The 144,179-nt window shown below is 38.4% G+C and overlaps 2 protein-coding genes and 1 pseudogene across 2 annotated transcripts; 1 reads left to right on the forward strand and 2 right to left on the reverse strand.

Moving 5' to 3' along the window:
• Window positions 1-41,429: 41,429 nt before the first annotated feature.
• Window positions 41,430-42,916, reverse strand: LOC127222367 (heterogeneous nuclear ribonucleoprotein A3-like). Its single transcript, XM_051184392.1, has one exon. It carries the CDS (start codon window positions 42,880-42,882, stop codon window positions 41,815-41,817), a length of 1,068 nt encoding a protein of 355 aa, XP_051040349.1. The 5' UTR covers window positions 42,883-42,916; the 3' UTR covers window positions 41,430-41,814.
• Window positions 42,917-45,854: 2,938 nt separating this feature from the next.
• Dnajc10 (DnaJ heat shock protein family (Hsp40) member C10) lies at window positions 45,855-85,880 on the reverse strand. The gene is made up of 23 exons (XM_051184386.1): window positions 85,714-85,880; window positions 84,102-84,449; window positions 82,525-82,687; window positions 80,687-80,737; window positions 76,522-76,604; window positions 76,203-76,334; window positions 75,500-75,593; window positions 74,538-74,615; window positions 72,824-72,867; window positions 68,447-68,584; window positions 67,291-67,380; window positions 66,503-66,616; window positions 64,717-64,831; window positions 59,681-59,808; window positions 59,351-59,467; window positions 56,915-57,016; window positions 55,747-55,902; window positions 54,287-54,420; window positions 53,599-53,652; window positions 53,196-53,343; window positions 51,076-51,195; window positions 49,192-49,296; window positions 45,855-47,047 (listed from the first exon to the last, which is right to left on the reverse strand). The coding sequence occupies exons 2-23, from the start codon at window positions 84,303-84,305 to the stop codon at window positions 47,036-47,038; spliced, it is 2,382 nt and encodes a 793-aa protein (XP_051040343.1). The 5' UTR covers window positions 84,306-84,449; window positions 85,714-85,880; the 3' UTR covers window positions 45,855-47,035.
• Window positions 85,881-86,010: 130 nt separating this feature from the next.
• Window positions 86,011-97,091, forward strand: LOC127221868 (baculoviral IAP repeat-containing protein 2-like; annotated as a pseudogene).
• Window positions 97,092-144,179: the final 47,088 nt, after the last annotated feature.

Raw genomic sequence — 144,179 nt, forward strand, 5'->3', positions numbered from 1 at the left:
TTTCTGTATAAAGTCGCATGAAAATATTTTGTAGGTCATCAAGTCTGTTATTGCAAGATTTCAGTCTGCCACCACGGTTCAAAACCACATATTGATAACAGAAGTAGGGCTGTGTTCCAATAAAAGTTGCTTTCAAAAATGGCATGGGCCAGGATTTAGTAAACAATCTTTGGTTTGTTTACTTTGTGGGTCTTTTGCCTTATTTTATTGTTCTTTGGATTTAATGAAACTAATGGTTTGGATGGCATTAAAAAAAATGATAGTGGGGGAAAAGGGCTGTGCTTAAATGTAAGCAGGGCTTTGCCTAAAGTTTTATCATTATAGATTCAGTCTTTTGGGTCAAACATTTTTCACTTCATAGATCTGCTGAAAATGGAAGGCTTGTGGAATGTATCAAGTCATTGTTTCCTTTGTTCTATTGTCTTATTAAGTAAGGGACTGAAAGAATAGAAGTCTCCCTAAGGTATACAGTTCCTGGAAAGGGAAAACGAGATGGAAGAAAAGAAAATGGAAAGTATTTAGTCCTCCACCTGCTAAAGAAATTGTTCACAGTAACAATTCGCCACACAATTGTATTTTTGTTCCTGGGGGGAAAATGCTTCTTTGTTTTTATTTGTTTGCAGTGCTTGGGGATGGAACCAGCTAGGCTAGTTGCAAAACTAGGGAAGACTGTTTAGTGAGTCACATCCCAGGAAGAAAGCACATTCTTTTTGAATAAAGTGGTATAGCAACAAGACTCACATCCTGAGTACCACACAGGGTACCAGATGATGGAGTCTATGCATGAGATAGGAACAAAAGTTAATACTTTAAAGTTCTTGGTCTCCTTTCATGTGGTCCCTCTCATTCACTTTAGTTTGATTTAGATCTGGTATCCATTGTGTTATACTGATGTACTGGTGTTTATGTACAAATGTTTGTGTATACAGCCGTGTGCATCAGTGCTCACAGAAGCCAGAGGGGGACACTAGGTGATCTGTGTCTCTGGCTACTTTCTTCTCTCACTGAGCCTGAAGCTCGGCTGTTGGTCTGCATGCTCTAGAGGTCATCATGTCTCTTTTCCCCACAGCATTGGTGTTGCAATCACAGTGGGCCAGAGGATCTGACCTTAGGTCTTCCTGCACTCTTACCCACTGAACCATCTGTCTAGTCCCACCCCTCTCAATTTTAAAGCTGGCATGGATTCTAAAAATGATAATAATTATGTCAGTTATCATTTTCAATATTTATTTTTTGTAGTGCTGGGAATCAAACCTAGGTCCTTATTCATGCTGGAAGTTGTCAGTTTTTCAAACCCCTCTTGCTCTCTGCCCTTCTTTAAGTTGCTGAAGTTTAAGAGAACATAGGAAGCCCCTGAAGCACTACACCCTCTGTGTGTTTAACCCTTTCACTGTGAGCTTGATTTACAACTACCTTTCTTGCCTGATGGATCCCACATGCCCCATAATTTAAACATCTTAATTTGCTCTCACTGGAGTGCCCTTTTATTTGGATGTAAATTGATCCCGAAACAGCTCCCAATCAGAAGTTCATGTGTTTGGTATACTCTAGCTCAGAGTGAAATATGGTCATTCTGAGTTTCCTTCTGTCTGGGGAAGGCCTGAAGCTCTGTCCCTGCTCTAATTCACCTAGCTCGAGTTAATCTAACCATAAAATATACACTGTGGCTTCATGTTTAACTTGTCACAAATAAATAAGTGGCAGAGAACCCAGGCCACTCAACAGTGAAACACAGTCTGTGAGTGCAAATACAAAAGGGTCTGAGTTTATAACTAGTATTTTGTTACAGATTTTAACAGATTTTCAATGGAAAATAAATGGGATTTTTGTCGTGTGCTTGGCCTGAAACACCACCAAAGTCTTCTCTTTCAAGTTAGTGAACACACAGCATATAGGACCAGCGTTTATCTGTCCCACTGAGAAAGAATATGATGGGAGATAATTACCATTTGTAGATAATTGCAGAATTTAATAATAACCCCTTCTAATAGCAATACACACTGCAGATTTTAGCACCAGAAAGTGTCAAATTACATAAAAAAAACTGCTGAAGTTATAAAAGTTAAATTTTTGTTGTTGTTGCTTTTGTTTTGTGAGACAGATGCTCACTATGTACCCCAGACTATATTCAACCCTGTGACCCCCCCTGTCTCAACTTCCGTGCTGAGAGAAAAATATTTATCATTGCTGTTTGGGTTTCTTTCTGTCTGTTTCATTCAATCATTCATTCATTTTGTGATAGGGTCTCATGCAGCGTACACTGTCCTCAGACTCAAGATTGACTATGGACTTCCACTCTTTCTCTACTGAGAGAATTTCTACTCACATGAAAGGGCATATGAAATTCAGTGTTTGAATCCAGGTCATCGGTCCTGATAGAACTGTTAGAATGAGTTAAGAAAGAAGTAAATGCAGCGGGGACTGGTATGAGCCTTTATAGTATGAGTACTATGGATGGGTATGAAAGTGTATTGGAGGCTGAGATTGTTTGCAGAAGGTGTGGCCACAGGACTAGCTCAGAACCTGTCAAACCCAAGAAACCAATTGAACAGTGGGAGTGTCAGTGATAGTATAACCCCTAAATTCTGTTGTCCCTGAAATGGCCCGAGCAGTGTGAGCTGAGCCCACCAAGCCTGTAAAAGGTGGGGAAATAGGTAGTGACCCCACAGCAGTATCCCAAGGAAGCAGGATGGCTCATGGGGGATGCCACTGTGCCCCAAATTGCTTTTGTAATGGAACAGCTGATACAGGAAATGAGATCTTTCAGTGTTATATTGGACTTTGATAACTTTTGAGTAAAATATTCCCCTCCATTCTATACTACCAACATGCTTGGCAAGGTGTGCCTTCTGATGCAATAGTGTCATACTTATGAGTTCAGCCATTTGCTTTCTGATTGACTTTAAGACTTGCTTCACTGGAGGAAACTCATGTTTGGTTCTGTAAGCCAGGGTAGAGACCTATGGCTGGGAGGATCACAGGCCCTAGTGGAGCAGCTGTTATTTTTATTTTGCTAAACAGAAGAGATGTTTACATTGTAAAACGTAACAATGTAACACATTGCCTTCTAAACACCCATAGATAGTACAGCCTTGAAGTGAGACTTTATGGCATTGGGTGCCAGTCACTATGGAGATTTAAACTACCCAAAGAGGTCAGTGAGTGACTCTTGCTGTGGCCCAATCATCAACAAAATTGATGATACTTGTAGTACTCCTTGGAATGCTCAGGAAATATGAGATAACAGAGAAAATGCTAGAACTAGAAGAAGGGTTGGGATGCTCTATAGAACCATTTCCTCTGGATTGAAATGTTCCCTCCTAGTGGGAGAAGGTATGCTCATTAGACCTATGGGGCTCCCCATCAGGCCCCTCCCCAGGGTGTTATAAGCTGAGAACAATTACTATGAGGAAGAGGAGAGTCCTGGGTAAAACTGTATTAAGTTGTTTGGGGGATTCCAGTGGTGCCATTTTCAGGAGTTGTCCTTTATGATATCTTGGGTTTTGATGATGCAGCTGCATTTGAGTTGTCCATGATCTACCAGGAACTCATCTCCAACTGTAAAAGTTACTTTTTTAAATCCTGTGAGAGATGCCTGACAAGAAGCAGTTTAAGGCAGGGGAGATTTACTTCGCTTCCCAATTTCAAGAGGCTATAATCCAGCATGTCAGGGAAGGCATAAGCTGGGGCATGGCAGCAAGGCATGTGCTGGGCTGTGAGGTGACTGGCTACAGTGTATCTTCTCTCAGGAAGCAGAGGGTGAAGTGACTAGTTACAGTGTATCTTCACTCAGGAATTAGATGGTGGAGTGACTGGTTACAATGTATCTTCACTTAGGAATTTAGACACTGGTTACAATGTATCTTTACCCAGAAAGCAGCGGAGAAGTGACTTGTTACAGTGTATTTTCACTCAGGAAGCAGAGGGAGGTGACTCCTTTTTCCTCTTGTTATTTGGTCTGAAGCCCTCGCCAATGGGCTTGTGCCAGTAAGAGTATAATCTACATCTAATTCCTTTCATGGCTAACAGAAAATTCTGATTTTGTTGTGGTAAGTTTGAGAGGCTTGGTGGGCAGACAGAAATTGTGGGTTAGATTAGCCTAGTAGAAGTTTGTATGAAGGGAGATAGACATATTTAGGGTAGAAAATGCCTTCTAAGCTGTGCTAAGAGATGTATCTCCTTGAGGACTCTAAACCCAGCAAAGATGACATTGAAGACAATCTGCAGACCCACCAGACCCATTCCCATGTTTGTAAGGAGTAACCTAGTGGTTGCACCAAACTTGACTTAAATGAAACAGTTTCTTTGGTCTGTCACTGGTGTTTTGTCTTGGTTGAAAAGACATTTATTCATGAGTCCCCAAGAAAAGTCATGTTATAGTTAGCTACTTGGAGGAGCTGTGGGTAGAGTAGATGGGACTGGGGGGGGGGAGATGAGAGATACAAGGACCAGCATAAACAAAGGGCTGTGGTGCTAGGGATGTTTTTTTTTTTTTTTTTTTTTTTTTTTAATCAAAATGGGGTAGAGCAGAATGCTATGATAAGGTTTGTGTTTTTACAAGCTTATCTAGACTCTGCTGTGGGGTGAAGCCATGGCTAGATAAAGGAGGCTGCTGTAGTATTTCAAGGGAGAGGTAATGGTGGCTGGGTTGTTGAGTAGCAGTAGATGGGCAGAAAGAAAGCAGGTAGTAGACTGTGATCAGAGGACTAGCTGATGGGTTGTATAATCTGCTGAGAAGAGGAGGGTCAAAGACAGTTTGAGTTACCAGATGTGAGTCATTGGGCTGATGACATGCTACCTCCATCTGTAGTGAGAAAGGCCTAGGCAAAGAAAAAATAAAAAGCTGAACCCCAAGGGGAAAAAAAAACACTTAATCTGCTTTCCTGGGTTTAACTGAAAATTCTGATGTGGTTGTGATAACTTTGAAAGACTTAGTTATTCTGCAGGGTTAGGTGTGGGCAGTCATATATACAAATCTGTAACTTGGAAACTATAAAAATTCAGAAACTGACAACAGCATTTCTAAAACACATACAGTTTTTTACTGATCTTCCTCTTGGAGTCTCACCCCACAGTTTGAGTCAGAACAGGACCTATAAACTGGAGGAAGTAGAGAACTGAACCGAAGAGGAGTTTCAGTGGAACTCGTGAAAGATGACGGGGGTTGGGCAGAATCGGGGTTGCACCAATCACACAGGATGAAGTTGTATTGGAAACATCTAGGAGTGCACTTATTATCATTATATTGATCTGTATTTATGCATAAATATCTCAGTGAGATGCCTTGGAAGGTGACATAGGACAGGATCATGGATTTAGACACAACTAACATCTAATTCCATTTGAGTGTACAGGAAGGAATTAGGTATGTGAAATATGTACACACAGCTATCTTAACAAATCAGACTTCACCTCTATGATCCGAGTGGCCTGCAGAAACAATTATGTAGTTGTTACTGAATCATTCCAGTCAACAAAGGGATTGGTTTGTCAAACACACATGAGATATGGCCAACTTGCGTCCTGGTTAACACTTTGACTTTCCAAGGTTCTGGTTAGGAAATGTTTCCCTGGAGTTAAAGACAGTATTATTATTGCAAATAAATAAGAGACACACTGGCTAGTGTCACATTCCAGTAAGTGTCATGTGTAATCAAGCAGGGTCTGGGTGTAAAGAGCCCTGACATATATATGCTTGGGGGCAGTGTCTATAGTATTAGAGATAGTTCCAAAGTGCAGGAAAATGAAACTATTATACATAACTGAAGAGAAATTTATTGCACTATACTCCAGAATAAAAACAAAAACCTTATGTTTGTTTTCCTGGGAACACACGGATCAATGTACACAGCCATTACTTGCAAAGGCAATTAAGAAGGTGTATATTTGAAAACAGTGTCTTAGTTGGGCTTTGATTGAAGAAGTGGGATAGGGCAGGAGATCTTGAGGCTGTAATGTTGAGAGTCTCCAGGGATATCACTTCTAACTGCAACAGAAAGTGCTGGATTCAGCTAGGCACTTGGTGCTACAGTGCCCATCAGTGGGTTCTGTGTGGATTAGATTATGTCATATTTTAGCACTCCCTTCTTCTAATTCTTTTCTCTCCTTTGATGAGAGTTAGTCATCTGTGGGGCTCAAAATAAAATGTTATTGTGTGTATATGAAATGTGTGGTGTGTGGGAACAGACATGTGTGGCATGGTACAATTGTAGAGGTCAGAGGACAGATTTGTGTTAGTTCTCTCTTCCCCCTTTTGATGGGTTCTGGGGACTGAACTTGGATTGTCAGCTTGTGCAGCAAGCTCCTTTGTCTGCTGAGTCATCCTCAGCTTCATCTATGTTTATTTTGAAACCTAGTAGCATTTGGCTTGATGCCTAATCCAGAAAAAAAAAAAAAGATAAGAATGAGAAATGTAGAAAAAAGATAAAACATGCAAACAAGGCAGGCAAATTGATGTCAGAGCTACATAAGCAAACCCATGTTTAATGGTGTTTAGCATTAGTGTTAAAATCTAGAACTGTTGTGAGTTATTTGTACACTGGGGGGAGGTGTACTTCTGTGATTGGTGTAATAAAAACTGAATGTCCAATAGCTAGGCAGCAGGTATAGGCAGGAATTCTGGGGAGCAAAAAGAAGAGGAGGAGGAATCAAGGCCCACAGGAGATTCCAGAAGACATGGAAAGGAAACAGCAGGTGCATACTACATGATAAAATGTAGATTAATATAAATGGGTTAATTTAAGTTATAAGAGCCAATAAAGAAAAAGCCTAAGCTATTGGCCAAGCTTTCATAATAACTAAGAAGTCTCCATGACATTATTTGGGAGCTGGCTGACAGGACAGAAAAAGATTTGTTACATAAAACTATGTGTTTATAGTAAGAAAAAAATTTAGGGAAAGGCAAGAAAAGGAAAGTAAGAGTATAGTGTGATTGTTAGTATTCAGGCATCTGTACTGGCCTGTACTTGGAGTTCTGAGAGGATATGCCACTAAGAGCACCACCTGTGCATATTCAGTATGTTCCCTTTTAAAAGGGCCCTGCCCACCTCGCATCCTTCTCTCTTTCTGTGTCTGTCTGTATGCTCCTCCCCCTTTCTCTCCTCTTTCCTATTGCTCCTGTCTCCAGAGGTTGGTCTCCCCCCTCCCCTTTCCCCCTTTTTATGATCCCTTTCCCCAATAAAAAAAATCCCCTCTGCCTGAACCCTGTAGCATGGCATCTTCCCCCTGCACACTGCTTTTCTTAAGTTACAACAATGCTAGTATTAAAATAAAGTGATCCAGAAGACCCCACAAGTACTGGAAAGAAAAGCAATGAAGTGTTCAAATTGTGCCTGCTGCAGAAACTTAGATGTGTGAGCTGAACTGGGCGTGCAGACAGATTCTTCTCTGTCAACCACTGAGGTTACAACCCTTATTGTCTCTGCCTTCAACTTGTATGCATCTTCTATGTTGTCCAAACTTTAAGTCAATTAAAAGTCAATATTTGTACCTCGGAAATTAACAATGCTAATACTGGCAACTTGTGGAAGTCAGTTTTCTCCTTCCAACTTGTGGGTGGCTACCAGGGGTCCAGCTTAAACTTCCCAGCCTTGGAGGTATCTTTACCCAATGAGCCATGTAACCAGCCTGGGTCTTTATCTCATTGTTTATCATGTGTAGCTACTGTTAACGCTTGAAGAGTGAGAAAATTAGCAAATTTTCATTAGCTACAAGTGGAAAAAAAATGGCTTATATCTGCGACTTGCTACTGCAAGATGAATTGAAATTTGGGAAAACTAATCAGATTTCGCTGTCTTTTGTGTTCTTCAGTAAGTGTGTAAGATAAATGCATCATAGCTAATTTTGCTTCTCTATTAATAAAATTAATTGCATGTGCAGTCTTGTTGACCTACCCTATAATGCACAGTTGCTTTGGTATGCTAATTGAATTGTCAACAATAAACACAGGAAAGGAAGCACTTAAAGCTACCTTTTGGGGCCCCACAAATTTTCCTTCAAGACTGCCTGCTGTTTCTCCCAGCTAAGCATAAAAAGCAATTAAGAAAGGTCTGTATAAAGGCAGTCTGCTGAATCAATGGCAAGCTGTATGTTGGAACTCACAAAAGACACACAAAGGGCTTGCAAATCTTCTCAGGACCGGACTTTGTGCAGTGGTGCTTGTTAAGAACGTGTGGCCCAATTAACAGAAAAGCACTTAGCCAAAAGTTAAATGGCCCTGTTGCCTTTTGCTCTATAAACTGGTGTCTAGCCTTAAGCTTGAGAACTCTGGCTGCAAACTTATTTGCCACGGCAGAAACACAATGAGCCAGATAGGAACAAGCCTAATAACTACTCCAGTTCCTGGCCAACTGTTAATGAAGAACTATACTGAATGAATACATACTTCTTTGTTCTAATTGTAGTGGCAGAAAGGTTACTAAGTTCCCACATGTGAAGGCACAAAAGATACTTTGCTAATGTCACTGCTCCAGTGGGACACCAGTGGAAGTGAAGGGCTACCAGTCTGCCTGCATTTAGACTAGGTTAAAGAAAAATTTACACTGGCTCACAATTGCATGAGCCATAATTACAAAAACTTAAGTTATCCCCTTTAAAAATGAAGTTATGCTGTTGTTACTAGTAGCTTATAATTTTAACTTATACTTAACTACTTTACAAAATTATTTATAGACTATTCTAGGGTCTGAAGGACACCTCCCTGAAAGTGTTATTGAAACAATTCAGGGGATGATTTACCCATGAGATTTCTTACACATAACACTGATCACTGGTGGTGTAGTGTGTGGAACAGCAGCATCTGGGCTAACCCAGGTCAGACCATGAAAAAATTGCCTACAAATAATGAAAGGTTTATTTAAAGTTGCCAGTCAACATTCTCTTAAAAATAAGATATGAAAAATATTGAAAGTAAAAACTTGAAGGCTACTAAAAATACAACAGCTATTTAAAAAGTTACTCCTCACAAAACAGACATTGTAAACTTGAAGATAATTTAGAATGGTTTTTAATATGTCACATAGATGAAGATAGGCACAAACTTTAACATGTCTGATAAGAGTTTTTAAAATATCATTATCTTATAGAGGCCTAAAATTTCTGGAGAGTGTACATTATTTTTTAGAAGTGAAAAATATGTTTATTCATCTGCCTTCACTTCAGTTATATTTTAAGAATGTGGAATGACACATTTGTAGTTATCTAATTTTTGAAGAATTATTTGTGCTGTTTCAAGCATGGACCTCCAGTGTCTTTACTATAGACAGCAACATTCTTTGTTCTGCCAAGTAAAAAGCAGCTCTAACAGGAGTGGGTTCCTTGCTTCTGTGTCTCTGACCGTGGATTTTCTGGCTATTTATTTTCTTCTTACAGTGTCCAGGGAAAACTAATTATTTTTAGCATAATTAAGGTCTACTTTATAAAATATGATTTGAATTAGGAGACTGTGCCAACAGAATGGATTGGCCTTTTCTTTCTAATGCCAAAATGATTGCAACCACATCTGATTCCCACAGAATGGATGAACATATTAAACAAACTGCATCACTTATACTCATGCTTGGAGCACTTCTGTATTAAATCATTTCATCCCAGGAAAACATGGTGACTCAGTGGGAGGTTATAAGCCTAACTAGTAGAAAACATTTTTTTTTCTGCACATATAATTTTGATTTTATCCTTCCTTATAAAAAGTCTTGCGACAAGAACAACTGGTATTCATAACTTTCTTTGAAGTAACTGTCCTCACTTAATGATTTCGAGAAGCTATAAAGGTTAAGAGATCAAATTCATTTCAAAACTCCCCTGAGGTAGAAAATGCCTATGTTACATCTTACTTGGCAAAGGTTTGTTTTTCATGTCAGAACAAAGTTTGTTGGGCTTCTGGGTTCCCCTTGAGTCGTAGTGAAGGCTGTATAATACAAGTACTTCTGAAAATATTCTGAGACAAAACTAAGTAGAGAAGAGAAAACGCAACCAGCCCAAGGCATTGCCCCTGGATGTTTGTCATCAATTAAAGCCCTGTAAAAGGTCAGGCTGGAATTCCCCAGCAGTGGTGTTCCATGTAAAATAAAATATTGCCAGCTGTGGTCAATTATTTGATTTCCCCATGAAACTCAAGACTCATGTAATCACTGTTAATATAGTAAAAATTGATGAAGTGTGACATGCTGTATAATTTACTGATTACAATAGCCCTTAGGTACCAGCTCAGAGCAGATACATTGATTACTTTCCAGATATCAAAGGTTAAAGCAAGATTGACACACATATTTCTAGTTTTGCTTTATAACACATCACAGATGATTGGTGAAAAGACCTGTGATTTAGCCACTTGACAGCAAAGTATCAATTTTAAGTGTTTTTAAAAAATGTGTGTGTAAACAGTTCTTAATAAAATAAGAAGTGATTTTTGTTATTTGTTTGGTTTGGTTTGGTTTGGTTTTGGTTTTGGTTTTTCAAGTTTCACTGTGTAGCCTTGGCTGTTCTGGAATTTGCTCTGTTGACCAGGCTGGTCTCTTAACTCAACAGAGATTTGCCTACCTCTGCTTCCTGAGTGTTAGGATTAAAGTCGTGTGCTGCCACCACCCAGCAAGCAATGTTTTTGATAGAACAGAAATGAATAAAACAGGGCTCAAAGTTATGTGTAAAACGATTCCAACTACGTGAAAGTCTGAGCTGTAAAAATCCTATAGAAGACTCACGCATGCACACATGCACGCATGCACACATGCACACACACACACACACTCACACACACTTTCTTTTGATCCTCATTTCTATTAATCCACAGGTTGGTTCAAGAATTACATTTAATCATCTGAATATGATATGGAAAGTTGTAGGGAAGAGATGTGTTAAGATTACAATAAAAGGGAAATAAAACACCCAAAATAATAATAATAATAATAATAATAATAGGAACCTGAGATCCCAGACATTCATTTTCACAACTTGTGCCAAGAAAATAATTCCCTTGCTGCATGTACAAAAAGCTTTCCTGTTATCTCTCAGGAGGGCAGGAAAGACAAGGCTGTATAATCACTTTGTGGTCCAGAGGGTAAACTCAGGAGGACACCATAAATCTGCTGCTTTCAGCTTTCTAATCTACAAAGTAGGAATAATGTTGTAACCTCCTGAGAAGGACTATTTTACAAACAAGCATGGAGCACCACTTGGCATGGCTGAAAACTCAATAGGTGTTACCCATTTTTATCTTCAAAATGTCTCTCCTTTGTGTTTAAGATTTTTTTTGTTATTGCTGTTATATCATCATCGCCATTATCATCATGTCTATTATATGTACATATGTATATGTGCATGCCATGGTGCATATGTGGGAAGGACATAGGACAATTTGCAGGTATTCATTCTCTTTTCTGCTATGTGGGTCAAGATGTTGAACTCAAGTCATCAGGCTTGTTCCATTTGCACACTGAGCTACCTCTCGGGTCCTACTTTTTTTTTTTTTTTTTTTTTCCTTTTGGTCAACTTGACAAAGCTGAATGAAGAAAATGCCTCCATCAGCTTGTGTATAGGGAAGTCTGCATGGTATTTTATTAATTAATGATTGAGGTGGAAAGCCTGGTTTTCTGTGTACAGTGCCACCATTGGGCAGGTAGTTCTGAGTTGAGTAAGAATGCAGACTGAGCAAGTCAGTAATCAGTGCTCCTCCATGAACTTGGCTTCAGTTCCTGTTTGAGTTCCTGCCCTGACTTCCCTCAGTGATGGAGCATGACCTGAGCATTGTAAGATGAAATAAACCCTTTCATCCCCAAGCTGCTTTTGGCCATGGTGTTTTACTACAGTAATAGAAACCCTTACTAAGGCACATGCCATCATTAAAAATTTTATGTGCCACATCTTTCTGTGCCTTATTTGAACTTTTGTGATGTGCGTAGGCTCTCTGGTTTTGTCTTCTTTCTTTTTTTGTCTTTAAATTTTAAAAATTACCCAGCATAGTTGAGGATCTCTGTGACTTCAAAGGCAGTCTTGTTTACATAGTGAGTCTCAGGCCAGCCAGAGCTACAAAGAGAGACTCTGTATCAAAAAAGCACAGATAAGTAAATTAATTAATTGAAGAATATTGTTTGTTTTATGTGTAAGAATGTTTTGTCTGGAAATCTATCTGTGTAATGCCTTGCATGTTTGGTAACTACAGAGGCCAGAAGGGGGCATGAGATCCCTGGGACTGAGTTACAGACAGGGGTCAGCCATCGTATGGGTACTATGAATCCAACCAGGGTCTTCCAGAGCAGCTAGTGCTCTCAACAACTGCACCATCTCTCTATCCCCCTAAATTCTTTCTACTTCCATGTTGGAACAATCTTTTATGACAAAACTTCCATCTAAATCCTTCCTCATCAGAAGGTATTTCCTTTTTAAAAACCTTTTCAAGCCGGATGGTGGTGGCACATGCCTTTAATGCCAGCACTTGGGAGGCAGAGACAGGCAGATCTTTGAGAGTTCCAGTATCTTAAATATCTAACAACTGTACATACAGGAAAACAAACAAACAAACAAACAAAAATAATCCTGTTAATTTACCAGAGAACTTTTATGTTTTTCTCTCCCCTACAAATTTGAGTTAACTGATTCATTAGGAATTCAAGTTCTATTATAAGAGGCACTTGGAAACTGTCTTTGTTTATTTAAAAGGATTTTTCTCTCATTTGGGCCTGCAAGGTAAAGAAGAAGTGGAATCAAATTCTGGCATTTTTGTCTAACTTGGATTATCTACCTCAGAATTAGTTACTCTGTTGCTACAATAGAGCACCACGACCAAGGCCTCTTTGAAAGAAAGAGCTTATTTTGGGCTCATTGTCCCAGGAGGACAAGCGGTCAGTATGGCAAGGAAGCATGGCATCAAGCCATAGTCATCAGAAAGGTAGGGGCTCACATCTCAAACTGCAAGCACAAAGCAAAGACAGCAAACTGGAAATAGCACAAGTCTTCACCCAAACAAGTAGAATTGCAAGGATTTATAAACATATTTAATAGTACCAGCAATACCACCTTAATAGATTTTAAAAAGTTAAAAAATCTGAGTTTATAAGGCAGTATGCATTTGTCCCGTACTTTCTTAAACACAGAGTGACATACAATTACATGTAAACAATCCTCATGAATCCATATGTCGCAATCATATTAAGTCAATATATACTTAGTAAAACAAAATAGAAAAATTTTATTAGAACAAACAAAATTACTTCTTTGGAATACATAAGGAAACCTTTTGTTTTCATGTCTAGTAGTCTACTTTACTGCATATTTTCAGTTTTGTAAGGTGGTATTGTCAAACAGGGCATGGCCCCTTCCTTTTCTGAGAAGAGGGAAAAGTCCACCTTCCAATGCTATATCTTTGGTTTCTTATTCATTGGCTACAGCTTTTGGTGGTATCTGGTGCATCCATGTGCCCAGTGACCAAGGGCTTTGAACTAGTTCTAGTTTCTATTTTTTTTTTTTTTTTTTTTTTTGATGTCTGAGACCTATCTAGGAGTCCCTTGGTAGCTGAGCTCATCCAATGGTGCCTATGTGTGGTGATAAATTATTTATGATTTATTAAAGCTTGCCTGAGGATTCAGAAAGCAAAACCAGCCTCAAGCTATAGAGATCATGCAGTGTCCAGCTACTTTGCTTTTCTGATTTTCAGCTTGAAGCTTGAACCCCAATATCAGTCTCTATGTCTTTTATTTTTCATGAAACATCCATGGTCTCCCTTTTCCTGCTGTTTTGAGTCTTTCAGATCGTGGTTGTTGAACACTAAACAGGTAATATCCACCAGCTGAGTCTATAGTGTGTAAGGTCCATCTGAGCTTCATGGATGTCAGGGCCTGACTGGCTAAGGAAATGCTGGCCTTTATGATATCAGGAAACCACATTGGTGAATTTCCTGAAAGCCTCAGTTTGCCCGTTGAAAAATAGAGCAGTGTTTTCTTTCCTATTCTGGGTAATCTTGCTCATCTTTTCATAGTTAACATGTTTCTTAGTATAATTTTTCGTTCCTGCAGCGAGACTCAATCATCCTCCTGTATATGAGTCCTGGCCAGAATATTCTAATCTTAAGTAGTTAGTTCTGCTCTGCAAGGTTTAGTGCTCCTGGTAGAGAGTTGACAGTGCTTTCAGCAATGCTTTATCTGCATGTCATCTAGCTTCCTCCCAGATCAAGGCCATCGATCAGTAAGGAAGAGTATACATCCTTCTGTGTAAGGTTATAAACTGGAGTTAGTCTGAGAAATACTAGTAAATCAGGACAGGCCCTGTGCTTCAGAAGGGGACTACAGTGAGGTATCCTGTCACAGTTGGGCTAACTAGGCATATCAAAGATCCTCCCCCCCCCACCTAATTTGAAGTGTCTCTTTGGCACTCTTTGGAATATCATGAGGACCACTGTGGGACTCTTCTAACCTCCCTTTTTGCTCAGTTACTATAGTGCCAGCATGGCATAGAGCAGATATCTGCTACAGTTTATTGTCATTTAGTATGGAAACAGGCTGTTCTTGAAGTTTTTTATAAGTACCACATGTCTCTCTAATTCTCCCTGAACTATAGCTACACTAGAGTAATCACATAATTATGGATTTGGAGATAATTTTGTTAGAAGAAAAATAAATAATAAAATAAAAGTGCTGAAACTTGAATTGATCAACGCTTAATTTTCTTAAAAAAAAAAATAGAAGGTTCTATGAGCAATGACATGCTAAATGATTATTCAAGTGAAAGAAAAAAAAATGCCCTGAACTGAAACAGCAGGCAGTAAATACAAGAAAATTAGTCACAAAAGATAAATTTATATTGTTTTATCTAAAGATAAACTTCACTAGTTAAACCCCAAAGAAGTGTCTCATTTACATTAGGGAAAAAGGTAACTTGTGTTTTTTCCATTGTCTATTTTGGGTCTTATGAAAGGAAAATAGAAACACGGCCTGATGAGGTGATGGTAATGCTTCCATCCACACCCGCCCCGACTTCTTTCCCCACAGGATTCAGTCTCTAACACTTGCTGCTATTAATAAAGCTGAGTAAATGATGCCTTTGTCTGAAGACATTAGCAGGGTTGTAGTCGGGTTCCAGAGGATTTGGGGGTGGAGGCTGTGAGGAGGCCCGTTGTCCAGGGCACTAACCTGAAGGGTTGCTAAATTTGTTAAGGGGTAAGGCACCCAGCCAGGCATCTCTGAACCACAAATACAGTCGCTAATCTAGGTGTCAACGATGCTCAGAATAAAGTTCTATGCCACTTTGAATTTCTACATTTATATGTTTTAATGAAGCGATGATAAAAATGAAATATGCACACTTAGACTTTTGTACCTGTCCATGACTATAAAGCTATCTAGATATTCTCCCAACCAACCCTCCGCGATAGGAAAAACAAAACAAAACACAAAAATAAAAAAAAAAACTTCGTGCCTGGAGTTCTTATTTGAAGGTAGTCAGTGTTTTAACACCTCGAGCGAAAATAAAGTGATCAAAACTTGGGGGTCTAGGGTAGTCCAGCTGAAACCAACCTGGAGTCCAAATTCTCCGCAGCTAATTGTAGCAAGCACGAGAGTAGAAGAACCAACGAGAGCAGTGCTGCAGCACGGCCAAGCTTTAATGTACACCGGAAACACCCAGGGTGCTTTTGAAAACCCCGTGCCCTAAGTGTGTGTGTGTGGGGGGGGCTGCTTCCTAGTTGCAGTGTTTGTGGCTGCTTCCGGTGCCCCATGCTGAGACCCAAGGGTGTGAGAAGAATCCAGAGTCATTGTTTCTGTACCTGCTAAGGCACTCATGCCTAGAAAACAGTCTGAAGTCTTCTGGGTTTTATGATGGGGATTTGGGAAAGGGGCTCCGAGTTTAGTGTCAAAGAGGCAGGAGCACAGGAAGGAGGTTTTTAAGGGAACCGTTTAGGCCAAATGTGGTAAACGAAGAGAAAGGGAGACCCGAGTTTTCAAGGTACAAGCTGGTGGAGATTTCTGAGAAAAGCATGGAGGAAGGGGTTGGGGTTGGGGGTGGGGGACGGACAAAGAAAATTCTAGCAGCATTGAAGAAGTTAAAGAGAGGGGCAGGCAAGATTGCTAAACGGATGAAGGTGCTTGCTGCCCAGCTTGATGACCTGATTTAATCTCTGGGATCTTCCCAGTAGGAGACAACCACTCCCCAAAGCCTCTGTTTTCTTGAAAAAGTGAAGATGGATCTGATGACTGTCCCATTAAACAGACAGAATCTGCTGCGGGTGTACTTTGAACCTCGTTTTTGAGGAACAGAACTGTCTTTGACTAAAACTCTAAGTAAAACTCAGAGTTGTTTTCTTGAGTTTCGGGAAGAGGCCAAAATAAGATTTTAAAATAGCATGGTTAAACCAGGAGGGCCTGTTCTTCAAGGTATATGAAATAAAAATTACACACACTTAAACTTGAGCAAAAAAGAAATTTGTTGACACTATCTAAAGACCCTTAGACTTAGGGTATGTTTTTTATTTTTTGTTCGTTTATTTTTGAGGAAAATGTTTTGTTTTTGTTTTTGTTTGTGTGTGTGTGTGTGTGTTTTGCCATTTTAGGGTGGTGTAGAGATACTTACATTCCTCAAAGAACATAGAAAATATAAATGGGATTTACTGTATAGGTTTAGATTGTGATTTTCTTCTTAACAACCTTTATCAATTTTGATGCCAGCAAAGCAGTCATTTATCCACATGTGAATTTTATTTATTGTCATTTTTGGCCCTATTTTTACCCAGCCTCAGAAGCAATATGTTTTATTGCTGAAGCACAAAGTTCTGGCAAAGGAGAAGTCATAGGGATCAAAGACAACAGTTTAAAAAATACTAGGATGCAATCAAAAGTACAAAATTAGATGTAAAATTTACCTATCTTGTTATTTGTATACATTTATATTTGTGTACATTTATGCACACATGCCATAGCAGGCATGTGAAGGTCTGAGTTTCTCTCTTTCCACTATGTGGACCCTGAGAATTGAACTCAGATCACACTTGGGAAAGTGCCTTAACTTGCCAAGCCATCTCACCAGCCCAAATTTTAGCTGCTTCACTTGATAGTACTATTAAACCGATTAAGAGGTATATAGGATCATGAAATTTCAAATCACCCATAATTGACAACGTATGACTTGTCATGGGCTTCTCTCTTACAAAACTTAATTTTCATTGAATTATAATATATGCCATCTTTCTTTATTACACAAGCTATTGCATGACTTTTCCTGGGGAGATATAAACAAATATTCACCATAAATAGGGCGCTGATGACAGTTGAAAAAACTGATTCCATCTAAGCCTAACTTGGTGAATCAGTGGGTTTGGGAGGATTATTTAGAGGAGCGTGTGGAGTTCAAGGCAGGAGTTTGGATACCTCAATGCAGTAGCATGGGTATCTGAAGGCAGCGCATCAGCAAACAGCCTATCCCACCTGGAGCAATGATTCGTGAGAGGACATCTTTGAAGCTGTCCGAGTTGCAGAAAGTTTCTTCTTTCTGCTTACTTAATTTGGGAGTTGGCTTCATATGCCTTGGAACTTTATGGGCTTTCTGAATCTTATAAGTTTTGTGAGTTTCCTGAGCCCTAAATTTTATTAGCTTCCTGAGACTTGTAAGTCTCCTTGATCCCTTCAGGAGGGGTGTTTCAATTCGAAGGAATAAATGTGCAACAAAACCTGTCATCACAAAGGAGCTTGACTTTAGGTTCGTCTCTCTTCTCTGTGTTGCTTTTGCCTCTACCCACAGATCTGCTCAAGACTTCCCACTCCTAAAACAACTGAATTCTGTCCTTACAAGGATGAGTCTTCCCTTATTTCTCTTTTGTTCCCTTCCTCCATGTCTCCCCTTTTTTCCCCTTTCTTCTCCATGCCCCCCTTTCTGGTTCTTCTCCACTGATTTCTCCTGGCCTCATCTTCTCATGCACTGGTCATATACTTATGGGAAAGAGAATATCCACCACATTATAGTACCATCCTGAGTTCAGGCACACAAGAAGAAGCTGGAAGGATCAGGCTTGCCTTCCAGGTGCTTGTGATCTGCTAATGATGACAGACATTTGCTAACTAGTCCCATCATATATATTAAAGTCAGTCTACTGCATTTGAGCTTAAAGCTCTAGTCTTGATCACCAGTGACTGCCCAATTCCAAAAGCAAGTATCCCCTGTTTGTTTTGTTACATCATTTGTTTACTCCTTATAAAATCTTAGGGAGCAGGCTCATGAATCTTGTAACTTTATCTCTGTATCTTCAGCCCTATTGGTATTTGCTGTTTTCTCATTTCCTGAGCAGGCCTCCCTGTTCTCATGCATTCAGCCATTTCCCTCCAACCATGTCTGCTTTCTGGTTTCATTAGCTCAGCTGCCATGTAAGCAATTGATTCTGTCTCAACTCTATCAGGTCCTGAATTGACCTAATTCTTTCTAAAATTGCTTTCTCTTCATTTGTTTCCTCTTCTTTTAGAGAACCATCATGTATAATCACTAAAATTATGCTTTTGAAAATAAGGACCAGAAGGGTTTTCCAGCACTGGCTTGTATGGTAAGATTTAGACTGAGAAAAATGCCACAAGGAAATTGCTATTTTGAGTCTTAAATTTGAATGGAGATTTGAATGACAAAAAGTCAGTCACATCAACATTTGGAGAATAAGTATTCTAGGCAAAGAGGATGGTAAGTGCAAAGGGCCAGTGGCAGAGAATGTGTTTTGAGGAACCCACCAAAAAGAAAGACTAAGGTGACTGAAGGGTGGTGAGCAAGAAGGAGGGAAGGGTCAAGGGCTTGAGAAATTAGCAGAAGTTACAGCACTAAGCTTGTCATCAGTTCTGGAGGCTAAATTTTATTGTGAGATGAGATACACAATAGACATTTGCTAAGCAAACAGTAAGAACAAAAAGTTTGCCAAGTATATTTAATATAAAAAATGAATTAAAACTGAACAGCATAGTAGGTAGCCAGGCAGCTGACAATGATTCCAGGACATGGAGAATTAATTTCTTCATAAAGCTAACAATATCAAATGGAGTCATGTTGACACAATGGAAAAAGTTTTATATATTTTATTTATTTTTAATATACTTTCAATTTCTATACTGTTAGCAATGTAGCAATGTAATTACTCATAATTCTTGAACAAACTTAAGTCACAACTATCACAAAGCATACAGCAGGCAATATCTGAATGACATGGCTATTCTTAAAATTACTCCCTTTGAAAAGTCTAGAGGCCAAAGATGGTTCAGTGAATGGAAACACTTGCTTTATGATCTGAGTTCAATCCTGAGACTCACAATAGGCAAATGCCTTGACTCCTCAAAGTTGTCATTTGACCTCCATATACCCACACATACACACACACTATAAACAAAATAATAAAAATGTTAAGTGTAATTTTGGAAAAAAGATATCATGGCTATATTATAAAAAAAAAACAACTTCGTGGGAAATTCATATCACAATACAACTGATCTGTACTGCTGAGTTCACACTTCTGCATTTGCTAACATATGAAAATGCATTGATAACTCCCAAATCAGAGTCAGTGAAACTTTTGATGCCTTAGCTATGTACAGGGTGGCAGGAACTCAACAGTCCCAGCAAAGAAGAAATCAGGTAACACTGACATTCTGCTTTCTTGTTTCCTCTTCCTCTTCCTTCTCTTCTTATTTTCCCCCCTTGGGTTTTTGTTGTTGTTATTGTTTATTTGTTTAGTTGATTGGTTGATTTTCTTGAGGTAGCCTGTGTAGCTCTGGCTGTCCTGGAACTTGCTCTGTAGATCAGACTAGACTTGAACCAGCCTCCAACTCAGAGGTCCACCTGCCTCTGCCTCCCTAAAGGTATGGCCATGACTCCTGGCCATGCATTGTTTCAGATCTGAACTATAAAAACAAACAGACAAAGGAAAGAAAACATCTCCTCTTGGTCTACTTTAGTACCATGTTTCTTATATTTTTGTGTATTTTCCACTTAAAAATGGTTCTCATGCTTAGAGCTGACATTCTGGCTAATATTCCTAAGTACAAAACTCATGTGTCTGTTAGGAAGCTTCAAGTAGTCATGAGTTACAGTGCTGCTGGACAATATATTAAATTAAGTGTTTTTAAGTAGAAGTACATAAAACAATGTATGGAGGAGCCAGTTGACAAAATGATGACCAGAGGTTTATAGTGACCTGACCCTTCTCCTTCCCCAGGAATAGTGACTTAGTAGTACCTGACAATTCACTGTTAGTGGCGACTTTACACCTGCTAAGAGTAGAACAAATCAACTGTGTTTATTGGTGGTGTGATGTGATAGCTGGGTTTGCTTAAAATGAGTCCAGGGAGGCACAAGCATTTGGGCTCAGGCATCTATGAGACAAGTTGGCAATGATGTTCAAGTTGTTCAAGTTGCATGATGCCTGCCTGGGGTTTGTCACCTGCCTAGGGCTTGTCACACTGTCTCCTCATGGGCAGAAGTAGTGGTAGAACACATACTCCCTGAGCACAAAATCCTGGGTTTGAGCTCTAGCGCGCGTGCGCGTGCGCGCGCGCGCGTGTGTGTGTGTGTGTGTGTGTGTGCGCACACACACACACACACACACACACACAAAACACACAACCCAAAAGGTGTTTTTATTTTAAAATTGTGTTTAATATGGTCCATAGTGGAGTCATCTTTAAAAACTTTATTTTTACTATTGAGACTCAAAACTTCTTTCTGAATTTTTTCATGCTTTCAATCTATGTCAGTGTTAACATTTTCCCTAATCATGCTGATTCTCCAGGTTTATCCTAACTACTGTGGCTAAACTAAAATAGAGTGAAATTAGACTAAAACATGAGTTATGAAAAACTATTGAATTTTGCAGCCCTAGAAAGAATAAATTTGCATCTGGGTTTTTGTTCACCTCCCTTTTGGAGCCTTGTCTATGCATCTCTCCTTCTTGCCTTGAGGGCTCTGCCTTCATTTGTTCTTCTAAAATAAATTTGACCCACAAAGCCCTCTACTATTCCATACTATTCCAGCAAGAACTGCTAAGAAAGTCTGTAGAAAGGTAGGCCATTAGTGTCATGATGACCTTGACTTTCTATGCAGAGGATAGTCTCTGGTCTACCCTTGATGCAGACAAGTCTAAAATGGCCAATGAGGTTAGCTTAATGAGAGGGAGGGATAAGCCACCAGATTTGTTTATTTGCTTTTAATAAAGTAACAGCCCAAATGGGAAGGACAGGACAAAATATGGGGGGAAAAACCCACGTAATTGTACTTTGCATTTTCCTAATGTTCTTTGCCTGTAGGGCTCAAAATATCCTCTGAGTATAAACCTATGCTTCAGCAGTTGCAGAGGACAGACAGGACAAACACTGTTAGCTTCTTGTGAGAGATGAGGTCGTGCAGGGCAGCAAGCAGACAGAGCCAAGACTAGGACTCTGAACTGGACTCCTGTTCAGCAGCCAGCAAAATGAACCCAGGGAACTACTCATCCATCGCTGGGAAGATTTCTTTCTTTGTGTTGGTACAAATCATTTCTTCTGGGTAGTCCTCTTGACGTATCTCTTTTCTCATCAGCATGGTCTTCCCTGATCCCTTTTCTAAGTAGTGACTCCAGCTACCCCTTACCATCACTCTTTCTTCTTTCAATGCTTTATGATTCTTTGTGTCTCCCATCAACAGATACATTGTTTACTCCTGATTGCTTCCATTGTGATGCTCCACAAAAGCATGTTGCACTACTTTATTTCTGATGACTGTAGAACTGTAATAGTGGTTGGTGGTGGTAAGTCATAGCAGTAAATAGTTCTTGGCTAAATCCCTTCTTCTTTTGAAAAGGTTTATTTTCATATATGTATATGTGTGTATCTACATGCATGTTGTATGTACATATGTGTCCAGGAGACCTTATGAGGATGTCGGATCCCATGGAACTGAAGTTACAGAGAGTTGTGAGTCTCCCACATGAGCACTGGGAATCGAACCTGGGTCCTCTACAAAACTAACAAGTGCTTGTAACAGCTGAGCCATCTCTCTAGTCCCTAAATACCTTCTTTTATACAACCCTACTTTTTGTTAGAAACCAAATGAGTTGAAAAATTTAATAGTTTCAATATAAAAGGAAAAAAAAATCTGCTGTTTCTGAAACCCAAGAAATAAAGCTCTAATTTAAACCAACTGAGATTCGGAAAAAGTATTTTCATGTTAGTTTTGATAATTTTACATGTGCATATATGTGACATCGGGGGGTCATATACCCCTCTATTCTCTCTTATCCTCCCCTCCCACCCCTCCTTAGCCCCATCATCCCCCCTCCCCTGAGTCCCCATCACATTCAGGTGTTTTGGTTTTTTTGCTTCTTGATCCACTGGGTTTAACCAGAGCAGTCCATGTGGACAAGATCATGAAGCTATCCACTGGCACATTCATAACTCAGCAGGGGCTGCATTTCTGGGGACAACGACTTCCTCCCCCACAAGCATTCCTCAGTGGTCAAAAGCTCCTTGGGTAGGGCTGGCTGGGTGCCATGAAACCCCACCCTTCTGTTTATGGTCTCAGTTTTGCGTAGGCCAAGCACAGCTGCTAAGAGTGCGTGAGTACCGCACCATTATATGCCCACAAAATAGTGCTTCTTCCCTATCATCATCTGGCTCCTTGATTATTTCTTCCCCGCCCCTCTTCTATCATGTTCTCTGGAGTCAGCGAGCGATATGGATGTCCCTTTTAAGCGTGAGCCCTCAACAGTCATGCCATGAGTCTGCATTAGCTGCTATTCATTACAAAGAGAAGATGTTTTTGATCAGTGCTAAGGACAGTCCTAGTCTATCATAAACAAATCCGTAGGAGGCAATTTGGCAACATGTCTTTTAGAAAAACTAAAGTAGCAGCCTCATTCCTAGAACAGCCTATATCTCCCAGCCATTTGACTAAGTCAACAGCACCAGCAATCAATTAATTCCCTTCTTCAAAATAATCTGCTGAACCAATCAGAAATCAGTTGGTTACCTCCACAACAGCTGTGCCTCTATTGTCCTAGCAAGCATACCTTTCTTCCATGTAAATTTTGCATTGTAACATGGTAACACGTAAGGTTCAAAGCTGGAAAAGACCTCTTTCTTCCTCAGCTGTCTACTAGCATCTCTTCTGGTACTGTAAAGGCTATGCAGCAGGAAGGAAGTTTTCAACTCATTTTCAGCATGGCTTCTCTGTGTTCTGTAGACAAGATGCATGGTTTCTTCAGCAATAGGGTTGGACCAGTACAGTTTTGATGGGCAGCTATGGGGTTCTGGCCATAATATGCATAGCTTTAGGGGTCTCCAGGGCTTTCTTAGAAAGCAGCTCCTAGGGAGTGTCCCACCCTGGCATTAGGAGTTTTGTTGAATAGCCCATGGCTTCTGGGATCCTCATATGTTCAAGTTCTTTTCTTTCTTTCTTTTTTTTTTTTAAGATGATATTTTAAAATTAGTATATAGGGAAGTAGGCTTCTTTGTGGCTTCCACATACTTCCTTGGTTTTTGTTAGCTGTCTACCCCTACCCCCATTCCTGTTTGTGGTAGTTTAAATATAATTGGTCCCCATAATCTCATAGGGAATGGCTCTATTAGGACATGTGGCTTTGGTGGAGTGGGTATGGCCTCGTTAGAGGAAGTGTGTCACTGTGGGGTGCACTTTGAAGTTTTCTATGCTCAGGATACTGCTCAGTGAATCAGTCAACTTCCTGTTGTCTGCAAGATGTAGCACCCTCTGTTCCAGCACCACATCTGCCTACACACCACCATGCTCCCTACCATGACAATGGACTGAATTATAAGCCAGCCCCACTCGCCCCAGTTAAATATTTCCTTTATAAGAGTTACCATGGTCATGGTCTCTTCACAGCAACGAAAACCCTAAGACACTGTAAACCTGGACACCCTCAGTATTACCTTGTTTAATACTACAAGTACTTTACTATAAAGCCTTCCCTATCCATAGCCCCTTTCTCATTTATAGGCTCCATAGAAATTCTAATTGCCAGGCAGTGGTGTCTCATGCCTTTAATCCTAGCACTCAGGAGGCAAAAGCAGGCAGATCTCTGAATTTGAGGTAAGCCTGGTCTATAGACTGAGTTCTAGGACAACCAAGGCTACATAGAGAAACTCTGTTTAGGGAGAGAGAGAGAGAGAGAGAGAGAGAGAGAGAGAGAGAGATTCTAAGTTAAAAAAAAAGAAATATAGAAATTGAAACTGTTGTCTACACGTGAGAGAAAATATGGACCTGATTTGCCTCACTCAGTATAATATTTTCCAGTTAATTGCAGACTTACACTTTTCTTTACAGCTGAGTAACATTCTATTGTGTATTTGTGCTACATTTTCATTATTCATTTATCAGTAGATGGACGTTTGGGATGATTCCACTTCCTAGGTATTAAAAGTAGAGCAGTAATGGGCACAGATGCAGAGCAATCTGTGAGGGGGAATATAGGATCCTTTGGCTATATACCTAGGGTTGATATAGCTGGTTTATATGGTATTTCTATGTGTAGTTTTTTTGTAGAACCCCTGAGACTGACTCCCACAGTGGCTGTACTATTTTGTTCCTCACTAGCTTTGAGTATGGGTTCCTCTTTCATTCATCAATGCCAGCATCAGTTGTATGCTTGATGATAGCTTGATGGTAGCTAAAGAAATGATTTCCACACACAAGGGGCTGAGGGAGAATCCCAAAGTAGTTTTCATTTTCCTGGTAGCTAACAATGTCGAACACTTTAAAAAATGTTTACTAGTTATTCATATTTCTTCTAAGAATTCTGTTTAGGTTTACATTCCATTTTTAAATTATGTAGTTTTTGTGATGTTTAGATTTTAAAGTTCTTTGTATATTCTAGTTACTAATCCTCTTTCAGATATAAAGTTGGTGAATGTGTTGGAAAAAGTAAAATCCAATTTCCTTGGATTTTACCTCAGAGTGTGATAAGCCTGTCATCAGAAGTATGGAATGAGAGAAGTTGAACACAATGTCTCCCCTTAATTAAATCGTATTCTGCTGGGTGGTAGTGGAAGTGGCATACTCCTTTAATCCCAGCACATGGGAGGCAGAGCCAGGACAGACAGGGCTGTTACATAGAGAAACCCTGTCTCAAGAAACAAAACAAAAACCAAACAAGCAAAAAACCAAAACCAAAACCACTCTTTTCTGTCTCATGCTTTCTTTATGCTGGGTATCTGATTTTCATTTTGAGCCAAATAAATTATTTCTACACACAAGCAAAAATGCATTGCCTTTTTAGCCAAGCAACCAGAGGGAAGCTTTCTTAGAGATGTGGGCTCTTTGGAAAGGACAAACACAGACACAGCTTTCCTGAAATGCTGACCTTGTCTGCTAAGAGAGGTTCAATGGTGTCTCCCAGCCGTGCTTTTTCAACAGTCACATGGTACAAAGGACTTTCCTCATAGAACCTATCATAGGACAGATTATAATTCATGAAAATCAGGGCACAATGAGACATCTATTGTCCCTGAAAGATGCAAACACCATATTAAGGTCTATCTAGCTCAGCGGTTCTCAACATTCCTAATACTGTGACCCCTTTGATCCAGTTTCTCATGTTCTACTGACCCCCAACCATAAAGTTATTTTCACTGCCTCTTCATAACTGTAACTTTACTACTGTTATGAATTATAGCATAAATATCTGTGTTTTCTGATGGTCTTAGGTGACCCCCTATAAAAGGGTCGTTCAACCCTTAGAGGGGTATCGATCCCTAGTTTGAGAACCTGAATCTAAACAATGTGTCAATGCTGTTATATTTTTAAAGAATTACTTGTTTTTATTTTATATGTATATGTATACCACATACATAGTTGATGCATACAGAGATTGAAAGATTGGTCCTGGAAGTAGTTATCAGTGGTTGCCAGTCACTGTTTTAAGCTTGTGTGATTTAGTCTCAATTCTAACCCCATGAGGTCGCTGTTATTATTTTCATTTTAGAAATGGGGAAACTAAGTATGGATCAGTGACAATGGCCACACAGATCTTAAGTGTTAGAAACCTAGGACTTAAAACTCAGGCCCATTGACTCCTGCTACTTCTCTGCCTTAACAATGAAGCTGGAAGTAAGGTTAACACACAGAGTAGAAATTGTAAGGTCCTGTGGTCTTGCTGGAGACTGACCACAAATTTGCCTCTAAGATTCTTGGCAGACAAAGCAGAGAAGGGAAAATGATCCATGACATGATTCACAGTGTTGAGGAGATAAAAACAAGCCAGTTACTCAAGAGTAGCGTAATTATTTCTGGTTAGGAGACCAGGAAGAAATTTCTCTGTAAATCTCACAAAGAAGTTACTATGTGATAAAGAGGACACTATTTCCCAATAAATCTGACAGATTTTTCACAGGCTCATTTTTAATAACATCCCACAGTGTTTCATAATGTATAACAAACACCCAGGCCAAATTCAGTGAAAGGCTCTCCAGTGGGGGGTGGGGATGGCAGATGTGGTTAGGTTTGTGGTGCTCTGTGCTCTGGCTTAATTTGGGAAAACATTTTAGGCTATTTAGAGAGTTGAGTGGACTGTAGACCTCTCAACTGAGTTTCGTACAAATATGAGTAGCAGTGAGTTTGAGGTTGTCTCCTCGCCAGGGGCACAGCTCTGTGCTAACTGCAGAGTTTCAGCTTCCACAGTGAACTGAGGTGGGGAGCAACAGAGGTTATTCTTTTGAAAAACAAAAAGTCAAGGCTCATTATCATGCATTCCCTGGGGTGCTTTATGGCAATTCAGTGCATGAATACAATGTAAAATGATCAAGATGAGGTAGGTGAGCTGGCTTAGTAGGCAAAGGTGCTGACTGCCAAACCTGACGATCTGAGTTCAAACCCCAACACCCATGTGGCAGAAGGAGAGAATCAACTCCCACAAGTTATCCTCTAACCTCCATATGTGCACCAACACACACACATACACACACGTACACTTAAATGTAAAACACTTTAAGGTCAAATACAGTTCGAGAATGGAGTCATGTGATATGGGGTTATTTGGTGTTCATTTTTTCTGTTCTTTATATTCTGGTAGTTAATTTCTTGTTGGATGGATAGTTTGAATGTATTTTCGTGCCTTCTTTTTGTATTTATTTTCTTCACTGTGCAGACTCTTTTACATTTGTTATAGTCTTAGCTGTCATTTTTCTTTTGCATTTGGTGTGGTTTTGGACATGAAATGCTCCTCCATAGGCTCATAAATCTGAATTTGGAGGGCTGTGGGACTTTTCATATCTTTCTTTGTTTTGGAACTGTGGGGTGGGATGGACTTGCCTCAGCCATATGAGATGTGCACTGTTGGTCCTGGGGACTATGGCATCAATAACCACCAGATGGAGGTTTGGGGCCAGAGAGATCTTCCCTAGTTCCCATGCAGCATTGGAATTTGATACTGTGGCTTGTAAGGACTATTGGCCACATCCATGGAGCTGTAGATGGACAAAAGAGCAAGAGATTAAAGTGTACTGGACAGTGAGAAATGCATGTGATTTAGGTAGACTTTCATAACAAGAGGCCTGTAATGTGTATGGTACAAGTGAGAGACATTAAACAATAAGCCTTTGCATTGACACTTTGGGGGCATTAACACAAGGAGCCAAACAGGCAGCTAAAAATGAAATTACTCAGTTCTATTAAAACAATAACTAAAGGCTTCCTGGTAAGAAAGGGATTGAATGAAATTTTATATTATTCTTTGAATTCAAAATTTTGTTCCATTCCACAGGCTCCAGAATCTTTGGTAATGATGACCCACTACACTGGTGCAATCTTATTTGACACCATTTCAATGTATGTTTCAGATGATACATGTAGATTCACAGAGACCTGTACATGATCATAGCATATATCGTGATGATGCTGCACATGGGTGTGGAGGCTATGGCTTTGCATACCTGTTTTCTTTTCTTTCATTCATTCACTGTAACGAGTATGGTTTTTCTACCCGCCGCCTGGTCTTGTCCCGCCACCGCGCCAGTCCCAAATAACACACAGAGACTCTGTATTTGATACAATGCTATTGGCCAGGTACTTGTTTCTTATCGGCTAGCTCTGTCTTAAGTATTAACCCATTTCTGCTGATCTATGTATTTCTCTTACCGGGGAGCCGGCCAGCATACTGCTTTCTCCAGACTCTCCATCTTGACTCTCCTTACTACTTCCTCTTTCCTCCTTGTCTCTTAGTCCCGCCTATCTTGCTTTCCTATTGGCCAACAGTGCTTTATTCATTAACCAGTATGAGAAACATATACAAAATGACATTTCCCATCAATTCACTTTCCCACAAGACTTTGAGCTTTGTGTCCATGACCTGGAGTGAAGGAGATAGTGCAACAGCTTTTTAACTGTGTGCAGTCTGGGGAGGGGGAACCAGGCCCGAACGTAGAAAAGTTTCAGCCTCTAGTCCTCCGATTTGCTTGAGTGTTAGGACATTCAAGAATGTTTAGAACTCAGTTTAAAACTTATATGCTCAATGCTTTGTAGAATGCCAATGTAATTTGCAAACTCTTTAAATGTCCATTTTTTTTTTGAAATGCAGTTTTTGTTTTTTGAGCACTAATTCGATACTCATGTTGGAATAAGTTAAAACTACTAATTCTAAACAGAAACCTCTATGCTAAAACCCACAAAATTCCTGGGTTGTTTTTGTGTCTTATCAACATATTTGAGTGTTTGTTTTTGACACACTTTGTACTGTTTATACACCGGAATGCTAGATTTGTAAAAGAAAAGTGAGAGGCAAAATAAGTTGGCATTACTGTGGCTGCTTCCATAGAGGGGAGCTCTTGTAGGTGTGGACAGTGTTTTATGAACAGCTGTAGAATCATCATGGACAAATCTATTTTCCTAGCCTGGTATCAGGACATGCACTGACTTCTAGTTGGGCTGAACTGTTCACATTTTTTAAAATATGTTTAACTGTTCAAGTTGTTCATATGATTTTATTTTTTTCTAAATTTCACTCTACAGTAACTCATTCAATACTAATTTGACCAAAATGGTATTCAAAATATTGTGTATACATGTCCACCTCGATTTACTTCTTCCTTAATTTCTAACTTTTTGAGGCTGAGTGAAGAGTTTTTATATTAAAGCTTATTCATACTAAGGCAGGATACCTTTTGTTGCCAACTAGTTATGATTCAGGGGGACTGAAACCCAGGCTCTAGAGTTTTCTTTAATTGGAGAATTATTACTTGGATTCCAGTTTTATGGCTCAAGCTTGTAATGGATGAATTGCCCTACTTCTGAGGGAACACATTTCATGCAGGGTAAATCTCTGTGTGGGTGTTTATTTTTTGAATTTACATAGTTCATATTTTATCGTAAATGAAAAACTATTAAAATGTTTACTTAAAACTACATCATGAAGCTTAATTACTAGAAGAATGAACAAAGGGATAAGGGGTAGGAGTGGGAAGGGAGAAGGGAATCTGTTCCTAAGACAAAGAGAAACAAAGATGATATCAGAAAATTCATCAGCTTAGCTGCAGTCAAACTGAAGGACTGTGTCATGAAGTATCTGACTTCTGTACTGGATGGGAGAGTTCTGCAATTTTCTTCAAGAAAAGAGATTTCATTAGCCAACACCTCTTACTACATTTTATTTAGTAGATTTAAGCATACCTAAGTATTGTTCAGATCTATATGAATGACATGTTTTTGTTGTAAACATCTCCATTTTTGCTTTTAGCCATGTAAATAAATGAAATGAGTACTTTTTATGGATAAACCTCAGCAAGTCTTAAGTTTGTTTGCACTAAAACAAAAACAAAAACACCAAATGTCTCCTACTGTTGAAGATCTAGTAGTCTGGCTTGAGAGAGAACATCATATGTGACAGTCAGGGGATAACACAAGACTGAATCTAAGTGTGTGTGTGTGTGTGTGTGTAACTACTAAGTCACATGGTTGAGAGTTAAATATTTCCAGAAATTCACGAATCATTGGAGGTTAAGTAAAAAACTCAACAAATGTTCTACAGTAGAAGATTCACATTAGAATTTAAGGGTTGTGGCATAGGGTGAGGATAGCATCCACACAGAATAATGTGAAGGTATAAAATGCAACTAACCAAATGTCTAAAATGTTTTGATATGAAAAAACAATAATCAAAATCTAAGTTGGAATGGGTAAGCATTTACCTGTAATCCCTGCTACTTGAGAACTGAGGTAGGATTATGAATTTAAGGCAAGCCTATGCTACCCAGTGAGGTCCTTTCTCAAAACAAAAGCATAAGCAAACAAAAAGACCCCCAAGATAGACTATCTAACAAAACTACAGTATTAGGAATGCAAATTTTCCTCTTGCGTTTCTAGTCAGGGAGCATCCAAGAGATTCTCCAAACAATATAGATTATTGCCATTTCCTTTGGTTAGACCCTGTTGCTGAAGACAGCATCTTACTATTGAAGACACCACACAGTTTGGACATAGGACTTGGAGGAATGAAGTTAGAACTGATCTGGAAGACTTGTCTCTGAAGACTACCTCTTGTAGGGTCTGAAGGGTACTATGAAAGCTGACAAGGAAGAAAAATCCATCAGTAGTTCTATGCAGCTGCAAAATCTGCAGCTGAAAATAATGACCAGCCTAGAAACATATCCCCAATGATGTAATAGTGGTACTTCCATCTTGGGGGAATCAGCAGACATCTATTGTACCCATTTCTGCCCTCAATCTTTGATACAAGAAACTATTGATGACTGGGCATGTACCCTAAGGTACAGCTGACTGATTTTCATGTATGAAAGTTTAGGTTTGTGGTTCCTTCAAGGTTCCTTATAAGATTAACTTTCAAGGTAAATATTAAAAAGATCAATTCTTTCATTGTAACCACAATATGCAGCCTGCCAACAAAAGAGTTGCCTATGGGGGGAAAATGCTTTCTGCTTGTTTATGTTCTATTAATCTATAACAAGTTATGTAGATGCAAATCTAAATAGGTTATTGGAGTGACCTTGATTTTGATCACCTAAGTGAGATGAAAATCATGTTTTACCTGTACTGAATTTAAAAGAATCACTGTATGGGATAGATTTAGAATGAACAGCCATTTTTTTTTTTTTTTTTTTTTTTTTTTTTTTTTTTAGAAGTACTTTGGCCTTCAAGAACCCTTTTGAAAAACAGTGATAGTTTTTGCTGAAGGGCCTTGCAGCCATTCCATGACATTGTCAAAAGATGCCTCAGGCACACCTGAAGCTCTTGTAATATTGTGTATTGCACATGGAGTCATGGAGGTGTATGATGCTCTCCATCAGTAAAACATGTAAATTAAGATTAGGCACCTTGGTATGAGGAAATACTTTGTATAACAATCAATAAATACACCTTTGTACAGGTGTTCAGAGTCCACTCCAGTCCATCAGAAGAGGCTGGACCTTGGTGCCATCACATAGGCCTTAGAATTTCATCCTGGAATGCCTCCCCCCAACCCCGACAATGAAAGAGCACAGAAAGAACAGAGAATAAAGAAGGAAACCATCAAGAGTGAGTGTGTGTATCCTTTGCCCTAGCCCCCAGCAGGAGGCTGGCCCCCTTAGCCAGGGTACTTTATCACAACAATAGAAGCCCAAACTGTGAAAGCCCCACTCCTAGCTGAAGAGCTACAGGCAATCAATGGGTGCTGAGGGAGGGAGAACCCGTTTCCTCCAGGGACTAGCTCTCTGATGTTATTCAGTATTAAGCAGTCAGTCCTAAACAGATATACATGTGAACAACACTGAATGGGCTCAGTGGAGTGGTTATCATCAACAACCCCAAATCAACCATTAGGTGAGGGTACAGAGAATTTGGGATTCTGTTACACTGAATGCATTTTGCAGTTTAATGGAACTGTAAAATAGTGTGGCTATATGGAAAATAGTATGGTGGTTCCTCCTAAAATTAAAAAAAATAATTAGTATACAATGCAGCAATTTCACTTCCATAAGTATGTCCCAAAGAACTGTACGAAACATCTCTAAGAGATTCTATACTCCCTTATTCATAGCAAATTATTACAGTGGCTCAAAGAGGAACTGTAGTACCCAAGTGTCAATCAGCAGATGAATGGATAAACAGTATGTGTTATACATATATGTCACTGGCTGTTTCTCAGTCTTTAAAAGGAACATTCCAGACAGGTGCTACACTGTAGGTATTCCAGACATTAAGAACATTGGGCTAATGAAATAAAAGATCTGACTATATGGTTTCATTTATAAGTAGAATCTAGCTTAGCTAAAATGATAGTTTTAGACAATAGACATAGAATAGCAATTTCTAGAAGCTGGAGTCTAAGAAAGATGACTGGCTGCTTAGTGGTGTTTCAGTTTTGCAGGATGAAACTACTAGGGAGGGTTGGTCACCAGTAGGATTTCTGTTAATGTTAAATAGCAACAGTTATCTCCGTGTGCTATGAGAAAAATAATTTGTCATATGATCATGAAGTCCCCAGAAATTGTCCATTTCTGAAGACCAGTAAATGCCTTTCAGTAAAAAAAAATTCTTTGGCTTACTCTGAGATAAAGATATGTGCAAGATTAAATGCCTTCCTTTGTGTTCTGGAACTAAACAATAGACATGGCCATCTCTTAAAGGACTCATGACTACTGCCTACGCACACATTTCCTTTTGAGAGAACTATTTCAACTCCATTGTTACTTTCTAGCTATTTTCCAAATTTTATAACTTTCATTTATACTATTTTACTCTAGTTTTTTCACTTATTTTTAAAAGTGTGTATGTGTGTATGAGATGTGCTGGGGAATGTGTGTGACAGGACATGTGTGAACAGAGGGTAACTTTGTGGAATAGGCCTTCTACTTTCACATTCATGTGGGTTCTCAGGATAAAGCTTATGGTGCCACTTTTGGACAGCAAGCACCTGTAAGAGTATGATTTTTCTGCCTGCCGCTTGTTCTTGTCCTGCTGCTGCGCCGCCAGCCCCAAATAATACACAGAGACTCTGTATTTGGTACAATACTGTTGGCCCTGTTACTTGTTTCTTATCGGCTAGCTCTGCCTTAATTATTAACCCATTTCTGCTGATCTATGTATTTCTCTTACCGGGGAGCCGGCGGCATACTGCTTTCTTCAGACTCTCCATCTTGACTCCTCCTTACTTCCTATTTCCTCCTTGTCTCCTAGTCCCTCCTATCTTCCTTTCCTATTGGCCAACAGTGCTTTATTATTAACCAGTATGAGAAACATATACAGAATGACATCTCCCATCATCTCCTCTTTTCTGTCTAAAATAACATGAAGGGTTTTAACCTTAACATAGCAAAATATATCACATAACAGTTATCAAATAATCACAGTTAACACTATTTAGTCCATTAACATTTAGGAAGATTTGAAGAAAATATTCCATCATCTATCCTATCTTTGTGTGTCTAAAGTAACTTATCTTTAATACTAAGGAAAACTATAACTATAACTATCTGTCTTCAACTCCTTCAAAGACCACAGAAGGATAATATATAAGCTCTAGAAATGACAGAGACATCTTGCCTTTTCAGTCACCCGAAGTTCTTCTGTAATCTTCCATCTTCAGCCCATAGGCCATAGTATGTCTGACAGACTCTCCAGTAAAGCAGAAAACTTTAAACTGTCTTCTTTATTGGCAGTTTGTCAGTCACTTTTCTCTGTGTCCTGCATACTGTCTCGAAGACTCTTCCATGAAGCAGGATCTCTGTAGCAATGTCCATCTTGAATCAGGAGTCACTTTCCTGTGGGTCCTGCATGTCCAGTTTATACATCACAAAGTCAAACAGTCCAGACAAGAGCAGTATCTTGTCCAAATGGCTAGTCTTGCCATATTGGAAGCAAACGTCATAATGCATTTCTTCGATGTCCATCTTCCTTTCTGGTGCAGGTGGTATTGCCAAGAGCAATTATGTCTCTCTGTCACAAAAACCCTAAACCACTTTAAATGCCATATTCTGTAGGTCTTTGAAAGGTTTGAAGAATTCCTATCCATCTCAAATACATCTCTGTGTATCTTGAAAAACCTAACTAACTTAACTCTAAGCTTTGACTATCATAGGTAATTATCTATAATCTGTACTACATTATATTTCTATATAAACACAATACCTAAACAAGAGGAGAAATACACATCTCACAAAATTGACATTAAATTGTATCAATAAATGAAAATCGATTCCAAAACAAAGTAATCATATCAATACCATAATTCCCTTTTTACCTTTAAAAATAATTGGCTGTGATCATTACCCATTTATAACCAAGTCCATTTACATGAAAACAAACATTTATAAACAATGTTTGGGAATTTGGGCGTCGTTCTTTCCAAACTACTTCCTGCTGACAGGGGGCGCTGTCATGGGGGGGATCCTGAGAAGATGGCAGTAGTCTGCATGGCTGCCTTGTTCAATCAGTTTTGAATGTTGGATCATCAGGAACTCTGTTTCAGGGGGCCTGGCTTGTTCAAACCACATTAGTCTGCAAGGAATCCACAGCTTTTCATTTTCTGTGGAAGAAAAAATAGAAATCCTTTTCCCCAGTAACTTGTCCTTGAACTTAAATGTTGGAGTCAAAGCATTTTTAAAATATATAAATTTAATTAATCCAGCAGCATTTCCTTTATCAGTTGTTATTTTCTTAGCAGTCAAACAATGTAGAGACAACACAATAGCATACAGTAACCAGATTCTCTCTGAGCTTTTCATCTTTACGTGCCTTTATTACTCTGTTTATTTTACTTTTATTTTTTTTTTTTTATTTTTTGACATAGGGTTTCACTGTGTAACTCTTATCTGTCCTGGAATTTACCCTGCATACCAGGTTTACTTTGCAAATCACAGAGATCTGCTTGCCTCTGTCTCCTGAGTGCTGGGATTAAAGGCGTGTGCTACAACACCCAGTTCCTCTTTGTCTCTTTAAAACCATTTTTTTTCATGTCTACGTATATTCTAAAACACACTGTAAACCTTTAGAGGTTTTTCTTAATATGAATCTGTCTTTACTATAAATCTTTATCTTCATCTGGCCACAAGTCTTTTATCTGGTAAACAACAACATTGCTAAAATGAAAGTCATAGCTGTGTCAGCCGCGGTTTACCAAAGATGGTGGCGGGTACTTTTACCCGCCAGCACGGAAAGCTGTGCTCACCGCCTTGGTCTGCGCTGCCACCCAGAAAGCATGCTGCCGGCTTGGAGATGTGGTCACTGCCATTGCCATCTCTCATACACACCAATAAATTGTTAGCAGAGTTGTTTGAAAGCTGTGCGGTTTTTTGCCGCTCAAGCTGAGTCAGGAACCTTCCCTTAAAGGAGCCGCGCGAATATCTGCTTGTCTCTAGCAAGTCAGAGTCCAACCGAGAAAAATGCTGTTACCAAGAAACCCTGCTTATTTCTGTTCTTTTGTTTCTACAACCCTTTTTTTAAGCTTCTATTAAATTTTAAGTGTAAGTAAGTTCTTACTAGCCACGTTGGGCGCCATTTGTAAGGTGTACTGTTTTTCCGCCCGCCCCACGTTGGGCGCCATTTGTAAGAGTATGATTTTTCTGCCTGCCGCTTGTTCTTGTCCTGCTGCTGCGCCGCCAGCCCCAAATAATACACAGAGACTCTGTATTTGGTACAATACTGTTGGCCCTGTTACTTGTTTCTTATCGGCTAGCTCTGCCTTAATTATTAACCCATTTCTGCTGATCTATGTATTTCTCTTACCGGGGAGCCGGCGGCATACTGCTTTCTTCAGACTCTCCATCTTGACTCCTCCTTACTTCCTATTTCCTCCTTGTCTCCTAGTCCCTCCTATCTTCCTTTCCTATTGGCCAACAGTGCTTTATTATTAACCAGTATGAGAAACATATACAGAATGACATCTCCCATCAAGCACCTTTAACCCCTAAACTCTCTTGCTGGCCCCTTGATTCTCTCAGTAATGGTTCTTAATGCTTGTCATGACTATCCAAGGTTACAGAATAAGAGAAGGCTTTAGTTTTTTTTCTTATTGTTATCATAGACATACCTAACTCCTTAAATAAATAAATAAATAAATAAATAAATATTCATTGTCATTGTAATATGTCATTGTAAATACACATTCAGTCCTATACCTATTTTATTAGTAGTAGAGCTTGTTTGAGCCTGAAATTGCTAATCACAGGAGTCTTGACCATAAAGAAATGAACTGTCATCTGGGGCTTTGACAAATACCCTTTTGTTCTAAGCATAGGGTTTTGTCATGGTTTTGTCATAGCTGTTTGAGCAGTAAAAGCTATTAATTATCCAGGGCCTAGATACTAGGGAAGAAACAGATAAGGAAACCAGGCCCACACTATTTTTTTAAAACAGTTTTTAAAAGATGTATTTTATATATATGAATGAGTGTTTTGCCTACATGGACATATATGTATCTGGCACCTATGGCAAAGGTATCAGAAAAGGGTGTTGATTCCTTAGAACTGGAGGGATAGAAGGCTTGAGCCACCATGTGGTTGTTGGGGACTGGACTGAAGACCTCTGAAGAGCAGCAAGTGCTCTTAACCACTCAGTCATCTCCCGAGCCTCACCACACTCCTACACACATACTGAGCCTGAAAAAGCAGAGACTATGACAATGAGGATGTGATAGGCACCTTGGTACAGCCTGGCTTAGCACACACAGCTCACCAAGTCCATATTATCTGCAATAAAAGGTTTCATCCATCACACGTGATCAGTTTAGCTAAAACTGACTTAAGGAAATACGTACAGTTGAAGGAGACACTAATGACCATGTGAGGATAGCTGTGTTTCTGTCATTCTCACCTGAGCTGTCCCTAACTAGGACTCATTTTCACTGATGAGATATTTTTCAGGGTAAATTTTTTTTGGTATGTAAGTTCAACATCACATATTATGAATGTACCAGACAAATTCACATCCATGTAATATCAACATTTGTTGATAAAGTAATAAATACTCCAAATTGCATCAGAGAGAGTGATATTTTTCAAATATCCCCAAATTTTACACTTTTCTAAACTTACTGTCAATGTGAACATGAATTGTGTGTCCAGAAAAGTGATGTCTGCTGCTTCTGCAAGCCACATGTAGTTCTCCAATCTCTCTTGCTGAGGAGGCTGTGACCAAGATGTGACCAAGATTATTAAGTCACCTCTGTCTCTGGACCTGAGTGACTCACTGTCACCATGCAGTGTGAGGGAGAAATAAAGTTTTACTATGGGAAGGTATAAAGATTTAAGGATTAATTTGCTAATGTAGCATATATAGTATGTTATGATTCATAGATGAATAGAAAAATTGGAAAAAACCCAGGAAACTCAAAGAAGAAATGATAATAACTAATAAATGTATAAAATGATAGGCACATGGAAGGATCATTGAAATATTTTGATCAGAATAATGGAGTATGTAGAAGATACTGGTACACTGAGTCTATGGTATTGGATGAGTAAGAATGGCCAGAGCCACCTTTTAAAGCAGGAATTTTCTTACTTGTCCTAGTCTACTCAGGCTCCTGTCACAGACACAAACCAGGTGGCTGATTAACAGCAGGCTTTTGTTCTGAAGGATGGAGAGTTGAAGTTCAAGATATTGTCAGACATCTGATGAGGAACCATTTCCTGGTTTTCATTGGGTCCAGGCTATCTTTCTGGTTCCACATCATGAATTATCACCTCTCCAAACCTACCTCCTAATATTGTCACTTGGGGGTTAGGATTTCAATGGATGAAACTGGTACTTGTATGTGGGTAGTAGTGGTACTGGTCACTGACATTTAGAACATAGTTCCTAAAAATATTAGGCCTTTGTAAAATCTGAAAACATTAAAACAAAACATTCAGTAGTTGAATCTTCCATTTTACTTCTTTGAAGCCACAGGAATTTCCTCTTTACACTTCTGCATGGAACCACAGAGCTCAGCTAAGAGTGTTTCTGGCCAAAAGTGTATCTAAACTTCTATAGCTTGTAGCTGAGACATGCAAATGAATCTTGAGAACTGTTCTAGGCTCCTTAGAGATTTGAATTTAGGTAACATTAAGTAATGATGGAGACCAGGTTTAATGGTATGCGCCTGTTACCCTAGCACTCAGGAGGCTTAGGCAGGAGGATTCTGAGTTTGAGGTCAGCTTGCACTACATACTTGAAAAAAGAAAACATAAAAATAAAAAGGACTGAGGAGATCTATCTTATCACAGAGGGCAAGTGTGAGGAAGATTGTCCTCTGAGGAATATGAAAGTCAAGGGAAATTGTTTGCCTTTAGAAGATGCAAGGTTCGTGTGTGCAGGCATAACCCATATCCAAGTCCATGAGTCCATCTCACACATGTATTATATGACCTCACCATTGTATGCATGGTACCTTAGGTAGAATTAACTTTGTTACCTAAAAAGTATTATTCCCAGTTCTGGTTAACACGTTTAGATGCTGCATAATGCATGGAAGTCCCTTAAGGGAAAAGTTCTAGTTTCTAGTATGCTATACTTATTATATATGGAGAAAGTATAAACAGAATCAACACACACACACACACACACACACACACACACACACACACACACACACACACCACGGAAAAAGAGATGGTGGATAGAAGCTGAGATTCTGTACCAGAAAAGCTGGGTCTTTCACTGCAGCATGATAATCACTGATAGGTGGTTATTCAAATCAGGGTACTGGGGCTGCTATTCACCCATGTCTATTCGGCTGGGTACAGCAGAGCTGACTTTAGCTTCCTAAGGTAGTTTGCCCTGTCCTGAGTTGGTTGATCTCTCTTAGAGACAATGTCAGGAGCTTTGTGATTTCCTGGACTAGACAAGAAATCTAGTTGGTGGTTTGTGCTTAAGGCTTCAGTCTCAGATTTCTGTGGGGAACAAGGTTGTAATCTCCCAGCACTTTCAGAGGAGGAGACTAGCTCTGGACTCCAAGAAGAGGGAAGTGAAGAAGGGAGGTCAGGCAAGACAAATCGATTTCCACATGGTGACCTCCCTACTTCTAATGTAATGAACAATTATTAATGCTTCATTTGTTTCTTCATACATTTTAATATTATGCATTTTAAAATTAAAATTTCATAGAAAACCTTTATCATGGAATATTTCAAAGTAGTACATTAACCCTTATCTGACACCTCTCTTCAGCACTTACATTTTAAAACAGCTGTCTCCATTCTTGGAATTATTTCTGACTCACCCCTACCCGTTTTGTTTCCTCCATATTCTGGTTATTTTGGAGTAAATTTTGGACATTGTTATCAATAAAAAAGTCAGTCCACTTAAAAATACCCCTGTCAAACATCACTTCCAATTTTCTTGTTTCTTTACCCCCTCTCCTCCTCCCTTCTTCCTGTCCCTCCTCTTCTTATCCCCCCCCCCCTTTGAGGTCTATCCCAGGGCCTGTGTCTGCTCAGTATTTCTTCTATCACTGAGCTGTCTTCAGCCCCTTGTTTGTTTTCTAATGTTTATTTGTACAAATCTAGATTCAAAAAGTCCATACACTATGTTTGGTTGATATGGCACAAAAATCTGCCTTTTTTGTTTCAAAAATTTTTACATTCTTGATTTTTGGTAACACATTTTTAAAAACATGTAATTTATCTACAGAACTGATGAATTAGGTGAAAGACTTTTTTCTTCTCCCCCCCCCCTTTTTTTTAACTTAGCAAATTAGTCATGGTACAGAGAGATAAAGTAAGCAAAATTACCAAAACTCACTCAGGAACTGGGTCACAGGACAGGAGATCAATAGTTTTTTTTTTTTTTTTTTTTTTTTTTTAAACAACTGAGTATGTGATCTTTTACTTATTAAAGTAGTATTAAGAATCACAGAAAAAATCTGGGAATCTTGAAAAAAGTATCAGTGCACTCTGATGAATGTTTTAAGATTTCGTGAACATTCTTCATGAAGGGGAGCCTGCTGAGCCCCAAGGCATGTATGGAGCTTTCCACTCTACTGTAGTCTGAGGGACCATGTAGCTTACAATGTGTTGTTGCACTGTTCAGTTTCTCTTAGTACATTGGATCTACGGCTTCAGTTTGCTTTCAGTTTCACCAGTCAATACCTGATCCAGAAAACAGTGCAAACCAGAAGGTCTGGTTACACAGGGCTGACTTAGAAAAGACTTTTCTCCCCCTAGGTGGAATGAAGTTTCTGCCTACTTTTTACTGCCACCTACTGGTGCCTAATGTTTCTAAAGATCCCCAGGGTAGCCTGACTGAGGGACTCAGGAGAAAACAGTTAACGGAGGAGTTTCCTTTCAAAGGAGAAGTGCAGCTTCATAGGCAAGATACATTTCCAGTAAACACATTACAATACTCTTATGCATTGCAAGGGCTACTAATTCAAGGAATCACCAGTGATATATTTTTAGTATGACATTTGCACTTTTCTGGGCACAGCATTTTAATTATATACAAAGTATACAGCACACTGTAGTGTAAATTAAGCAATGGGCTGCCACTCCATCTCTCCGGGCAGTAACCATTCTTCTGTGTTGGTTTCTGCCTTTTCATGCATTGAAGAATATGGCCGACTTACAACATTTAGTTATTTTGTGCATCTGTGTGTGGGCACACACGTGCCATGGCACACACAGGGAGGCCAGAAGACCACTGAAGGGAGTCAGTTCTTTGCCTCTACCATGTGGGTCCTGGGGACTAAGCACAGGTTGATCAGTTTCACAGCAGGTGTCTTTAACCCAGAGGCAGCTCACCAGCTCTCTTGCAGGATGTTTTACCCCGTTACTTTGCTAAGGAACCAGAAGAAAGTGCATTGATGTTGGGCCAGCCCTTACTTTACTTCTCCTGGCCTCCTGCCCCCACTTTAGTTTACAGTGGTCACTTCTGTCTTCTGGAGGTCTCACTTTTCATGAACAACTGCAAGGTGTAGTACTTTCCTGTGCCTGGCTTGTTTCATGTAATACAATGAACTCCAGTTCTCCAAATGTTGTTGCCACAGACAGGACTCCAATCCTTTTGATCTGAAGGATGTCTCGTGTGCCACCACACTTTGATTTCTTAGTGATGACAGTCATTGGAGTAGGTGTGTGTCCTTGTAATTTTTGGTGTGGTTTGTGTATCTTCGTTAGTGAGGCTGATCACTTTTTTAAAATTTATTTTTTGATTTGTCGATACAAACAGGTTATATTTCCATCGCTTATAATCTGTACATTAAGATCTTACTTAAATGAAATTTGTACTTCCATATGCTATAAGTTTTTATTGGAGTTATTTCTTTTGCTTTCTAGTGGAATATAATGTCACCTATTTGTCCCTGTGCCTTTTGCAGCTTATTTACAAAATCATTGATACACCAAAGTGTCCCCTCTGTATTTCCTTATAATAATTACAAAATTTGAGGCTTTCCATTTAGGTTTTTAATTGATTTTTGTGTGTGGAGAAAGGAAGGATAGAATTCCCCACTTCTGCATGTGTATCCAGTTTTGCTAGGATTTGAGGGAGACTTCTCTCCACTGTATGTTCTTGGAGTCTTTTTTGAAAAGTTAAAAATTCCTTAATTTTTTATTCCTGGTACCACTACCACAATTTACAGGGCAATATACCTGATGTAATGAAAAGAAAAAGAAAAAGACAAAGCTACAACAGATAAAAGACCTCAGGAATGTACATCTACTTGACACTACATTGCATTAATCAATAGCTGCACTTTTTGCAAACTGTGGCTATGACAGTCCTGAACAAGAAGGGTTTCCTGTTTAAGCTGCAGTAACTTTTCTGACTATAGATCATCATTCCTCCTGTGGCAGATTTTTACAGTTCCTCTAATGCATTTAGGACGACTGTCTCAAAGTAACCTGCAGCTTTCCTGACAACTCCTCGCTCTCTCTCCTGCTAAGAACTGTAGCCCTTTTCTGCTGTATTTTTTTTTTAAAACCTTCTGCTACCATATCCACCACTTTCACCACCAGAGCCATAGCCACCACCATAGGGACTGCCTGAGCTTCTTCCACCAAAACTGCTCCCTTTCATGGGTCCATAATTTGACTGCTGTTGTCCACTATAATTTCCAAAGTCATTATAGTTTCCACCACCATAGTTACCTCCACCAAAATTTCCTCCTTCATTGTAACCATCATATCCTCCTCTACCACCATATCCACCACCTTGGTTTCCATATCCTGGTCCACCACCACCATAGCCTCCTCTACTACTGTAACCAGGACCACCACCATAGTTGCCACCATCACCTCCAAATCCATTATATCCACCATCACCACCTCCATAACTACCTCTGCTGCCACCACCTCCACCACCATAGCCTCCTCTTCCACGAAAGTTTCCACCATGACCAAAATTACCTCCACCACCTCCAAAGTTTCCTCCACGACCCATAAAGTTGCCAGATGCACCTCCACGACCTCTCTGTGATCCAGCAGAATGCATCTCTTGTTTAGAAAGGGCCTTTTTCACTTCACAATTATGCCCATTAATAGTGTGGCATTTCTGAACAACAATTTTATCAACGTTGTCATGATCATCAAAAGTTACAAAAGCAAATCCTCTCTTTTTTCCACTCTGCCTGTCTTCCATCACTTCTATGGTTTCAATCTTGCCATACTTTTCAAAGTACTCTCTCAGATTATATTCTTCTGTATCTTCTTTAATACCACCAACAAAAATTTTCTTTACTGTTAAATGGGCACCAGGCTTTACAGAATCCTCTCTAGAAACAGCTCTCTTTGGTTCCACCACACGCCCATCAACCTTGTGTGGTCTAGCACACATTGCAGCATCCACCTCTTCAACACAAGAGTAGGTCACAAAACCAAAGCCCCTGGAACATTTTGTTTGGGGATCTCTCATTACCACACAGTCTGTAAGTGTGCCCCATTTCTCAAAATGTTCTCTTAAGCTATCATCTGTGGTTTCAAAACTCAGACCACCAATAAACAGCTTCCTCAACTGTTCTGGTTCCTTTGGATCATGGCCCTCCATTTTGAGACCGGACTCACCTCTTCCAACTCGAGTTCAATATCTGTTCTTGGAGTCTTTATTGAACATTGTCCACATGTGAGTAGTTTGATTCCAGGGCCCTCTCTCCCACTGACCTGCCACTTTTGTTGGTACCATACTATTTCCATTACTATGATTTTACAGTGTATTTTGAAGTCAGGTTTTGTGGTATTTTTCCAGTTTTCTTTTTTCATCACTCTGCTTGTTTTCTTTTTCTATTTTGATATGGAGTTTAGGATTTTTACTTGTTTCTGTGACCAATGAAGTATTTGTATTCAGACAGGACAGGTACCATCACATATGGAATAATAATTTACTAAACAATTCTTATCACAGATGAATTAGCACAGTGATTTGTATTAATTGGAATATACTCTGGTTAATTAAAATACACATGTACACCTGTGGGTGAGACCATGCTTTATGCTCTGGATCTGGCAAGAATTATAACATGGCTGCAGCACAGTGAGAATGAACACTACAGCCATGGGTACTATGCCCTGGACTAAATAATAGTAAAAGTTGAGCCAGTGACAGGTGTTAAAATTCAATCTTCAGAAGAGCAGCTGTGTATGGGAGAGCACTATGTATAACTCAACCAGCTCATGGTGTTTAACAATGATGTCAAGCATTTCCAGGGAGAGATGCTCCTAGGCAATGCAAAAATCAATGCAATTGAGTGACTGGAACAGTTATTTCTTTTGGCCACATTTCTGGGTCATGACCTTCCCAACAAATCTACCCAATTATTTGCAAGGGAGCTCAAGGCAGAGGCTCAGTGAGATGCAGTCTGGAGTTGAGTGTGCACATGTGCTATACTTGTGGTAGCCAGAGGCTGAGGTCAGGGGCTTTTCTCCATTGCTCTTGATCTTACTTTTGAGACAGTGTCTCACTGGACCTGACACTCATTCAGCAAGCTCCAGGATTCTGCCAGCATCAAGATTACAGGTGCACACCAATGCACCAAGGTTTTTATATGGGTGGTAGGAATCTGAACTCAGTTCCTTGTTTGTGTGGCAAGCACTTTACTGACTGAGCCATCTCTCTAGCCTGTTTTTTTTTTTAATAGTTTGTTTTGCCTGCAGATTGTGTGTGTGTGTGTGTGTGTGTGTGTGTGTGTGTGTATAAACATGTGCTGTTGTCCAAGAGGTCAAAAGAGGGCACTGAATACCCTGGAACTGGAATTGCACAGTTGTGAGCTGCATCATGGGTTCTAGGAATCAAACCCAGGTTCCTCTAGAATAGCAGAGCTAAGCCATCTCTCCAGGCTCTGCTTTTGGAATTGTGAAGAGTACCACATGCAGCCATGGCTTGGAACTCATTATGTAGACCTAACTAACTGGCTTTGAACTCATGGCAATCCTCTTGCCTCCTGAGTGCTGGGATTACAGGCAAGCACTACTATGCCTAGCCAAATCCAGTGTTTAAAAACAATGATTCAAGCCAGTGAATTTTCATGCATGCTCAAAACTGTATTTATATTTAGCTTTTTACTTTGGTCAAAATTTTACTACTACAAAACACAAGCTTACTCACTATATAAACTTGGGTGTATTTTCAGAATTTCAGAATGTGTAATGTAGGATGCTATCAGAAATGGTTGCTTCTCACTTTCAAAATTAACATTGCTAGGTAGGTATATGGGAAAATTCAAGATGCATCCTCTCACACTTTGTTCTGTTTCTAGGTCAGGATGGAATGGCTTTGCTGGCAGACTTAAAGGACCAAAAGTAGATTGCAGCACTATCCTCTCTTTGCTGTTGTGCATTATCAAAGACTATTCCATAATAGACAGCTGTATGTCCAAGAAATTCCTACGGAGAACTGTTGGAAAACAACTAATTTAAACTTTAGAATAATTATTACACAACTACTTCATTTGTTCTATGTAATCAGTCTTAAAATCTTGTGTGTGTATGTACAGGCACCTATACACTACAACATGCCTGTTTAGGTCAGAGGAGAGTCTTGAACATTTCTTTGCACCTTCTGCTTTGTTTCGAGACAGGGTCCCTTGCCTTCCAATCTCATCCAGGATTGGTAGGTTACCATAAGTACATTTCCACCTCATCTGGCTTTATCAGGGTTCTCAGATCCTTACATTTGCATGGCAAGAACTTTACCCAGCAAGCCATCTGCCCAGGCCCTATAGTGATATAGTCTTGAATAAAAAGATATTAATAACTCAAGTGCCCAAAACATATGTTCTAACTGGCTGTACAGTCTGCCTCCCAGAATGGTATGCTAGGATGAGCTATATACAAGAATGGTGTTGCTCAGGGAAATGGCACTCTGCCAGCCAGTTTTGAAAGATCCAGCAGCACTGTTATGAGTGTACAACATGAACCCAAGGTGATGTCCAGCAGGTACTAGTTTCAGTGTGCACGCCATTAAGTTTACAGCTTAAACAAATAAAATAGATGCTGTTTAATTTACTACCTATAAAATATTTACCAACAACTACAGGAAGTAATTACAGGCAGTAATCTAAGTTCCTATCCACTATTTATAGTTTGTGATAGGAGAGGAGCCTGTAGGCTCCCTTGTACATTCTGTTGCCCAGTACAGCAGTATGCACACGACTAGTAAGTTAGAATACTTTTACTAAGTAAGACTTCATTGGGCATCCATTTGAGGAATTTCATACACAAGCCATTTAAAAAAGAAATTCTAGGCTTTCAAAGTTTAATATATGAAAAGTTTTTGCCATTATTAGTCATGATTCAAGAAGCTGGTTAGGAATGGTAACTGCCATGTGTGCTCACATATACAAAACAGGATCTGAGTCAGGGAGTTGAATAATAAAATACAGGAGAATCTGAATGGGTTACAGTTGAAAAGAAGGGGAATTGCTTTCCCATAAATCATACTTATGACACAACCTTTATGAAGACAGACTAGGGAGTATGATAAAGTGATAAAAATCTTCCGAACAACAATGATCTTCAAAAGAATTTTAGAAAAATCATTTGTCTTTATTCACTGGTGTCCTTTAACCATCTCACATACTATGAGAGAATTAAACTATAGGTCACTCTGCTTTTTAAGTTGCAGGAGAAACCCTGTGACCCTTTAAGTCCAAACAACTGAGACATGGGAAGAGTCCATCATGTGCTTGATTTTAGTAAAAACAACTTCAGTTATTACAGCAATACTTTACCAAAAAGACAGCGTTTGACAGGGATAGTTGATAATGGTATCCTCATGAGCCACATTAAAATAAATCTAAAATAATTGTTCCTATTTGAATTGTGAAGATTGGACAGAAAAGCCATAGCTATGGGGGGGGGGGTAGAAGGGGGAAGTGAATGATCAAAACAGAGAATCCAGAAGGCAAATGTGTAAATATCAAGAAGACACTCAAAACAAACAAAACCATCAGTAGGAATATATTTATGAAAGCAAACAAGGATGTGTGCCCATTAAGACATGGGGCTCTAGGGACTTATATTCGTGACTCCTACTCTGTCCATTTAATTGTTGTAAATACTTTTCCTTATTTTGTTCTAGAGATCATAGTTTACAAGATTTTTACATTCACTGTTGTGATAAGTTAAGAACATCTCTTCAACTCTTACAAGAAAACAAAAGGATAACCTCTGTATATACACTAGCATAGAGTATGAAAAATGGGTGCATTTTTATTTTGCCGTATTGTGAAAGTAGTCAAAATAAAATATATGGTCAGAGGCAGAGATTTTAGAAGGGGTGACTGAAAACCAAGTCACTTTCTTTCAGGACCATCATAAAATTACAAAAACCTAATCCACTTTGTACAGTATGAGGCTAACAGACCCACATGTAGAGCTAGGTGTCCACACATCAGTTCTGGTAGTCAGCAAACTAGTCCCTGGACTGGACTTGGCCTAGGGAGTATTTCTGTATGGCCCTGAGCTAAGAATGGTGTTTGTATTTCTAAGAGGATTAACAATGACAAGGAACCATAGGTGGCCTCCAGGCTCAAATGGTGATGCCCGGCTCTCAACACGAAGTGTCGGCAGAAGGCAGCACTACACAGGGCAAATGCAAAGCCAAGATCACATGCTTCCTCAAGAGCATCTTAATGTTTGGAAAACAGATCTTCTGATGTCATTTTCCAGATTCTTTTTCATTTCAATTTTTTTCTTCAGCATCATCAAAGCTCATCCTGTATTAACATAAAGGATATTAACAGAGAAAGGTATTACAAGTTAATTCATATTTTACTTTCTTATAAATACTCAATGTTCTTACGGAATGGAGTATTACACAAAACACTCCCTGCTTAATTAACACTGGAAATGTCACAGTTCTCGCTTGCACATAGTAGGTATGGTAACTAGTGTGTCATACTTCCTAAGCATGATGGTTAATCCTGTCAATTTGACAGAACCTAGAATCACCTGGAGAGAAGCTTCTCTGAATGCCTACTGGGGTTATCATGATTACATAACTGAGATGGGGAGACCTTCCCAATGTGACAGTGTCATTTCCTAGCAGGAATGCTGGACTGTGTAAGATGGAGAAGAGCACTGAGCAGCAATGTGCATTCATCACTGTTTCCTGACAGTGTGATGTGACAAGCTGCTCCAAGCCCCTGCCCGAATGACTTTCTCACCAGGGTAGATGGACTGTGGCACTGAGCTGTGAGTCATGGTAACTTTTAAAACCTCAGGTGCTTCTGTCTGAGTATTTTATCACAGCAACAGTGAAGAAACTAAGACACTAAGTGATATCTAGCACGTTCTTTATCTTAATTTCAGTTATGGTATTTTGGCTTATGAGTAATAACAAATTTTAAAGTATTTAACTTGCCAGGTGGTGGTGCACGCCTTTAATCCCAGCACTCAGGAGGCAGAAGCAGGCAGACCTCTGTGAGTCTGAGGCCAGCCTGGTCTACAGAGAGCAGAACAGATCCAAAGCTACAGAGAAACCTTATCTTGAAAAACCAAAAATGTAGTATTTAATTTAAGATAAAAATCCTGTTTTAAAATTACTTGAAAACATTAAAATAACCAAATGATTAGAAATGTTTACTTGAGACACTAAGAAGACATGGATTCACATCTCCTCTCCTCTTCGATGTGGATAACATGTTGGGGATAACATGGTAGGCTCTATAAGCCTTTCCCCACTTAGGTCTCCAGTTAATTTCCACACAGAACTTGGTCCCCAAAGCTGACCCTCTCCAGAGGCTGTGTGTGTCTGTTCTTCTTCCAGTGTCAGACTACATTCCATCCTACTCATAGCACCCAACATTCACAGTGTCTGCTGCTCACAGCAGACTCAAAGGAGATCAAACTAATCAGCCAGAAGTGAGTGCCAAGACTGCAGTGCTGCAGTGCTGACTGGCAGACACAAACTTAGGAGCAAGGGATTATGGTATAATACACATTCCTCCTATACCAATCACAAAAAGAAACTTTGCTATCTAAATTATATTGAAGTTTTAGAATATTTACTGGTAAGAAACCAATATATTACTTACACTAAACAATATTTAGATAACTATTAGCCATACCACTATTTTTAATAACATTACCATATAACTTTCTTTTTAAAAAAATTATTTTGGAGGCAGGACCTTACTACTGGCTGACCTGAAACTTATTATGTAGCCCAGGCTAGTCTCAAACTAAGAGATCTGCCTGTCTCTGCCTCCTAAGTGTTGTGATTAAAGGTGTGCACCAAGAAGCCCAGCTTGCATATTTAACATATTAAAGAAAAACTCCAAAAGGAAAGTTCAGTGGTCTACTCAGGGGCTATACTCCTAATTTTGGAACATTTTCTGCACTTCAAGCCAAACTCATTCTTACTCTTAGAAAGCCATTGCAGTTCCTACTTTCACCCTGCCATGTCAACCCTAACCTGCTTTTTGAACATTCCATGAATACAGAACCATATAATATGTGGGCCCTTTGTGACTGGCTTCATTCAACTAAGCATGCTTTCAAAATTCACCATGTAGCATGGATGCTTTCTTCATTTTTCAGGTTAACAGGACTGCTACATAAATATGCCACATTTTGCTTATCCAGTCTCTTTGTAGTTGACTTGTCTTTCCCTATTTGGTGTATGAGTGATGTTGCTATGGACATTGGAGCCCAAGTTTTTTTATGGAAAAAACTCGGTTCATTTTCTTGTTAAACGATGAGTATACAAATTTCCAAACATTTTATTATCTAGAGGACATAATCTTGGCTGTCATATTTCTCTAAAGTGGGTATATCTTTGAATATTCATTTCTTCATGTAATGCATACTAAGAATATATCTTGTCAACCTGCCAGTCACTTGTAGGCCTGGTTCTTACCTTATTTCTCTTTCCTTGGCTTTGGAGAGTTTCCAATTTTCCATAAATTAAGGCAGCAATAGTTTTTGCATCTCTGGAATTTATTTGCTCTTCCCAAATACTTTTCTAAAATTAAAAACATTCGTGTTATCTTTTAAGTACTTAAATCAAAACATGATATTTCCACACATGAAGCTTGCCTACTTATGCCTTAATGGTTTTTTTTTTTTTTTTGCTTTTGGTTCCAAAGATGTTTGAAATTCAAGTTTCTTCAAGTACATAATGCTGCAAAAGCAGTTAGCCAAGACCTATAAGAGCAGCACTATGGGAACACAAAATGATTTCTAGGAAAAACGCATTACTGTTCTTTATTTGGTGGGTGTATGTATATAGAAGACTGACTTGTATTTGGTGTGCGTGTGCATACAAGACTGATCTGTATTTGGGGTGTGTGTGTGTGTGTATAGAAGACTGACCTGTATTTGGTGTGTGTGCACGTGTGTGTGTGTATAGAAGACTGATCTGCATTTGGTGTGTGTGTGTGTGTGTGTGTGTGTGTGTGTGTGTGTGTAAGACTGATCTGAGGAGGGAGGGCAATGTTTAGCTTTCCATCCTACAAAGTAAGAACCATGAAGACAAGTATTCCATTACTCACATCCTAGTTCTTTCATTTAACTTCTTACACAATAACAATAGAAAAAACTGTGTCTTCATTTGTCTTAAAAGGGATAAATACTCTAGCTAAAATATCACAGTTCTGTTAAAGCCTTCTTTCTGTAGCTGGGGAGAGTGGGATGTGGTTTCAGTTTTGTCAGCTGAAAGATGCAACTTTGAGTCAGCGATCACAGACCTTGGTTTGTTGAGATTTTGGTAGAGCTTTAGTTTTTTAACTGAAAACCTAACACAGTTAGGCACTGTGGTGCATTTCTTTGATTCCAAGACTCAGGAAGGTGGATGTGTCTGAGTCCAATGCCAGCCTGGTCTACAAAGTGAGTTACCTAACACAAAATTAAAGCAAACTGACAAAGCAGAAAAAGGTATACTGGCAGTGATGTCCCAAAGCAATTATAAACAAAACAAAGAAGCCTAGTTGTAATCCAAATCCTTAGTAAGTATTCCTCAAAAAAGCTCAGTTACTAAGGCTATTTCAAAAGAATTATTAAATAATTTCCTGATGGGAGATGTCATTCTGTATATGTTTCTCATATTGGTTAAAGAATAAAGCACTGTTGACCAATAGGAAAGGAAGATAGGAGGGACTAGGAGATGAGGAGGAAAGAGGAAGTAGTAAGGAGGAGTCAACATGGAGAGTCTGGAGAGAGCTGGACGCCAACCGGCTCTCCGAGGGTAAGAGAAGACCACGTGGAAATACATAGATCAACAGAAATGGGTTAATACTTAAGACAGAGCTAGCCGATAAGAAACTAGTACTTGGCCAACAGAATTATATCTAATACAGAGTCTCAGTGTGTTAACTGGGGCTGGCGTGGCGGTGGGACAAGACTGGCGGTGGGAGGAAAAACCTTACTCTTTACAATTTCAAAAGAATTATTAAATAACTTCCTTCAGTTTTTTTTTTTTCTTGGAAGGGAATATTTAATAAAACAAAGTAGGAAATACAGAACTTCACAAAATAATGACATTGACTGCTACAGCCCAGAGACAACACTGGTTGGGTTTCTTCCTATTCCCGGAGCACCAAGTCTGGAAGGCAACTGAGAGGACACAGACCAGCAAACCCTGAAAGATTCCTCCATAAGTTGGAAAAGAAGAGTCTCAGTAAAAAGTACTTTTACAAGATGAAAGGAGAAAGTGGAGAACTAGTAACTCGAAAAAGCTGTCTCCTACATAATATTCTGGGCTTGGCCTGCTAAAGCAAGGCATGGAGTAAAAGCCTGTATATACCTTTGTTCTTTTGTAGTGGTAAAATTTCACACTTGGGTAGGCTTTGATACCAGCTTTCTGGCATGTTTGGGGATAAGCCTGGCAGTCCACTTTCCCAGCTTTCACTTTTCCTTTGATCATCTGAAAAATAACAAGAAATATCCACAGATCTTGCCATTTTATCTTTGCATAAACTATTTTGGCAATTATGCAGACAACATATATTTATATATTTAAGGATTTGTTATATTTAAAAACTCAGCTTAATTCTTCCTATATAAATGATATTGTTTCTACTTTCCCAAGCCCTTTAAGCTTTCCATTAGTTGCCATCTGTCTGACATAAATAGTCTTTTCTCAGGAGCACCTCCAGGCTTTCTTTAACTCTAACCCCTAACCTCCCATTAGCCACCCCATTCAGCCCACCACAACCTAACATCTGTCTTTAATCCTCATTGGCATTCTTTGTCTAGTGCATGGTTGACCACACCACCTAAACCTCCCAGGTCAGATTTCACTTTCTGTATTGTCAAGGTCAACTCTTCTTCTTTTCCATGCATTGCAGATGATCACAAAAGGGTCTCCTCTCAACACCAGCATGCATACTGCATACTGGGTTTTCATCCCTCCATCATCTTCAATGTGTAAGGCACTCTCAAATGATTTCCATTATTATCATTCCCAACACCGGAACAGCTTTATGTAGTGATATATGGTTTGTAATTTAACAAATAAAGTTTGACTGAAGATCACAATGCAAAGCTAAGCCACTAGTTAGAAATACACACACACACACACACACACACACACACACACACACACACACACACACACAGCCACTAGTTAGCCACACACCTGAGCCAATAGTTAGCTATCAAGTACAGGCATTGGTGGCCACACCTTTAATCCCAGCACCTTGGAGACAGAGGCAATGGATCTCTGTGAGTTCAAGGCCACCTTGGGCTACATGAGAAAGAATTAGTCTAAAAGAGAAACAGAGCCTTTAATCCCAGCACTAGAGAGGAATATAAGGCAGGAGGCTCAGGGCAGTGGAGGCTGAGGACGTGTGGAGACAGGATTGCCCTTTCAGTCTGAGGTAGAGGTGAGAGCTAGTGGCTGCCTGCTTTGCTTCTCTGATCTTCAGCTTTAACCCTCAATATCTGTCTCTGGGTTTTTATTATTTGTGCTACAGCTTTAAGGCAACAGTGACCTTCTTGATCCAACCAATAGACACTTTCTAGACTTCTTCATGTTCATGTGTGCTTTAAGGTGCTGTCCACACCTGCCTCTTGTCTTTCCTGACTTGACTTACAGTACCCCCCAACCCCACCCCTTTACAGCACAGGGATCTCCTTCTTTACCTTGAGGTTGGTACATGCCACCAGAGAGCCATCTTTGGGTATTTTCACTATCAGTAGTCCTCAGTGAGATCTTATGTAATTCTATGCAGACGAATCTTCCCTTGATTTGGTAATCTTACTCTACTGGACTGCTCTTTGTGAATGCCTCTAAGTACCTCAAACACAAGCTATCTGCAATTAAATTTTTCCCTTTGTGGTCACTCAAGACTGAAGCTAGTTGTGGCCCTCAGTTCCTGTCACTTCACCTGTTTACCACATACTTAAAGTTCTGCTTGTCCTCACAGCTTTCATGTATCTTCCTTCTTTCCTTCACCACTCTCCTATATGATTTATGTCACCCGCTCTGGGGCAATGACAAGTATCTCTGCTGTCTCTGGTTTGAGGCCTATGGCTACTGGAGTAAGCACAAGCAGGGTGACTAACTTAGGTTAGCAGTACAACTATAGGATGACAGTGTATACACACATAAGCACACACACTCATGGTCACTTGAAGTTTGTCATTAAATGCTTTTAATATTGGTACTCAGGAGGCAAAGGCAGGCAGACCTCTTGAATTTGAGACTGGCCTAGTCTACATAGGGAATTCCAGGTCAGCTAGCGTTATAATGAGAATTTGTCTCAAGGAAGACACTTTACAGTTTTAGGGACGGATTTTTTAAAATTGAGATATAATTTCTAATGAATGAATGAATGAAGAATTCATTTACAATGTTTTAACCAATTATTAAAATATGCATGTGAGTAAAATTTATTTAATTAACTAGACAATAATACTTACCCTGGCTAAGAGTTCAAATTCTGGAGCAAAATTTTGGCAAGGTCCACACCAAGGAGCATAGAAATCAACCACCCAGTGAGTCTTCCCTTCTAAAACTTTTTCGTTGAAAGTCTGAGGTGTTAAGTCTATGGATGCTTGGGGTAAAAATCTGCAGTAAGGGGACCAAACATCATTACTCATTACACAAAGCAAAGCAAGCATTCTATGGCAATACCATAAGTGTTCCTGAGGGAAAAATGGTTCAAAGGACAGTGATGGAAGGAAGCTTGCTTCCACCTTCATGAGTGTTATTCTTTCCAAGTATATTAAATGCTAGAATCCTAACTCATAGAAAACTATGCATATGAGAAGATAAATAGCTTAGAGTCAGTGTTATTCAACAATATGCCTTATAATCACTTACCCGAGACCCCAGCTTCTCAGGGAATAAGCATCTCTATTCCAGCCATTGTAACTACTGAAAGAAGGAAAAATGTAAGTAGTAAATAGTATTATTCTATTACTGGATATGGGCAAGAAGCAATCTTACTGTAGCAATTAAAAAAAGAAAAGGTTGGCTGGTTAATGTCATTTAGTATCTCTTTCCACAAAGTAAATTATGAGTTACATGACTTCAAATGTATTTTTCATCCCACCACACATGGCTCAAATTTCACTTCTTAATCATGATTGTGTGTGTGTGTGTGTTTAACACCTACATAGTATATAATGATGGGTGGACATTAGGGCAGTCCTGGGTTCAAGTCTCAGACTCCAATCCTATCAGGTAGCTACAGAATCTGGTGTGGTTAGTTCCTTTCCTGTAGTAGTAGAGGGCATGACTCCTCCCCACCAAGTGTCAAGATTAGTGCAAACCATGCAGGACAGGACTGAACAGGAACAGGGGCCAGTAAAGACTTAGTAACCACGAGTTCTTTCTCTCACAGCTTCTTGACTAGGTCTTAATTAATTTTACTGTTCAGTTCCTTCATCATCGTCTGAGGGCTCACCCAGTGGTGACCTCCCAATACATACATGTTGGGCTAACTTAAATGCTAATTATATAACCAAAGGATAGTAATAAATGTCTTCAAATTCGAGAGAATACTTACTGATACTGATAGGCTTTATTTGACTTCTGGGGATAAAATCTTATTTCGGGGTATCTTTGAACATTTTCTTGAGTACAAAAAGAATGATACTGTTGGCAGTCCACACTGCCTACGTTGATCAGCCCAGTTAATGTCTACAAAAAGAGCAAAAGTCAACACATGGGTCAATGATTAAAATAAAATAATCTCTATAATGTTAAAGTAAAAAAATTATGTGTGTGAGTGTTTTGCACTGCCCTTGGATGCTAGAAAAGGGCACTGAAATCCCTGGATCTGGAATTAAAGATGGATGAGAGTGCTAAGTTTTCTGTAAGAACAGTCAGTGCTCTGAACTGCTGAAGCAACTTTAGGGCCATCACAACAACTTTTGTTATGTGTTGAATAGTCATTCTAAAAATAGCCATTGTATTTTATTTGTCAGCATCACAGAAACAATAGGTGAAGATGTAAATTATGCCATTTAAACTAATGAATTTGAATTCATATTAACTTTCCATAGTTACTGAAGATGAAATAACTGGCTCATTTACCACGTGGGAAATATGTATTTCAAAAATTCAATATTAGTAACCAAAATATGATCCAGTATTTAAAATTTTTTTTTTCTAATGCAGGTAGGCACTGTCTCTGACTCACATTCAAAATTTTATCAAAAGAGGAAAAAAAAATACATAATCTTAAATGTTAGGGTACAGTAACTCCCTTTAACTTCTGAGTTTATTTTGATCTAAGGGATAAATATGAACTATTAATTTCTTTTCTTTACTTCTTTTTTTTTCTGTTTTTTTTTTTTTTTTTTTTTTTTTTGGAGACAGGGTTTCTCTGTATTGCTTTAAAGCCTGTCCTGGAACTAGCTATGTAGACCAGGCTGGCCTCGAACTCACAGAGATCTGCCTGCCTCTGCCTCTTGAGTGTTGGGATTAAAGATGTGCGCCACCAATACCCAGCTAATTTCATTTTCCATTTTAGTATTTAAATAATTTGCTTTCATTCAGTATTTTTTAACATTGTCTGCTTGTAGGAAATTTATATAAATATTTTACTGCTTGAGCTTTTTTTTTTTTGGTTTTATTTAGCTTTTATTTATTTGTTCTGTCGACAGAGCTGGGGGATTTGTGATCCTCTGGTCTCAGCCTTCGGAATGTTTGTATTATCACTATGCACTACCATACCTGCTGAGTAAGGCTGGCTATTTTTAAGACCCACAATATTGTGAGCAAACAGTTATCTGTAAGCTCTAAACGTAAAATGACAAAAAAAATTTAGGGCTAACTAACACTGGCAGTATTTGGGTCAGAAGTGTTTTAGATGGTTCACTTAGTAGGCAGGGACTGTGTCTTAATGATTCAATCAGGTCTGTATAAATTATTTAATTACAGGTTTATCAACTTGGTTTCAAAATAACCGTTAACCAAACATTTTCAGTAAATATAACATTTAAGTAAGCTATTTTACTATACCCGGGCCATTCGTTTCCATTCTGGCATTAAGACCTGACAGGGATGACACCATGGAGAATAGAAATCAACCATCCAGACTTCGTCATACTTTCTCTGCTTAACTAGTTCATTGAAAGTGGTGGGTGTAAGAGAGACCACTGAAGGGTTTCTGAGATCCTGAAAAGTAAAAATAAAGACTCTATTATTACACATGCCAAGTTTTCATGTATTTCTGACAAGTTGTTGGGTTATGTTATTTTCAAAGCTCCTATTTTAGTGAAACCAAAAGACGCTTAAGGATATTTAAAAGAAATCTATCATGAATTGCTTTAAAAAGTGAATTACCAAATTTATTAAGTGTGGATTTTGCCAGTTTTCTTAAAAAACATATTTTCATATTAGCATTGAAATCACTGTAAACTGGGAAAAGAGATATCTTGGAGATTATATGTAGATCAAGTTTTAGGAGTAATCCACATACATACATAGGCCATACATATCTGTTATGCTATCTAAGGATATGCATATCTAAGGAATAATATGCTTAGAAATAACAATTTAATTACTAACATAAAGCCTACTACTATTATTTTTGATATTTAAATGTAGGAGCTATACCCCTATCTTGAGATTTATATTCCAAATGCAGTTTTAACAGAGTCTCAGCCTGTATTACACTAACTAACACATTAGCTTTGCTACAACAGCAATCAAAATAACACATTGCTTTGGAGGAGGACAAAAGAATAGGACAGATTAGAATGGACAGTAGTGGACAGCAATTCACTACAAGTTGTCATTTCTCCAGAAGCTCCTATAATTATTTGGTCAAAAGAATGAAAACCAAGGCGATACAATGGATGCAGCACTTCCAAGCTAACAATGGGAATGCTTTGTGCAAGGTACCTGGCCTTGATGCTATGGATGAGCACTTCTACACTGGGAGAAAACAGGCAAAGGGTGACAGGCTTCATGGAAATTGTAATTTCATACATTCAATAGCAGTGTCTACATGTGGAACATATCATAGTAGGTAACAACAACAACAACAACAGCAACAAAACCGAGGCTTAAAAAATGAATTCTATCAGAACAACCTTTTGGCACAAAAAGACTAAGTCCAATACAGTTATCCTAAGTATACATATGAACAGAAAGATTTCTAGCCAGAGTTTTTAATTTAAAATACCTCTATGAACTCCAAGATTTGTTCTGCAGAATGGTGTCCTTCATACTCATGTATACTGGACTGGTTGAACACCACTGTTGTTGGGTAAGCTTGGATGTTATACTGTGAGAAAGAAGAAATTCATATATTTTACCAGTTGTTTCAATTTTGTACAGATATTTTTAGATATGTTTATTTTTTTCTTTTATGTGTATGGTATTTTTTGCTGGAATATATGTATATTCCAGCACCATGTGCTTTTTGGTGCTTCAAGAAGTCAGAAGAGGGTGTCTGATTCCTTGGAACTGGTCTTACAGATAGCTGTTTTCACCGTGTGGGTGCAGGGAACAGAACTTGTGTCCTCTGTAAAAGCAACAAATGCTCTTAAATGCTAAGCCATGTCTCTAGCACCCATTAACAAGGCTGTAAAAAAAATCTACTGCTATCTTCTTGGTGAATGAAGAATGTTGGGTTAAGACAAATTTAACAAAGACAATGTAACATTAAAGCTTGTACTGATAATTAGCTAATCATTATTTATTAAAGTACAATGGCACCAAAACTCGGGAAGTGGGCCAGAGTAATTGATTAATATGCACTTCATCTTTTTGCTTTCTTCAAATTAGGAGGGAAGAGGCTGTGAGAAGACACATCAATCAATTTTTAAATGGCAGTACTGTAATTGTCTTAGAGGGCGATGAGCAGCAACATAAAATAGCAAGAATAAGTGAACACAACTACATTTTATATTAAAGAACTATGAGTCATGCGCTAAGAAAATGGTAACTTTTTATTCTTTACTCAAGGTAGTTCTTATAGTATAAAATATTTAACTCCCTCCTCACAGTTAACATGGGTATCAGCCCAGGAAGCACTGTGTAGTTTTTAAGGTTACAACGTGACTCCCTGTTTATGGACGTGTGATCTGCTGTACCTGATCTATGGGTCCTAAAGTTGATAAGAACTCAATAGTAAATAGAAAATTTAAGATTCATAGTTCTAGAAAAATTAGCATCATGATGAAGTTTTGAAAATGTGTGAATTCAAAGCATTTATTAGGGAACCAACTGGAGGATGGGCATGAGTGGTGAATACTGGCTTACTTCTAGTGAGTGTGATGCTGTATTTTTAAACTTTACATTTCTTTAATTGTTAGATACTTGTCAGTTACTTGAGATAAGAACCAAGGGGATAAATCAGTACTGCCACCCATGATGATGTTGCTCCTTTGGTTGGCATCTTCTTTCCAAATCACATAAAGGACATGAGACACCAATGGCTCTCTTTATTTAATTAATTCCTTAGAAGCCCCCTCCCTCCAACTTACTTTAATTTCAAACATACTGAAACTAAGAGAATAACCTCACAAATACCTACATGTTTCTTCTTATTTTTAATGATTAATAATTTTTGGACATACTGGCATGTTGATATGTCTTCCTCAGCCTCAATCCTCTCTACTCTGAAATTTCAGCTGGCACTTTAAACTTCACTACATATACATTATCTTAAAGTAGCACACTGTACTATTTTGAATTTTTAAAGACTTTTCTATGACTTTTTTATAATCACACTTAAATTGTTGCCATGTTACCTGTGTTTTTCATTTTATAATGAGTCTTTTTTGGATTTATTCAAACTGGTAGAGATTTCTTTTTCAGTGCCACGGTTTTGAACTCAGGAATTAAATATTCAAGGCAAGCGCTGTTATCACCGAGCTACATTCTTAGTCTGGCTTATCCAATTGTTGATGCTCTGGTATTTCACTATAACATTTCTGAATATTGTTAAATTGTCAATTTAGTGGGTAGCGAAAATATCAAAATTTTGATGTAATTTTTATTTTCTTGATTAGTGGAAGTCAAATATTTACATTCTTCTATTATGTATTAAAAAATAGGCTTTCATTTCCTTGCCATCTTTTTCTTTAATATTTTAGTTTTTGAGTTAAGGCATTCATATTATAGAAAGGAAATAAACTATGTATTCATATAGCTATGATCACCATCCACTCATGGCTACTCTTAGATCATCTATACTTTTCTCATGTCTGGTTTATTGACAATTTTACAGTCCATTCATAATTACCAGAAATATTTAAAATATAAATGGTGTCACCCACATAACCACACTGTCAGTTTTACATCTTAAAAGTGAGCAATTCTTTTAAATTGAATGTTCTGTCTGCCCAAATCAACTACTCAAACTGACATGTATAAAGAAATCTAAGAATAAACTTGCAGACTAAAACTTAAAAATATGTCACAAAAGTACAAAGTAAAATGGAAATTTATGTAAGCATTTTATGAGCCAAATAAATACATGCCTGAGTTTGGTAAACAGTCAATCTTCTACAGATCTATTTATAATTCAACTACAATTTATTATTTTGTTGAAATTGTTCCCATATTACTACTATAAATAGGTGTGCCTCTGAAAAGTTGTTCTAAGTCTTACCATGTTGCAGAGTCCTTCATGAACAGTGCAGTCTAATGTACCAACTTTGAGTTGGCCGTAGAGCAGCGTTGATGCTTTCCGTAACTCTGGCAAAAGAGCTCGGCATGGTGGGCACCACTGGGAAAAAAGGAATGAGCATGAGCAAAAAGACAAAGGAAGAGAAGAACTGCACTGTCTCTGCTAAGTGACACAAAGTCCACCCAGTGGCACATTCTGTCTATGCCCTCTGTCCTGAGAGCGCCCAAAAGGAGCAATAGCGCCCACAGTTCTAGTACTGATGTTCAGGCTGAGAAAAATGGCTTTCTGAAATGACAAATATAAATAACTCACCGGGGCAAAGAAGTCAACAAGCCATGGTTCTTTGTCATTTGCCGGGAAGTTTTGAGGTCCAAGTGTGGTAACATGGGAGTTAACACTTTCTTTGGCAAAAGCAAGTATATCGTATAGAATCTTCTTTCCTATAAAATGAGAAAAATTAAAATATATGTCTTCTGCATCTGCAGAAACATTCCAATGTTAATACTTAAAATATTCAAGAAACTAAGGACCTATGGGCGCACTGGCTCTCGTGAGGTTTCTGTACTTGAAGCCCCTTCTGTTGTACATTGTTTGGTTTCTTGAACTCATTAAATGCCATCTGTGGAATGCTTTCTCACCATAATCCCTTTGGTATTCTCTTGAATTCCAAATATGTATTATAAACTTTCCAGTGGAAATAATTGTTACTTGATGTTTTAAACTGAATGTATCTGAATTAGAACAGGTCATCCTGTCCCCAACTCCTATGTATTTCTTTTTTCATATTCTCAGACTTGGCATAACTACCCAGTTGCCTAAATGAGACAAGCTAGAGGATTCTTGTCTATTTGTTCTTGTATGATTGTGCCCACTCCATCTCTTGCCCTAGCACCATGTCCACTGCTGCTGCTGCAGCTCAGTCTGGCCTACTGCAACAGCCACACCAGTATTTCTTGCGTCAGCCTTCCTGAACAAACTCATTTTTCTGATTATTACTATAGTCACCTTTAAAAAAAAAAAAAAAAAAACAAAAAAACCCCCCAAAAAACAAAAAAAAAAACAAAAACAAAAAAACAAACAAACAAACAAACAAACAAAAAAACCCAAAAAACTTAAAGGCATTTAATGATGCCTTTGGCTTGGCAAAAGATCTTTCTTTACAAGAGACTCCGTTTTTCCAAGTGCCTTCTGACGTATTCACAGGCAACATTAAGTCGAGCAGATATAGTCATATTGTCATGGAACTGAAAGAGAAAGCTCATCCCTTTAATGTCATGGTGCAAACTGACCACTGTTTACACAAAGAATGACAAGTGATGTTAGACTCTCCTGCCTGTTTTCTTAGTGCTATTTCCTGAACTGCTTCACATCTTTTTCTTTCTGATTACCCCTGAAAGATGGTGGTCCTGGTCATTGATTCTCTTTTCTTTACTCACATTAACTCATATTCACTCAGGCCTTACCATTAATATACAATTAAGTATAATATACTTTAAGATGTCTTCATTTTGGCTTAAAATTTCTTTATTGAAGCCACAGCATATATTCAACTGTGAACTAAACATTCTACTTCTTGTCAGTTCCGAATCTAGTACCCTCTTCCTTGCTAAAAGGTCACATTACTCGAAATCCAATTCACTAAATAAAATTAGGGGAATTGCCTGACTCCTCTCTTAATCCCCTACATCCTAACAAAATCCAAATACGCTGAGTTTTTAAAAGGTTTAAACCAGTATACTGACCTTTGTCATTCTCTTGGCTACTGTCATTTTCTATGGCAGTCCTACCCTAAGTGACTGAGTAGCCTCTGCTGTCCCTTCCTTCCAACGTTGCCTCTTACCTAGTCTGAGCAGTGACTTCTCAAAAACCAAGTAATTCCCTGCTTTCCCTTAGGATGAAATTCCAAAGCCTTTCCCTAGAAGATCAGAGATAATCTTTGTCTTAGTCTCTTCTCAACAATGACTTTTCTCATCTTTGTCGCCCTTCTGGTCTAAGATCAATGAGGCTCTCTTATCTCAGGTCTGTGAATAAATCTACTGGGCTTTGTGCTTGGAATGTGTTTTATCACCTCTTCTACTGGGTAACCATTGTGTAACTTACCATGGAGATTGCTCTTTCAGGGCTTCCTCTAATCTCAGAAGATTTTTCTACCTCGGTTTCTTTGTAAGTACAATCTACACTTACTGAAGGTCAGTTTCCTTCCAAGACAGCTCCAGTGACATTTACTTCATGTAAAAGTGTCCAACAGAAAATAGGGCTGGGACATCATGTACTACTTCTGTCTTGCTTTCTCATTTTCAGATTACTTATTCTGGGATTAGTTAGCTACCATACTGTAAGCAATCTAGAGCGTACCACATGGTGAAGAGCTAAGGCCTTTTGTCATATGAAGCACTTTGGTCATCCCACATGCCATGTTGAACCCTGATACAGTGGTTGCAGCCTAACCTTCAGATGACCTTCATCTACCTTGACTGCAGTATAATAAAGAAACTAAAACAAGCTGTTTCTAGATTCCTAACCACCAAAGTTATTTGCATAAAAGATACTCCTTCACACTCAAACATTTAAAAACAGTCCTTTACCTGCGAGCTTTCTCTCCAAGTCTATAAAACTCTTTAGGGCAGAGGTTAAGTATAGCTCACATCGTTTTCTATTTTGTGTATTTCACTTGGGAGACAGAGGTGCTGAGTGCAAGGTGCACTATAGTTATTAGCAACATAAAGGGAAATGTTTTCAGACTCAGTGTGCCTCCTAGGGTAGAAGAGTTAGTTTTGAAGGTTAATTTGGGTTTGCTAAATATCTGGAGGAACAGGAAGGACTAATTTTAATTCAGGAGGCAGAATCACGTGTGATGGCATAAAGAAGTGGAAGAACATAGCACGTTCAAGGATTCAAAAGTAGGTGAAGCTACGATTATTTGGAGGAGCAAAGGTGGTGACAAAGCTAAGAAAACAGGCAGAAACAGGTATGAAAGCACCCTGTTACTTTAACAACTCTTTATAGAGTTCCCATGACATGCCTGATATTATTCTCAGTGCTGGAGACAGAACAACAGGCACAACAGACAATGTCATTGCCACTCTACTAAGGCGCATGGAGCTCATTCTCTGTAAGACTCAAAATGCAGAGCAGTGGCATGAAAATCATGTGCTGGGTACTAAGTGCAAACAAGAAAGAAGCAAATACAGACAAAGGTGATGATGGACTGGAAACAAGGCAAACAGAACAGAGAAACTATCAGGAACATTTCAGAGGTAACATATGTAAACTCCAAAATGGGCACAGTGGTGTGTACCTATAATATTAGCACTACAGAGGCCGAGGCAGGAAGACTGCAAGTTCAAGGGAAGTTTGAGCTTGAGGTACAGTGAGTTCAGGCTAGCAAGGCTCACAGTATAACCTATCTCGCTGTGAGGCTCTAACATAGCGTAGAGTCCTAAGCTTGGTTTTAGAGTTAAGACACTTGCGCATGTAACAAAATCTACTTTGTCTACAGTGAGAGCAAGTTGTTTAACACTTTCAATTTCAGTTTTCATCTTCACTGGAAGCTATGAATACAACAATGATTCACCTGTCCTTATCTGACTCATAAATAGTACTAAGTAGTACTTGTGGTCAGGGTTATCTTTTTTTTTTTCTTTCCCAAGACAAAGTTTCTCTATGTAACAACCCTAGCTGTCTTGGAACTAGCTCTGTAGACCAGGCTAACCTCGAACTCACAGAGATCTGTTTGCCTCTGCCTCTTGAGTGCTGGGATTGAAGGTGTGTGGCACCACCACCTGGCCTCAGGGTTATCTTGTCATCCCTTTATTCACATAGTTCCTTTAGCCCAGGGTTTCTCAGCCTTCCTAATGTTTTGACCCTTTGATACAATTCCTCATGTTGCGGTGACCTTCACCCATCCAATTAATTTTGTTACTGTTATGAATCGTAATATAACTATTTTTGGAGATAGAAGTCTGTGAAGGAGGTCATGACCAACTGTTTTAGGCTGAAAGGCCCTACTTCTTCCACTTCTGTATTTGCTTTAAGTAGCTAAGCAGTTCATGCTCAATTCACATGTTGCCACTGACCTATGCTACAGACCTTGGATCTTGTTGAGATTTACATAAAGTAGTCACTGAGCTTTTTCATGTTTTCCTTAGAAATCTTTCTCCTGTCCCTATCACACTCCCAAACTTCTTGAGAGCACGGTTTTTGTCGTTTGAATGAGAATGGTCCCATAGGCTCACATATTTGAACAGTTAGTTTCCAACTGATGGAACTGTTTGGGAAAGATTAGGAGGTGTGGCCTTATGGAGGGGTGTGTCACTAGGGGTGGTTTCAAAAGCCCATGCCAGGCCTAGTCTTACTCTTCCTGCAACTTGTGGATCAGATGTGACCTTCAGATTCTGCTCTAGTCCCATGACTGCCTACCTGCTGTCTGCTCCTTGCCATGATGGTCATGGACTATATCCTCTGAAACTGTAAGCAAGGCAATGAAATGCTTTCTCTTCTCAGTTGCCTTGGTCATGGTGTCTCTTTACAGCAACAGAAGTATCTAAGACATGATTTCATGTCTTGCAACTTTATAATCTCATCTTAAAGCAGTACCATAATAAGAGATGCCCAAGAAGCACTTGTTGAATCAGTATCTCTTCCTCACTGAACTGCATGTCTTTCAGGACATTAGAGACAAAAGCCATTAGTGAAGTCTGAGTTCTTGGGCAGGCAGGCTGGGTGGCTGAGGATGAATGAGGCATGGGGAGATGAAGATCATGGGCTGTTTCCTTTGCTAATAAACAAATCCCCACATGGTGATGTGCCACCCTCAGATCTTTTGCTGAAATAGTTATCAAATTTTTTTTTAAAGATCTTTAAAAGAATAAGCACAATGAAATGACTGACTATATGTAATTAAAAATGTCACTCATCATATTTGTTAGTGACAACAAATTTTTGACAATAATTGTGCCCACAAAATACAAATCACAATTAGAATATTTGTATTTGAAAGTCAAGGTCAGTTTCTGTAAGTTTTCCTAGTCTCACTGTGATGGGTGATGGTGGTGCTGTTTGGGGAGGCTTAGGAGATATGGCCTTCTGGAGGAGATGTGCCAATGGCTTGGACTTTCAGAGTTCAAAGCCTCATATCACTCCCAGCTTGTATGGCTTCCTGCTAGCAATTCCAGGTGTGAGCTTTCAGCTATTTATGTTGCCATGCCTGATGTGGCCATGTGTGCCTGCAGTAATAGTAATGAGCCCTTTATCCTTCTGGAACAGAAGCTTAATAAACCTTTCCTCCTACAAGATGCCTTGGTCATAGTATTTTATGACAGTAAGAGAAAAGTAACTAAGACATTTACCATGATGGATTTCATACTCTTTGGTTCCTTGTCCTTTAAACACTGCTAGACAGGGCTGGAAAACATAGAGATCAGAACAGACGTCCGGTGCAGAAGAGCAGTCAAACCTTCCTACCTGGAAAGCAGAACATTGAACTGAATAAAGAACATTTTATACAAATTTCAAGTACCCATAGGATAACTATCCCCAAATGACATTAGAAGTCAATGGGTCATAAAATGAAGGCACAGACATGGTTCATTTACATTTACTTCTGAACTCAAAAAAAAAAAAAAAAAAAAAAGAATGCTTCCTAGACAGTTTAGAAACCTGCAAGGAATTTCCAAGAAAATGTGAATTTCTTTAAGAAAAATATCCTTGAAATGAATGTAGGGGCTGTTTCATCTTATGGTGGAGCAAAGGTAACTTTACAAGTGGTGCACTTCAAAAATAATGTAGAAAAAGGATGATGTACCCAGTGCCAATGAAAATAGCACAAATCACTCAAGCAAATGCTAACCCAAGGAGGAAAATGTGGCATTTAAGACAAAAAAAATCTGTTACAAATAACAATCAGATGGATAGATTTCTGACCAGGAAGAAAAATGATCCAGGACTATAAACAGAAAGTAGAGAAGAATTGTGACTCAAAAATTACATTCCGGGGCCTGGGGAGACATTTCAATTAGTAAATTGCTTGCTGTGTAACCATGTGGACCTGAACTTAGTAACCAGTAGTCATTAAAAATAACAAAGAGGTCATGAGTTTGAAAGACAGCAAGGAGAGGTATATGGGAGTGTTTGGAGGGAGGAAAGGGAAAGAAGAAATAATGTAATCTCAAAAATAGATGAAAACCAGTAAGATCTAGGGACAGCGATTTGCCCTTCTAATCCCAGTGATGGACAAGTTGGGGACAAGAGGTTTGCTGGGGCTTGCAGGTCAGCTGGTCTATGTCAGCTGGCAAATTTGAGGTTCATTGAGAGACAGTATTTCAGAAATTAGGTTGACAGTGATTGAAGAAGAAGACATACAATGTTGACTTCTAGTCTCCACATCCACTTATGTATACAGAACTCTACTCACATTACTATTTAGTGGATGCTACTAATAAGTATCCTGTTGATCAGCAGTACAACAGCCTATAAAGTCACAAACAAATCTCAACAGCTTAAAACAACTAATATCATATACAGAAATGTGAATCAAGACAAACACTAAAGAACAAACAAATACATGGACAATTAATGAAATAATCAATGGGTCACTTCAGGAATGAAAAGGAAATGAGAAAGCTCTGTAGTTGGGCATGGTGGCAGAGCCTACAATTCCAGGATTCAAAAGAGAGAGGTGGGGGCAAGGAAATAGGGCAAAGTCCTATTTCCTTGAAATAAAGCAAATGAAAATGTTAACAGACCAAAACCAAGGGGACAAAGGAACAGTAAGAATCTACAGTATTAGGTCTATATACCAAAAGAAGCCAGTAAGAAAAGTAAACATGTACTTCAAGGACCACAGATTATTGTGTAGTCCAGGCTGGTCTCTCTATCTGAAGATGACCTTGAACTTCTGATGGTCCTGCTTCAACAGGGAGTACAAATATGTGCTACTTCCAGGTTTCTGCACTATTGGAGAATCCATGTCAGAGCCTCATGCATACTGAGTAAGCATTCCACCAAACAACTACATCCCCAGAAAATAAAGCTGTTTTTGAAAAGAAAAAAATTGACAAACCCTGAGATGAACTAACCAAGGAGAAATAAGTAAGGATGCACAGTAGCTAGGCAAAGTATATATTTTTTCCTTACTTGAATATGCTCATTTTTAAGCAGAGTTTTCAGTTTTTTCAATTCAGGATCATTTACATTCTCACTTTTTCCAAAATGAAAAAATACAAGCCAGCGATGATGTGCCAAACGATCCTTGAAGTGACAAGAAAAAACAATGTGAGTAAGGGGCTAAGGATCCAAAGTTTATTTCTTTGACATTAAGTAAAGTTTAGCTATCTTACCCATTAATTCGAAATCATATCTAAATTCAGTCAATTGTACTCTTGTACTCAGTAGTAATAATGCTATGTAAAGTACATGTTAAGTGATAGGTCACTGTTAGAAAGATCTTAAATCAATGGCTGTTCCAAGAAGATATTACGACTTTAATAACAATACTTGTGGTAGGGCTGGAGAAGTCAGATTTTAGGTTTAATAAAACATTTGGTAAAAAATAGTAAATGCAGAGCTAATGGATGAACGGAATAAAATGATTGATCTACTACTACCTGTGTGTTGTAAACAAACTCAATAGATGCTTCCTATAATCTTAGTGAACAACAGAGCTGTGTAATCAGTACAGAGGTTGCCTTGTTATTCACATCCTGCCTTTTTAGTCCTCTCCAAAGCTCACTTTCAGGAATGTGAAGGTTTTTTGAATTAGAAACTCTGTAATTTCAGTAATTAGAATTAAACCCAGAACTAACTAATATATAATCTTTCAAAACTGCTATTTTTGAAACTCTAGCAACAAATACAATATATCATTAACATATGAAGGCCTGCCTGCAATGTTGTCAATATTTGTTATTATTGTAAAACATTACCTCTAGTTTATTTGCTGAAAGCAGTTCGAAGTCTGGAAGATTATGTATGATTTCCATGTATATTTCCTTAGCATCCAATGAATTAAGAAACTAGAACAAATGAAGCATATTGTAAACTCTCTAATACTCATGTCTATTTGACATCTTATTTCAATTTCTATAGGTTAAATTTTATGAAAAAATTTTAACAATCATGTAAGTTAAGCAGTTTTTTTTGGGGGTGGTGGTGGTGGTGGTGGTTGTTTTGAGACAGGGTTTCCCTGTGTAGCTTTGGAACCTGGCCTGGAACTCACAGAGATCCACCTGCTTCTGCCTCCTGAGTGCTGGGATTAAAGGTGTGCACCACCACCGCCTGACTCAGAGATTATTTTTAAAATGATATATGGACATTTTAAACTAAATTAATATATGAATGAATAATTAAAATAATATATATAGTAACAAAAATTTTTCTGAGTGATAAAAACTATCTACTATTTATCCCATTTATGAAAAGAAAATCATATCTGCACCCCTCCATATCATGTGTACATACTATTAGAACACATATGCACACAAACAAACATCTATTTGTGTGTATATTGCAGGGAAGATAAGCATTTATCAGCGAGTGAGCTCAAACTTAGACTAAAACAATGACAACACACATCATTACAGTGTAGTAGACATAAAAGGCATTAAGAGAGAACATGAAGTTGGGAGAGAAAAGTGACGGGGAAGAGATATGTTCCAAACTCATCACTTGCATGTATGAATATTAAATACAAAAGAAATACAACAGAAAAAAAAAAAGGTTATCTCAGTCTCAGCAAAATCTATATAAAAGGTCTATATTCAACACTAAAGGTGACAATTAAATGGAAACCAATGAAAACTCATGACAATTTCTTCCATTGTACTTAAAATATACTACATTCCTTTGTCATTTCAAAGTATAATGGTCTTAAACATAGTGTAAATACTAATTTAAAACCCTATAACAGAGTTTTAAAACTGAGTAAGAAACATTGAGAATATGTGCCAAGTAATGAAATGTCACACAATCAAATGATATAAACCAATTAATTTCCTTCCACATCACAGAATATTACTGCCTTTCAATGTGTGCATGTGTCCAAATATAGGTATATAAATTTCCTTAAAAAGTTACACATACCAAAACACTGGATTTTTCTCTGTTATTCAAAGTGGCTCCAGGAGGAAAATAAGCAGTGGCACTTGCTGTGACGTCTAAACTCTTGCAGAGGCTGTCCTGGGTGTCACAGTCCACCCATCCCACATTAACAAGACCATCCTAATGGAAAGTACAAAGAAATAAAAGTGCCATGGTGTAATGAGAAGAAAAAGGTCAATGAGATTACCTTTACTTAAAAACTCAGCTTGTCCATTATAAAGACTTGTAAAAAATAGTACCCGACACAGTATTCTATAACTCTGAATAATAAAATGTAGTTTTCTCAATACTAAGCACCTACTATATTAAACATCCCCCCCCCCGTTCTCCCCTCCCCTTTTTTTGGGTGTAGGAGTGGTTTCAAAACAGTCCTGGAACTCTCTCTATAGACCAGGCTGGCCTTGAACTCCAGAGATCTGCCTGCCTCTGCCTCTGCCTCAGGAATGTTGGGAACCACCACTGCCCAGCCTACTTTTATATTTTTTTCTATAGAAGAATGATATGTTTATAGTATTATTTTAAACTATGCTGTTCAATAGTCTCAGACTGAAAAAGCATAAATTATGACTTGGGTAAACCTCATCATTGCAACTGAATGTCATCAGGTGTTTTCTGCTACATTGAACTGCTACATTGAATCAGTACCCTGCCAGTCCTCTCTTGAAATGTCAATTTACAAAAAAAAAAAAAAAAAAAAATCTAGACTATTCCAGACTAGGCTAGCTGGTAAAAGGAACTGACATCTATTTAATTCTATTTAATTGGGATTCCAGAGAAAAAACAAAATGGCTGCTAAGTTGAAAAAAAAAAAAAAAAAAAAACTTAACCTACATATTCATGAAGTCCAATAGTGTTAACAAAACTTTAGGAAATTAAAGACAAATGCCTTAAAAGCAGATGCTATTATATGTGACCATCTATAAATAAAAATTAAATTGTACACATAAAATATACTATTTCCTTGGGCTGGGGAGATATCTAACATACTCAAAACTCTGGGTTCAGACACCAACACCACATATAGACACATACACATAAAGATATATTCAATTTATTGCATTGAAGATATATAAAAACCCCACATAGAACTAACATAGATGACAGCAAAGTTGCAAGAGGAAATGATAGAATCTGAATTCAAGTACTCTTGCCTTGTTTAAGAAAATGTATGCCAGAGACTTGTAATATTTATGGTATACAAATTACAGAGAAAATTAGCAGTTTTACCTGTATTCATATAAGGCTCAAAATATAAGAAAAAGTTAGTAAAATGAAATGGAGAAACAGAAATGTTTACAATATTAGTAGAAGGTGGTATGATATTCTTGCAAGAAAACTAAAATCTAGAGTTGAAGACACTCATTAGAGTCATCATTTCATATATGTATACACACACACACACAATTTCATATGGAGATATGCATCTATGAAGTACAAGTCACTTATCAAAAGTATACAAATATTTATAAAAGTATGTACCAGGCCATAAACACATCTCAATTTAGCTTAAAAATATGGAAACCATGTTCATTTACTTAAGGCTTCAAAAACTTGTCAGATATTAATTATACTAAATAATCTATAATTTAAGCTGGGGGTTAGAGATATGGTTTAGTGGTTAAGAACACTGCTCTTCCAGAGGACCCAGGGTTAATTCCCAGCACCTACAAGGAAGCTCACAACTGTCTGTAACTGTAGTTTCAGGGGACCTGACATCCATAGCAATAAACATAAAATAAAATAAATAAATTAAAAACAAGACAACATTTCAATTTATAATAACAAAATATGTAACAAAATATGGTATGTGGTTAAAGCTGAAATTTGGGGTTAATTATCGTCTGATTATTAGAAAAGCCTATTAATGATTTAATTTTAGCAATTTTAGAACAAATCAAGTCCTAAGGAAACAGAAAAAATAAAACATAAAACTGAGTGACTTATCAAACAAGTAGAAAAACACAAGACATAAAATATGATAAACTTTTTTTATGATAAGCTCTTAATTAAAAGTCTTTTCAAGATTAAAAAAAAAAATCAAAAAGTACAAGTAGACATCACCAAAGAGTTTTAGTGAACAGCAAAGTCACCAGATCATATGAAGGTGTTATACACAAACTATATACTAATGCATTAAAAATGTAATTGAAGGGGCAAAGATCTTTTTGAAAGTGAGAGAAAAGATGAGCCCTTCCAACATAGTTTCAAGGATAGCACTTCTCTGATGCTAACACTACAGTGTTTCCTGGAGAGGAAAAGCAGAGGCCCATTGTTCTTCTTACCAAAGATTATAAACAAACCAATAAAAGATACTGATGTTCAGATTTTGCCTTCAAATATTCTACTTTAACTGATCTGGGGAGACACTGTTTTAGTATTTTTAAAGCTTCGTAAGCAATTTTAAAGTAGCACTTAAAGAACAGTAGCCTAATTACAAAGGGAAATGAGGAACAAAAGTGTGGTGGCTTGAAAAAAAATGGCCCCCAAAGGCAGTGTCACTAATAGGAGGTGTGGCCTTGTTGGAAGAAGCTTGTCACTGTGGGGGTGGGCTTTGAGGTCTCTTTTGCTCGGGCTTCCTTTCAGTTGACTTCCTGTTGCCTGCATTCTCACCCACACACTGTCATGCTCCCTGTCATGATGCAAATGGACTGAACCTCTGAAACTGTAAGCGAGCCACCACAACAAAAAAACGGTTCCCTTACAAGTGCTGCCTTGGTGATGGGATCTCTTCACAGCAATAAAAACCCTAAGACAACTAGTAAATCAAGTTTGTGATTTTAATTTTAGACAAAACCATTTCTTAGGAAAAGCCCATAATATACAAAGATGAACAGCTATCAAATGCTTATAATGTTGTTTCCAACTCATGGTGGGCAATGGTCTCTGACCTGGAAGATTGCAAAGGAGCAACAAGATCTTTATGGTCTAGAGAAGTCACAGCTGAAAAAAAGAAAACATTAAAAAGAACTCTCCAATTCAGTGAAAGGTTTTGCCAAGCTTTCTGTAGACTTTAGTAAGCTCTGTAAAAAAATAAATAAAAATTTAAAACATGGATTCCCAACACAAATGGCTTCCATTAATAGAAAGGGATGTTCGTGACAGATGATTTGAATACAGAAACAAAATTAATAGACCACCATGGACATAACTCCCATAAAAGGGGTCAAGTCTCTAAGAAGACCCTTAGGCAGGTCGATCTGAAGGTAGTATTGCTTTCATAGGAGATGATGATTCCCTGCATGCTGCTGTCCATCAAGACCTTCCAGTGGGACAGGATATGGAGGTGGGAGATGGTATAAGAGGACCCTTACCCTGAACAGTAGTAGACCAATGTATGTATTTGCCCTTCAGGTAACAGGCAGTAGGCTAAGGATAATTATTGAAAAAAAAAAACAACAGGTATTTATAAACTTGGTATAGCTCAAGCATACAGTGTATGTAAATACTACAGTATATTGTGGGCCCAGGCCAGCATTCACTCCTCAAGAGCACCCTCCAATCACATAAGCATCATTCATGTTACACACTCTGTAAAGGTCTACCAATTCTTAGCTTTCATACTATAGTTTATCACATTCTATGTTTATACACACAAACTTAACTTGTTTCCACTTCTTATATTTTCAGCACAGTAACATGCTGTACAGTTTTGTAGCCTAGAAGAAATAGACTACACTATAATGGCTATGTATGAGGCATACTGAACGTACTAGGCTTATCTTAGTAAATTAAATTCTATGATGCCTCACAATGGTGAAATTGCCTAATGTCTATCTCTGGGTATTATGTAATCCTTAAACAACAGATGACTATGCTATGTATATACAACACATACACAAGAAAATGGTTGTTTTAACATGCCTATTCTCCAAATTATACAGTATAGAAATGAAGCAGATACAAACCTCACAAAACTGATCTACCTAATATAAAAATCACACCCAATTAACACCAGTATTTTCTAGAACTTTTCCAGCTTTCGTAACTGGAGTTTCAGTAAGACCCAGTACATTCCCCATCAACAACGTGAAGTTAGAAGAAGAAACAGCAGGCTAAAAGCTGAGAAAACACCCATCCACAGTTTAGAAATGACAAAAACATTAGCATACAACCGGAAGAATTCATATAAAATAATACACTCAAGACTGGAGATGAGTTACAGTTTAAGCATGTTAATACTACTGAACACAGCTACTAATTTACAAAGATATGTAGAGCTAAAATCATGTCTATCAGAAAATTAGATCACATGTATGCAGAATAAAGTGTTTAAGAAACCACGGAAAAGATATTTGTTGTCGATTTCTAGCTGTACTTCTTACATGGTAACACAGTTTTATAAAAAGGATGAATGCTTACCAACATGCCACTAAGCCTGAGTTGTGTCTGTGAAGTCAAACAATCTGAGGGGAAAAATTTTTGAGACTGTTTTAGTTTTAATTCTGAAGCTACCCTCCTTTGCCCCCATGTTGTTTCTAAGGCAAGTAACTGAGCTATATTGGTAAATATGGATAGATTAGGAGCTATATTTGGGGGACTATCAAGCAAATTCTGTTTCATACACATTCAACCCAATCTTCATTCCCTCTGCTTAATGTCTGAGGATTTCTACCTACAGAGAAGAGCAGCAAGCATCTCTTTAGGTCTTATCCTCTTAGTAACACTTTCCTTTGGCCAAGATATCTCATGATTCAAAAGAAATAAAATCTAACAGGTCTATCTGAAAAGGTATATGTAGAATCCTCAAAGTATTATAAATCCATCTTAAAATAGAAATTTCACTTTTTTTTTTAAAAAACAAAATTTTGTTAAATACAAATGATAGGATACAATGAGGTAAAACATGGAAGAAATGGCATTGTAAAATCTTAGAGGTTAGAGATAAACGATTACAAGTTAGACAGTTTCAAAAGCTTATATGTACATAAAAAATCAGTAATCAGTATTTGGCTTTGGTTGGATCAGTGGTTCTCAACATGTAGGTTGCACCCCAGGGTGGGGTGGGGTGTGTGTTGAATGATCCTTTCACAGGGGTTGCATATCAGATATCCTGCATGTCAGATATTCCAATTACTTTCATAACAGTAGCAAAATTACAGTTATGAAGTAGCAATAAAATAATTTTATGGTTAGGGATCACCACAACATGAGGAACTGTATTTAAGGGTCGGAGCATTAAGAAGGTTCAGATCCAATGGGTTAGGCTGATATGAAAATCACAGGGGAGAGACTAAGTTGAAGGCTGTGTTTTCCTAACACAGGTCTCGGAGAATGGCAGCTTTTAGTCATAAAAATCAAAAACAAATACCTAGCAAAGGGCACAAAGGCAAAAGGGTAAAAGGTGAAGAGAAAGAAACAGTACCACAATGGGATCAGATACAAAAGTATTAACAAGAAGGATTCTTTTTTTTTTTTTTTTTGAGACAGGATTTCTCTGTGTAACAGACAGTCTTGTAACTTGTTTTGTAGACCAGGCTGGCCTTCAGAGATCCACATGCTTCTGCCTCCCAAGTGCTGGGATTAAAAGCGTGTGCCACCACAGCCTGGAAAATATTTGGAACAACTTTAAACTGATCTCCCTGAACACAGTTTGCATTTTTAAAATTTGGCATATAGGACACTGAACGTTAAATAACTTACAAAGAGAAATGAGATTATTATCACTAAAGACAATTTTATGAGGTGAACACATTTTTCATATATGTAAGTTTTAAAATTTGAATTTCTAAAAATTATTTTGGCAGCAACTATAGTTGATATAATTACTTACTTTTACACACTTCCCAGTTTATCTTTGGCTATATAAGATACACTTTATCCTGAGAACTAGTCTGAGAAACTCAGCCACTAAACATGAAATTATAAAAAAACTCATATACACATCACTAATTTCATTACTTGTTACGTGTAGAAAAATCAAAGCTATACATATTTAGTAAATATTTGTAATTTGGGGCTTAAATTGTATTTGAAGTAATTGATTACTGACAGAAAAAAAAATTAAGTACAGTACCATAAACTATCCCCTAAGTTTAGATACCAGTCTTTGTATGCTAACAAAACAAAAAATTACCTTCTCCTTTAGAACAAAATGTGATCAACCAGCCGATGCCAGCAGCAAAAGCAGTTTCTATGGCATTAACAAAATTTCCTTTAAAGAAAAGAAAATTTCTGAGCACTTCTTATTCAATAATGAAAACACACTTGCAAAAGTTATTCTTTATTTCTTTCCAAACCTAACTATTTCCAATTCTCTCTAAGTATTACCAATTATTTTTAAGACATACTGATTATCTTTAAAAACTGAAACAGTTAAGTAATGTCCTTATAACCTGGCTTTGCCTATCGATCTGGCAGCCATATTCTTCCACACAAGCCAACTCCACTGTTTCTTTTATATTTGTGAATACTTGCTAGTTCCCAAATACCCAGTGCTCTCTGACGTCTTCCTATTCAACCATATGAGAAATCAGTACGTTTTCTATAAAGAAGTATGCTCTAACCTTTCCTCTTTCCCTCAAATGGGTTGCTTCATACTTTTGTGGTTTGTGTGCTCAATTTTAACTCATAAGTCTCTGGGCTGGCATCTTACACCCTGAAGTGAAGCTGCTGATGGCTGGGGCTGAATACTCTATTACTACAAACACAGTGCTGAACAGTTTCTAACACATAGCTGGTGCTGAATGAATGACTAAGACATCTCTCTAGCCATGGTCTCTGACTCACAGATACATCAAATGTAATTGATTTTTAATCTAACACTGGAAGTGTTTTTGAACTTGAACTTTCTGCCTGCAGCCGTGGAAGCATCAATACTGCAGTGCTGAGTCATTAGTTTTAAAGGATGCTCTTACCTCCCATCTCACACCTCTCTACACCTAAACTGCATTAGTCTATATGCAAACAGAATCAGTCTGTTCAACATACAAGTCAGCAGGAACCAAAGCAATGACAATTCCTTTCTAAGAAGCAAAGAACATGATACTTCAAACCATCATCATCCCTGAGAAGGGCCAATGGGGAGAGGATCATCACCTGTTGACAGCTCTGTCACTGTGCTCCGGACATGCTGCATGGCAAAGCTCACCAAACTCTCCTTTGATCGATCTCCATTGTATTTCACTGCAGCCTGTGGTTTAGAAACATCTTTTACATCTTCATTTTAAAAGCCTACCAGATACTTTGATTTAACATTTTGAATAATGCAGGAAGTTCTACTTCTTAACAACACAGTGTATTTACAAATGATACCAAGAATCCTGATAGTACAGATTGTATAGAATGCTCTTTTTAATACCATTTGTAACAGTTTTAGCTTCAGTTTCTTCACAGGAAATTGGAAAAAAGAAAGATATTAGAGTATTATATCCCATGAGGCAGCACCTAAACTATGTTTTAATGTGCATTAAATATCTAGTAAGACAGAAACTGATGGTCTGGAAAAGGTTCATAAAGAAATACAAAATGTTTATTAGCTCCTAGAAAAAGGAGAAACAGCCTGAAAGTTTACATACTGTTTTCTCTAGGACTTCACTTGTTATAAAGTTCCACAACTCTTTTTTTTTTTTTTTTTTTTTTTTTTGGAGGCAGGGTTTCTCTGCGTAATAGCTCTAGCTGTCCTGGAACTCACTCTGTAGACTAGGCTGGCATTGAACTCACAGAGATCTGTCTGCCTCTGCCTCCTGAGTGCTGGGAAGAAAAGTTCCACAGATCTTAAAAAAACGGAAACATCCCTTACCATTCCAGACCTAAAGATGAAGAGGCTGGGGTAACTGTTGACTCCTTTCATCCTGCAAAGCATCCGATCATCACCACAGTTGACAGCTCCAATCCGAAGTAATCCATCCACTTCTTTAGCAAATTCTCTCCACTATGACAGAAAAAGAAAACAACCATCTCTGATAAGACATATGGGAAAAAATAATTTGTAATGATCCGATAGTCACGGTGACTAATACAAAATAATTTCCAACAAATTATAACAAGAAAAAAGGAAGGTCAAATAATACATCAACTAGGAAAAAGGCTTTAATAGCTGGGATATTAAACGAACGTACAGTGGGGGCTAAATCGTGGCAATGTGAACATCCTGGGGAGTAAAAGTTTACAAACCACAGCTCTCCAGAATTGACAGCAGCATCTGAAAATACACAACACACAACAATTACTAAAGGTTAAAGGTTAAAGCACATTTTAATCACAAATCATTTTGTTAAGATCAGAATGAAAAAAAAATCAGTCCTAAACATTCTATAGTGAGCTTATTTCCTATAGTTTTTTTCATATAAGTAGTAGTGTTTCTTCTCAAATGTCAAGCCCAAAGAACACTCCCAAGCCTATACTTGAATAAGTAGCAGCCCTGAAGGGTGACTGTAGTCATGAAGCCACACAAGAGGTAGCAGGGCTTATGCCAGTTTGTGCACATGAGAAATAAAGGGGAGAACCAGGGCTGGTAGCAAGGATCAGTGTAAGGCCAGCGCCTTTCATAGATGCTGAAACTGAGTTTTGAGACAGGGTCTCACTATGTAGTCATGGTGGCCAGGAACTTGCTCTGAAGACCAGGCTTGCCTTGAATTCACACAGATCCTCCTGTCTTTGGCTTGGAGTACTGGGATTAAAAATATATGCTAGTGACCTGCATTACAGAGTAAAGATTACAGTGATTAAACTAAATCTTTTCCATAAATCAGATCTTTATCTTGGCAAATCACATTGCTTAAAGATGTAATATAAAGAATTCTGTCCCTCCTGGAGGGCATCACCCTACATGTGGAGTGGGGGTGGGGAGGGAGGGGAAGGTGGTTGGGGGGAATGAGAGAGTGGGAAAGAGAGAAAGTGGGAAGAAGGGAGAGGGAACTGGGATCAATATGTAAAATAAAAATAAAAAATAAATTAATAAAAAAAAAAGAATTCTGTCATCTTAAGACATCACCACATGTTTTTGCTAAAATAGATATGGACACTATGTAATATATAGCCAGCAGCTTATATCTGTAAAATGACCCAATGAAGACAAACTTTAAAAATCTTAACCAAGGGGCTGGAGTGATGGTTCAGTGGTTAAGAGCATAGACTGCTCTTCCAGAAGTTCCAGGTTCAATTCCCAGCACCCACATGGCAGCTAATAACTGACTATAACTACAAGTATGCAGACATACTTGCCTAGAAAAAGATCAATGCAAATAAAATAAAAATAAAGTATTAAAAAAAATCTTAACCAAGGATTATTCTAATATTCTAGATACAAATGTGAGGGCAGTTTGCTTTAGAGTCTTCATATAATTTCATAGCAAAATCAGCTGTCAGTGATTTTAAATGAAGTTTTCATAAATTATTGTAATTGTTAAGACATGCATGCTATTCTTATTTTGTTGACTGACTGGCTAGCTGGAAACATTGAGGAATACATTTCAGTGGCAAGGCAGTTCTGTGGAGAAACAGGCTATCTACACATTGCAGGCAAGAGTGCATAACAGGATGTTCATCAGCTATTTTTTAGCAAAGTTTGGGAAGTGTTAAACACTATCTAGATGACTAAACAAATGTCACATTGGCTTAGACCAGCAACTGATGTTAATTTAGGGAAAAATCTTCATCAGAGTTAATGAAAACTAAAACAGAATTAGTTATAAACACATGAGATGGAATATCTAATGCTGTATGTACCCTTGAGTCAGAAACACTTGTAACCTTTGCAGTAAGTATTCGCTCAGTAAGATTAAAAATACAATTTCATTTCACTTATTTACTCAGTTTTAGAACAAAGTTTTTCTATGTTGTCGTGGTTGGGCAGAAACTCATAGTTCCATATAGCTGGGGACACAGGGTAGGACACTACTAAAAGTATTTTTAGTAGTGTAGTAAAACAGCACAATGAAATGCTTTTATATAATTCAGTAACCCAAAACAGAGTAAGTATATATTTAAAAGTGCAAATTTCTTTAAAATCACAGAACCAAAATATCTATTAATATCTGTACAATAGCTTTTATTAGTACAGAAAATGCAGCACTGTTTTGAGTTCCTCTTTCCTGACTTAAGGTAGAGAGGAAGGGTTCTGCAAGTAGAGATGAACTGGGGCATGACCACAATACAGTGTCTGCATCATTTTGTTCTACCCCAGAATAGAGCTGCTCTGAGAGTGCTGGGGACTCTCCCCAGAAGTCACTAAGAATATATACATTACTTAAAAATGATCCTATAATTATGTATAGAAAGGTTAAATAACTCAAATAGAAAAAAATGGCAATAGAAACTTACAAGCAAGGCTGCTGGTGACATTTGTCCAAATACAAGTTAGCTCTATAGCCCACATTTGTCATCTTCTCTCTACTTCCTGAACTAAAGTGTCAGGATCATCTTAGTCTACTCATGAAGAACAGTGCTAGCTTTAGTTAACAGTCTCTGAATTATCTCTAATTGTCTCATTTAAATTCATGGCTGAATTTAAAACTATCATTTGGGGTTCTAATTGACCTAATTAAGAAGCCTTCTCTGCATAGTGATGTCTGAAAACATACAAACTCATCTGCAACACAAAACTTCGTAAAGTCATTCTAGGTGGTCTCACAGAGCAGCCTGTCACAGGTTTGCTTCAGCTCCTCTGATTCTATATGCAAGTCTCTGTTTTCTAAGTGCAATGTTCACAAGCACTTACAGATGAGTCAGGGTAAGAGCCACACAGAAAAGGCTATGCAGCTAGTACATGCAGTTTGTGATATAGTTATTAGTGTTACATAGCAATAGAACAAATTCTCCTATTTCTTTTGTAGGAAAGATGTTGAAGTGTTCATATATACAACTTATAATGGCATTCATTATATTAAATAGTTATCTACCTTTTATACCAGAAAACACCTATAAAAAATGTTAGAGAACAAAAGAAAATCCTTGCTTAAAAGGGATTCTACTTAAAAAAAAAAATCTAGTAACTGGCTGGGAGGTGGTGGCGCACGCCTTTAATCCTAGCACTCGGGAGGCAGAGCAAGTGGATCTGTGAGTTCAAGGTCAGCCTGGTCTACAGAACTAGTTCTAAGACAGACTCCAAAGTTACAGAGAAACCCTATCTCGAAAACACAAAAACAAAAAATCTAGTAACTGTGCTATATCTTTTATAATAACACAGAAGAAGCATATCTATTTATTTTTGCAATTAGCATTTTTAGTTCTCTAAATTAAATGTGATTGCAACATAGGAAAATAAAACTGGAATTTTTTTTAGTACAACTTACTGTTTTCAAGTAGAGTATTTGCTTGAAGCCCTAGGTTCAACTCCAGTGGCATGCACATACACATACGTACGTGTGTGAGCACATGTACCCACCCAAACACCAAATACCAGCAACATGCACACACATAAACATACCACCCATACATGAAGTAGAAGAAAATTATTGTAGCTATACAAAAGGTGAAGCTAGAACATTCTAATCTGATTTTCCTAATCTTCTAAAATTCAATGGGAATGGAGTAGGGAATTTTCACATAAAAAAATGAAATCTGCTTCCACAATAACTACACTTGCCTAAAAGAGTGAAATTGCACCTTTTCTGTTGTTGCAAGTACGTAGCAAGGACTCTAAGCCTGAACTGCATATTATTTTTATCTGGTACTGACTACAAAGGATTAGTGTTTCTAGAATTTTATGTGTGTAATAGTTTCACCTGCAAGTGTAGCATGTGGGTACACAATGCCTGTAGATGTCAGAGAAGTGTCAAATTCCTTAATGTGTGCGCTGGGAATTGAAATCAGGTCTTCTCAAGAGCAAAAGTGCTTTTTAACCATTGAGCCATCTCTCTAGCCTAGTAGTTCTCAATCTTCCTATCTCTGTGACACTTTAATATGCTTCCTCATGTTGTGGTGACCCCAACCATAACATCATTTTTCTTGCTACTTCATTACTGTAATTTTGCTACTGTTATGAATTGTAATGTAAATATCTGACACTCAGATGAATTTAGATGACCCCTGTGAAAGTGTAGTTCAACCTCCAAAGGGGTCATGACCCACAGGTTGAGAACAATTGCTCTAGCCTCATACTGGTGTTTTTATATTGAAACACATGTTTCTCTGGAAAGTTTAATATACCAAATACATCATATTTCTTTAAAAAATCTGCATAATTTCTAACTTCTGATTACATTTAGACCTGTGAGTTTTGGCTAAGATACGTGATTTGTACTACTTTGACTACTTTCAGAAAGTCATACCCCAGAAACTTACCAAATTCTCTTCTTTCTAATGTTATGATTTCAGGGTCATCATCGTAGATACCTAATTTAAATATGTGGATAAAAATCATAAAATTAATTCTTCATAAAAAATAAATCACCAAATAAAATATTCTTTTACTCTTTCCTTAGCAAAAAAAAAAAAAAAAAAAAAAAATCAGTTATACTGAATTTCAAACTTGAACAATACACATCAAATTAAGAGAAAAACCAAAACCAAAGGTAATTAGTACTACTGAAGACTCATTTCAAGACTGATAATGCCTTGATAAAGCTTATCATAGGGTAGGCGAAGTTCCTAATAACCTATCGGGATGTATCACCTCCTTTATTCCACATGCAAACAAAAGTAAATTATTTACTTTTATTTCATGTTCATTGGTGTTTTACCTGCATGTGTCTGTATGAGGGTGTTGGATCACCTGGAACATAGTTGTGAGCTGCCATGTGGGTGCTAGAACCTAGTTCCTCTGTAAGAGCCAGTGTTCTTAACCACTAAGCCATCTCTCCAACCCCCTTGTTTTACTTTAGAAATTAACTACAAACTCATTAGAAGATGTAAAAACAGCACAAATTCTTACATACCCTTCACCTAACTTCTCCTGAAGATGGCATGCTACAATTTCAAAACCACAAAATTGAGTGTTACATTATTAAGACTACAGAACTCATTTAGATTAAATATTTACTATATGATACCACTTTAAAATATGTTATATTGCTTAAAATCCCATGACCATAATATCTACAGAGGCACATATTTTGTAGTGAATACAAATTTTACTTACTGTACTTAAACTAAATGTGAGAAAATTCCTCATTACTACCTAAAACACCCAATTAACATTAATAATGGATATACAGTGCCAATAAAGAGCAAACTTTTTCTACACAGAACACGTAAATATCTGGGCCTTTAGGGCACTATAATGCAGTTTTTGTGGGGTTTGTTTAGTTTTGTTTTTAAACATAAGTAGTCAACTCTGCCCTTAGTGTCTTAGAGAAGTGATAGATAATACTTAACAAATGAGCAGAAATGTATTCCAATAAGATTTTCTTTTATATGCAAGTAGTAAGATAGGTCTAGCTGGTGAAAATCAGCAGGAAATATATTTAACTATTATTTCAAAAAAAAAAAATCAGGTCTTGAGCAAACCGTAGAAATAAATATGAACTATTTTCCTTAGTCTAATATAAAAGCAAAAGCACATGCCAGTTCTTATCCTGCATTTGAAGTTACCTAGTGACAATAGAAAACACTGATTATGTGATCACACTCCTGATACAATTGTGATCTTTGCTTCCTCCTTCCCCTTTCCTTTGTGTTTCTTCCTCCTCTTATTTGCCTTGCTTATTCCTGCCAACATGTAAAATCAGGATCAACAGAGGTGCCACACGAGGAGGATGGTGTTTCTACCATTACGCTTAAAAGAAAGTTTAGCTGTTCTTGGAACATGCTCTTTTGAGACAGGTTTCAATATTTAACTTCTAATGCGAAACACATTGTTAACAGGAACCATATATAAAAGTATTAAGCATATCCTGACCAATATACTTTCATTTATGTACAGTAATTTCTTTTTACCAACTGACTTACATTTTCAACTCAAGTTCAGAGTAAATGAGAAAGTTAATCAAAGACATATATGAAATGTATAAATTAAACAGCAGAACAAAACCAACTTTTTTTTTCTTCCCTACTTGTATTAAAAAATAAACTTCAGGTCTGGAGACACAGCTTGGTGGTAGAGAGCATAAAGCCTTTGGCTCAAATCTCAGCACAGGGGAGGGAGGAGACAGAACAGACCTCACGAGTAACATGCACCTTACCGAAATCATAACGGTAGTAGCTCCAGCTTTCATACTGGCCTCCTTGATTATCTTCAAGTCCCTTTTCTCCATACTTGTCATACTTTTTCCGTAGATCTTCATCCTTGAGTACTTCATATGCTCTATTTATTTTTAAAAAATCACCATGTGCATTTGGGTTATTCTGTTAAAAAATATTAGATATAAGTTACTTGAAATATACACACTGAATGTCTTCAGAAACAGATTTAACTGATCCCAGATATCTGAATACTAGATACCAACAGGAAACAAAAAAGGGCAGCACAATAGGACTTGAATCATCAAGATGAAATCAGGAAGTATTTCTAAGGAAGCATGCTTTCAAAAGAAGCCTAAGTAAGGGAGATCAGAATGCACTATTCAAAAGTTCCACAGCTCTGGCAACCGTTTCTCATTACTGTATAAAAGTATCCAAATAAGATGAACAATGGATAAAGATCAGCAATTCCTTCCTAAAAATGCTGAAACGGAAAATGCCACTAAGGAAAAACAAAAAACAAAAAAACAAAAAACAAAAACAACAACAACAAAAAAAGCAAATGGACTCTTGATGTCTTTACTTTAAAATGTGTTTCTTCTGTAACAATGACAAATAGGTATGCATGCCTTTTTCCCATGTGAGGCCCATCCATAAAGTGTATCTTTCAATAGACCAGTTTATTAAATAATAAATAATAGCAGTATAACAATTCAAAACTGGACTGAAAAATGTTACTTTTTTACTGTTCCATAGAACTGGCTTCTGGAAATTACACTTGGAAATTAAAAAAAAAAAAAAAAAAAAAAAAAAAAACCTTGAAAAACAACAACAAAACAAATCCCTAGGTACAATATACATCTCTGGGAAACATAATCAACTAAGCATAATGTTCAGCTTTATGTAGTTGGGATAAAATAATCTCATTTATAAATTTCTACCCACAAAATTATCTCCAACATGTCCTTATTCATGATAAGCAAAACAATAATGAAAAAATTTAAATACCATAAAATTCAAAACAAATTTGATTTTAAAAATTCTTGGGCACACAGTCAAATCTTTATAAACAGAAATACACTTGGAGGTCTCAGGTTTTCATTTGTAAGTTAATAGTCGTGGAAAACAATAGTGGAAATTAAACCATGCTGTGATTAGCTACTACTGTCACTTGTGTTAAGACTTTTGAGTTCTGAGGGAAGATCTGCCTTTATCATTCTTAACCCACGTTAACATGAACACTGCTTCAAAGACATGGCTTGGGGTTAATGTCTTCACTACTTCTGTTGGAAATCAGTTTACAGAAGAGGTAACTGTATTTGACACTGACAAAATCATTGAAATTTGCTTCTTCTGGTTTTAGTCTAACAGGTGAATCATTAGTTTCAGGTAGTGGGGTGTCAAATCCCAAAACTCATGCATGCTAGGTAAGTGCTCCTCCTACTTCTGTATCATAATCCAATTGCCATATTATAATTTTTGATATTATTAAGCATTTCAAATGCTTATTTAAAAATAATTAAAATAGACATTGAGACATAGTAAAATAACCAGATATGTAAAGAGAAAGTTTACCTACCGGGTTTTTATCAGGATGTAACTTCAGTGCTAATTTCTTAAAGGCTTGTCTTATTTCTCTACTGCTTGCAGTTTTGGATACTCCAAGTAAACTGTAAAAGTTCTGATCTGTGCCCACTACAATAACCACATACAGTATCAGAAGACAGAGACTGATCCTCTTCAGGTCTCTGGTAAAGTCATCTTTGTTTAACCAGACTCCCATTCTCTTTCTGAAGCAAGTTCTTATTTAAGTGGCATTAAGATACAATGCTGGGTCCAGTGATTATAAGATATACATTTGAGAACTTCTGTCCACATTACTTCAAGGGCCAATGGAGCATCACAGAACACAGCCAGTAATGTTAACCTAAAGAGAGCAAACCAGGCAGTTAAAACACTTTCCAAACTAGGCATCTATAACATAATCTGCCAAGTAACACAGTCAGCAATACAATTTCCATTGAGGTCACAACATTGTGAATGGCCCCAAGTCCAATCCTCATTGACTTTCCCTTGCCTCTATATTCAGATGGGCATTATTTGTAAAATTACTCTAGGTAGCAGGAAAAGGGTAATGGTAGTTAGCTAGAAGCACACACACAGGCTTAGACAGAAAGGCTCTGATTAGTGTGATACCATCAGGATAAGAATTAGCACTTCTTCCCTTTTAGCTCCTTTTATGCCTCAAAAACTGTTCAATTTCCTTTTTAACCTAATCTCATTTGTAGAGCTTGCCTTTGAGGGAAGTAAAAGGAAGAGGAAAGCCTTTCCAAGGAGTTTGTACCTTTTACATAACAATTCAAGAATGTCAGTATAAAAATGGATAACTTGCAAAGCAGGCCACCCCAAGTTTTCTAAAGTGTTTGTACTGGGAGAAGAAATTAGTTTATAAAAAACAGAGTAATAGTTGCAAATCGGTGTAATTTCACTGTAAAGATTTTGTCTGGAATAAACAAAAATCCCGTGAAGGATAAAACCCTAGAATTTCACCTTACAGTATACATCTTAAAATGTTCTGGGGGGAAAAAAATCCAACTTTCCTAGGCATACTCAGTTTCGATTCTTTTATGTCCAAATATGTTTCTAAAAAAGTCCTTACCTGTGAACAGGCCTCACCTCATTTCTAACCCCTCCCTTTCATCCCACAAAAAAGAAAAAAAAAAATACACCTTTGTAAAATATACTGATAGAAAATAAGAAATAACCAGACTTAAAACTACCAGGAAGGAAAACAAATGCAGAACAAATCTCAATCAGGAATTTGGGATAGGGCTTCCCTTGGCTTAGGGTGGTCCCCCGCAGGGTGGGAGTAACAGAACAGCCCAGGGCCAGTGAGGAGACTGAATGTAGACGCAGTTAATGAAGGATGCTGCCGTCTCTCCAGAGCGGGATCGGACAGAGAGAGGAAAGACAGAGGAAACAGGGCTGGCAAGTGTGCGTCCGAGGTCACAGGTCGGACCTGGGAGAAGAAACCCGAGTAAGGAGTGCGAGCAGAAGGTGGTAGGCAGAGGTGGGGTGGAGGGGGCAGTGAGGGAGGCGAGGACCCGACACAATGGGCGGCGGCGGTGGGGTGCGGTCGGTGCCCTCCCTCCCCGATACCCCGGCGTGGCGTGGAGCCGGCCCGCGCCCACCTCCGCGACCTCAGCTACTGCCCCATCCTCAGGCCGCCGAGCTGGGAACCCGGCAGGACCGGACGCCGGCTGCGAGCGCGCGCAGCAGCAGCACCGCCGCTCGGGTCGCGCCAGCAGGGCGGGGCCTGGCGCGCGGCATTGTGGGAAAGGCGTGGGGGGAGTAGGTGAGGATCGCGGCGGCGGGGCGGGAGGGACGGTTTAGGTTGACGTGGCTTTCTGTGCGGCTACGACTGTGGCTGTGGCTCCGGCTCCTACCCAGAGATAGGGAAGAAACCCGCCGAGAGGCCCACAGCAGTTATGCGGCAGAAGGCAGCCTCGGGCGGAAAGAAGAACTTAGAGCCCGCCCCTTCCGGTCCCGTTGCCAGGGCAACGGGGAAACCCGGGTCCACGGATCCGGCTTGCGAATCCTCTAGAGATTTGGTTAAAGGGTGGGTAACGCGGAAAAAGCAGATTTAGGCGAAAGTGGAGATTTCGCCTTGGTTGACCCCGTTTGCAAGGAACTGGACAGAATAATTGCAAACAAAAAAAAAGCAAGAATCTTCCTAGAAATAAAATTATTTACAATTTTGTGTATCAGCAAGCATTCTACAGGATTTTCGGGTTTCGAATCATTCTGACAAAGTATTTCTCTTCCCTTTTACATCTTACTCGATTGGGTACAGAAACTGCGTTCTGGAGTTATAGCATTGTGACCATTGAAGTAGCTACACTTAATACAATCCCTGAAAGAGGAAACGACTGAAGCTGATGGTTGTAATTTGAAATAAGTAGAAATTGGTAATGAGTCTTTGGATAGTAAACCAGATGTCAGCTAATAATTTTATGACTGTGGTGCCTAATGCTAAACCAACATGTTAAAGGAAAAAAGAGGAAGGGTAAGGAAGAAAGGCAGACATACTAGAAGCAGCCTGAAGTGACAGCTGTTAACATGTACCAGGAACTGGCCTAAATACACACGGATTAACTCAGTCCTGATTATTATACACATTTCAAAGTCAAGAGGGCGTGGGTAACTAAAACTTGAGGAAAATGAGGATCACACCTAAGCAACCTAGTTCCGGGGTCTGTAATGATAATCATTATGTCACTGTGAACCAAAACTGCTTAGAATAAATTTAACAGCAAAGCACATTACTGAAGAATTAAGTAAAAGCTGGATAGTAGGGTTTTGTTGCCATAGCGAATACATTTAAACTTTTATCTTTTAGGCGAAAAGCAAAGTTGCATTTTAGGTCATTTAGCAACCACTAGAGGATACGAAGGGGACCAGCTTAGGAAATCAGACAGGCAGTATGTGGCTAGTAATTTAAAGCAATGTGTAAAACTTTTTCTCATCTCTGTGATACATCATGCTGGTAAAGAAATTGGATATTGGAGGGATACCTCAGCAGGTTAGTTTTATAAAAAGATCTGTATTTAGGAAAGAAAAATACTGAAAGAAAAAGGACCACAGACTACAGCAAGTCAAAAGAGTCAACAGAATAAAACTGATAAGTATGTCAAGACCACCCAACATTTTGCAGCTCATTTTAAATAGCTTAAAAAGCCCCTTTACCCAATGGAAGCCGAAGAAGAGGTTTAAGAACTATCATTATATAATAATGATGACCTTGCTTAAATTTGGAAATGCTCTCAAAATTAAATGTATATTACAAATAACTTTGTTTTCCCCAATAATTTGGGAGTAAGTTGATTTCTCCCATTATCTCCCCCAAACTAATGTGTATTATTTTCATAGATGAGATACTTTCCGTTATAAGTACAGCCTTTAAAACCAGGAAGTTAGTGTCAACAGATTATTATTGTCTAATCCACAAACATCAGACACCGGTCATTCCAATCATCAATAAGGGATGAATGTAGTCAAGAGCTGTTTTATTCCCATCTAACACAGTAGTGTTTTAGACTCCCTTAATGGGAAATATTTTTCCAATATTTTTCTAGATTTTGTAAAGAATATAGGCAAGTTCCTTTATAGACACCTTTCTGTTTTGGATTGACTGAAGGGTCTTCATGATTAGTTTAAGTTGTGTACATTTGATAGACATATAACAATTGACACTATATTCTCACTGCATCTAACTGGATGGTCTCAAATTTTTATTTCTTCCATTTTTTGGTAGTGTGACCTTAGATAACTTGATTATAATGCTTTCTATGATTTTTTTCCATGTAAAATTACATTCTGAGTGGCTCAGGTACCTGACAGATGCTTTACTTACTCCATGCTGGTCTAACCTGTGCTATGTTGGCTGCCTTCTCACAATGGCATTTTCTTCAAGCCGAAAGAATCCCAAGATAGAGTGACAAACTGTCCCCATCCTCCATACAGGCAAGTCTCACCTTCATTGATTTATGTTACTGCACACATGTCATTTAATGGATTTTAGTAATTTGAATTATTTAAGATGAGATTATTTTAAAAATGTTTTAAATTATATCTATTTACTTTATTTTATGTGTATATTTGTTTTGCCCGTGTGTCTGTGTGTACATCATATGAGTATTTGACACTCACAGAGGTCAGAACCTTTGGGACTGGAATTATGAATTGGAATGAGCTGTCATGTGGGTACTAGGAGTGAAACCCAGATCCTTTGCAAGAGCAACAAATGCTCTTGACCATTGTGTCATCTCTCTGGTAAACAGGGCATTTTTGTTTTAAACTAACCATTTTAGCTACAGTATGAAGAGTATATTTAAGGAGAGAAGTGGTTGATCAAGAACAACTGGAGGAGAGTGATGAACTGGTCCAAGTTATAAATAATAATGGCATGGACTAGGGTAGAGTCAGTGCAGATGAAGAGAAATGAACAGATTCAATAAAAAGGTAGAACTCACATTCTGCCATTCATGAAAACATTATAATGAATGAAATTATTCTGCTGTGTGGTCATACTTATCTATAGGATCTTAAATAATGGAAGGGAAGAAAAAGAACAGTGGTTTCCAGCATCTCAGTCATAAATGATAGGAGGAGATATTGGGCAAGAGGAACAAATCCCAGATATAAGCTGAATATATTCTAGGGCTATAATGTAATGTTGACTATAGTTATTATATTGTTTACCTTAAACTTGATGAGAGTAGATTTTGTGTTTTCATATACATATACGTATAGCAACTATGTCTGATGATAATTATGGAGATGTTAATGTTAATTGACTCAGCTATAGTAATTAGTGATATATATATATATATATATATATATAAAACTTAAATTTTACTTTGTATATTGGACATTTTATATATGGACATGTTAATTGATTCAGCTAAAGTAATTATAATACAATTACTTTATAATATAAAATATATTAATTTAATTATTGTATATAGTAAAAGTACACAACATAATTATATATATATATATATGAAAGAACAACAATGTAGATGATTTGGTAATGATTTAGTCATGATAGAGAGAGATATTTGAAGAGACATATTTATGTCTAATAACTAAAAACAAGGATATCCACTTTAGAGGGACTAAAACCTTCATTGTCTGAGTATAAGTATCAAATCTCAATATCATAACTTCATCATTTATGCATGAGACACATTATAATAAGAGGGATACTTCCTTTTAGTTTTTAGTTCCTTCTGGGGAACTACTAGCTTTCATAATCCAGTATATGTTTCTTCTGAAGAGATTTTCTGTATACTGCCAAAGTATGTTTGACCACTTCATCTTTTACTATTACATTAATGACAATGTATTTCAAGAGCATTTTATTGGTTAGTCTTCTGTACTAATTCTTTGAGATCAGACATTCGGTTTTATTCCTTTCCCCAATCCTCATTAGTAGAGAGCTTGGCATCTATTCAACACATGCATTAGGGTGGAATGAAGAATCAATATTTGGTTTGTGCAAAGAGGAAAGAGTAGCCCTTTGTTCCTAAAGTTACTGTTTGGGGCTGGGTAAAGAGCACATTCACAAGGCAAAAATCAATGACAAATGAGTGATATGAACAATATGGTCTACATAGGAATTTTAGGGTGAAGTGGCCAGAGGATTAGAGGAAAGTATGGGTGAGTCTAATAGAAAGAATTCTTTAAAGTATTTGAACTTTCAGAAGTGGGTGGGGTTTTGAGTCATTATCTCACAGGAAGATTTTGAGTATATATATCTTCTGTATTCTTGTGTGAAATGACAATTATAACTAAAACTTACATAGCCTTTATATGTTTTGGGTACTACTTAAAGCACTTTACCTACATTAAGTCACTTGACTATCATAACAACCTTCTGAGGCAAGCACTGTTTTGGCAATTCCTTTCAAAAACATTTCCCTTTTTGTTTTTAATTATGATGTGTATGCATATGTATCTATGTTAGGACATGCATATGTAAGCTTGGAGACTAGAGATGTCAAATATCCCTGGAGCTGCTGGAATTATAGGCAGTTGTGAACCACTCAACATAGCTTGTAAAAATCACACTCAGATCTTCTGTGAGAGCTTACTAGCTGAGCAGGCTCTCCTAGCACAGCTGCCAATTCTACACAGGAGGAAACCAAAGCAATGAGAAGGTTAAGTCTCTTGCCCTCATCATGTAGTCAGGTAGTGATAGAATTTGGATTCTAACATAGGTAGTCTCAATCAGAAGTACAAGAATATCACAGCTAACAGAAATATTTTTGATAGATATATTTGATAGATTTTAAAAAAATCCAGATGAGATGTTCTTTCCATAGACTCTTTCACAGTATCATATATGCTTGGCTTGGAGATATAAGACATGGTTTATTAGGTAAGACCTCATTTGCAAAGGCATGTTGTTGTGGAATAGAATAATCTTTTTTCTGAAGATGTGCCTTTGCCAAGGCTCCTTCTGATTTATTTGATAAAGAGCTGAATGTCCAGGAGAGAATTGGTGGGACTTCTGGGCAAAGATAGAGGAAGGGCAGATGAATCTGGGCACAAGATATGTGGCAGAGGACACAAAGAGGAAACAGGAGGTGCAAGATGAAAAAGAGGTAAAAAGCCATGAGGCAAAATGTAGATTAGTATAAATGGATTAATTTCAGTAGGCTATAGGCCAAACTTATTATAATTAATAATAAGTCTCCATGTCACTGTTTGGGAGCTGGTGGGACAGAGACAGTATGTAGGAATTACCCATAGTACCTACCAATGGAGATGTGTTTGTGGTGATTTGAATGAAATACCTCCTATAGGTCTTGAGCATGTGAATACCTTGGTCCCCATTTAGTGGCTGATTGGGAAAGATTAGGAGGTGTGGCCCTGTTGGAAGAGGTGTGTTGCTGGGGGCAAGCTTAAGGTTTCAAAAACCTTCCAGCATCTCCAGCAAGCTCTCAGCTGTTGCTGCAGCATCATCATTGCCATGCCTGTCTGCCCACTGCTGTGATCCTCACCATGACAGTGACAGAATCTCATCCTCTGGAACTGTAAGCCCCAGACAAACCCTTTCTCCTATAAGTTGCCTCAGTCATGATGTTTTATCACAGTAATAGAAAGGTAACCAATACAGCATCTAATACATGTGTTGATTTTAGCTGAGTTTACAAGATTGTGTGTATTACTTTAACTTGCAATTTCACATTTTCTACCTTCCATTAATAGTTCTACTGTTAGACACGACTAACAGTACTTTTGTGCATTTATTTATATCTCAAATAATTTGACACTATAGTTTTTTTCATTTAAAGTGTTATATGGTAATTAAGCACTTAATCTAATAAAAGTTATTAACATTGGAGTATATATATATATAATATACACATTATTTGCTTATATCTATACATCTTATGCACAATGGCACCTTGGATTTTCTTAGCAACCATCCTATCTCCACCTCCCAAGCTCTGGGATAAGTGTTCAAAACACCTCTAGAGTTTTTTGTAAAACATCTGGCTTCTGGAAATGGAACTCAGGTTTTGTGCCAAAAACTTTGTGGACTGAGCCATCTCCCCAGTCCAAGCATTTATTGCTTTATAAACTTAATTTTACATCATGGTTGTTGGACAAGGAATACCCTCAATGGGCCATAGACTTTTGAAGATTGCTTGAAATGGGGCAGACAGAAGTGTTGAATTTACACCCAGTGAGCAAAGCAAAAAAAAAAAAAAAAAGAATGTTGCAGACTTTGAGAAGGGTCCTGGATGATCCTCTACAGAGCAAAAGACTGAGAAGGGGACTCTGAAGTGATGGCTAGAGCAGCAATGGATCTTGGGTAGCTTTTATGATCAGCCCCTATGTGGTTATTCTCTTGACTACTTCCATGTTTGTTGACTCACTAGAGTGACACACAGGACTAAGAATATCATTGCTATGCTCAATATTTGTCACATGGAAGTAATACAAGACAAGATCTGAAAGGCAGAGGAGTCTGGACACAGTTTGATGGAGATCAGATTTAAGTTCCCTAGGTCCTAGCCCAGTGAAGTGGTGTAGAGCTCAGCACTCTAGAAAAAAAATACTTTAATGTGTACTGTGTTGTGCTGTGTTCTGGGTAGTGTAACAAAGGCTAAATGCCTGATGTTTGATTGGAGCTAGATACAAAACCATTCTCTGCTTGGCAGTTAGCAAAGTCCTGGCCTCCCAGAGGAAAGTAGGTATTCAGCTCAAACCACACTGCAGAGTTCAGGAGCTATGGGCCAGCCTTATCACTTAAGGAACATTTTATAACATGGGAGGGAACTATTGATCAGCTAAGTTTCTGGATGCCAGCCAAAGGCTAACCCTTCAAGAACAGCTCCTAAAGTCAGCTGTCCTGCTTGCTGCGATATGCTTTACTGTGTACTTAGAGTTACCCCTCCCAGTTGGGTGATAAACAGAGCCAGAATCTTCAGCCACAGTTTCAAGGATGACATGCGCTTTGTGTGAGATGTCAAAGAATAGTTCTGGTCTGCTAGGTGGGAGGAGATGTTAGATTCGGAAGATTAATTACAGACACACCCTTCTCTGTGAACATCAGAGAGTCCCAGGACACAGGAGCAGCATATATCTTTGGCTGTAGTATATATTTAATTATAGACAGCATTTGACTGATGCTTGGAAATAACTCAACATGTTCTTTATGTGTTGAGCTAGTCAGGGTTCTCTAGAGGAACAGAACCCAAGGAATGAATTTATATTAAAGGAGAACAACAATCTTGCTCTGTAAAAGGAAAATGGTATTGTATTTAGTAAACATTTTAAAAAAAGATGTTTTTGATAATTTTTTTTGAGGGGGACAGGATCTTCTTAGTCTAGACTGACTTCATTCACTAAGCTATATTCCAGGATGTGATAAGTTTTAAACTTAAAATTCAATTAAAATAGATACAGGCCACTAAGAATATTTTATTTTTTTTAAAGTTTAAAAATATTATATATTGAGAGAAATTTGGGGGAAATAGTACAAAGAGCTCCCCTGAGGCCCCTCTCTGTTTTTCCTTTGGCTGTGTTTTACATAACTACAACCCCATATCGAAATAGAAAACTGACATTGTCTCAGAGCTTCTATCTTTCTGTACCCTTTACCGTTCATGTAGATGTGTGTAGCCATTACATCCATGATACAGAACCACCATGGCTCAGGTCAACTCCAGTCACAGGTTGTCCAACACATGGCTCATCAACCCCACCTCTGGAAGAATGAATATTTTTCCATCTTTACAATATCATCATTGATGGTGTTACATAAACTACTATGTGACCTTTTAAGATGTCCTTTTACTCATCAGAAAACCTTTGCAATTGATCCACATTTTTGCAAGTGTGTCATTTTGAAACAGCATTCCATAGCATGTACATATCATAGTTTGCTTAACTTGCCTTCTACTATATGTAACACCTTAGTTGTTTCCAGTTTAGGACTATGACAATAATGTTGTTCTGAATGTTCCTGTGTAGGTTGCAGAATGGGTTTAAGTGTGTGTATGGACTTTCATTTCTCTGTAATAAATGCTCAGGATTGTTATTGTTGATTATATGGTAAATGCATGAATTAGTTTAAAAAGAAAGTAGTAAACAGTTCTAAGAGTGGCTATGCCAGTTTCATTTCCACAGGTGATAAGTTAGGTTCCTGTTAATATAATTGTGGTCTCATTACCAAACCAATGATGGTTTGAATTCCCCATTGGCTTTATGGTGTTGAAAGAGCTTTGGTGTTTTTGATGGCAATTTCATCACAGTTGAAGAGACCAGACCACATTCTAGAGAAAGGCTCAGGAAAAGCATGTACAGGACTAAAGTACTGGAAGGTGGTAGTTTTTTCACTTGGAACAGATTCAGGGCACATGCAAATATGTAATGGTCCTAAAAGAAAGGGCAAACAAGGACAAAACCTTCCAAGGAATATGCACATATATAAATTGTAAGTATTGTACTTTTATAGACAAGGGAACAGCTATAACCTATAAGCTGTTCTTCTAAAGACACATTTCTTCTAAAGACCCAAGGGAAGCCACTTCAGACTAAGATGTGAAGACAGGCTAAACAAAAGGAGCTAGCACTATGCCATAAGATAATATGATATACCTAGCTTGTGTGTGAGAGGTAATTATATAAATGAAGGTTGTCAGTGAGACAGACCCAAAAAGATAGGCAGACAGACAAACGAGAGAATATTTATTAGAGGAATTGCCTTATGGAGATTTTTGAGGACACATAAGTAACTGCTGGAGACCTTGAATGTTAGTATATGGCTCAATCTAATTCCTAAAGGCTCAGAATCAGGGAAGCTAAGACTGAACACCTGATGTAATTAGTGGTGAAAGTCTTTAATTACAGGAGTTGTGATGTCAATGGGCAGGAGAAGACTGTGTCTTAGCTCTACAAGGGAAAGAGACAAATTCCTTTGTTTATTCTACCCGGATCCTCAATGATTTGATAGCACTCATCGTACCAGAAGGTGGATTTTACCCACTTAATCAGACTCATGGGAACAGTCCTCCCTGCAAACATCCTTAAAGAACATCCCAGCAAAATCCTTCACCAGCTTTCTAAGTCTTTGTTAATCTCATCAAGTTGACATCTAAAAGTAGTAATTGCAAAAAACTACATGTGAACATGTTAACAAATTTAAAAAAGACTAGATAAAGTAAATGGAGGAATTAAGCATAATTAATAGGTCTTTAAAATATATGTTGAAAATATGTAAGGGAGTAAAGGATGGTGAAAGTCTGTGGTTAACTTGCCTGGGATGCATCCTGGTAGGATACATCCTAGTGGATGCTGAATCCAGATATCTGCTGAGTTCTACAGAAATCAACCAGGACTAGAGGCTGCTTGAAGAATTCATGCCTCTAAGAAGGCTGCTAAACACTGAGCCAAACTCCTGGAATCCAGCTGCAGAGAGGGAGGAGTGATAAGAAAATGGGGTCAAGACCAGGCTGGAGGTCCTAGTCCCTTCTCCAAATGACTTGACAGATTTTGATGATCCCTCCTGGAAGGCATCACCCTTCCTGTGGAGTGGGGAGTGGGGAGTGGGGAGGGGAATGGGATAGGACAGGGTTTGGGGGGCATGGGAGGGAAGAAGGGTGGGAGAGGGAACTGGGATTGATATGTAAAATAAGAAAAATACACACACACACACACACACACACACACACACACACACACACAAAGGCTGAGGTCACATATTCATCATCTGCAGTCACAAGGCTTAGATCCAGATTTCTCATTCATGCCAGAGAGGAGCTAGTGTTTTGCAATCAGAACCCCATAGCAAGAAGCCTAGCCTGCATTTTCTGAATCTCATCTTTTTAGAGACTTGGTTCCACACCAGGATATAATAGACAGGAACCTGAACACCTACTATTTTCTCAAGATAGTTAATTCAGTTTATTATATTTAATGCTGGCCATTGGGCATTCACCCAACAACTGGTAACTGGGTCAGCATACCAGGCAGCACAGATCAAAGGCCAAAGTTGATGTGGGAAAGCTCACAGATCAGGTATCTAGGTCATTATAACAGGTAACATAAATCAAAGACCAATACTGAAGTGGGAAAATTCAAGCAGGACAGAATGGTCAGATTCACATGGTGAGATAGATTAGTTACTTATAGGATGCAGGAACTACCCTTTAGAAGCTTCAGATTTCATAAGTAGTAAACTTCCTGAGAAATCAAGACGTGGTGATATATAGTTAGTCTTTCATTCTATCACTAAGGCCTTAGAAATAAAGTAGAGGCAAAAATACTTAGTAGAATATCAAGGAATTCTAGATAATGTAACACCAAATAAATGGACCACTTCTTTAATCCACTGTCCCTATCCAGGAAATACATGTTGTCATGTAACATGGTGTTTAGTGTTCTGTCAACTCTTACAGTATGAGAATGAGAATGTTCATAGGACATCCTGTAGCTATGCAACGAGTACTGGAGATTTCACATTTCTTAATTACCACATATGACTCCTAGGCTTTCAGTCATTTTTAGAGTTGGCTAGAGGCTGGCTTCTGTTATGTAGATCCTGGAGACAGAGTAGCCTGTTTTACCTGTGATGGGTAGCTCAGTAACTGCAAATGAAAGGTGATGCTGTCTATTTCTGGGAAATTCTTTAGAAACATAGGTTGCATTTCGGATCTGGGTATGTAGTCACATTTAACTTGAATGAAAATGTCATCTTTTGGCCATCTAGTTCAACCCAAGAAGCCGTGAATGCTAGATTTTATTTTCTGGATTGCACTGATGATGTCAAATGCTTTTGTTACACCGGTGGCCTCAGGTGTTGGGAATCTTGATATGCATGGAAGGACAGGAATTTGTTGATAAGATTCAGACTGGATATCCTCTTCTTCTTGAACAGCTGTTGTCAAATTCAAACATTGCATATTTGGACTCGGCAAATGTTTTTCAGAAGATGCAGTCATGCGGAACACACCCATGATTAAAGCTGCTTTGGAAATGGTCTTCAGCAGAAGCCTGACAATATGGACAGGCCAGTGTTTCACCCTGATTACTGAAGTAAACTACAGAACAGTTAATGATACTGTGTCAGCTCTTTAATGCTGAAGATCAAAGACAAGAAGGAAAGACAGACTGAAGAATGGCATAAAGTGACTTGTCACTAGTCAGAAGAGTAGAATGGCTCTCTTTCAACAATTGGTGTGTGTTCTTCCATTCCTGCATAATCTCCTAGAGGTCAGTGTAATCACTAAACAGGAATATGACATTATAAAATAGAAAGCACAGATACTGTTGCAAACAAGAGAACTGATTGACACCATTTTAATTAAAGGAAATGTTGCAGCCAACATCTTCAAAAACTGAAGGAAATTGATCACAGTAAATGAAAAGTTACTATGGAAATGCCATGAAGCAAATTCTAACAGATGTTTCAGGTTTGTTGCTGGGAGAACAGTTGAAGTGATTGTGAGAAGAATGAACTTCTAAGATATGTATGGACAGAGGTTTCTGTTAATCCCTAGTGATCCTTTGATTGTGTGCCAGGAATGTGCCCTATCCTTAGAAAGTGCCCCTTCTGCAGGAATATGATCAAGGACACTTCATACTTTTCTCACTTTTCTCTGATAAATGACAAATGATCTTTATCTTCTGAGCAAATTGGGAGCAGGGGGGGGGGAAGTCAGGAGAAAGAGGGGGGAGAAAAGAAGGGGAGAGGACATGATGGATCAGGAAGTTTGCGTCCGGGAAAGAATAGAGAAGAACAAGAAAAGAGATACCATAATAGAGGGAGGCATTATAGGTTTAAGGAGAAATCTGGCACTAGGGAAATATCCAGAGATCTACAAGGATGACCCCCAACTAACAATCTAAGCAATAGTGGAGAGGCTACCTTAAATGCTCTTCCCTGATAATGAGATTGATGACTACCTTATATGCCATCCTAAAGCCTTCATCCAGTAGCTAATGGAAGCAGAAGCAGACACCCACAGCTAACACTGAGCCAAACTCCAGGAATCCAGTTACAGAGAGGGAGGAGTGACGAGAAAAGGTGTCAAGACCAGCCTGGAGAAACCCACAGAAATAGCTAACCTGAACAAGAGAGAGCTCATTGATGCCAGACTAATAGCTGGGAAATCAGTATAGGACCAACCCAGACCCCCTGAATGTGGGTGTTAGGAGGCCTGGGCAATCTATGGGGCCTCTGGTAGTGGATCAGTATTTATCCTTAGTATATGAATGGACTTTGGGAGCCCATTCCACATAAATGGATACTCTCTCAGCCTAGACACATGGGGGAGGGCCTAGGCCCTGTTCCAAATGATTTGACAGACTTTGAAGATACCCCATGGAAGGCTTCACTCTCTGGGGAGCTGAAAGGGGATAGGATAGAGGGGTTGGGGAGACCAGGGGAGGAGGGGAGGGTAAGGGAACTGGTATTGACATGTAAAAAATTTGTTTCTAATTTAAAAAAATTGCAAAACATTAAAAAACCCAACAACAATAACAAAAAAAAAATAATCTTTAAAGTATTGTTGGACACCAGAAGTCGCCTCAACAAAGAATTCATTCTTGGTTCTTCAACTAGTATTTTCACATTTTGCTCACTATGGAATTAATAATCTTGCTTCATGAAAGGTACTATTCTATATTTAATCTTAATCTATTTAGTTGTAAGTGAAGGTTCATGCTGATGAGCTAAAAGCAGTGTGCATGTGTGAACACAGCAGTGACAGGAGCAGTAGCAATGCTTGTCATGTGTCATTTCAGGCACTTGATTTTGTGTTTATGAAAGCTGTCAGTTACCTATGCACTCCGCATGCTGCTTGTTCTTGTCAAATGTAACAGGGAAGCAGTTAAAGCCAAAGCAAAAAATGGCAATATTCCCAAGTTCCTCTCCTGATACCCACCCCTCAGTCCTCTTCCTACTTTTTACTTACTTCAAGTAGCTAAATTAATATGCTCCCTTCCTTGGAAATCAAAGACAGCCCTCCTGAACACACAAGAAACTTTGAATTGCAATGCCTGCCTTCTCATCACTTCCTAAGTTCCCTACATCTCTCTGTGAACATAAAACTACCAACTCTAGGCTTTATTTATTACCCAAATCTTAACTGCCCACCTCTTTGTGCGCTTGTTTGTGACAGGTTTTCTCCAGTACTCTTGAATGTCATGGCTCTCACAATGTAGACCAGGTTGGCCTCAAAACACCCTACCATCTGCAGAATGGAGGGTGTGCTAGAAAGGGTCCCTGAGGAAATCAGCTTTGCCACCCCACCCTATTGGTAGACTGGCTTTAGCGGCCTAATGCTATACATACTTTATGTCTCTAAGGATCTGTTCTTAGAGGTCATTTAGCATTACAGGAAATCCGGGCCATGAATGTATCTGGAAGGAAACAAATTGGTAGGATTCTGACTCTGTTGAACTTAACTGAATTTTTAAAAAAATTTTACCACATAAGGAGAAATTTAAAAAATTGAGATACTCATTTTTTTTCTAGTACAATATTTCTAAATTTATTTCTAAATATATTTCCATAGTCATCTCATATGTTTTTATTTATTCAAAATGGACATTTTCTGAATTTTATTGCACTCCTTCTTTGGTCCATTGGTTTAAATGTCACAGGGGCTAATCTAGTATTGTCCAGGTTTGCTCTGGAACATAAAGGGCACTGGACTACTATAGAAATGAAATTATTGTAGACAGTGCTTCTTGGCACAATAATATTCTGTGAATCAGCTATTATTTTCATTACCAAATTGCCATATTTTTCTATATTCTGCTTAAAGAAGAAACCTGAAATTTCTCTTTCTCTGCCATAAACTCTTGGGATGTATAAGTAATCACTGCTTATTTTTCATGCTCCATTGTTAGTACATGTGAGAAATCAGAATTGACGGAAAGCCCATATTACTAATGTACAATTGGTCTTTGACTTACCATACTTTGAATAAGAGAGAACGTCTATTTGTCTTTTGAAACTTCTGTTTGCTTCAACAGTCATACCTTTTCATACTGTGTGGTCAGAACAAGATGATAAACAAGAAAATGGGTAGGTTATAAAATTTGAACCAACACCCCCAGTTGCCTCTGAGATCATCTTCTCCATCAGAAGAGTTTACTCCTGCTGCCTCAGAACACATTCCTCATCTCAGTCATGTCCTGTCATGGGCTTCCTTTCTTGGTGAGTCTCTTTTACCTGTAAAGAATTTTCTTCTTAAGTGTCATTTCCAAGGGCCTTCCCCACTTCAACATTTTATTTTATTAATTTTGCATGTGCACAGACATGTGACTGGAAGCCAGAGGAGATAACTGTTTTATCATTCTCGCCTTGTCCCATTGAGACAGGGTTTCTTACTGAACATGGAGCGAAGATGGTGACCAGCAGGCCTCAGAGATCTTGCTGTGTTTGTGGTCCTCTTTCCCCCATAGACTAAATGCAGCACTATGGTTACAGACAAGCATCGCCATGTGTGGCTTTTTACATGGGTGCTGGGGATTTGAACGTAGGTCTTTATGATTATATGGCAAGTGATCTTACCTGTTGAGCCATCTTCCCATTCTTACCCTCTCCTTCCTCAACATCATAAAACATCAAGCAGCATTAAGCAAATAAATAAAACTAACTAATATTAAATGAGAGATTTTAAATTTCAAGCATTGACTAACACAGAAAATCCTTCTTAATGTTGAGTAAAAATGCTACTTGAAAAGGAGAGAACTGTCTGCCAATAGAGGAGAAGATGGGATTTCAAGAGAGCTGAACATGAAAGACTCTTTCAGCCTTTAACACTGACCCACTGTTCCTGCCTGGACACCAATGCTAACCCGATGATGGCTTCTTTTGGCCTTGTCATATCTAATGGCCAACACTGTCTCACTGCACAACACCTCACATTCCTCTCTAAGCGTCTAGCCTGTTCACTTTTCAAAAGTTTTTAATTTACATATTATTCATATTTAGATGTAACGATTCTCTTTGTGTGAATAACCATGATGTTTCTTGTTATTAGCTGTGGGTTATTTAAAGTAAGTATCCATGATAATGAAACCACTAATAAATATTCTTTAGTTAAATATAACTTAGCTCTACTGTCATGAATTTTTCCTTTAATACTTAGCCATTTGAAGATGAATTTATATCCAAAGACCTAACCTATTACTTGTAAACGTTCTAATCAATGTTTTCTGTTTATTATCAATATTAATATTGAATAATTTTTTTGTTTTAAAAAGTAGTAAAGCAGTGTGGGGAGGCTCCCCTTCACCATGCTTCTAGGTAGCCCTGTTCTTTCTAATCCCATAGGCTTGCCCTGTGCATCTGGCACTTCCCTCTTCCATACTGCCAGACAGTTCTATTCCTTCAGATCTCTATGGTATAGCACAATTAATAAAAACCCAGAGACAGATATTGGGGTTAAAGCTGAAAGATCAGAGAAGCAAAGCAGCCGGCCACTAGAGAGTTCTTACCTCTACCAAGGTTCAGACCAAAGGGGAAATCCTGTCCTCAGACTGTATCCTCAGACTGACTGAGCTCCTGTCTTCTCCTGCCTTATATTTCTCTTTAGTGCTGCTGGTATTAAAAGTGAGCACCACCACTATCTGGCCTCTATGGCTAGCTAGTGCAATTGCTAGGATTAAAGGTGTGTGCCACCTGGCCTGTGTGGCTGGCTTTGCACTCTTATCTTCAGGCAAGCTTTATTTGTTAGATAATAAACAAAATATCACCACATTTCTCCTTTTTTTCTACTTTAGAAAAGAAGGTTATAACTAATATAAGAAAAGCTATATACAATAAGTACAGTGACTATATACAATATATGCAGCCAATAAGTACATCAACAATGTGTAGTACATTTGCATTTGACAAATTCAGAGAAAATACTCCATGATCTATCGTATTTTGATGAATCAAAAAAGTTGTACCTATTTACTTTCTATTTTAGTTTGCATTATCAAATTATCTTTTAATGTCTCTCAATCTTTTACATTTTACACCTCTTTAATGAGTTTCTTCTCTGAGTCTGGTAAATAAGGAAAACTATAACTTCTAGTTTTCAACTCCCCCAGAGACCTGAGGAGATAATATTAATTACGTAAACAGAAAGTGCCAGCAAATGACTTCCAAAAAAATGTGAGAAATGTCAAAAACAGCTGGCAAGGGTCACCAAGGGTCCTCTGCAACATTTGGGCATTCATCTTCGGCATACATGCCTAGAAGATTCAGCAGACTTTTATGAAGCAGGATTTTTGAAGGACTGTACCATCTTGTCTTATCAAGGTTTTGCAGTCACTCTCTTTTGTGTCCTGACTCTCCAGTTTGGACAGCATATTGCCAGCACTTGAGGCAAGGGCACTTTGTTGCCAAGTGGCTTTATTTTGCCACAAAGAAAGTAAACTCCATATAGAGTTTCATCAGTGCCCTTCATCTTCTCTGAAGTAGAATAGTGCTGCCAGGAACAGACATATCTCATTGTCTAAAAACAAACAAACAAACAAACAAAAAACAACCAATATTATTAAAACACCTTAAATACCACATTCTGTAGATCTCTGAAGTATTTGAAAACAACCTTTCTTTCTGAAATATAGCTTTTTTTGACCTTGAAAACATACCTAATGTGACTATAAGTTCAGTTTTAATAGGTGACTAATTACTAACCTGTGTTTCCTTAATAACTTTCAAGAACTAGAAATTTGCATTACATTCTTAAATGAGCTGTATAGGTACAATACCTTGAACAGGATAAGAAATGTATGTACAGTATGTTTTAACCAAATTAATTTCAAATCTGTATCAATATATGAAATTTGTGTACAATATTCAAAAGTCCAATCCAATGTAAAATATTTAAAACTAGTTGCTCTTTAGAAGTAGATTCAATAATCTACCCTTTTATCTTATCTATATCCTCCCTTTTTCCTTTTCAGAGTAGATTCAACAATGTGCTCTTTTAACTTATTTTAGATCATAAACAAAACATCACCATACAAAGGCCCAAATGTGTTGCTTTTCCTGGACTGCCCTTCCCTGAATCAGTTAGTAAGCCCTGTTTTTCCCTACCCCAGAGCCCTTATCACCTCAGTCTTACCACACCATTGACAATCTGTCTCCTCTTGGATGTTGCTTCTTTGAGTGAATGTGTAGACATTGTTCTGCCACACCCTATAGGCCTTCCAGCTTTGTCAGGATCTAGCCTCCAAATACTTCCAGATCTCCTGGCTCCTCCAGGATCCTTATCCCTCAGACTAGGCCTACTTATTCTCTTCCTATAAGCTTCTTATTTGGCTAGGGTCTTGCTTTCCAGATATCTTAGGTAGGCCTTTCCTTTCTGACCCCACAGGCCTTCTGACTACACATCTAGCTTCCTAAGATCTCCTGTCTCCAACCACTGATTGATCATAACTCATTCTAGACTTAGAAAGCTACACCAGAAGGCAACAGAACAGAGGACCAACCAGGAGCATGGTGACCTTTGAGTAGTGTCTGCCTGTCCAGGCAGTAGCAGAGTCTCAAAAATAAGATTAGGGATAGAGCCTGCTGACCTCAATACAAGTTCCATAAAAGGAATGTCTCAACCTTCTTACAATTTAATCCTCTCCTGAATATGCACACATCTATATGGAAAGAAATGTAGAAGAATGATAAAGACCCATTTTTCTCACTAATTTTCATAAGTCTTAAAAGGTCAGGACTCTACATGCTAAATTATCTCTGATTGTAATTCAGATCATTTATAAAGATAGAGAATAGTTAAAAATTATGCTTCTCATGGAGTTGGGATGATAGGATGGGAGAGTCCTTAAACCATAAAGCAGGACCTCACTTCATAATAGTTCTGCAGTCCTCTGTAAAGGAAGTCTTGCTTTTTAAGTCCTTGAGATTAATTTGGCTGGTTCAGTTTCACTTTGATAATCAGCACTGTCAATTTCATGCCATTTAATTTCATCTCTGGTTTTGCCTTTATAACTAAAGCCTTGAAAATAGTCGTTACTCTTACAGAAAGTACTCTGTGCGATTTTTCTCTTTGAAAGATAAGGCAGGTGAAGGGGCCCAAACAACTGAAGAATGGGTAAAGAAGATGTGGTACATTTACACAATGGAGTACTACTCAGCAGTGGGGATGGGCAGGGAGGGGGGAATCTTGAAATTCACAGGTAAATGGATAAAACTAGAAGAAATCATCCTGAGTGAGAGCCCTCATCTAGTAGCTGATGGAAACAGAAGCAGACACCCACAGCTAAATACTGGGCTGAACTCCTGGAATCCAGTTGTAGAGAGGGAGGAGTGATGAATGAGCAAAGGGGTCAAGACCAGGCTACAGAAACCCACAGAGACAGCTGACCTGAACAAGGGGGGAGCTCATGGACCCCCATACTGATAGCTAGGAAACCAGCATGGGACCGACTCAGACCCCCTGAACATGGGTCTCAGTTAGAAGGCCTGGGCAGTCTAAGGGACCTCTGACAGTGGAACCAGGATGTATCTCTGGTACACAAAAGGACTTTAGGTGCACTTTCTCCATGGAGAGATACTCCCCTAACCTAGAGGCAGGAGGGAGGGCCTAGACCCTACTCCAAATGACTTGACAGATTTTGTTGACCCCTCCTGGAAGGCACCACCCTCCTTGTGGAGTGGGGAGGGGGATGGGATGGGAGGGTTGTGGGGGTTATGGGAGGGAGGGGGAACTGGGATTGCTATGTAAAATAAGAAAAAGAAAGTTGTTTACATAGCTTTTGTAATTATGATGAATCAGGCAATGTGCCCCTATTTGCTCTGAACCCTTGTATTAACTCATTGGACTGTAGTCAGTGAGGACAAATACCTATCATTTGTCATTGGTTCTTTCACTAGAAGCAGTACAGTGTTTTGCATATTATGAGTGCCCAGTAAATAAATAAATACACACACACACACATATATACACACATATATATTCATTTATTTATTTTACATCCTGATCCCAGTTCCTTTTTCCCATTCCTCTCCCACCTCCCCTCTGCCTCACCCCATCCACTCTTCCTCATTTCTGTTCAGAAAGGGCAGACTTCCTGGGGATATCAACAAAAGATGGCATATCAAGTTGCCATAGTATGAAGCATCTTCCCTTGTATTAAGGCTGGCCAAGACAACCCAGTATGAGGAAAAGATTCCTAAGAGCCAGTAAAAGAGTCAGAGACATTCCCACTGTTAGGAGTTCCACAAGAAGACCAAGTTACACAACTGTCACATATATTTAGAGGGTCTAGATAAGTCCCATGCAGACTTGCTGGTTGTCAGTTCAGACTCTGTGAACCCCTGTGATCCCAGGTTAGTTGATTCTTGGATTTTCTTGTCATGTCCTTGACCTTTCTGGCTTGTACAATCCTTCTTCCCTCTCTTCAGAAGGTTTCCCCAAGCTCAGCCTAATGTTTGTCTGTGAGTCTCTGCATCTATTTCTACCAGTTACTGGATAAAGCCTCTCTGATGGCAATTGGGATAGACATCAATCTATGAGCATAGCAGAATATCATTAGGCATCATTAAACTGACTTTTTTCTTTCTCCAGCTGTGTCTAGTTCTATACTATCTCTGGGTCATCCAGCCTCTGGGTCCTGGTGTTCCAGGTAGTGTCAGGAGTGGGCTTATTCTCATGGCATTGCTCTCAGGCTGGACCAGTCATTGGTTGGCCACTTCCACAATCTCTGTGCCACTCTTTCTCCAACATATACCATAGACAGGACAGACTGTAGGTTGAAGGTCATGTGACTGGGTTGATGTCCCAGTCCCTCCACTGGAAATTTTGCCTGGTCCCAGGAGATGACCAGTTCAGGCTATGTATCCACTATTGCTAGGAGTCTTAGCTGTGGTCATCCTTGTATATTCTTGGGAATTTCTCTTGAATCATGTTTCTATCTGACACTGAAATGTCCTCTGCCCCCAGTTTCCAGTCATTTCTTTCTGTACTCATCCCTATCCATCTGCAACTCAATCACTCATGTTTCTGTCACTACCCACCCCAGTCTACCCACCAGATCTCTTGTATTCCCCTTTTCCAGGGAATCCCAGCTTCTGCCCTGAGCCCTCCTTGTTACCTAGACTCCCTGGGTCTGTGGATTGTAGCCACTTATAAGTGAGTACACACTATGTTTGTTTTTCTGGGTCTGGATTACCTTACTCAGGATGATTATTTTTCTAATTCAATTCATTTGCCCAAAATTTTTTATGATGCCATTGTTTTTAACAGCTAAGTAATACTCAATTGTGTAAATGTACCACATTTTCTTTATCCATTTTTCAGTTGAGGGATATCTAAGTTATTTCCAGGTTCTGGCTATTACAAATAGTGCTGCTATGAACTTAGTTGAGCAAGTATCCTTGTGGTATGATTGTGCACCCTTTTGGTATATGCCCAATAGTGGAAATGCTGGGGTTTGAGATAGATTGAGTCTCACTTTTCCTAGAAACCATTATATTAATTTCCAAAGTGATTGTACTAGTTTGATTTCCCACCAACAATGGAGGAATGTTCCCCTTACTCCACATCCTCTCTAGCATAAGCTGTCATTTGTTTTTGACTTTAGCCATTCTGACATGTGTAAGATGGAATCTCAGAGTTGTTTTGATTTGCATTTCTCTGATGGCAAAGGATGTTGAACATTTCTTTAAATGTCTCTCTGCAATTTGATACTATTCTGTTTGAGAATTCCCTATTTAGAATCTGTACCCCATTTTTTTTAGTTCGATTATTTTGTTTTTTTGATGTCTAGTTTCTTGAGCTCTTTAAATATTTTGAAAATCAGCCCTCTGTTAGCTTTGGGATTGTTGGAGATCTTTTCCCCTTTTTAGGCTTCTGTTTTGTCCTACTGATGGTGTCCTTTGCTTTACAGGAGCTTTTCAATATCATGAGGTCCCACTTATTAATTGTTGATTGTAATGTCTGTGCTACTGGTGTGCTGTTCAAGAAGTGGTCTCTTTTGACAATGCATTCAATATTATTTTCCACTTTCTCTTCTATCAGCTTCAGTGTAACTGTACTTATGTTGCATTCTTTTATCCACTTGGACTTGAGTTTTGTGCATAGTGATAGATAAGAATCTATTTTCAATCTTCTACATGCCAACATCCAATTGTGCCAGCACCATTTGTTGAGGATGTTTTCTTCTTTTTTTCATTATATAATTTTGTTTTTTGTTTTTGTTTTTTGTCAAAAATCAGGTGTCCACAGGTGTGTGGATTTATGTCTGGGTCTTCGATTTTATTTCATTGATCACCTGTCTGTTTTCATGCTTATCCCATGCTTTTTTATTATTATATCTCTGTAGTAGAACTTGAAATCTGAGATGGTGATGTCTTCAGAAAGTCTTTTCCAAATAAATATATTTACAATTCAATTATTCATTAAACATGCTTAAGTTTTCCTCATGATTAAACTTATATTTTATATTGCTGTTTTTAAGAGGAACCTACAATCTAGAACCACAAATTTAGCTATTTTATTAGATTTTAAAAACCTTATATTATTGTGAACTGTATAGATGGTTAAAAATCTCTTGCTGCTCCTTCAGAGGACCCAAGTTCCATTGCCAGCACCTATGTTAGGTAAGTCACAACCTGCTGTTATGCCAGCTACAAGTAACCTGATACCCTATTCTGGCCTCCATAGGCAATTGCCCTCACATACATATATCACAGCAAAGACATACACACAATGAAAAAAAATAAAACACAATACATTTTTATTTTTATTTTTAAACAGTCTGTTTTACCTACTAATCCCAGTTCCTTCTCTCTTCCATACTTCCACTCTTTGATTTGATTTCATTGGTCCATGTGTCTATTTTCATGTGAATATGAAACTGTTTTCATTACTATAGCTCTATAGTAGAGCTTGAAGTCAGTGATGATGATGCCTCTGGAAGTTCATTTATTGTACAGGATTGTTTTGGCTATTCTGGGTTTTTTGATAAAATACAATCTAACAACTTATATTCTTTATAACATCAAGAGTCGTCTAGAACAATGAATAGACTTGGTCTTATTTGCTTTGCTGGCTCAATTTATTTTGTTGAATAAAAGTCCTGTTTTTTTCTTACATACTCTGGGGACCATATCTCCTCTCTAATGACTTTGAAGATCTGGCAGAAATGTTCAGCCTACCTGATCCTCCTTCTAGTTGACAAGCATTGCCAAATGTCTGTATTCCTTGCAAACAAGACATCTCAATGCCAGACACATTGTGTTCTCATAGTCTCCTGCATGAGTGTATTTAGAGATGAAATCAGCTGGGAATGAACATTAAGGTCAGCCTTCAAGGCATTATGGAGTCTTAGCCAGGAAGTTTCATTCCTTGGCCTTCGTAATAGGGTAACTTGTGTGCTCATTCTATGAAAATATCTTTTGGGCCTTAAAAAAAGCAATATTTTTATGATAAGAACAGGCAATAAAAGAAAATATAGGAAAGGAAATTCATATACACCTACTCCATATGATCACTGTAAGACTTTTCTGTCCTTTAGCTTTTTCAAATCTGTAAGAATACTGAAAAATTATCTTTATATTTTCTATTAAAACTACAACACATTCCCCATGTTTTAATGTTTATAAACCTACATCTGATAATTCTATTAAATATCTTTCATTAAATGGACTTATATAATTTAACTGGTTGCGTTAGTGTTTTCTAAATTTTGAAGCCTTTTCAAATTTCCCTGTTAATATAAATAAAAACGCTAGTGTAAGTATCATTTTGCTAATGTACCAGCATTTGCTATTTTAGTAAATGTCTTACTTTTTTATACACAGACATATAAACATTATACTAAATTCCAAAGAACCTATCTTCAAAGCTCAAGAGCCGAAGGATATTCTTGTAGGATATTTTTTAGTAGGAGTTAGAGAATCACATTCTTCTCATAAAAACCTAATCATTACTTTTAAGATCACAAAGCTGAGGTTTTCCTTTGGCAACAGAGGGCAAACGGAATGGTTCAGTGGATAAAAGTGCTTGCCACAAAGCCAGACACTCTGATGGAATAGCACTTGGAACATTTTGTACACTTATGTTCCATTTGAACATCTCCTTTGGTGACAAATCTGTTAATGATTTTGAACCGGGTTATTGGTTTTCTTAGTGTTGAGTTTTATAGATTTTTTAGGTAATTATTCTCACTATCTTTTGCATTTTTTTTCCTTAGTTCTGGCTTGTCTTCTCAGCATTTTCCTGTAGAACAGGATTTAAAAAGAAATGTAGAATATCATCTACACTAACTGTTCTCTGTCATGTGTGCATCTATATAATGGGGAAATGTCTGTTTATCACCCTTATGTTGGACCTTGGGGATTCCTTTCTTCAGTTTTTCAGTTATCAACCCATTTCAGTGTTTACCATCTTAACATGAGCAGATTGCAAATTTGCCCTCTCCTGAGCACCCAATGTAACAGTGATATAAACAAACATCTTTCCTTGAACAGAATTATTTTCTGAATGCAAAAGCTATTTCCAGGGATGGAGAGATTGCTCAGTGGTTAAGAGCACTGGCTGCTCTTCCAGAAGATGTGGGTTTGATTCTCAGCACCCACATGATGGTTCACAACAGTCTATAACTCCAGTTTGAGAGGATTCTATTCCCCTTTCTGATCTCTGAGAGTATCAGGTACACTATGTTGTAGACATACATGCATGTAAACCACCAAAACACATAAAAGTAAAAAAACAAAACAAAACAAAACCCCAAAAACTAGCAAATAAACAAAAACCCTCAAGCTATCTCCGTGTGGCTGCCATTTCCTTGCCTTCCCAGTAAGTACAGATGAGGTGGATGGGGTGGGAGTAACTAATGCCCTTGAGAATCCAATCAGGGAGATTCTCTCCAGTCTGAACATTGTGACCAGGTACAGGTATAATTGGAAAAGAAATGTTTAATTGTAATGAATTTCAGTTCCTTGCCATGTTCACATTGACTCTAGCAATGAACACTTTTACACTGTTACATTTCCTACTCACACACAGGCTACCATGGAGGCTTCTGCCTGTGACTTCTGGTTTGGTGAGTTGTGATTCTCTGTGTTTGTCTTTCTGTCACTTGGGGCAGCACCTTGCCCTGTGGCCTCACTTTCCTCACAGATCTCACAAGTGCTGTGGCACTTGAAGCTTGGCCAGCTTTGTTAGGACGGTGTGGAGACACCTAAGCTCCTGATATACCAGGATGGCCATGCTTGAGTCATGTGAAGAACAAAATGTTAGTGCATCTTTCACAGGAAGAAACAGAACGAGTTGGTTATGATCCTGCAATCTTATTCTATGATCATAATGCTTTTAAACAAGTTTTTTAATTTACCAAAATAATGACTACTTTATAGGTTATAAAAATAATTTCCTCTGAAAAAAGTAGAAAACCGTATTTAAATAATGAAGAGACCAGTGCTTAATGCAAGCTCTTGAAGAATCATTTATAAGACTTATATTTTCTTCTAAGCCCCTTCCTTTTCTACCAGGTGTGAGCTTGCCAGCCTCGATTGCAAAAGGCATGGCTGTCTCTCTCCTCCATTTCTTTTTGACTAAGCAGTTGCCAACTTATACAGCTTGTCTCTCAGCTTGCCTTTCTCTCAAATGCTAATAAAATTGGTCTTAAGCTTCTTATGTCTCAGTTTTAAACCTGTGTTTAGTATAAATTCAAAGTTTGGCCTAAGGCTGTTGAACTCCAAAAGAACCTTCAGTTACCCCAGCTTACCTTTCTTACTGTAAAAGCAGCAGATTCCTAAAATAGTGTTCATTAAGAGCAATGCAATGTTTTCTGTAGATGATGTAAAAATCTTATCACAACATCAACTAAATGAATACAGAAGAAGTATAAAATGTTATACATATTAATGGAATAGAAAATAAATAAGAAGATAGTAAAATAAAGATTTAGCTCATTAAAAGATAAAAAATGAAACAAACACCAATTGTCCATAGCTGTTAACATCATGCAAAAAGACAACTAGATACTACATGTCTTTTGGAATTTGCTAATTAGCTAAACCATTATTGTGTGAAATATTGAGACAAGATCTCAGCACCCATAAGTCCAACTATGAATTTATAGGAAAAACAACTTGCAAAGATGTTAGATACCCAAACACCAAAATATCAGCAAGACACTCTCCAAAAGACAGCTTGCTTTCCCTCCACATATTGTAAAGAGAATAACCAAGAAACAGAAAGGTGTTCTACCAAATAAAAGTTACAAAAGGTAGAAAATTTATCTTCAATCTGTGGACTTACTGGGATTAAAACATGAGACCTTGGGGTTTTCCCCCTTTTTTTAAATTTAAATTTGAAACAAGGTTGTTTTACCTGTTAATCCCAATTCCCATATTCTCTCATCCTCCCTTATCACCCCCACCAAAAACCAGACAACCCCCTTTATGCTCCCCAGGGAGGATGAGGCCTTCCATGGGCAGTCTTTAAAGGCTGTCATATCTAAGATGAGAAAGTAGCCCTCTATGTGGGATGGGCTCCCAAAGTCCATCCGTATACTAGGGATAACTACTGATCCATTATTAGAGGCCCCATAGACTGCCCAGTCCTCCTAACTAACACCCACATTCAGGGGATCTGGGTCAGTCTTATGCTGGTTTCCCAACTATCAGACTGGGGTGCATGAGCTCCCCCTTGTTCAGGTCAGCTGATTTTGTGGGTTTCTCCAGCCTGATCTTGACCTCTTTGCTCATCACTCCTCCCTCTCTGAAACTGGATACCAGGAGTTTGGCTAGTGTTTAGCTGTGGGTGTCTGCTTCTGTTTCCATCAGCTACTAGATGAAGGCTCTAGGATGGGCTATAAGGTAGTCGTCAATCTCATTATCATGGAAGGACATTAAAGGTAGCTTCTCCACTACTACTTAGATTGTGAATTGGGCTTATCCTTGTAGATCTCTGGGCATTTCCCCAATGCCAGATTTCTCCTTAAATCTGTAATGGATCCCTCCATTATGGTTTCTCTTTTCTTGTTCCCCTTTATTTTTCCCTGTCTCAATCTTCCTGTTCCCTCATGCTCACCTCTCCCCTTCTCTTTCTCCTGAGTGCCTTGCCCCTCCCTCCATGATCCTAATTTGCTTAGGAGATCTTGTCCCTTTCCCCTTCTCCATGGAACCAATACTTGGCTCTCTTAGGATCCTCCTTGTTTCCTAGCTTTTCTGGTGGTGTTGATTGTAGCCTGGAAAGCCTTTGCTCTATCTCTAAAATCCATATATGAGTGAGTACATATCATGTTTATCTTTTTGTGTCTGGGTTACCTCACTCAGCATGTTTTCTTCTAGTTCTATCCATTTCTCTGCGAATTTCAGGATTCTGTTGTGCTTTTCCGCTGAGCAGTAAGTACTCCATTGTGTAAATGTAACACATTTTCTCCATCCATTCTTCAATTGAGGGTCATCTAGGTTGCTTCCAGATTCTGGCTGTTACAAATAATGTTGCTATGAACATAGTTGAACAGATGTCCTTGTTGTATGAATGTGCATCTTTTGGGTATATGCCTAAGAGTGGAATTACTGAATCTTGAGGTAGACTGATTCCCATTATCCTGAGGAACTGCCACACTGATTTCCATAGTGGCTGTGTGAGTTTGCACTCCCAGCAGTGGAGTGTTCCCCTTCCTCCATATCCTCTCCAGCATAAACTATCTTTGGTGTTTTTTATTTTAGCCATTCTAACAGCAGTAAGATGGTATCTCAGAGTTGTTTTGATTTGCATTTCTCTGATGGCCGGTCTGTTAGGGGGGGCTCCCCTGCACACAGTCCTCAGTCCTCAGGATGCTCTGAGCAAAGCTGAGACCTCGTTTTAAATTATGATATTTGTGAGGAGAAAGACAATTTGAATTCTGGATGTTTGATATTATTGAAAAATGGTTGTCATTTCTTTTAGTTGTCATAATATGTTGTGATGGTATTAAAAAGATTCATTATATGTAGGTAAGGAATACAAATATTTACAATGAAATGATACAATATTTGTGATTTTGCAAAATAATATGCGGTGGCAGGAATTGGATAGAAGCTAGTAGGTGAGTTAAAGTGAGCAAAATGAATGGTGAAAATGAAGGATGAATGTATGGGATTGGCTATGGCCCTCACTGTAAAGAAGTGCTTGGGATTTGTGAAGCACTTCACTGTGAGGGACAAATATTGGGTTTGTGGTAAACTCTTACTGTGAAGTATGGGCACACTGTGCCCCTCACAGAATTTGTACATATTTGAATTTGAAACAAAGAGTCATAGGCTTCTAGGAACTATCAAGAAGGACCAAATCCTGCCAAGTCACTAGAAAATTAAAAATGGAAACTGGATTCATAATATACCAATAAATTCATTAATCCCCAATTAAGTAACATAATATGGACATCTAGTATAACATAAAACAACATGAACTGATTCAGGAGATGGACATATTTACATTGATTTCTGGATAAAAGACTTGTGAAGGTTTTCTTTTGCAGATAACTATAAATAGATACAAGTTTCAGAATGTACAGTGTATGACTTACAACTATATTCCAAAGAACATTTAATTCTTCTACTGTTTACAGTGTCAAACAAAAAGAAGCAAGATGCCACAAATCAAGTTTTCAGTTTGACATTGACTCTAGTGAGGCCACGTCAAACAACAAAATACACAAATGTCAATGCACATACATGAAGTGTTTAGGGACTCAAAGTTAGCAATGTATTAAAAGAATAATATGCTATATGCAAGCAGGTTTTGTTTTTTTAAGCTTAAAAGCTTAAATTTGGAAATCTTAATGAAGATCACTATGTTAGCATATGAAAGAAAAAAAGCCAACACAATTAATAGATTTGTTCCCCATTTTTGGTGTTGCTATATAGATCTGGAAAGTATATTTTAGTTCAAAAATTTTTCCTCATTTGTAGATAATTTCTGGAGTGATCAAGAAATTACCCAGCTAAACAAGACAATTGCTAAGTCCAGTCAAGTCAGGCTGAAATGAGTTCAAATCAGGTTCATTATAGATATGGTACAGAATAATTATGTGCTACGTGATTAAAACACTCTAATGACTAATGGACTAGATTTTCTGTCTTATTAAAATGCCAGTTATCTTGGCAGAAAGGCTATCTTCTGCTTCTTTTACCAATTAGCAGAGGAGACTTTGTATTGGATGTGGAAAGGTTGGAAAATATCCTTGATGCAAAGATAGGGAGGAAGGTGGATCACCAGTCAGATTGAGGTACCCCAGGAGGTCAGGGTTACTGATCTGGCAAATTGGCTTGTATCGAGTCTTGTGTGTTAGGACTGTAGTCACATAGGATGGTAGGAAAGAGAACAGCAGATTCAGAGAGATGGCAGATGACAAAATAGATTAGCACTCAAGAGTGCTTCTCATGTATCCAGCATTTGACAGGCATTTCAATAATGATGAGTATTATGGCTATTCACAATTTATAGATAAGAACAGTGAATTACGAGCTGTTATATCACTCTCATAAAATGATACAGCCAATACAATGCTATGTCTGATTTTAATTTCAATTTCCCATGATTCCAAAGTTAATGTTACTTCTCCTGAATAATTCAAGGAAGGAAGCATCTATTCTACCATTATTTTCAATAATGAGAATATTACCTAATATTACATAAGCATATTACACATAACATAAAGAATGTTTCATTAAGTAAATTACTAAAAGCTTCAGCGAGATTTGGTAGCAGAGGATGCCCTTTTTTCTTTGCTATATATAAGGAAGAAAAGAAACCATATATGTATGTTACATATACATATTAATATGTTACATATACAAGATGCATACATGTATATTTAATGAAACATTAACTATATTAAACAAGGCAAGCTCTTATTCAGCTTCTGCTGAAATGGAACTTCTGATCCTAGCAACTTGAGGGAGAACAGACTTCTTTCTTTCACTTCGGATTTTGGAGGCTTCAGTCCAAGACTGAAGACAGCTGGGTCCAGTCCCCAATAGATGATGCTCTGTAGAATATTTTTTTGATGTAACTATGCACCTTGGGTCTCAAAGGCCCACATTTATCTCATAATGTAAACTTAGCTCATATCATGGAGCTCCATAATCTAAGTTTTAGCATTACTCAAATATCTAAGTCCAAAGACTTCTGTAACGTTCAAGACAACTCCTAATTACAAACCTCTATAAAATTCAAAATGGAGGGAGGAGCAGGAGAATGTAAAGGAAAGATTAGACTAAATTAGACTGAAATGAATCAGAAAAAACATATACCTTATAGTTTCATATCCTCCATCCAGAGCACATCATGATGTGATGTTAGCCCCAGAAGACGTAGAAAGTCCCTTCCTACTGGCCTTGTGACCATGCTGGTTGCATCTGCTCATATCTTCCCTATTCCCAGCATCTTTTACTTCATGGGTCTCCACTGTCTTTGTGTGATGTGGGTATGTCAAGGGTTCAGTGTGTGCATATACAGTTGTACAATGCCAGAGGCATTGGATCTCTATGGAGCTAGAATTATAGGTCTTTGTAAGCTGACTGACATAGGTCCTGGGAACCAAACTTGGGTCTTCTGCAAAAGTAGTACCTATTCTTAACTTCTGAGCCATCTTTTTATCCCTGAATATTTATGCTTTTTAAAGATATTGTAAAATGAACAACTGTTGAAACATTTTTTATTCTGCCAGCAATTTGCTTCCTCAAAGTCATAGGTTGTGTTGCCAAAAATTTTGATCTTCAGGCCTTTACCTACAATTTAAACCTTTTGTTAGCAAAAAAGAGGTAAGCTTTTATCTTCCCCCTTTTAATTGACTCCTTTTTTGCCACAAACTTTAAAAGGAGTTTTTTTTTTTTGTTTTGTTCTTTATTTTTTACCTTTTATTTTTTAGAATTTTTGTATTTTGGGTCAGGGTTGTAAACCTTTTTCCACTTCAGTGGTCAATGGAAATTCTTCTGCTCAATTGGGAGCATGGGGCAAGGGGAGAGGGAGTTAGGGGAAAGAGAATGAGAGAAGAGGAGTAGAGAGGAAGACCTGAGGGAGCAGGAAGATTGAGTTGGGGGAAGAATAGAGGAGAGCAAGAAAAGAGATGCCTTAACAGAGGGAGCCATTATAGGTTTAAAAGAGAATTCTGGCACTAGGGAAATGTCCAGAGATCTACAAGGATGACCCCCAACCAACAATTTAAGCAATAGTGAAGAGGCTACCTTAAATGCCCCTCCCCTATATTGAGATTGATGACTACATTATATGCCATCCCAGAGCCTTCATTCAGTAGCTGTTTCTGCTTAAACAGAGAACCACAGGTAAGCACAGAGCCAAATTCCTGGAATCCAGTTGCAGAGAGGGAGAAATCTGAGTAAAGTGGCCAAGAACCAGCTGGGGAAACCCACAGAGACAGCTGACCTGAACAAGAGGGAGCTTATGGACCTTGGTCTGATAGCTGGGAAACCAGCATAGGACCAACCCAGACTTCCTAAACATGGGTGTTAGTTAGGAGACTTGGGCAGTCTATGGGGCCTCTGATAGTGGAACCAGGATTTATCCCTAGTGTATGAATGGACATTGTGAGCCCATTCCTCATAGAGGGATACTCTCTCAGCCTAGATACATGGGGGAGGGCCTAGGGCATGCCCCCAAATGATGTGACAGACTTTGATGATCCCTCATGGAAGGCCTCACCCTTTCTATGGAGCAGAAGAGGGATGGGATGGGGTTTGGTGGGGGGTATGGGAGGGATAAGAAACTGGGATTGATATATAAAATAAGATTGTTTCTAATTTAAATAAAAAATAACACAAGAAAAATAAAAAAACAAGAAATCCTGTTCTTGTTATCTTGCAGTACTTGTTTTGTAGTGTTAGGGGTTTGATTCTTAGAGGTTTATCTTGGTGGGCCCGCTTTTATTGTGTTCTTGTATTTGAAAGCCACAGCCATTCTGCTGCCATGTTTATTTATTAGCGATAGAGTGTTCCTGTATGAGAACATGGAAAGGTTTGAGTATGGTACTAGTTGTATATTTGTTTACTCCTTTCCTAGGTGGACACAGGAAATAAGACCTAGATAAATGGAGCTACTTATGTGGGAATAAAAACCATAAAGATCCCTTGGAGCTTGAGCATTTCTATTATTTCAACCACTTATAAAGTTTTCTCTTGAACACAACAAAGCTCTTTGAACATTATAAACATGCCTAAGCATCCTGGATGAAAAGAACTCAAGGAGATGCATATAAAAGCCTGTTGATATAGAAGGAACATTTGAAATAGTAAAGTTTTGATATAAACCTGCAATAAGTTTTATCTTAAAAAAATGAACAAGGGATTTTTCACTGTGGGCAATCAGAGACTCTACAAAAAACGAAAAAAAATGTTCACATGAACATTTTGTGCTGTTTTTGTGCTAACATCATGCTGTTTTTTATTACTGTAGCTCTGTAGCACAATTGAGGTCAGGATGGCGATACCTCAAACAGCTCTTTTGTAATTTAAGACAGTTTTAGCTATCCTGTTTTTTATTTTTGTGTTTCCATATGAAGCTGAAAATTGTCTTTTCAAGAACTGAAGAAGTGTTTTGAAATTTTGAAGGGGAATGCATTGAGTCTGCAAAGATTGTTTTTAATAGGTGGCCATTTTTACTATGATAATCCTACTGATCCATGAACATGGGAGATCTTTCTATCTTTTGATATCTTCCTCAGATTCTTTATTCAATGTTTACAAGTTTTTCTCAAACAAGTCTTTCACTTGCGTGGTTAGAGTTACCCCAAGACAGTTGATATTTGAGGCTATAATGAAAGGTGTTATTTCCCTGGTTCCTTTTTGAGTCCATTTGTCATGTGTGTATATAGGAAGTCTACTGATTTCTTTGACTTAATTTTGTATTTGGCTATCTTTCTGAAAGTGTTTATTAGTTGTTGTGGGAGAATTTTTAGTGTAACTTATGTATGCTATCATAAGTTTGTTTGACTTCTCCCTTTCCGATTTATATCCCCTTGATTTCCTTGAGTTGTCTTTGAAAGGTATAGAGAGAGCAAACAACCTTATCTTGTTCCTGATTTTAGTGGAATTGCTTTGAGTTTTTTTTTTTTTTTCATTTATGTTGATGTTGGCTATGGGCTTGTTGTAAGCTGCCTTTATTATGTTTCTTGTTTGCCTTATCTCTCTAGGACTTTTATCTTGAAGGGCTATTGGACTTTCTCAAAGGTCTTTTCTGCAGCGAATGAGATGGTCACATATTTTTTTTTTCAGTTTGTGTATATGGTGGATTACATTTTTTGATTTTAGTACCTTGAATTATCTCTGCATCTCTGGGATCATTATTGATCATTATTGATGATATTTTGGATTCAGTTTGTAAGTATTTGATTGAGAATTTTTGCATCTATGTTCATAAGGAAATTAGTGTGTAGTTCTTTGTTTGTGGGGTCTTTATATGCATCTGTACTTTTAATGACCCAGTTGGCAAAATTAATATTTGCAGGATCCACTTCTCAAGGGTAGAAAAGTAGGCTCAAGGTTTGCAGCTGAGAAACAGCACATGATCACAGTCCCTCTGAACCACATTACAGTGAAAACCAAGCTGCAAACTGTGAAATCCCACAAGTAAGCTTCAGGCCTGCCAGAGGCTCTGTGCTATTAAAAGAATTTATGCAGCTCTTAACTGTTTAATAAGTATGTTGGGCAAGGTAGTGGTATCTTTAAGACAGCATGCAGCTATACAGAACAATGGCAGCTTTTCACTAATGCTCAGTAACAACTGAGTTGTGACAATATTCTGTGAGTTGCTATGATTCTATTGTCACATTGTCATTCTTTACCATACAAGGTAAATGTGTGTGTTTCTCAAAGTCAACCATGAAGTGATTTGAGGGACAGTATGAAATGTCTGCCCATGAGTGGGTAGCTGTGGAAACACATATAGAATGGTCTGGAGACTAGTGACCCCTAAGTCCTCATTGCAGATATACTGAAGTTCAAGGATTGTCTATAGAACTGAGAAATTATGAGACAGCAAATGCAAGTTTAGCTTAGTGGAAGTGGAAATGTTACAGAAAGATTCTGGCTGACACCATCAAAACATTGCTCAGCTTACCAACCAAGCTGTTTCTGAGTCCAGAGTTAATTAAAATAGATTGCACTAATGTGTCAACCTACTCCAAGACAGTTGCCACACTGGTTATTTCATGTCGTCTGTCAAAATAAGCTTATTTAAGGAACACTGAAACAAAAATACACCATTCTCATGCTGTTTTTTGTCTATTCTTTCCTCTCTTATAAATTGTTTTTAGTATATGTTGCTTACTTGTGTTGAATTGTTACTCTTTTTTTATGGAACATTTTTATGAATATTAATTCTTTAGAGTTATTTGTTGATACTCCAGTAATTACTTGCATTTGTATAATATTTTAAAGTTTATGAATGCTAATTGTATTAAATAAAACATTTTTATATAAAACATTAATAGGCATAATAGTTTTAATGTATTGGGAATAATAACATGATAATCATTACTTAATTAGCCAGTATTTATAAAACACCATTTCTTTAGATATCTCTGAAGATTGTTAAGGATGCAAGATAAATGTAAAATATTAAATAATTGATAAGTAAGCTGTTAGGCATGAAAATAAATGTTGTAATTTGTAGGAGAGTTTTAGCAAGAATCAGTTAATGCAAGGGTTGAAGAAAGGAGATCCTGTGTGGTGTGTGACCATTCAGAAAGAAAAACTCTCTAGAAAGTTAAAAAAGCAGAGAGAAGCTACAAGCACTGGGCAGAAAAGCAGGAAAGTGCTGGATAAGTGTGTGTGTGAGTGTGGCTATGGTTTAAGAGCTGGCTATTTGAGAGCGTGACTCCAAGACCTACAGGACAGACAACTTGGGTGAGCTTCATAGAAGTACAGAATGTCAGGGTTTGCCATGGATGCACCTAACTGAAACCCACACTTGCAGAGTTCTCTGTTGTTTTATGTAAGAAACACTGTTAGACTATTGGTTTCCAAATGCTAGCTGGCAAACCAGGATAATTTTGGCTGAATAAACATGCCTGGACTGCTGATTGCTAAAAATAGAAATGCCTGGCACCCTCCCCCAGAGGATTTTGTTCAATAATCTGAAGCCGAATACTGGGAGCCAGTGCCCTCAGGTAACTGTGATGCATCATTGTCCAAGGCCCAGCTCAGATTTGATCTGGTTCTAGGTCAATGACTCTCAATTTCTGCTACACATTAGACTCATTTGGAGAGTTTTCAAACATTGCTGGCTGGGCCCCTCACTCAGAGATTCTGATTGATATATACTATGTGGAATTCAGGAATCTGGTTTTTAAAGCTTTTCAAGTGATTTACTTTACTGGGTTACTAGAACTGAGAAATACCATTTCTTCTTATCTAAATAGTTGAGATGGGGAGAAAGGAAGAGGACTATGGAAATGCATTTCTTATTAAATAGAAAAGAGATGTCTGAGATGGATCAATTAGGAAGATTAATTCCATTATGGTGTTTGAGGTGGACAGGACAGCGTGAGATGAGAAGTGTAGAGCCTCCATAAGAGTGAAAGTGAAAGCTGGGAAGCAACTTAAAACACAAGGGATTCTAGTGCATTTGTAGCTGGAGCAAGTGCCATAGAAGGGACGTTGGGTACACATGATAGTGAAGGAAATATGATTTTAGAAGGCAACAATGTGTTTATTAGAAAGAAAATAAATAGTTTAGTGTATCTGGTTGTTTAAGGAAGGTAAAACTCCCCATTTAAAGTGAAGCCAGAGAAGATGCAGATGGAAAACAAGGCCTTTAATTTCTTTTCTGTATATTGAACTTATAGAAAGAAATTCAGTAAATTTTCCTTAGCTAGTGGGGGTATTTTTCACAAGGTGATGGCTCATCAGTGAAAAGAACTTGTTCTTGCAGAGGACCCAGGTCCAGTTCCCAGAACTCACACCAGACGTCTCAAACCTGGTATACATTTCCTCATGATTCTTCCTTACTAAGATGGGTTTTGCTCTCTTTCTCAGACTGGACTCCCATGAAGTGAAATAAATTTATATGCTCTAATCTTGCCCAGGTATGTTCATAGCAGGTAATTCAGGTATAATATTAAATTCATCTTTGTGATTGTCTTTAGCCTTTGGTCAAAGTTGAGGATTATGAATGCAGTCACATATCCTTCAATATCTCTGCCCCAACTTATCCTTATCTTTTTTATCTGATGTTAAACTTTATCTTTGGAGTCACTTCCTTTACATGATGACTTCTAACAAGTTAAACCCTATTTCTTGACACGAAGATTTTGCTTTTCATATGGAAGAAGGTTATTTGAGAATTTATTAGTCTCTTAGCTTGGGTTACAAAATTCAATTTGTAAGATTCTTTCTCTCTGTGTGGTATGGTCTCTGCAGAGGACAGAATTGCATGTTAGATCTCTTGGACTTGCAGGTGGTGTTGTGAGCTGCCTGGCATGGGTGCTGACATGTGAATTCAGGTTGTCTGGAAGGGCAATTTTACTCTTTACCATTGTGCCCCTTCTCCAGCCCACATGCGACTGTAGAAGTTCAGCTCTGATATTGCTCTGTGTTTTCTTGACAACACTTTCAGTCCTCTGTGTGGTAGTATCTCCTCAATATTTCTCCTTGGCCTACACTAATTGAAATGTTTAAAACATGCTGCTTTATAGAGGGGGTTTGTTAGCTCCTGGTGTATAAGAAGGTGTCTTCAGATTTCAGGGTAAATTTATTACAAGAGTCTAGTATTTCCAGGCTCCAATTATATTCTCTGAGATGTTCTGCAAGTCTCTCCTCAGAAAGCACAGAAAAACTTTGGAGAGGAGACACACAGGTGTGTGTGTGTGTGTGTGGTGTATCTAACACACACAGAGCTTCACAAATGATAGGAAAGTTCTTCCCTATCTCCACATTCACACCATTGAAAAGCCTTCTTTTTAATGTAAGCCTTACTCATGGTAGATTCCGGATTTTAAGAGGGACAATGGTACCTGATACAAACAAGCACCTGGCAACATTTAGCTGCTGAAGATAAGACCGCATGCATGCAGTGAAGAGCAACAGACTCTAATGGCTGCAAAGGTGTTTTATTCGTATTATTTACTTGAGGCAGGGTTTCATGTAGCCCAGGCTGTCCTTGAACACAAGTGCCAGTGTCACTAATTCCAGGTTGTTAATAGCAGCTAAGGCAAGTCTCTTACTCATATGCTATATTCAAAATATTTGTATCTCTTTGATTTTTCATAGAAAATTTAGCTTCTCTTTGCCAATCCATAAAATATTAATTATCTATTTGGCTGACATTGTATCTGTTTTATAGATATAGATGTATTGGTCAGAATGAAGGTATTTTTTGGTATTTTTGTCTTTAATATATTTAATAGAGTTTTATACTCTTTCAAAATCAATCCTTTATATATAGGTGCCTTATATTTTTATTGTTGTTATGAAGAGTGTCTCTTAAAACTGTATATTTCAACCATTTATTATTCATGTGTTGAAATACATTTGACACATTATGTCCAACCAACTTTAATAATTGCCTTGTAGTTTCTTCTAGAACTTCAGTAGACAGTTAGAGTCCCTGAAAAATAATGCCAGTTTTGTAGGCCTATTTGTAATACTTCTGGTGTTTTTTATTTCTTCTTGACTTTTTTCATGGCCACAAAGTGACAGGAAGTGTATTTGTATCTGATTTTAGCTGTAGTGCTTCTAACCATTCATCATTAGTCATGGCCTTTGCTTGCACTCAATAGTGGGGAGGCTGTCTTTGATCTAAGTGGGTAATCTAATATTCGGTATAAAGCAGGTGCTTATTAAATAATTGCTGATTTAAATGTCATTGTTCTTTCTAGTCCATGGACATATGTTAAGTAAAAGCATCTCTGGCAGGCATAAAAATCTCAAGAGTTATTTGCTTAATTCTAATGTTATTAGAAACCACAATCTGGTGTAACATAGTGAATTATCCAGAGGGCACGTCAAGTTGAATATTTAAGAACCTTTCAAATCTCTGACATATGCACAAAGGAGTTATTCCCCTATTGGGGATAACTTATTTATGATACAATCGATCTTTTTAAACATCTGTTAATGCCAACCCACCGGGCATAAGCACTGAGATGTTTAACATATCATTCAGAAGCTGTGCTTCTGTGACTGACATCGTAGGGTGATACTGGGCATCAGAAGAGGGAGGTTCATCTATCCACACTCTTAGTTCTCCCTTGCTGTGTAATAGATTATGAGTGTACTGTTTAGACCACTGTCACTTTGTAGTCTCTGTTTCCTCCAGCCAGAGTGTGACTTTGGTTATTTAGATTCTCTGTTCACATTTATGGGGCTGTGCTCATGGTGCCATGAGGCTGATTTCCCAGGGGCTTTGAGGTTCTCTACCCACTCATTTGTGTCGCTGGCAGAATTCACTTCTTTGGAGCTCGAGGATTGAAGACTTGTTTTCTCACTAGCTGTTCAGATCATCTCACTGAAGAACTGAACAGCATTCCTCTGTAGACACTTAACAGTGTGCCTGTTTCCCTCCCTCCTAAGCCAACCAGATGGAATTCTGCCTTTTAGGGATCACCTGATTAGATTAGGACCACTTGAAGTAATTTACAAAAACCAAAACCAAACCAAAATGAAACAAAACAACAACAACAACAACAACAACACAAAAAAAAACCACCATAATTTGTTTACTAATTTAAATCATGTGTGTTTGGGTGGGGCCATGTGCACATGTGCAGTGCTCACAGAGGCATTTTATCCCCTGGAGCTAGAGTTAGGGTTGGCTGGGAGCTGCCCACTGGGAACCAAACCCTGGTCCTCTGCAGGGCAGCCAAGGCTCTTAGCCCCCTGACTTTTGACTTAATCAAAGCAAGTAAGTAAAGACCTTGATCTCATCTACACAATCTATTTTTTTAACTGTATGATATAGCAATTACTGCATTAAAACCTCACGTGCAGCATTTCTTCCCACACATGGGGGTGGTTATCACAAGAGGACAACAGTCAGTGGAAGCTGTGCCATCACACCCACGGTCTGCATGCAGAGATGGCACAGTCCTTTCCCCTCAGAAGTACCTTCTTCCTTGTTGCCAGGCATCATCTCAAATGTTAAATGCTACAAATTGCAATTTAGGTTTTTAGGTACCCATAGAGACATTATTTATGGCAGAAGTTGGATACTTTATGGATTTTAATCTAGAAGTTTTTGAGTTCCATTGGATTTAACCTGCTAGGTTGCTAGATTTCAGATATATTCAGAGCTATACACATACAGAGAGTGGTGGGAGAGAGAACTCATATTTCATGTTTCCTCCAAACTTTAGTATTCCTTATTACTTACTTATGTGATTATTTAAAGTACTTAAAATTACAAGAGGATTATTAATACTACAGTGATAGGAAAACATTTTCAGAAAGGATGATGTTATCTTTCAAAGGTGTGAAAGATATTATAGTAGCCTCTTGCAGTTCATAAGGTATGAGTTCACATGTCATGCTTGTCATATGTGAGGAAAGAAAATCGAGGCTGTATATAACTTCTAAATTATAGAGGCTCAAATGGTAGGAATGGGATTTCAATGTGAGACCTTTGGTATCAAGCACTGTGTTCTTCCATGAAGTTGCTTCACAGCCTTAGAAGGAAAGTTTGCTAATATGCTTTCATTTTTCATTAAATTACAGAGATAGAATTTGGAGACATATGGTCTCATTTTATGCAACTCTGAGCTGGTTCCAAAGGATGAATCTGTCCTTGCCCTGTAAGATTTATATACAGTTCCTTTTAAATTGGTTTTATTTTTTTATTATGCCCCATCATTTGTAATTTGGCATATGTTCCTTGTCTTCTTCGTGTTCTCCTTGTATTTTTATGAGTCTGTATATCTTCTTATTTATAGGAAGCAGCAAATGGAAAACATGTCAGTTAGCAGATTTATCCAAGGGCTTCACAGTCATTTACTCTTATGTTATTCCTTAATCACATTTCATTGTCTAGAGGCAAATTTTCTAACAAAAAGATGACAATAATATCCAGAATGGAAACATTTATGAGACTTGGAGATGTATAAGGACATTGTTCCATGCAACCAGTGTTGGCTAAGTTGGTAGATCTTCATGGACATGATGAGAGATAGTATACAAACAGTAGGTATCAGGTGGTGTTTAAAAAATTAAAATTCTCCTCCCACCCACATTTCCAGCCAGGTCTTGTTAAAACAAGTCTATGATCTCTCAAAATCATGACCCTTTTATTTTTACCTCCATGCCTGGATTTTAAAATTAAAGTAGTTTGAATAACAATATAGACAAATTACTGAGTTAAACAGGTCACAAGAGTGTCTAGTTACTAAACTAATTTCCCTTCTTATCTGTTACAAGTTTGGTAGCTTATGGTGAGAATTTGGTGGAGGTTAATTTCTTTTCAAAATAGCAAAGATATTTTCTAATGATGGAAAATGTACTGAGTGAGGCAATCCAGACCTGGAAAGACAAACATGGTATGTACTCACTCGTAAGTGGATACTAGATACAAAGCAAAGGATAACCAGCCCAAAAACCACAGCTCCAGAGAAGCTAGGAAACAAGGAGGACCCTAAGAGGGACACATGAATAGCTTTTGGGAACGGGGAATAGAAGAGATCTCCTGGGTAAACTGGGGGCAGGGTAGAGGATGGTAAAGGGGAGAGGATGGGGGGATAAGAACACGAAGGAACAGGATGGTTGAGTTGGGGGAGGCATGGAGTGGGAAAACAAGGAAAGAATTATCTTGATAGAGGCAGCCACTATGGGGCTAGGAAGAAACCTGATGCTAGGGAAATATCCAGGAATTCACAAGGATGATCCCAGCTAAGACCCCTAGCAATAGTAGCAAGGGTACATAAATAGGTCTTTCCCTATAATCAGATTACTGACTACCCTAGATGTCAATATAGAACCTTCATCCAGTAACTGATGGAAGCAGATGCAGAGACCCACATGCAAGCACCAAGACAAGCTATGGGAGTTCAGTTGAAGAGAGGGAGGAGCAAGGTGGGTCAAGATCATGATGAGAAACCTACAGAGATTTAACTGGAACTTGTGGGAGCTCATGGACTTTCCACTGACAGCTGGGAGGCCTTCATGGAGTTGAACCAGGGCCTCTGTATGTGGGCGACAGTTTTGTAGCCAAGTCTGTTTGTGTTGCCCCCTGGTAGTTGGTCTAGAATCTATCCCTAGTGTGTGGGCAGGCTTTTTGAAGCCCAGTGCATTCCAAATGGTTGGATACCTTGCTCAGCCTCCATGCTGGGGGTGGGGGGAGGGGCTTCATCATGCCTCAACTGAATGTGCCAGGCTTTGTTGACTACCCATGGGAGGCCTTACCCTTTATGACGAGTGGAGTGGATGGGAGTGGGTTGGGGGTAGGTGGGATGAAGATGAGGAGGGGAGGGAGAACTGTGTTTGGTATGTAAAATGAATAATAAAAAAAAGAAAATGTAGCTAGACTTTAAGTATATGTGGGAATAAGGAATGTGTGTGAGGGTGGAGAGCTGGCTCAGAGGTTAAGAATTGATTTTCTAGAGGACCCGAGTTCAGTTCTCAGCATCCAGACTGGGCAGCTTACAATTGTCTCCAGCTATAGAGGATCTGGTGCCTTCTTCTGGCCCCACAGGCACACACACATACATGGCACACATACACATCCACACACATACACATTTTTAATAAAGAATGTGTGGAAAAGAGCAGCAAAATATGTATGTAGATATTCAAAAGGAAACCAGGCATTTTCTTTCCAACAAAGTATCACATTTAGTCTGTTACAGTGTGGAATGATTGAAAACAAAATGCTACAATTTATGCAGATTTGCTGCTTTCAGCACAGGTGACAATCATCATTTATTGAGAAGTGTCTACCCTGTTCTTGGAAAGCTTTTAAAGCACTATTTCCATGTTTCTGTCATCAAAATATCAGAAACAGCTTAAGGCATCAAAGCCTTCTTTTGGCTCACAGTTTTAGTGTACTTTAATTCCTCATAGTTGGAAATGACAGGACAGTGTCTCAGTGCACCACGGTGGAGTGTGTGATGGAGGCTGTTCATATTAAGATAGACTTGGAGGCATACTGAGAAGCTATAGCCATGGCTAGACATTCAAAGGCCAAATAAGCCCTATCACCTAAGAGTTCCACAGTTTTCCAAAATAATGCCATCAGCTAGGGACAAAGAACTCAAAACAAATCTGTGAGGTACATTTAGATTCAAGCCATAATATTCTTCCCCTAACCTTTAAAGCCTCATGACCACATCAGTGAAAAACTCAATTAGTCTGACTTCAAAATCCCTAATAATATTAACAGTTCTAATGCTGACCAAAGTTAAAATCTCTTCTGAGACTCATAGTACACCCCCCCCCCGCCCACCACAAACACACACTTAAGGATAGGGTCTTACTATATAACTCTTAAATGGCTGGAACTTATTATGTAGACCAGGCTGGCTGTGAACTCAGAGATCTGCCTGCCTCTTCCTCCCAAATTTAGGGATTAAAAGAGTTCACCAACGTATCACCAAGAACAATTTTTTTTTTTTTAATTTGGTTTTTCGAGACAGGGTTTCTCTGTGGCTTTGGAGGCTGTCCTGGAACTAGCTCTTGTAGACCAGGCTAGTCTGGAACTCACAGAGACATGTCTGCCTCTGCTTCCCATGTGCTGGGATTAAAGGCGTGCACCACCAACGCCTGGCTCCAAGAACAAATTCTTAATACACAGTAAAAACAAAAAGTTTATTTATATACCTCAGCTGCATATACAGAGAAATCAAATTAAACCTCAGCTGGAGATTTCCTCCTTGCTGGCTTGCTTTCATGGACCTGGAAGTTTTATGCCAGTTGCTGGAGAGGAAGAGGTAATCAGTCTTCTTATCCAGTTGTAAACCCTCTAAGCTATGATAGACTACCTGCCAGGTAAGATGTGGCTTTTGTGCAATAGTGGCACAACTGTTATGGTATAATAGATAGAGGTGTATCTGATTGGATCTGAAGCCCACTCCATGGGAGAAAATTCATGCTTTGTACTATAAACCTGGTCAAAATCCAATGGCAGGGGAAGTCATACTTTCTAGGGGGCAAATTGAATACTGTAGTTTAGCCAAATTGATTTAGTTTCAATATGTTTATACCCATAGACAAATGCTATGGTTAGCTATAACAAGAGAAGTCTCTGTTTCTAGTGAATGGAAGTGAATGCTGAGATTCATGATTACTAGATGCTGAAAATAAGTGACTAATGAGTGCACAGCCCTTAAAAAAACTTTATATGATTTCTTCTAAGATATTATAGAGAAAGGAGCAGGATAAAAAACAAAAAAACAAAACAAACAAACAAACAAACAAAAACAAAAAACAAAAAAAACTAAGAGCCAGAAGAGAAGAAGATGTGCTACACAGTGCCATCTCCAGGGCTGGGCATGGTCATTGCAACCACAGACTTTGTACCTGCAAATACCTGCACTCCGTCTGCACAGCAAAAGGCCTGCTAACAGACAGGCATGGGTGGAGAAGGGACTGCAGGGCCTTCATCCTTCACCGCTGAACTTTTTGGTATTGATACATTCAGGGAGATGGGAAGTCACTCACTTCAGCTGTATACCTACTGGTGACTCCACCAGTCTAGGTGGAGTTTCTCTGTGTCTTGGCAGCCGCTCTCAAATAATCACAAAGAGGTTTAATATTAATTGTAAATGCTTGGCTGACAGCTCAAGCTTGTTACTAGTTAACACATTTAAAATTAACCTGTATTTCTTATTCTTTTTATTTAAATTAAAAACAATCTTACTTCACATACCAATCCCTGTGGGCCCATAACCCATATTTCTTATCTACCCTCTGCCAACTGGTGGTACCTTCTTTCAACATGGAGCATCTGTATCTGCTTGTGACTCTCCAGAGACTCTGCCCTTCTCCTTCCCAGCATTCTTTCTTCCCCTAAAGTACTGCTAGCCATTGGCCAATCAGCTTTTTATTAACAATGAGAACAACACATTTTCACAGTGTACAGAAGGGTTATCCCACAGCACACCGGGTTCAAATGAATAGTTTCAATCCCATGGTCACATAGATGGCTGTGGTTAAATGAAGTGATTTCCCTAAACCAAAGTAAAAGTCATCAATTTGGGAAAGGGAGAAGTAGGGCTTGATAAAGATGGAAGGGGGATAAGAGATGATGGGAGGGGAGTGTAGTCATGATGCCTTATATACATGTATGAAATCATCAAAAACAACAGTGCAAAAAGGCCTGCTTACAGAGCTTGCCTTGGCTGACAAGTGGAATTTAGAATTCAGGAGGGTTAATACTGTTCTGGAAACTCACAAGAGTGGCTCACTATGACTAAAGTGTGATGATACAGCTCATGCCATATCTTCCTTTGGAAGATCTCAAGTTTTGGGAGGCACTAGACAGGAAGTATCTACATGAGCAGCCCTAAGTCTCTACTGAGCACCCCTGTCACACATTTCAAATTTATCTTATGTGGGGAATGAGGTACTTTCTGTGTGCCTCCACAAAAAGAGGAGTCCTGGAATCTCCCATTTGGTTTTTTCTAACTCCCTTTTACTGATTTTACATTGTATCCCTTCACTGTAATAAATTCAACTCTGAGTATGACTGTGAAAACTGAAAGTTAGAAACTTCCCATATAGAATAGCAAACAGTAAGCAAGCTTGTTATATAAAGAATGAAGAGAGGGATCACAAGGAAAGCGTGGGCAAAAACAAGACCCAAACACAACAGATAAAACATTAAATCCTGTAGCTCCATGTCTGGCATCTGGGTCATATGGAGACATCACCTGAGTTCTAGTGGGCTTGGGAAACTTTGCCTTGCACTTTTGCCATAAAAAGCCCACATTGCCTCCTCCTGGGGCTGGGTCCACATTGCTAGCATCTCAGACATTCTGCTGCCTTTATTTCATCTCAGGCTTGCACTCATAGCTTCATGTTTATGAGGAGTACCCCAAAAGGATCCCAAACCCAGATACACATTGTCTGATCTCACAGGTTCTTCTTAAAAACAACAAAACAAAACAATTCTTGGTAGAAGCCTCCACAACCTCACCACTCTCACATTAGTCATGGTCGTCAAACCAGGGGCGTGCGGATATTGTAGTTATACCACTAACCAGGACAGTAGTTATAGTCCCTCATCTTATAGCTGCAGCAGGTTCCAAGGGCCAGGGAGGATAACCCTGGGAAGATGTTTCTGTTGGTGTGTCTGTGAGATTACAAAAGCCAAAGGGCACTCTGTTTTGAATGGGAAGTCTCTCAATCTCATTTGCAGCTTTATATCTCAGAGCCTGTGATTACTGAAGAGTATAATCCCCAATTCCTAAGATGCCCATCTTACAGTCCCAGTGTAAACTGCTTGATGCATTTCTAATGCGTTATCCCTTTGAACGATTACACTTATTGCCTTAAACTTTAAATGAGCATTTTTTTTTCCTGCCTGAAGTTCTCATTTCCCATACCTTTGTGGTCTGCTTTTAGCTCCCAAGTCTCACTAAAAGCCTGGCTAATAGCAGCCAGCAATAGCCGTGCCACAGTCTGAATGCTGTCCTCTTTTGAAATGTCTTGAGCCAAATTAATATTAGTGCATTGGTTTTTAATTTAGTATCACTCAGATTTTCAGGACATCAGCAAAACACTGACAGATTCTTCGACTCATCTATAATCTAATGAGTGCAGATTATTTTACTCTCTGCATTGTGATTGGTATTCTGGTCTTCTGAATGCCCACTAGAAATGTTCATTACTGTCTGCTTGTATTATTTTTGACTTTCTCTATTCTACATTCACACATTTCCCCCATAATTCTTCCTATAATCAGGTTTCTAAGGACTAAGAACCACATACTCAAATTTAGTCACAGCAGTGAGCCTACTCCTGGTAAAAATGTTCTGTTGTTTATTTTAACACCACTACGACCAAAATACCCAATAGAAACAACTCAAGGGAAGAGAAAATGATTTTGGCTCATGTTTCAGGGAGCTTCAGTCCATAATGGCAGGGAAGGCATAGCAGAATGTCTCAGTCATGGCAGCTGTAGTGTGTGGCAGAAGTTGCCTACATTAAAGCAGCCTGAGGAGCAGAAATGAAGCCAGAATTGATGGCTTGCTTGGTTATAACCTTCAGAGACCCACCACCAATGAGCTAATCTGTCAGCTATGGCTGAACTCCAAAAGGTTTCAGAGCCTTCCAAAATAGTTCTGCCTCTTGGGGAATTAAAGATCCCACACACCAGCTTATGTGTGATGTTTTATATTCAAACTACAGTAAGCACAGATAAAGCAGGAGGTTTAGTGAGAGTTACAAATTGTATTTTTTATGGGGCCCAATAGGGAAACACAGACTCACAGAACACTGGACAAGGTAAAAGCCATCATGTCCTCTCTGCCCCAGGGAGATGTGAATAACTGCACAAGCTTGCTTCTGGTCTGACTTCCTAAGAGATCAAGCACAATGTTTCTTTTTGCATATCAGTACATGTAGGTCCTCAGACCACACCCTAAGGGCCAGTACCTCAAAAGATATTGGCTGAATGAATTACCACAACACACAATTCCTTCTGTTGTTTTATCTGCGTGTTTCTCAGTTATGGTATGGAAGACAGCACGTCACTAGAGAATTAAGAGGTATTCTGGGTTGGATTGCATGTCTCCAGAAGATATGGTGGTCACATTCACATTTTTGGAATTTGTGAATATGACCTTATTGGAAATCTCTTTGAGATTTCATCAGATAAGATGAGGTTATACTGGATTTGGGGAAGCTCTGAATCCAATGACTAGAGCCATTAGTATGTCAGGTAAGAACACAGAAATTGTCAGGAAGAAGGTCATGCAGTTGAAAAGACAAGAGATTGTAGTGACGCTGCTGCAAGGCAAGGAATACTAAAGATTGCCAATAACCACCAGACTCTAAGAGAGAAACTCAGAATGGAGTCTTTTATGGAGCTTCCAGAAGAACCGAATTGGTGACACCTTGAATTTGGAGTACTGGCCTCTCAAATGTTAGGATTAAAAGTTTGTGCACCATATGTGTGGGCTAGGCTTTTTAATCTTTTTAGAATAAATTCATATAATTAGTCTATGGCACTTGGTAATATGACAAATGCGTGGTTTTCAATCCCCATCCACCTAGAGCTTCAAAAGAAGCTCACCATTGTCTTAGATGGGTACTATGCTGTCTTGCTTTAAGTCACTCTCAACACTTGGCTTTTTGATAAAAAATATAGTCTGTAGTGGCTTTAATTATCTTGATATTCTAAAAATTATTACATTGATCCAGTCCTTTGATGCTTTAGTGCTAACCAGATCTGATGTTAAGGAAGAAGAAAGTGGCTTGTGAAGGATACTTGGGTAAAATGTACTTGAGATGGGAGAGAAGGGGCACAAAAATTCAAGTGTATGCTTTATTGTTCACACTTTTTAGTATTTCAATCAGTTTGGACACCATTCTGAAGTTATTTGCCCAGAGTAAATGATAAGTTGTCATTCCTTGAGCCTACCATAATTAAGAATTAGGGACCATATTTTATGGACCTCCTTTAATTTTTAAGGATATATATATATATATATATATATATATATATATATATATATATATATATCTCCCTGAAATACTGCTTTGCACCATTTGTGAAGTGACTTGTTAGTTTTAAGTTTTGAGGAGTAATGACATCAAAATTTACGGTTAAGTTCATGATATGGTACAAGCCTCTTTCACTCTCAGGTAGACTCAATGCCGAGGTACATGAGAACTCCATACAGTGTTTGGAATTGTACATGAAGAAATGATACCCACACTGTACACCATTTGTAGGTGGAGGTTTCTGTCCCAACTGTCCAGTAGCCCCTTAGTTTGTGGACAGAGTTTCTGTCCTGCCTGGTCTTGCAGCACTTTAGTCCTAAATAAACACACAGAGCCTTATATTAATTATAAACTGTTTGGCCAATGGCTCAGCCTTTTTATTGGCTAGCTCTCTCAATTATTAACTCATTTTAAAGATTAAACTATGCATTTCCACAAGGCTATGGCTTACCTGTAATGTTCTGGCATGTTACTCCTTTGGCGGCGACATGGTGTCTCTCTCTGGTGACTCTTGGTGTTTCTCTTCCCAGACTCTTCCAGTCTGGTAGCTCTGCCTATACTTCCTGCCTGCTCATTGGCCAAAACAGCTTTATTCATCAACCAATAAAAGAAACATATATTCACAGCATACAGAAGGACATCCTCCATCACTGGATGGTCATGATTCTAGAATCATGTAAAAACCATATGACTTAACACAAGAGACAGCTCCCACCTGACTATTATTTTAGGAAGAGCCTCAAACTCTCAAAGATCTGGCCTGCTCCTCTTTCATGATTCTTCTGATCCTTAATCTTTCAGTGTCTTACACAACCAGTAGCCACTACTGGTACACAACTGAGTGCTAGGAGAGAGAGAACACCTGGTTATGAGATGCCTGCCACAGTCTGGATTGCTAGATTCTTAATCTGGAAGAGCATAGTGATAAGTCATTGAAAAACAAAAATGCTATATTGGGGGGTCAGGCCAAAGGAGTATGAAGTGGTGCATTAAGTTTGTTTCAACAGATCTTACGTCGCATATTTAATTTCCCTTTTTACTTTGTAGGAGATTATTTCACAGATTGGTTGGCCTTATCTGTGGAATCAAATGCTGATGGCTCTCTTGCTATATTCCTGCTCAGAGCCGTTCCTAAAGAACAGCTGGGGATGGAATACTCCCAGGTATCCCAGGTACCAGAGTAGTTTTTTATTTTCTATGCAAGAGAACTGGGATGAGGCAAGACTATGCCTCCCAGAGGGTGATTTTCAGCTTAGAGTGGGCAACACTGAAAGATTAAGGATCAGAAGAATCATGAAAGAGGAGCAGGCCAGATCTTTGAGAGTTTGAGGCTCTTCCTAAAATAATAGTCAGGTGGGAGCTGTCTCTTGTGTTAAGTCATATGGTTTTTACATAGTAAACTGATAAATCAGCAGTGGTAGTAGAGATTCAGATTCAGAGAATACACTGTATATTATTAGCCATGGCTGATCTAGTTACTGCTGATGTTGAGTATTTGACCTATCAGAGATCAGAGCTAAATTCCTGGCGTGTTACCATGCCCCAAGAAGATCAGTCCCATGGTGGCAAGTAGATTATATCAACCCTATTTTATGTCTTGGTTCTTCCATATTTGGATTAATATTTTCTGTAAACATGAGTGCCCCTCCCTGTTAACAAACAGTAATTTTGCACCACCACCATACTTAACAAAACTCAAGATTTACAAAAGCAATACCATATGATACTTTCTTAGAGTCAGAGAATTGTTTCATAAAGTGTGTATAAGTTAGTGTGTGATTAAGAGGTCTTTTGACCCAGGGCTTCACAGCACCACCTAGAAGTCAACTGATGATTAAAGTTTTTTTTTATTTTTTATTTATTTATTTTTATTTAATTTTATATAACAAAGTCCAATTAAATGAAAACAAACATTTATACACAATATTTGGGAATTTGGGCGTCGTTCTTTCCAAACTACTTCCTGCTGGTAAGGGGCGCTGTCTTGGGGGATTCGAAGAAGATTCACATATCCTAGCTGTAGTCTGCAGGGCTGTTTTGTCCAGCTGTTTGGAATGTAGGATCAGCTTGTACTCTGTTTCAGGCGGTCTGGCGTGATCAAACCACATTAGTCTGGAAGGAATCCACATCTTTTCATTTTCTGTGGAAACAAAAATAGAAATACTTTTCCCCAGTAACTTGTTCTTCAACTTAAATTTTGGAGTCAAAGCGTTTTTTTTAATTTATTATTTTACATGTTGATCCCAGTTCCCTCTCCCTCCCTCCCTCCCTCCCTCCCCTCCAGCCCTCCCTCCCTCCTTCTCTCCTTTTTGCCCTCTCTGCCCTCTCCCATGCACTCTAAACACCCTCCCCTCCCAACCCCCCACCACAATACCATATGTAGGGGAATGCCATCCAGTTGGGGTCATGTAGATCTGACAGGTCCTATGAAGTAGGGACTAGGGCTTCTCTCCTATCTCTAGACTAAGGCAGTTATCCCTCCATGGGGGATATGTTTGCAGAGTCCTTTTGTGCACCAGGGATACATCCTGGCTCCACTGTCTGAGGTCTCTTAGACTGCTCAGACCTTCTGGCTGAGACCCATATTCAGGGGGGTCCGAGTCAGTCCCCTGTTGGCTTCCCAGCTATCAGTCTAGTGGCCCTTAGCTCCTCCTTGTTCAGGTAAACTGTCTCTATGTACTTCTACCGCATGGTCTTGTCCTCTCCATCTGCTTCTGGGTTCTAGTTCGACTCAGTGTTTATGTATGGGTGTTTGCTCCTGTTTTCAACAGGCATTAGTTGAGGACTCCATGGAGAAGTTAGTTGTTGATCTCACTCTCCGGGAAGGGCATTTATGATAGCCTTTCCACGGGAGCTGAGATTGTTAGTTGGGAGCAGTCTTGTAGTTCCCTCGACCTTTCTTTGTGTTCAACTTTATCTTCAAACCAATATTGGCTCCCTCTTTTATGTTCTCTCTCTCTGTCTCTGTCTCTGTCTCTCTCTCTCTCTCTTTCCTATTTTCCATTCCTAACCAGGCTCAATCCTCCTGATCGCACATGCCTTCCTCTCCTCCCTCTCATTTTCTCCTACTTCTCTCTCCATTAGCTGTCCTCCCCCACTTTTCCTGAGGTCTGGGGGACTTGTCCCTTCCCAGTTCTGTGAGGGACTTTATATGAATCTCTTAGAATACACCTTGTATCCTAGTTCCTCTGGTGATGTGAATTATAGGCTGGTGATCATTTGATCTAGTTCTAAAATCCATATATGAGTGAGTACATACTGTGTTTCTCTTTTTGTGACTGGGTTACCTCATTCAGGATGGTTTCTTCAAGTGCCATCCACTTGCCTGCGAATTTCAAGATACCATTATTTTTTTCTGCAGAGTAGTATTCCATTGTGTAGATGTGCCACATCTTCATTAACCATTCTTCAATTGAGGGGCATCTAGGTTGCTTCCAGGTTCTTGCTATTACAAATAGTGCTGCTATGAACATAGTTGAACAGATGTCTTTGTTGCATGGATGTGAATCCTTTGGGTATATGCCTAAGAGGGGGATTGCCGGGTCCTGTGGTAAACTAATTCCCATTTTCCTGAGGAACCGCCATACTGATCTCCAAAATGGCTGTATGAGTTTGCACTCCCACCAGCAGTGGAGGAGTGTTCCACTTTCTCCACATCCTCTCCAACATAAGTCATCACTGGTGTTTCTAATTTTAGCCATTCTGGCAGGGGTAAGATGGTATCTCAAAGTTGTTTTGATTTGCATTTCCCTGATAGCTAAGGATGTGGAGCATTTTCTTAAGTGTCTTTCAGCCTTTTTGATTTCCTCCATTGAGAATTCTTTCTTCAGTTCTGTACCCCATTTTTTAATAGGGTTATTTGGTGTTTTGTTGACTAGTTTCTTGAGTTCTTTGTATATTTTGGAGATCAGCCTTATGTCAGATGTAGGATTGGTGAAAATCTTTTCCCAGTCTGTGGGCTGCCGTTTGGTCTTGTCCACTGTGTCCTTTGCCTTACAGAAGCTTCTAAGTTTGAGGAGGTCCCATTTATTAATTGTTTCTCTCAGTGTCTGTGCCCCTGGAGTTATGTTCAGGAAGCAGGCTCCTATACCAATTTGTTCAAGGGTACCTCCTACTTTCTCTTCTAAGAGGTTCAATGTGGCTGGATTGATGTTGAGGTCTTTGATCCATTTGGACTTGAGTTTTGTGCATGGCGACAGACATGGGTCTATCTGCAGTCTTCTACACACCCTCATCCAATTGTGCCAGCACCATTTGTTGAAGATGCTGTCTTTGCCCCATTGTATAATTTTAGCTGTTTTGTCGAAAATCAGGTGTTCATAGGTGCGTGGATTAATATCAGGATTTTCAATTCGATTCCATTGGTCTACCTGTCTATTTTTATGCCAATACCAGGCTGTTTTCAGAACTATAGCTCTGTAGTAGAGCTTAAAGTCAGGAATGGTGATGCCTCTTGAAGTTCTTTTATTGGATGATTAAAGTTTTGGAGAAGATTGGACAGTGGCCTTCATTTTTGCTTAAAATCATTGATGATATGTATTGTTCTCATCGTCAAAACCATAGAATCAGAAACTGAGACAAGGAAACTGAATTGGTCCCTCTCACCTTCACTGCTTGAGGTGCAACTAGAGAACTCTCATCTTCCTTTTTGACTGATTACCTCACCTATACTGAAGAATATTTTTACATAGGTTTATAGTAAGTGTCCATTGAACACAGAACTCTGAGTATTTCAAAAGTCTTACAAAGCAACTCTAGCATCATTGTGGGCTCTTTATGCCTGCAGACAAGCAGCCAAAGTAAGGTGTGACTGTATTCATAGGCAAATGGGCCTAGTTATAATTTCTGCTATGTTCCAGAGTTGCACTGTGTTTGAACTTGCAGTAATAGAGAAAAGTACAATTAGTGGCCATAACAAAGCAGCTAAGAGCTTCACTGGCAGGATAGAAGTCTAGCATACTCCACTAGACAAAAACTCTGGATTAGCTAAGGAGGTACTGAGCCAGCTGGTCAGATACATGCAGGGTGATAGAAAAGTAATATGAAAAATATACATTATGGTCTGGGCATCAATGACAGCATTTGTGACATGTACCTCTAACCCTGTGTATGTGATGTTCTGAGGAGGTGAGAGTTGCATTTCACGTTGGGCACATGTGGAGCTGAGTGGTAGGAGAGGTGGATCACATAAAGATGAGCTTGATGCCCAAACTCATATCTCATGCTGTCATTTGTGTATTCAAGCCTGGACCCCCAGACCCTCTGTGATTGGAGAGACAATTGCACATAAATTTTGACTTTCCTTCACTGACATCTCTCCTCGCATCTGTGTTTTATGCTTATGCTTTCATCCTCATGGTCCCTTGATAACATGCATGAGGATCTTAGGAAACGTCCAGACTGCAGATGTATTGAATATATAGGAGATGAGAGGTTACTGTAGGAAGAATCTGGAGAGATATTAGATTATAAAGAAGAATCTGGAGAGATATTAGATCATGAAGAATCATCCCAAAGATTATTTAAACATTCGTATTTGAGAAATAGGTGTGAGGGAAAACACTGGCAAAGGAGCTCCAAGAGCAGATACCAAAAACGCCTAGAGGAGAATGCTTAATGCTCTTATTCAAAGATGGCCTCTCTTAGCCAAACCAACTCTCACTTCTACATGAAGAACAAACACTTTCTTAAATGTATAGCTGAAGTTTATAAGACCCTGGCAAACTTTTCAGACCGATGGAAACGAGTTCAGCTGTCAACGGAATCTCTATTTTAGAAATGAGGAGGTTAGATTCTTGATTTAATATTTTATACAAACTGAATTGTAAGAAGTCTCTAAACTTGTAATAGCATCAGGTGTTTTTAAACAAAATTGTTTTTTAAATAAAATTGTACAAGGAAGTAAATAAATTTAAGTAAGCATAACTAGAAATTTTCAAAATGAGACTTTCTAATTCGGCAGAAAAGTATAAATGAGACTCTAGAGGGCACTCTCTACTGTGTTTCAAGAAGTAGCAGATGTTTGAGTCATCATCAATAGTTTCAAGAAAGTTGGAATTTTCATGCGGTCTGTAAATACCAGTTTGGATTAGCAGGACTTCTATGCTCTAGGTTAAAATTTTAACTTGGGACAATTTAAGGTCTTTAATAACTAAGAAACAATTAAGGTCTCAAGAAAGCACACTTGATTTAAGAAGTTGGAGTTACGATATTGTTTGTCCTCTATTACTTTGACATTGTCTTTTCTTTCCTTTTTTCCCCCTTGAATTATCAATGCTGTGTAACATTGGGGTAAAGGTGGGGTGATTGTCAGAGGACTCTGATTCAAGCAGCTTGCTCCTTTCCTATTCCCACATACATTAAACCCACATGAGAGGCCTCAGAACATGCTTGGACCTAGCTTGTGTTAATTTAGTATTACTGCTGAGCTTGCCAATTAAGACTGATATTAATGAACACATTCCAGCACTTGTTTCTGAGTCCTTTCTCTTTGGGCTCAGGTGGAGGGAAAGAGGACTCTGGCTGGTGAGATGGGATTTCATTTAGCCCAGGGACCAGTTTTGTTTGTCAGACTTTAAAAACCTGAATTCTATGTCACTTCAGCTATTGCATTCTAATCTCTTAAATAATTCCCCATTGTTTCACAGAAAGCAGGTCGATCTTCTGTCTGTGTATTAAGACCTAGGGTATTCTGTTGGCAGCAAATGTCTTTGTGACTGAATCTGTGTATTAAGACCTAGGGTATTCTGCTGGCAATAAATGTCTTTGTAACTGAATTAAGTACAGTTTGTCCCTTAGGTTTGGTTTAATGAAAAATCCTCTCTATTCCCTGTATTGCTTCCCTCTTTACAGCTGGTTTGGTATTCTTGGCTACAGGTCCAACTACCAAGCACCCCTGTGGGCACTATCACCATTGGGAACGTTTGATTTTTTTGTTTGAAGCTTGTTTGGCCTGTCAACTACTCAATTCCTCAAGCAACTCAAGCCCTGTTTTTCTTCTTTCTTGAAGACTGTAGTTGCAGATGAACTTTTGAGCCAGCAGAGGGGGCTGTGCCACTTCACTTTAAGGGCCTAACTCAGATTTTATGATTCTGTAGTTCCTTTGCAGTGTTTATCCATCTGTCGGCGAGGCCTCATTCCATTTCCAACTTTTTCATCATATTCTTTATTTGGTAGCAATAGTTCTTTGTATTTATGTAGCACTGTTGCTATACATTAGGTGGCTGCAAAGTTTTGTTCGGTTCCTTTGAATCAGAGCTCGGCATCTGACTCCAATAGCTGGACCCCATTAAGAAAGAGTATCTCTACTCGCTGTGCTCAGAACTTAACAAGAAACACACAGAAGCATCTTTGTAGCCTATAACTTGATGCTATTTCAAATTTGGTCAATCATATTTACACAAGGTTTTTGTTAGACACACATAGACTGCCAATCTCAAGGCTTCTTTCCAAGTGTGCTGTGGTTTTAGGTCTGGATTGAGGGCTGAGGGGGTTTGAACAATTACTCTAGACAGGAACACACTTTATTTATTTATTTATTTATCTATCTATTTATTTATTTATTTATTTGAGCATTCTCTCAGAAGGATGTGAAATTAACATGCTCCCCTCAGTAGATGAATTAAGACAGCTTTTCCTCCTTTTCTTCCTTTTCTGCTTAACTTCTGCTGTCAGTGACAGACTAATTTTGATAGCTAATTAGCCTCGTGTGTAACTGATTTTGAAAAGCCACTTGAACTACACACATTCTTTATACTACCCTGGAATAAATGTCTCTAGAACTGTTCCCACCTAGGACAACCTATTATTTCCTATGCCAGTATTTTAAGTGGTACAGTGGTGACAGGGTTTTGAAATCAGATGATACTGGACTTAGTTTCCTTTCTCATCTTTCCAGAAAACAAAGTAACTTGTCTTTCTTTCCCCAAGTGATCCCCTTCCATCCCAATAGCTCCCAGGTTAAATTCCATGAATTCCTGTGCACATTATAAAAGTAACACATGTACACAAGGATCCCACAAGAACTGTGACATATTCTGGAGTGCCTTTATTGTCAAGAGATGAGATGTTTTGGGAAGGCATGCCACCATCGTGTTTGACGGAGAAGATACCAGAAACAAATCCTGATCTTAAAAGCCTGTCTCCATCCTTCATGTTACCTTGTCTAGGGGTGCAACAACCTGGCAAAGCCAGGAAGAGCAAGACTGATCTCACACAGTGGCTTCTCTTGAGAACTCATGGACAGGAATCATTGTGGCAGATTTGTCATGGCCAAAGAGATTATTATCTGCAGCTGGATAGGCTTACAATGCTAATTCACTCAGTTTCTGAGGTGTGTTCAGCTATACAAACACAAAAGACTAAAATCAAAACCCAAATCTGTAAAATAATCAAAGTGCCAGTCTTTTGTGTTACCTTCTGGTAGCATGGGCAAAACCCTCTTTTTCTCTGTGATAACTATATGGGGTCCAGGTTCACTAAAAGTGCCTGATGGCTGAAATGTTCTATTTTTTTCTTACAATATTTTATAGGTATTGTGAGTGAAAACAAACTTTATTGCATGTATTTATTTATTTATTTATTTATTTGGGGGCACTTACATCATAGAATAAGTCTGGAGCTCCAAGGATTGCTTGAAGGAGTCAGCTCTCTCCTGCTGCCATGTGGGTTCCAGGAATTGAACTCAGGTCATCAGGCTTGACTGCAACACCTTTATCCATTGAACCATTGTGCTTGCCCAGCACTATGAGTGTTGAGGACTCAGGCACACTATTTTAACTAATAAATTTCATTCTGTTTAATACATAAGTTTTGACTATATTATGGCCTTTAATTGGGCTTTCAGTGACTGGAAATTCTTCTTTCATAGGTGACTTTGCAGATTTCTCATTCATGATCAATCAAAACTATATTCTTGTCAACTGCAAAGAAGAGTGGCTTGTTTTTTTTCCTACTATACTCTGTTATTTATATTTTATATCCCCACAGAGTCTACCAGAAGTTTATTTTCAACCAAAACATAACATTTTGTTTTCTAAAGAGGGAAGCCATGAATCACCGATTCAATGTACTTAGAAGAAAATTTACTTCTAACAAGTTCTTGCCTATAGTTGGCTTTGAACATGGGTAGTCGTTTGCCTTGCCAGAGAAAACTACTTAAAGCATGCATGCCTCTTAACTGTGGAGTAAGAAGCCAGCATGCGTGCTACGGTTGTCATGTCCTTTCATGTTAATGATGCTAATTATGTTGCTCTTGGACTTCAGCACATTCATTTTGATAAATTATGTATTGAATTTCTTCAAATAACCAGGTCTAAAAATGGTAACTCTTCATTTGCTTTAGATACCTCAGATTTTGTCTATCTTGTCTATAGCTTAATGATTTTGATTTTGTTCTATTAGTTGAATATCTGACAAGCTCTCTATTAATATTCTATGAAGTTAACAGAGGGCTTCAGTTTGGCAAAGGAAAGTTAAATGTGCACCGGTCTCCAGCACAATGTGGAAGTTTGGACTGGGAAATTCCAACCACATCCATGTGGCTTTGTGCAGATGAGGAAACATAAGAAGAAAGAAATCACCAGTGATGGGTTCATGATGTAATAATTTTATTAAGGAACATCCTCAAAGACATTATTTTATCAGGGCAAAGGAAATGTTTACAATGCAAAATAAATATCCATGGTAACATGAGGGAAAAGACAAGACAGACATGCCGGAGAAAGCAGGAATGGCTTACACCATTTCCTATGACTCTACTTTGCAAAACTGAGAAAACTCAACACTGTAACTTATCTCGAGAATGTATCTAGATTTGCTTAGTCTAGAGCTTGCTTCTGTTCAAAGACTGGATTTACCTGGCTTTGTGTTGGTCTTCAGTGGATTGGGAAAGAATGTTGTGTAAGCCATGCTGAGCCTTAATACTGCTTCCTCGCCACAGTTAATTGTTAGCACAGTCCTCTGAAGCAGGTTGTATCCTTGTCAGTCAGAGATGTAAAGATGAGTCCCAGGGAGATTAAATCCCTTAGGAACCCTAGAAAACCAGTAAGAGCCTCCCCGGTTTAGGAACATGCAACATATCATGGAAGCCACAAAACAAACACCTGTAGTGTTGTAATAATTGTCTTTGGAAAGAATTTTTCTGGAATCATTTACAATGTATAGTGTCAAAAGGAGAATTCCTCAGATCAGTTACACTTAGCAGTATTTGAGGGAAACAAGGCATGATTAATATACCAGGTAATGTTGGAGCATGACAGATTCAGAGAGCTACAACAAACATTGTGACATGGAAAGGGACTCAAGACACAGAGATACAGAGCAACTGGATTGGCTATAACTAATTTACTAGTCATTACTTACAGCTTAGGTAGTTGTTTCTCATTAGGTAATTGTCTACGGTGCCTTCAGTGCCAACTGAAGCTCAGTTATGGGGATTAAACTCTATTGCTTTGGTCTGGGTGGTTTTAATATATGTCTCCTCACAAAATTTTATTTGATAATGCTTCTCCTTGGGTTATCTTCTCCACTTAGAGTTTGACCAAACTTTTGGCATCCACACCACTCTAAATAACCACGATATTAGATTTGGTTTAATAAACCATTCATCATTTATAACATCTTCATGTCCACATATTTAAGTACTTATCATTCTACCCAATGAGAGACCATTTAGCATTTAGCAGATGGCAGTACACAGATATTTAAGCCTGAGAACACACTGCACCAGGGAAGATGCTGTTTCAGCTATTAGGAAGAGAATAGCAACAATTTGAGGTATGATTCCTAGCCAAGGCCAGCATAAAACAAATCCATTAAAACTGAATGATTACTTGATGATATTCATTTTTAGCCAAGTAGCTTATTATTTGTTTCTTGTAATGAAATATTCTGTTGCCCAGTGCATTTTATTTCATGCAACAAACATATTAGCAACTACCCAGACTACTCTCTATATAGCCACTGGCCTCACACCCCACTAGAATGTCATAATGAAATGAGAACAAGTGTCTAGAAGACTGGCTATCACATTACCTCATCAAGTGAGAGATGTGTATGCTAGTACGAATCAGGAGGGTAAGAGTCTCAGTATGGCAGGGCTGCGGTATTTCATCTATCAGAAAACTCTCTAAAACTTTTCCTCATTTCACCCTCAAATCTCTAAAAGGTATACAGTTCTAGGAACCCACGGGGGAGAGTCTTAGGTCACCAGATGTAGATTCTAGTTTTGAGATTCTGAGATTGTCACTGAAGTGGGAGTGAGAGAAGTTAGAATAGTCACTGGGCCCACATCTTCCCATAGTTGGTACTGTCCTGTCTTCTCCATGGCCAATGGGGTAAAAAGACTTTTCAGTGAAAGTCTCAGAATCTCAAAACTAGACAGACCAGGTGTCTGCTTATGTCCTCCAGGAGTCCTAGCTCAATATTAAATTCCTTTCCCATCAGGTGTATAATACGATCCCTTACAAGGGCCACCATGGGCAGTCTGGTTTGGAACCACATTTATGTTATTTCATTCAAATTATTTCTTGCAAACAATCCAGAACTGGCTTATGGCACAAAAGTTTGTTAAAGCATTTTTTCAGTATTTATTCAATTTCTGTTTCTCTATGATGCATTCAAGAACAACCAGTCTCTCTAGTAGAATTCTATGATTTCTCACTCTGTTCCATAGTATGATTCCAAAATGACAAAAATCTGGTATTTAGGAATTTGTGTCAGAGACTGTTCTATGTATTCCATGAAGATGAAACACATCAATCCAGAGTAAAGACATAACCATCTACGGGGGAAATATTGAACTGTAACATTACATAGCCTTGCAGCCAGCCTGGAGTTACTCTGTGTAGCCTAGAATGCAGCCCATATCTAAGGTAAGGATAGTTAGTGCCCCAACTGTCAGCTGTTTGCCTTCTAGGTCTGTTGGCCAGGAAGGAATAAATAACAACATCTATTTCTGTTTTCCTTCTGTTTTTGTTAGCTTTGGGTCAATTCAAACCCCAGCCATTGTTT

This window comes from Phodopus roborovskii, unplaced genomic scaffold (genome assembly GCF_943737965.1).
Source record: "Phodopus roborovskii unplaced genomic scaffold, PHOROB, whole genome shotgun sequence".
In the NCBI taxonomy this organism is placed as follows: domain Eukaryota; kingdom Metazoa; phylum Chordata; class Mammalia; order Rodentia; family Cricetidae; genus Phodopus; species Phodopus roborovskii.

Excerpts from the sequence above, each read along its gene's own strand:
- LOC127222367 (XM_051184392.1), bottom strand. The coding sequence starts at position 42,882 with ATGGAGGGCCATGATCCAAAGGAACCAGAACAGTTGAGGAAGCTGTTT.
- Dnajc10 (XM_051184386.1), bottom strand. The coding sequence starts at position 84,305 with ATGGGAGTCTGGTTAAACAAAGATGACTTTACCAGAGACCTGAAGAGG. Across the intron at positions 66,617-67,290 it reads TTTCAGCAAATAAACTAGAG|GATCGTTTGGCACATCATCG; the intron begins GTAATGTTTTAC and ends TGTCACTTCAAG. Across the intron at positions 64,832-66,502 it reads TTAAAAATGAGCATATTCAA|GTAGGAAGGTTTGACTGCTC; the intron begins GTAAGGAAAAAA and ends TCTGCTTTCCAG.